The sequence below is a fragment of the Cinclus cinclus genome, chromosome 11, assembly GCF_963662255.1.
Source record: "Cinclus cinclus chromosome 11, bCinCin1.1, whole genome shotgun sequence".
Taxonomy (NCBI): Eukaryota; Metazoa; Chordata; class Aves; order Passeriformes; family Cinclidae; genus Cinclus; species Cinclus cinclus.
In genome coordinates, this window is record NC_085056.1 from 4859736 (window position 1) to 5003914 (window position 144179).

General features: G+C 40.2%; 1 protein-coding gene across 1 annotated transcript; it reads right to left on the reverse strand.

Moving 5' to 3' along the window:
- Positions 1–14929: 14929 nt before the first annotated feature.
- Positions 14930–70978, reverse strand: CDYL2 (chromodomain Y like 2). Its single transcript, XM_062500002.1, has 7 exons — positions 70717–70978; positions 38213–38807; positions 29828–30045; positions 22814–22986; positions 18018–18228; positions 17175–17318; positions 14930–15088 (listed from the first exon to the last, which is right to left on the reverse strand). Exons 1-7 carry the CDS (start codon positions 70738–70740, stop codon positions 14930–14932), a joined length of 1524 nt encoding a protein of 507 aa, XP_062355986.1. The 5' UTR covers positions 70741–70978.
- Between the last annotated feature and the right edge of the window lie 73201 nt (positions 70979–144179).

Sequence of the window (144179 nt, forward strand, 5' to 3'; positions counted from 1 at the left end):
GAAAAGGAGAGAGAAGGACTTTTTATGTGGGCAGGTAGTGACAGGACAAGGGGCAATGGTTTTGAACTGAAAGGTTTAGACTATATGATAGGAAGGAAATCTTTACTCAGAAATTCTTTACTGTGCCTCCACTGGCACGTTTCCCAGAGAAGCTGTGGCTGCCCCATCCCTGGAAATGTTGGATGGGACCTGGAGTAGTCAGTTATAGCGAAGGTGTCCTGCCCATGGGGGTGAAATGAGCTGATCTTTAAGGACCCTTCCAACCAAAACCATTCTATGACTTTGTGAAACTGTTGATGGACTAGGGTTCTTCATTGATTGTCTGGTTTAGGGGATTTCAGTGACAAGTGCCTGAATATTTTGCAGTCTGATATCAAAAGCAATGTACATCACACCACTTGTGTGGAGCACCTCGTGCTGGAGCAGAGGACTGAACCTGGATTTCATAGAACTAAACCCAGCACCTTGACCTACTTACTTGTTTTCTCTCTCTAAGCTGGCTGATTCATTTGAAAAAATTTGAACTTCATTGAAGTTCACTGATTCACTGGAATTATTTGAATGCACTGATTTATTCAGAAATATGACCATGAGAAAAGTAAATAGCAGGTTGCAACAATTGTTCATTGCAAAGAAAAGGAGAGCAAATTCGATCTGCTGTGATGAGTCTGAGTCTAACTCTATTGGCTGGAGTTTAATTTGGGGAAAATATCATAAATATGATGATAGAGCATCTGATATTTTTCTGGGAAATAACTGGTCATGTAGGAAAACCTCTCAGTCTTCCACCCTCACAAATCATCTAAATTCCATCATTCCTTGGGGTTTTGAAATGACTTCCATTATGTTTAAAAGGGGTTGTTGACTAGAGATGAGTAAGCAACCCTTCTCTTGAGATAAAACAGACTCTTTGGCTGGCAGCCCCTAATTCATTTGTCTTGCAATCAGTCACCGTGGAAATATCTTTATATTTTTGAATCAAATCTTCATAGCAGTGAACCCAAAAATCAATCATGTGATACCCACTAACAGCTCGTTTGCTGATTAATGTAATTGTGCACTCTGAGAACACTCAGTTTTCAGTATTTTTAAATTTCTGTGGTTATTTTAACAATAGTTGCTTCAGAATTCAAAATCCTGTGTAAATCCTGTGTCCCTCATGTTCAGACTAGTCCCTACTTCCCTTCAAATCACTAAAAGCTCTCTTACCCAATGCCTTTCACTGTGCGGGCTGACAACAAATCCATTGAGTAATTCCAAGTCCCGATTTTGAGAGAAACATTTTATTTCCCCTAATGATTACCTTTATATAAAAATGCACTCAACCATCCTCTTTTCTTGGAGTAAAGCCCCATTTTCAGCCTCTTCATTCCTTGTGCTTTACGCTTTTAGTTTCCAAGCCCTGTATTCATGAAGATGTTTCACAGTTCTCTTGGAGTTGTAACGATTTGTATCACCTGCTAACCTGTGCTATTTCCTACTTGTCTTTTGTCTCATTGTCTCTTGATCCCCAGCTTCAAATCCCCATTTTTACATTTCATACAAACCTACTGTGTCTGTTTCTCTTTTGTATTGATCATAAAGACCTCCCTCTAATGTGATGATTGTAATAAATGAGACTGTGCAAAAGCTAGGTAGAGGCTGTTGAGCAAAGCTGGCAGATCTCCCATCTGTGGGCTCGATCCATTCAAGTTGGCGAAAATTCTCTCATTGATTTTAGTGCAGCAAGGTCAATATCAAATTTCCATCTCTATTTGTAACTGTATTTCTGATGGTGAATATTCCTCCTCCTTGGGCAGAAGCTGTCTTTGTGTTACCACAGCATCTTGGCAACGGAGACAAATCTGGGTTTAGGATCTCATCTCTATTGTAATAGAATCATAAAATCATTTAGGTTGGAAAAGACCTTTAAGACCCTTGAGTCTAACCGTAACACCAAACCTAACATTGCCAAGTCCACCACATAAGCGTGTGCCTTAATATCATGTCTGGCAACATCAAAGACTGGGAAAGAAAAGGGGACAAGAATTTGGGTGTTACTGATCACCTAGCTGCTACATTGGAACCAGTGAATTTGCCCACTGTCTGAATTCTGAATTCTGTAGATCGGTGAGAGAGAGCAAACACAGCATTGGGATTTATGGGTCAGGACACTTGTCTGGGAGGGTGGGAATGAAATTCCTGTTGTGCTTCAGCAGTGTCACTTTGTGTATTATCACATCTGGAAACCAAACTGCTGTACAAGGGCAGTGCTGAAGAGATTGAGGTGTCTGTGTACAAATGGGTTTGAGCAAAAGAAAGGTGCAGGATCTAGCAGCAGTAGATGCAGTCTGATCTTTATTTCTTGGCTGGTGCTGCTCAGCAGTTTCCTTGATGACTCAGTTACATGGTGAAATCAGCTTTGTGAATCCAAAGAGCAGAAATGCTGTTTATTACAAGGGAAGGTTCTTTCTTGGTAATCTGTTCACAAAGTACAACATTAACCCACTGAGTATCTTACTCCCTTAATATAAATGTCATCTTTCTAAGTGTTCAAAGCACAGATTATGCACAGGGAAAATTGGGAAGTCTTGCAAAATAGAAGTGAGAACATTTTAGAGCATTAGTTGACTTACAGGGTAAGAACCTCACCCCAAGCATGTGGGTTCAGCATTTTGTACTTGCTTGGTTATAGTTCTTTTTATATCAGTTGAAGATGACCTATTTTTTCTAGTTGTAAGATTTTAATCTCTAAAAAACGAACCATTCTTGTCAAATGAACAAGACCTTCCTCCTGTTTTAAAAGGTAGTTAATTTCATGCATATAACCTGTGGTAAGCTGCTTTAATTAAAAAAAAAACAAACAACCAGACAAATGATTTAGTGTTTTTGTAGATTGTCTGCAAGTAATACAAAGGCAAAAATAATCCAAGTCTCTGCGAATCCAGTATCTCAGCCTCTGTTTTTTGAAAGGTGTTAGGAAGGTTTTTGATCAAGAATGTTTTTAAATACATGGACATGTTAGGAGTATGACTATCTGAAAGGGGCATTACTGACCATGCTGGAGTCAGGCAGTGCTCACAAAAGCAGGCACTTTGGTGTTTTAAAAGGGATTATTGGCACAGTTCTAGGTGAACAAAGGCTTTGCCAAAACACTGAAAGCTTGCCAGGGCAGACACAAAAGACAGGTTCTCATAGCAGCACTGTGGATTTGGTACCTAATTTCCATTGATGCAAATTTTGAAAAAATCACATAAGGACATGCCTGGTCTTTAACTTGGAAGGAGCCCCCTTACTGCCATGATGTCATTCCATGGATTACCTTAAACACAAGTGCAGCTCTGGCCTTGGGAAGTCAAAGGGGTTCAGTGGTTTAAAGACGTACTCTGTCAGTTTGCTAATCATAAAATAATTTAAGTTGGAAGGGCCTGCCAAGCTTTAGCTTCACAGACAGTAAAATTAAAATTTTCACAATTATTATGTATATTTATAAACTATTTCTCACTGTAGTAATTATATGAATGGCATTTAGATTTGATTTAAGAAACAACAGTACATTTTTTGGAATGGGGGCCCATGTTTGCAGCAACCTGTCATTAATTAGTCTAAAAGACATCAGTGGCTATTATGGAGGAATATAAAGATTCTGCAGTCAGTCTGGGCACCTGCTAGATTGTCATCTACTTACTGCATTTATACCACAACTTGAGAACTACTGTCATCGTGAGAGGAGTTGTTAGAAAATCAAAATATCCCTATACTTGGTGTTACTGTTTTTTATCTTCTAGAGATAATAGTATAAATTATATCTAAAATATAAACATTTGTCTATGCAGCATTTTTGTTTAATTTCTGCTGTGGTGGCAGTTTTGTGCATTTCAGTTTTACCCTTATGCGTTTTTTTTCACTGAGCCTTTATCTTCATTGACACATTTTAAGTTTTAAATATTTGCATTTTCTTTTGGTTGAAATTCATGCTGGCTGTGCCAAGTTCCTTTTGCCTACTGCACGTTTTGCTTACCCACGAAGAATTATACTTATCTCCCCATACCTTGCTGCAGCAGAACCTTTTGGTACCTTCTCCTCCAAGTTTACTTTTGAATTGAATGCCTCACCCTTAGACACGTCCTGCAGGGACAGGTTCCTGCTGTGTCCCCCGTGGTGAGGTCAGTCAGTATTAACCTTCCTCACAGGCTCTTCCTTGTTTTCCTGCTGGTTTTTCATCATGACCCTGCAGAAGAGCTGCTGGCCTCACTGCTACTGCATGCTTATTTGTTCCTGTATGTGTTAAGAATATTTTCTTTTAATTTCTGTAGCTTCTGTGAGAGAAACTTTTAACAGTGTGCTTTTAACTAAAATGTTCTTCTCTGTGACTGAGAGTGTAAATTTTACAGCTTGCCTGTGCCCTGGCCACTGTACAGTGGACATTGGAATCCTTTCTGTTTTCAAATGGGTTTGCACAGTGCATGAAAACTGAATGTGGTCTGTTGCAGAATGGTTTTGGCACTCTTTTTTAGTAATTACATATCATTATACTGCTATTTAAATGCAACCTGCCTAAACATTTTATTAGTACTTTACTACTTAATTACCAACTATTGCTGAAAACAGTCCTCATACTGAGACTTATTCCACTTAAGCATCCATGCTAATGAATGTAACTCCCCTTTTTGAAGGAATATGTGACATTCTGTTGAATGTTTTTTCTTGGTTGGTTCTTGAAAGTGAGCCACTTATTTAGTATTGAGTATCTGAAATTATTTACAACAGTATCTCCTAATGCTTTTGCATAAAAATTGATAATATATAAATAAAATTCTCAACAATTATTCACATTATCTGGGTGAAGAGCCTTCATACAACAAGCCACCAAGCTCTAAAGTGTTCAGATATTTCTGGCACTAAATCAACAAGTGTGTTAGCCTTGTAGTGTCACTATCACTATGTGTCATTTCCTGTGCTCTCTGACTCCTGGTGTGTTCCATAGGTTCCAAGCAGTGCAGAATGGAATGACCTGGAGATGTTGTCTTTTCCCAGGGTGGTACACAAAGAAAGCCAAAAAGTTGTTTGGGTTTGGGAGAAAAGTAAAAGAATTTCCTGTATTGTAATTGGATTGTAAATTGATTTTTTGTAAATGTAATTGTAAATGGATTTTTTACAAAAAGATAATTTTTAACAGAGAAGTGCTGGGTATATAAAACAGTGCTCCAGAGAGTTCTGGAGCTCTGCAGGATTTCTGGGAATTAGTGTTGTTATAATGATGAAAGATTACTTAGAGCCTCTGCATACAAAAAAGATGTGTGTCTTAATTTTCTTCCATAAACTGCAAGCCTAATACTGCACCCTGATAATCTTTTACATTTCTCTTTCTTTCAGGATCTCAGATGGAGGAATTTAGTAGCATGCACGGGGAATTTGCTTTCTAAACTGAAGTTCTGCAGGACTTCTTTTCTCACACTTGTGTAGGTCAAGTGCATCCCATGGCAGAATCCTTCACTGTGAGTGACATTGGTTTCTCATAAAGTTGTTCTTTGGTCATAGTTCTGTATTTCCAGCCTGTAAGATGATGGAGGGGAATGTGGTGTTTGAAGAGAAAACCTCCTTCCTGCTGCTCTGTTCTTCTCTGGGACATTGCCATCTTTCAAGTGTCTTAGATTCTGGTCAACCATTTGAGCCCACAGTTGGCACAAATTTATCTCCTTTGGCACAGATGTGTCTGTGTAATCTGCTGCAGTTAACATCTGGCAGAAGGAGCTGAAGGATGAGGGGAAAATCTTTCTGACCACTCCAGCAGGGTTTGTCAGGCCTTGTCTCCTAATGCCATAGGTGATGATTTTGTCTAAACTTTGACTTAGCCTTGAAGGTCATAAGATGGGAGAAAAGACTTTCCTAGATCTCTGATGGGATGCTTACTGTATTTCCACCCTGGACATAGTAGGTGTCTCCACAAATTAATTCTTATCTCTGCCATTTCACAGCCCAGGCATAATCAGGGCAGGACAATCTAACAGTAAATGGATGATACTGGCTGTGAGTTGAGTTCCTGGAGGAAATGGCTTAGGCCATGGAGGTCAGTGGGGCCAGATGTTTAAAAAACTGCTTTTTGTAGGCATTTGTAGGCTCAAGCAGTGTGAGGACAGCTGAGGTGGCAGTCCCCAGCCTTAACTGGAAACTCTATCTGTTCCCTAATGGTGGCATGCTGTAAATTCACAGCTGGTCTATAATTACCCTTAACTAACACTCTGAAGGTAACAAATGGAGTCTTTTCTCCCCCCTCCTTTCCCCTCCTCCCCAGCTGTCCAATGTGGTTATTTGCACCTGTGAAGGTAGGTATAAAATGCTGTCATTCAGGTTTGGCAGTGTTTAACAACCTTGTAAATGAGTGTTCAAATCTTCAGGTGGATGATTGAGTACTCTTTAAAAATGTTTTTTAATCCTCACTTTTTAATGCTCTTTTTCCATCCCAAGTAACCTAGAGTGATCATGCACACTGATGCTTCATTGAGGAATTTTTGATGATGGGTTAATTAAAAAATGATTTAGGAAATCTCATGATTTCATCAACCACTCCACAAGAACGCTGTGAAGCAAAGTAGTGTGCACAGATATTTCTTTGGGAATAGGACAGATGAGTTGAAAATGTACTCTTTTTATATCCGTGCAAGTATTAAATATTATCAATTCTAATGCTCTTGTGAAACCCTTCAGCACTCAGTTTTTCCAGGGTTGTCACTGGGATTTTGGTCAAAGGATTTTAGGAATGCACTGATATGTGTTCATGAACCTCTCTCTCATCAACTGAAAAGTTGGAAGAAAATCGAGATAGCTGCCTGTATTAGTGGTTTAAAAGTTCCAGTAATTTTTTGCATTTTTATGATGTGCTTTCATTCTGCTAGTAAGAAGAATGTTCTCTGAGTGAGGGTTAAATGCATTCTTGACACCTGATTCCCTCCCCTGCCTGCTGACTCACCATTTCATTGGCACACAGCCATGGTGCAGTTGTGGAGTGTGTTTACCAAGTGCTTGAATCACAAATGGAGAGCTGTTGGATTTTCTCATACTTGAAATAGTTGGGAAAAGTTTTAGCCTTTCAAATTAGCCACTGCAGACTGTTCCTTTAAAGCTCAGTTTTAATCTTGGAATATATTTTCAGACAAAAAGCATTTATTTAAAAAGCATCATTTAGAAGGAGACAGTGTCTTTGTGTTCTAACTAGTTACAGTCATGTATGGAAGATGAGTCCTACCAGGTCTAATGTGCTTTGGGATATTGCTTTCCAACTGGCATCACATTAGCATCCAGTAAAATAAGTCTGCTTCATCCTGCTACATGTAAATACATAAAGAATAAAATGTGCTGCTTTCCTGGTCTGATGAAGGCAGGTGCTGGGGGTGGCTTGGGTGTGACCAGCACCTTGTCTAGGGCTTTTGTCAAATGCCCTGGCCATGGGTATAAGGAGCTTGTGGGTTGCTTTATAGTTAATAAATTACATGTTTTCAGACCTCTTTCCGGGAGCAGCCCTATGCACAGGAATGATAAAAGGTCATTACATGAAAACGCAGGGCTGGACCACTGATCTCAAGTTAAGGCTTGCTCTCAGAAACAAAGGGAAGCTCTGGAGCCCACAGTCCAACCAGAGGGATGCTGCTGCCAGCCTCAAAGCTGTGCTCATCTGACCTTTGGAGCAGGAGCATCCCTCGGCAGTGCAGCCGTTGCAGTTTGGAGCCGTTGCTCATTTTGAGTCTAATGGGCAAAAGGTAGACTTGAAGGGAATTGTTTGTCAGAGTCTGAGCCCCTGACAAAGTTGCTGCAGCTGCATACAAAATAAACAAGTGAGAGGCTAAAATAATGTAGATCTTGAATAACTAGTCATGGGAAGAGTTTTATGTGAATTCCTGTATTCATTTAATGAAAGTGAATACCCCAGAGCCTGGTGGGCAGCATATGGAGTAACCAGGCATCTGCAAGGACAGCAGTAGGAAATTGCTGATCTTTTTGGAGTAATAGATAGTGTAGTATTTATTTACAGACACATCAGAAACATATTTCTGGATGACTGTGAATAACTTACTTCTAGATGATAGTAATTAACTCAGTTCTAACAAGTCAAGATTGCTGCTTAGTGTTTAAATAATTTTTCATTCTAGAAACTCCAATGTTAGATGAAGCTTTTTATTTCATCTTAGGAAGCAGCAGCAGTTCAACAACCCGTTTCAACCATGACTCCTGGTTGCAAAGAGCATTTTCACTTTTCTCTTCACAGTTGTTCACCAATATATTTCTGTCTATTACCAATGTATAAAATCAGTTTCACAGATGTGTTACACAGTCATCCAGAATTCAAGTTGATAAATGTGACTGAAGAGTTCAGGAAGGTTAAAGCACAGCAGGGCGTGACTTTCTACTAACAGGGGTCAGGAATAACATCTAAAAGGTTGAAATCTATACAAAATTTTGTAGACACTGCTGTTAAATTTTGAAGTAATGGAACCCTTCCTCCAAAGCTAATTATGTGTTTCTCATCAGAGCACTTTATCTTTTGAAGAGGTGGCTACAAGATATTCCTGTACTGTTACTGTGAAGGAGTTTGCTGTGGTATCTGTCAGCCACTGGGGTTTCTTTAGAAGCAAGTGAATTCAGGAGGAGGATCCCCATTGATGCTGGTGGCTCTTGACTTGGATCCATGGGGTTTGTTTGAGTGGCACTAGTGTCATGAGGTGATAAAGAAAGGCAAAAACAGTCCAACATAGAATTTTTAAAGTTACTAAATACAAAATGTTTCATTTTCTCAGAATGAAAATTGCCTTCTTTCTCCCATAGTACTCTTAACTGTTTCAGATGAAAATTACTGTCATACCAGACAGACTTAATAATTGGAATTTAACAAAGTTTCTAGCAGTTCTATTTTGATTATATATCTGTAATGAGCAAATTTGTAAAACCAAGGAAAGAGTATAAATTAAAGCAAAGTGGTGCTAACAAAGTTCAAATAGTTTGAATTCTAGAGGGGGTTGTTAGTCTGCCTTTCTTAGTAATGTGAAACTCTCCATGCTATGATTGGAGATTGGTTTTGAGGTTAAGTCAGAATCATGAAGAGATGCATTATGTTTGATTAAATATAACTTCTGGGGGGGTTCATGACAAATAAGACACCCAAGGAGAGGTGAATTCCTGAAGTTAGTATGTCCAGCATCAAACCTGATTTTTTCCTTTGCAACCAAACTGTCCCCTAGTCCAACATCTGACAATTGTTTTTCTTTGAGCTCCCCCAGTGTTTAAAATTGTTTCTGTTTTTTTTTTTCAGATGCTTTCATTTGCTTTCAGAACCTCTCCATGTTCTTGCCATATGCAATATTGTTTGTTATTCAAAATGAGAGGTGGCACATCTTAGTGCATGCAGAGCTTTGACCTGTTTTTATACCTTAATTGGGATTATTACCTTTATGTTCTTTTATACATGCAATTACTTCTTTATATCTACTTAACAGGTTGCTCTTCCATGTAATTTGTGTATTAATTTGCTGCAACAAGGACTGACATTTGAAGAAGCTTGAACATAACCTCCCCTCAAATATTTGAATGAAGTTTGTAATTTTAAAGAATTTTTGCTTTCTTTAAAAAATATGTTATTTAAAATGAAATTCACATGTTGACAATTTGTGTCAAAACTAAACCAAACTCGTGAATAAAACTGTTAGACAGGAAAGGTTTCACGCTGTTCATCATGTGCACGTTGCTCACAGTCAATTGGATGCTACAATAAGTTAATTTCTGACAAGAGTCACCGTAATAAATAATTGGATTTTTTGATAGTGAAGCAAGACTAAATTGCTCAATCCTCTGCTTCAAATAGCTGACCACAGTTTTTACTAACAGAGTCTGTCAGTTTAAAGCCAACCAAAATAATTGCTAGAACATAATTGTTTCCTTTGAGTGAAGTGTAAGTGATTTTTTCAGACCTTGTTGTATAGCTGGGTTGGCTAACCCTGGCTCTCTGTAAAAATATCCTTCCTTTTCTGCCCCAGGCAGTTACAGTTACTCTTCTAATCCCAGGAGATACATGACTGGAAATAGCATTTGAGGATGCTATGGACAAAGAATCCCATGGTACACAAGAGCCCCTGGCTAGAATGTTGTCTGGAGCTGGGGGGCCTCGAGGCTGATCCACCTTCTCTTGCACCAGGCTGGGGCTGGGCTGAATCTTGGCCCTCCTGGCAAACACCACTTCAAAATCAAATTCCCTCATGTGGAGCCAAAATCTTGCCTGGAGCAGCTGGTTCTGGGCAGGAATGCTTGAGGTGATGTGCAGTGGAAGTGATAATGGTGTCCTAGAAGTGCTTTTGTGAGACAGTTCTTGATGGTTTTCTTGGACTTGATCAAGAAATGGTAATTGAAATGGATCATAATTGATTTCAGAGTTCTTAATGCAGTGTCTCTTAGTGCCATAGGTTTTGCCATTTGAAAAAAAGGTTTTCTTTTGAAAAGCCTGATGTCTTTGGAAAGGCAGGAACCTGTGAATACTATTATCATATATAATGGCTACCACTTATCATGCTCATTCTGATTATGTAAAACTGAAAATCACTGCACAGAAATGAAGTTTCAATGTTTTTATTCAAAGCAGCTTCTCACAATGTATAAATACTGCATATTAACACACATGAAAAATACAACTTCTAAGGCACCCAGAAATGTGTCCATACACTAGTTACAGGACCATCAACAAATAAATTGTGTACAATTTGATCTAGACAGTCAATATTTGATATATCAGAAGATACAAGTCCCTCAGTACTGTACCAGTTTCAGAAAATATTTACAACACTGTGATATAGGGGTGCCTGTACCCTTATATTATTATAATATGTACTCATTACAAATATTAGAAACTGTTTTAGTCTGTTCCATGGCATTCTGACAAAATAACTTAAGGGCCTAATTTGCAGAGTTCTACAATTAATTATTTGTGCAAGTTCTGAAAATAAATTTACACTGACATAACTTGTGAATTTTTGGTTCTTTGCTTCATCTCAGAGGTTTGGTAATAAGCCTTACCAATAGACATGCCATCCCAGCTGAACATCTCTCCTTTCCCAATAGCTCAGTGGATACATCTCTCCCCCTTACACCTGACATGGATGAGGATGCAGTGTTTGAAGCAGAAAGAGACTGTTTGATCTTCAGTACAAATGTCAAACTAGTTCACTGGCAAAGGAACTAATGCTTTGTTAGAATAATGCAATTCTTTGGTCCTTTGTTTCTTATGGAAGGCATAACATTTTTATTCACTAAAAATCAAAATCCTGTGTGTGAGCAAGCAAACTAGTGAATGACTTTCAGTGTAGTATTTAAAATAGCAGTAAAGAGATTTAATATGGCTTAAAACATACGGTTAATTGGGCAGACACAGATAACACATCGAGGATAGCGAGTACCCAAATGTACTATGATAAGATTGTCTATAAGTCTCTTATGTAAACTTCTTTAGTGTCTCCTAAAGAGTGCTGGCTTTAGCCAGATTTGACTTTTATAGACCCAGCCACACAAAGCCTGAGATTAAACTACCATGGTTGGGAGCACAAATGCACAGTTTATATATAACAAAGCCCATGCTGACAAGTCTACCTATGTTGTTCAAAAGAAACAACCCGTATTACCCTTTTCACAAGAAAAACTTAAGGCCCTGTACTCTGATTTGCTAACTTTCTTACAGCAATTATTTGGGGAAGTCCTTAGTGCTACATAAGCAATTATGCAGCTTTAAAGATTTCTCGTACCTAATGGTAAGGCTTATTACAAATGCAATACATTTATAAATTATATTTAAAACTGTAAAGGCTGGCAAAATAATTAAAAAACCCAAAACCAAAAATAAAACAAACCCCAACCAAAATTGTCTGTTCTTCCCTAACATTAAAAGAGCATTTTATTCTAATGAAAAACTATTGGCACAAAACCATTATATTATAGATTAAAAGAACAATTCATAGTAGTGAAAAAGATTGCCTAAAACGCATACCCTAACCTACCACAGAAATATAAAAGTTTATATTTTGAAAATATATACTGTATTAAAGTTTGTAAGCTTATTTATTTAAACAGAAATGTACTGAAATAGTAAACTAAGCAACACTTATCTACAGCAAAAATATACATGCAGGACAACACAAAATAAATTGCTTACCTTTAATATCTACAAATGCAAAACTGTAGATTTTTAAAGATTGTACAAAACAATTTACACGAGAATAAAATAACATACTTAAACAACAAATTGCATTTTTAATCTTAAATACTGTGAATATCAGTAAAGGTACCCAGACTAATATGTACAGTACATCTAGATATCTGAATACCTAGTAGGATAGAAACACAAGAGAAAATTCAGATTCTGATATTTAAATACTGGAAAAGAAACTTTCAACATTGTTATTACTCTTTTTGGAAGGGAAAATAGATTCCATGAAAACTAGATTGTAATTGTATAGATATGAATAATTAAAAATGTTAACTATGGTTAGCGCTTGCTTTAATGGAAAAATAAATCTAGAAAATGTATTTCAACCATTCCTTTGTCATAAAAAATGCTAAGATACAGATATCTGAAAATTCAGATGAAATGGTGCAGTTTAAGAGATCCAACAACATAAGATTCTTCTCTCTTTGCAAATCTCATTCAGAACGCATTCCTTCACATTGCTGAGCAATCTTGCTATATTTATCTACAAAAACTAAGCATAGTATTGAAATAAACTTCCTAATATCTTATTAACACATGACTAGGAGTTATGGCTCTCTGGACGGGAATAAAGGAAACAAAGGAAATTGAGGAACCGTGGTACTTTCCATTGCCTTTTTTTTTCTTTTTCTGAAGGTATATGCTGGAGGCCTGTTTGTGCAAACTCGTGTGTGTGTGTGTGTGTGTGTGTGAGTGGTTTTCTCCTGGGTGATCCCTCTTTTTCCAGGTGACTCCGTGTGCACCTGCCCTGCTGCGGGCCCGGGGCCCTGATCCAGCATGCCCTGCAGCACTGCTGGCAGGTTGTGGACAAAAGCAAGGGTTGGTGTAAAACAAGTGCATCCATCACTTCAAATAGTTATTGAAAGAGTTCTCTTTCAGTCATTTTAAAACAAGCTGATGGTTTCAGTAAGTTGCTTTTAAAAAATGTTTTAAGCAGGCTAATTAAAAGCCAGATTCTGTCTTTTTAATGAAGAATTTCCATGAGAACTTCTGCATTTAGAGTAATGATTTCCTTAAAATTCAGTGGTACAGTTAGGACATAAAAACAGCACTTCTAATTTATTTGTGGAAAAAGAAATGTTACATTAATATGTTGAAGGCTACCGTTTACTGCAATCACCTGTTGGTTAACTCTACAAAGGCTTTGTTGAAACTCTTTATGGAAATGCTAAGAGGGAGAAAGCTGAGCAGCCTAATTTGCAGAGGTTTAAATCATAATAAGTCACTGAGCTCAAGGATGGAGAGCAAGTGCACAAATTACAAAGCAAAAAATGTGCAAAGCTTCTGCTTCAAGAGGTTTCAATTTGGGCGTACTATAATGGCAGGTGAAGTCTCAGAGCATGCTCCTGTCCTTTCCACATGAACTGCCCATAGCAGGAAAGAACTGAGAGAGATCCAGTGTTCAGAAGTCAGTCAGTGTCACTGAACAGTACTAGGATCACATTAGAAAAGAGCGGGTTGGATTTTCCCTGTTTATTGTGGACTGCTTTTATGGATAGCCATAAGTTCTTGTAACAGGTGGTGGGGTGGCCAGATGTGGAGAGCTGGGAAAAGCAAAACTAAACCTCTGCCTCCACTGAGTTCAATGCCTAGCACCTTGTATAAACTGCTGGCCCACACCCAAAGGCCTCCAGAGCAGAAATTATCTCACACCTGAGGAGTCAGGCAACTAGACTAAGGCTCATAAGGATTTGCTTTTAGACTTCAGACCGAGAGGGGTGTTTAAACCTGAAAAACAGTACGATGCCACAGAACGGCACCACTCACCCTGTTACTGATATTCGGCTAACAGGAATACAGTAAACTTAAATAAAGCATCTGGTTGGCGAGCCCTTCAGTGCTCCTCAAGAAGGCAGAAAGTGAAGAGAGACTTAAGGGGGACTCACTGTGTCAGAACCCACTTTTTTCTCTTAACCCTGGCAAATGAATCTGTTTTCATACATTTTTGTACACTTTTACACAAAGAGGAGCATGCACGTGGCTGTTTCATTTACTGCCCACAACATTCTGTGGGTTTTCTACATATTCTTTATTTTTCTACTCAGTTTGCTGCTAAAAGTGTGTTTGCATTCTCATGTGATGCCTTTAATTCAGTCAAAAGGGAAATAAGAAAATAAGATCTGTGATCAGTAAACAGCTGAATATGAACACAAAATAAATAAGTTAAATAAATTTAACAAAGAAAAAAATTCTAGTAGTTTTTGTAAACTTTACATATTATACATATAAATTATCAGAGTTTTCCATTAAACCGTTAGAACTTAGAAAAAAATAATTAACATATTTCTAATGTATGGTTTTAGGGTCTATAGTTTGTTCTGACCCAGAATTTAGACTGAGCCCTCTGTGTCAGCCCAGATGTGCTGCAACAGCAAGAATAAGTTAAGAAGGACAGACAAAATAAACCCTTACAGGTGGGTGAGCCTTGCTGGGCCTCAGTGGTGCTTCTCAGCACATGGAATGTAGAGTTGGATGTGGATGAGCAATGTGAAAGATGCAGCCTCTGCACAGGTTACGTGCACTGAACGCCTGCCCACGTCTTTGTTACACAAAATCAAACCGGCTACAAGCAGCTGTGCAGCTCACACAGCCACAGGCATTGGGATCACTGTCACAAATTCCTCACTGATGCATTGCCTCTGCTTCTCAAACATGGTCATGTCTGACTCTGGTCACAACTGGAGCAATTTCTCTTTGAGTTAGGCCAAGATATCAAACTTCATAAATTTTGTCTTGCAAGTAGCTGAATAATGAGTCCAGTCCTTTGGAAGAACTCCACAGCTGTTTTAACATCTGACACTCTTTCTCGTTCACATCTTCAAGACCGGATTTCAGGAAGCTCCGCATGAGACATTTGGACTCTTCCAATACCTAAAGCCAAAATAGAACTCAGTATTTTATTCTGAATTTGAAAAAATTACTATGGATAATGGCGTGACCAGAATTTCTAAACTACCAACTATTTTACAATTTAAATAACTCCTTTGGGCACAGAAATTGCATTTGATTTATAGCCATAACTCCACTTGCTGATAGTCAGCATCTTTAAGAATTGAGGTTGATGGCTTAATGCCAGGTTTTTAAAAGAACGAGGGATTCTGAAGTACCTTAGTTTATTGAAGGTCTGCCATGAAGCTCAAGAAGGAGCTGAACTCCCTCACATTGAAATGAAAATGTGTGAGGGACAATATACTGGCTACCTGTTTCCTGGAAGGTGGTCTTTAAGGTTAGACATGTTGGAAACCCAAATGTGGATGTCCACTATCTTTAACAATTTTCCCTCATGTATGATTTCCTTATCAATACAGAAATTAATAGGAAAGGGCCTTTACTGCAAATCCCTTTTTAAGCCATTTTGCTTACATTTTTATAAAAATGAAATATTTTGTAAAAGAATGGTGCTAAGCAAAACAAACACCCTCTGACTGTGTTCTGGAGTTAGATTTACTTTGCAGATACAACAAATCACCTGAGATCTTTGCAATAGAAAACCTAACCACAAGCCCTTAATAATTGTTGCAAGTTCTGAAAGGCACAAACTGCAGGTCCATGGTTGCTCCCACAGTTCAGCTTATTCTTCCCAGACCCATTTTTAAGGACATTGATTCCTTTAAAATTAGTTTTTAAATACACACCACCAGTATGTAACTCACAAGGAATTCAACTGGTCAAACAAACCAAATAATAATTCCTACGTTACTGATTTTTTTGAGGACAGATTTGCTGTAACTAACACAATGTTCTGTGGGAAGGGAGGTGCATCCTCTTCACTCAGCCTTGTCAACACCTCCATGTTAAGCCCAGTTCCTGCGTGTTGTGGGTTTCAACACTGCTATTGCAAAGTAGTATTTGTCTTTTAACTCAAATAAATGGTGTTAATAGCAAATCAAGGGGCCTGTGTATTTTTTGTGGTCTGTGAAAAAGTCTCTGAAGGTTAATCTTTGTCCACAAGTCAGCACCGGTCTTCCTAAGGGGTTTGAGAAAATTTCATTCACAGCCAACAGCAGTGAGGGAAGGAAGAATTCATAGTGAAGCCCAGAGGTTTTCCCAACTCAAATAATACACATTATATCAGCATCATCAAATAAAATTCTGCTACATTTCCAGAGAGTTTCATTCTCGATGTCTACTGTGAGATCTAATCTACACTTTGTTTAATTAAAAATCTCTTGTGTCTCTACCTCCTTTTACAGCAGATCTTTTAAATGAAACTGAGGGATGCTGAGATAGTTTCAGACATAGGAAATACAGTACAAAACTATAACAATTTTCACTTTAATTACTGCAATTTTATTGCAGCCAGTATGACTTTCTTCACTGCATGTTTTTTAAATAAGGATATGCCCAGAATAGGACTATATCTGCCTGAAGGGAAAAGCCCCTAGGAAGTAAAGACAGGAAAGGATTTTCTTTCAACTTTGGTGTACACAAAAGAAAAGTTATAATACACTGTGACCAGACTGTGCTCAAATCCCTCTTGTCTGGATCTCACCTCTCCTTCACAGCAGAGCTTAGTGGGCACTATCCTACCCTTCTGGTGTGTTGTGTAGAACATTCTGCAGCAGCAGGAATTGTGCAGGTGCAGAAAGAAGGCAGATTCAGCTGAAACATGGCAGGCCAGGACAAAGTGAAGGCAAATCACATTTCTTACAGAGGTTTCCCAGTACGGCTGTAGGGTTTCAGAATGTTATACCTTCATGAAGGAAACCTGTGCTAAAATCCCCTTTCAAATGAATAAATACAAATATGATGAAAGGAAATACCACCCCCTCCCTCCCCTGCCCCCCAATCCCTGAAAAAATGAGAAACTCCATGAACTCACTGATCCCTATCCAGGTTTTCTGATGTCAGCCTTCTTTCACGGGTATGGTTGTGGAAACTGAGGTCCCACATGTGATGAGCCTTGGGAGCACACCCTACCTCTGTGAAATGTCATTTAATGAGTTTGATTTCTTACCACTGCACTGCAGGATGCCATTTCTTTCACTCGTAGCATCACTTCTTGGCTAAATGTTGTTGGCCAAAATACTTGTGACACCAGTCCTCTGCTGCAGGCTTCTTGTGCTGTCAGCTTTCTCCCACAGAACAACATTTCATTTGCCTGTGAAACCAAAAGATTGTGGTAATCTTGGGTTATAATTCCCTTAAAATTTTTCTCATACTTGCCTGCTATTTTTACAATTAAATTACAAATGTTCTTCTGTATCTTTCCATACTGCAAAATACTTTAAAAGGACTTTCAGTAGCTATTTAAGGATTGTGCAGGTGGCCAGAGCACAGCATGGGTTTAATTTAAGAGAAATGTGCTGGCATGCATGGTGAATCTGTATTGCTGATCTTACAAGAGTAACTGTCTGTGATACTGTGTCGCGAGTCATGGAACCTAGTAGGAAATTTTTGTGGGGCAAATTCTGATTTATTATACTGGTAAAAGCTAAGCAGTCTTACTGGAACCATTGTGGATTATCATTAAAGAGCAGAGAGCTGTATCTGGCTGTATTACTGCCCACTCCTAACATAATGCAGACAACTACTCTGCAAGATTATTCTGCTAATGTATTTCTTCACTTTTCTACCTTGATGTTGACAATCTTTGCTTTTTCAATCTCTCTTGTGTACAGCAGGTGTTGTATATTGAATTCCGAGGTTATTTTGTGCTAAGTTTGTAGTGATTAGATGAACTTTTCACAGATTTCGTTTCCATTAAAGACAATTAAGAAAATTATTTACTTTTTAAAGAGAGAAAGAAGATCAGGAATTTATGAAAGGTTCTTCAGCAATTTGAGGTGGAAAACCTTACCAGTGCAACACCCAGAATTTGTGGGAATGTGTATGATGAGCAGCCAGCTGGAGTGAGTCGGATTGTTGCATATGGTGTCTGAAACCAAGCCTTCTCACTTGCCCAAACGATATCACAGAGTGGTAAAATAGAAGCTCCTAACCCCAGAGCAGGGCCGTTGATAGCAACCACAATTGGCTTCTTAAATTGAATAAAAGCTTTTACAAAATCCCTAAAATAAAAAAAGAGAAAATCTTGAATATAGAAGAAACACGTAAGTACCTAAGTTTAAAGTATTTAATCTGAAAACAAATTAGAACCAGAGAAGAATACAACAAATGCCCAGTTTTATGAGGTCAGAACTGCAAGACACTTTCTAGTTTGCACGTGGAAAGGTTTGCTTATTTTTAGTTATTTAATCTTTCTGAGTACCTAGGCTATTACATGGTTTTGTGTATGTTGTATATTGCGTGATTAAGTGGATTCCACTGAGTGTTGTACTTTTTGCAGAAAGGTTTGGTTGGGTTTCGTTATGCTTCTGGGCCAGTAATTCCTGAGTTTGTACACACAGCACTTCTTGGTTTGCTCCACAGTGGCTGGGGTGGACCTGGCTTGGCTACTGATGAAATATTATAGTCTGAATATTTGTTTTGAAAAGTTCTGTAAAGACTCTCTGTCAAAGGTTACTACAAGTCCCATCAGTGGACTGGGAGATTGTTCAATGTTTATGGCACACCAGCAGAAAGAACAAGACATGCAAAGGGGAGTCAGAGAGAGAGAAATGTTTGAACAGTGAGTGATCTTCAGTTGGGTCTTCAGGGCAAAAGTCTTCAGCAAAGCCATTACAAAGCAGATGCCTTTGCCTGACTACCTCAGTAATGTGATGAGAAATAACAGGAAGTTCAATGTCAATGGATTCATCTGGATGAACAAACTAGAATATGTTAAATTCTGTGCAATGAGATCTTTTAAATAAGTTACCTACCAGCAACGGTGGAAAGATACCTGTTGAATGGAACAGCTTTTACAGCAATTAGGAAAAAGCAAGAGTGTAATTGTGGGCAAATTATGGGCTCCAGCAGCTCAGTGCGCAGCAGGTGTGTGGAGGCAAACGAGATGCTCAGTTACTTTAGAAAAAAAGACATGGATAAATCAAATTCCAAGCAAAAGAGGAGATTCTGTCCCAGCACTGGGTATTTATTAGATCCAGAGTGCAGATTTGCTGACAGATTTTAGGAAAGAACATTTTGTCAAATGTGCCCTCTGATGAGTTGCTGCTCTCCCACTGAGGTCAAAAGGATCCAGGCCTCTGTACCTGAGCACAGGTGGGCCTGGCAGGTTAGAGAGCCCATGCAGCAACTGGGCTGAAGTGCAGGGGCACTGGGTGTATTTTAAATGAGGACAAAGAGTCTGAGATGACCCAGCATTAAATTTTCAATTAATACATTCTGGTTTTCAAGTCCTCTAGTAAGGAGTTAATTTTTGACCAGGGAAAATAGAGAGTTGATGCAGCTCTGTTCACAGTAGTAAACCTTTAAATTTAGTAAAATTTAAGTTTAATAAAGTAAATCTTTAAGTGGAGTGGAAGGCTACAATATTGGGAGATGATGAGGGGAACACTGTCAAGACTAAGAGAGTGAAATAAGGAATCTTGGTTTTGCCTGTTCAAGACCATTTCTGACTAGAGGAGAGCAGGATTAAGGAGACTTGTGATTTGTTTTGGTGCAGAAACAATGCCGTTCCCTTATCTCATTATTTATTGGGTTGTTTATGATGGAGTAGTGACTGTGGATCACTGCACTTCGTTAATTCCAGAATTTTGAGAACCTCAGAAATTACATAAGCCTTCCAGACAGGACTACAGTTGGGAATAGGGATGTGATGAATGATAAGTAAAAAGAAAGCAAACTAAGGATAAATGGTGGCAGTGAATCTGAGGACCACGTGGGGCAGATAAAACCAGTGTTGTGGAGAAAAGCAGGAGTCATGGTGATAAACGGGACTGGAAGTGAATATGGAAAAGCAATTAGGGATGTGGAGAGGAAACAGATAATGTGGAGGAAGAGCAAAGCAGAACACATTAATGGAGGGGAAGGGTTGAAGGAAGTCTTCGTATGAGTGAGCAAGGAACAGAGGACCTGGAGAGAGTGGAATCGAACACTGAGAAGGCACAGCAAGCCTCTGTCATGAGGGAAGAATGGGGAGCACAGAGGATGGTAAAATAGATGGGTGTGGAGCACGCTACCTATAGGATGGAGTGGAAGGTTACAACACTGAGAGATGATGAGGGGAACAAATGCCTGCCTTTGGTCTCCAGAAGCTGCAGTGACCAGCATTCCATTTATCTTCGTTTCCTGTTTGGTGTGTTGTTTCAGTGGGCTGTCTCTGTACCCTGAATCTGGCACATCTCCAAACCGTAAATTCACACAGGGAGTTTCTGGGCTACAAGATCCTTGTTTCAATTCAAAGCAGTCTTTGAAAGGGATTTCAGATTGTAGCTGTTGTTGCACAGTAGATCCAAAGGCTCAAAGGTAAGAAAAAGATACATCTGCAGAAAGTTTCTGGATTTGCTAGAGCCTATCTGGGAGGCTGACCATCAAATGAACACACGCTGGGATGCTCAGACATCTCTGCACTGTTTCAGGCTGTTGTAGGTACATCCAGGGCTGTAAAGAAGCTGAGCAAGTAACTTTGTCCTTGTTTGTGTCTGTTTTCTTCTGAGCACACCCAGAATGTTGTGGCTGAGGTCCCTCGACACTGCCCAGCTGATAGAGTGAGCCCAGTTCTGGGAGTGCCTTCCAGGGAGCGTTACAATCCCAGGGCTCTGCAGGCCACACTGTGCAGCCTGTCTGCCCTTTCCCTGCTCCAGGAGGGCGTGTGCATGGTAGCAGCTCAGACTGGTGGGTCTGTGATGGATCTGGGGTGGATCTGGGGTGGATCTGTGACCAGTGCCTGCAGAGGAGCTGCAGTGCCTCACGTCCGTTCATTGCCTACCCCAGTGGCTGAGGGCATGGCACCAATGAATGAACCATTCGTGGGAGAGGAGACTTGATAGGCATTCAAACTTCAGTTGTAACTTGTGACTGGTGTAGGAGAGCCATGCTTTGGGAAGTAGAAACACAGGGGAACCAAGATTTCAATTTCATTTTGATACAAATCAACTTGATGTAAAGCAGTGGAGGCAGAGATCCGTGGATGTATTTTAGGACATACAAACCACTGAAAAAAAAAGCAATGGACATTTTTTCTTCTCTTATTACACTTTATTTTCCATGAGCTGAGCCCTTTGTTCACAGAAAGCACAGAGAGTGCTAAATGGAAAACGTAGGGTATTGTTTCCAGAAGTACAATAAAAATCTATTTTCAGTGGGCCTGAAGCTGACGTTCTTGACAAGGAGCAGCAGTACATTGTAGCAGGATTTCAAGAGTGTTCTGTGAGTCCAAGGGTGGAGAAACTGAATATCACAGTCTGGCTTATACTTACTTAAATGTTGGATTGATGTGTATACCTGACTATTAAGATGTGTGCAAATAGATGTAAATGTATATAACAACACCTAACTGTACAATTTTTGCAAGAATAATATAAATTTTTGTGTTTTGCTAGGTGGTGAGTGTGCCTGTGTTTTCAAACAAGAATAGTGACTTTCTTCCCTCGCTTTTTTTTTTTTTTTAATTCCACATTGTTAAAAACCCCTTGTATATAAAAAATAAACTTAGGCTGTATCCTTCAAAGGGTTTCTCTTTTAAAACATATCACTCCATGATATTCAAGCATAGTTTGGGTCTTATAAAGAGATTGTAACTTACTACATTTAAGAAATGTCTTTTAAAGTCCTTCAAAATAATTGCTACTTTGAGAATTTCAAAAGTTTTTAACCCAGAATCCAAACTCATCTGCAGTAGTTGTAACCAAGATAATTGGTGGTTAATGTATTTTGTGTATTACCTAAACCTGATCTTATGTTATACTATTAAATCCCAAGTAGAGATGTCTTGTAAAAAAATTCTTTAATGTTCTTTCACAGAATTGTTGCATAAAGTTTTAAAGCTCTCAAGAGGAATATTTATTTGTAGGAAATGGGGGAAAAAAATGGACCAAATCGTCTCCTGGTACAGACTGGTGAAATACCATCGGCTCTAGTGGAATAATGTTGATTTATGCTGGAAAATCTGTCTTGTGGATAATGGAATATTTGGTGATATGTTGTGCAGATTGATTTGCAGACTGCATGTCATAAACCCTGGAATTCTGTTAAGGTGATGTGATATATATAGATATATAAGGAAAGTCACATTTTAGTTACACAAATAAAACTACATTTTACATACATATTAAGTAATTTAAATTTAAGAAGAGTGGAGACCCTTCTAGTAAGTTTCTGAAATACAGTGGCAGACTGCTATTTCAACAGAATATGAGTAAGCCATGGATTCCCATCTGGACTCAAATTCATTAAAATGATGAACATTAAAACAAGTAAAAGATCTGCCTTTCAGGAGCCACTTTAGAACATGAAGCAGTACTGAATTTGGAAAAACAACAAGGAAGTTGTATTCGAATATAGAGGAATGATTTGAAATATTAAATACAGAGAAGTAGAATAAAATAAATCCCTATGGATATTAGCACTGGAATAAATGTACTTTCTTTTCTAATGTAGAAAGGTCCAGGTTTCTTTTTACTAAACAAATTTGCAGTACTAAATTAGAATGCAATCAACATTTAAATATACAACATTTTTGGACCTGATAAATATCTTTATAATCACACACTGCATTTCATAATTTAGAGATCATAGGTAAGCTTGGGTCACCTTATAGCTTCTGCAATCCTAGTGCTTTCCTTTCTTCTGTCATTGGATAACCTGCCAATTAAATATGAGTAATCTAGGCCACTACAGAATACACTTCCCACTGCGCTGAGAAGTAAGAGTTTACTGTCATCAGCTGATGCATTGCACAATGCTCTCCGAACTTCCTTCATGATCTGTGGATAAAGAAAAGTAAACAATTCGACATGCATGCCGTGGCAATATCATTTCCCTACTTTTACAAACCTTATTGATTTTGAGAGACTTAAATTTTGGGCACTATTAATAGTTACATCAATTATATATATAATTTTAATATAGAATGATATTAGAATCATTAGAATGATAACACTGAGAGTTTGCAAAATATTTTATATTTGGCTGTACTTTGTTGATGTTTTACTGATTCAAAGAGGTTTTAGGACTTGGCAGTTCTTTGTTGTATGGGAAATTCTACCCAGCTTATGCTATTTGATTGCAATTTAATAATTTCAAATATCAATTTTTAATTTTCATTGTGTACATCACTGTATCCTCGGGAACATGTTTATCACAGCAAAAGCCTATTATTAACCTCAACAGCTTGAGAGAAAAATCTGTAAACCCCAGTTTTCAGTTCTTCAACTACTTTGGTTTATATGACTTCGACCAGAGCAAAGCAGGACAAGAGGTCATCATATACATCAACATGACAAATATACTATTAGTTTTTCTGTGGTCAGTGACATTTTTACAGTTTACAAAAGTTAAATTGTAAACGTCCCTTGAAAAAGTGACATTTTGACTTTCTAGTACAACTGGATCAAGCTATTAATTGCACCATAAATCAAACCTAATCAAAATCTATATAGAATTGAGCTGTTGGTATTGTAGGAAAATGGCCTTTCACCTGAGCAGAGAATTGCTTCTTAATGATTTTAAAAAGGAAATATTATTTCATAAACTTATGATGGGTAACTTCTTGTTTGGTCACAGCTGGGTGTGGTTTGGGAGCTGTAACTCCTTCCAGGCCCCTCTCCTCTATAATGTGCTCCTCACTGCAAATAATTTGCTCCTCACTGCAAGGGCCCTGATTTCATCTAGTGTGACACCTCCTATCCTTAATCACACCCACATGTCAAAGTGTTTCCTATAGACATGGTCCTGCCCTCTCAAATTTTTCTCCTTTAAACTGAAAGATTTGCTGTTGGTATACATTTAGGTAAGAGACAGCTAACTGTGGCTGGGGATTTAAATAGAGTTTCCATGTGGGAGAAACCCAAGATTTTTAGCTTGTGATTATTTCTGTTCACTACTTTCTATTACCAAAACTTCTTTAGATCTCTTAAGTTCCTTGTTTAAGAAATGTCCCTAAGCACTGAAGTTTTGTTGATGCCACCCCCTAGGTAGCCTGTTAATAGAAATCCTATGGATTGTGCTGCTTTCCCTATAGGTTTGTTTAAGGATGAGTATTACTGGCTGCTGGGACTGGGCATGAGAGAGCAGGTGGTGAACTTTTAGATGCTTCACTTCTACAAGAACACTTCAGAACGCCTGTAATACTGAGTATGTGACAGTGGGTGGAAGTGAAGTAATTAAAAGCTGCAGAATTTGGAAGTGTATTTGAAATTCTTATGCAGGTACAAAATTGTCATCAGCAATTTTAGGAGCACTGTTTATTCTGAGAGTCTCAGAGGCTGTCTCAGCCCTCAGCTGGGAGAAACACAGCGATATTGCACATATCATTGGGAAACAAAGGGGAAAAAACCCTAAAACCTCTGTTCAGAGTTCCAAGAGAAACTTTAGAATGTGGTAGATATTAAAATAAAAAAAATATATGTATTTTGGTTTTCCTAGTTCCATATGAATGCAATGTTGTCCTCTTAATTCACTGTAGAAGATGTCCCAATCTGCTCTTTCTTAGGGTGAATGTATAAATAGTATTAGGGAACAACAGTCAAACATTTTTCTACCCAGCGAGGATTGCTGTATGAAGTATGATGCCACGACACCCAGCAAGTTTCTCTATTATTCTCCTTCCTCCAGTGGTATTTGCCTATGTGCCACCTCTTTGCTGTTAGCAGTGCTTTCCTTCACACACATCATTACTGTTACAACCCTCTTTGTCCTCTTTTTTATCTTGCCCCTCTCTGATCTCGATGACTAAAGCCACCTAAAACCCATCCAAATTTTTGAGCAGAGGTTAAATTTCTTGTAAGAAACACCAATATTCTGCCATCTCTGTTTTTTCAGTGTTCTGGAGAAGATGACACTGAGTCTGTTATTAGGAATCAACTACTCAGATATAGTTAAAAGTGGGAAAACTTTGGTTACTATTTTTGAGCAGGGGAGGAAATTTAGTTCCCTTGCTCCACTTGTTTCTATCAAAAGAAACCAGGAAACCATTATGTATCAGCATTTTCAGGCTCCAAAAAGTATGTTTTTTTTTCTAAAGAACCTTAAGTTTGTCATTAACTTTTACCATCCAAAGGTTCTTGGAAGCTCATTGGGTCCAGCAGTGCCAGCCAAGTCAGCGCTCACTCGCTTGGTCAGGAACCTTGCCATGGTTCCTTTGCTGGTGCAATCCAAAATTCCCCGGGTCCCTTTGTCACTCAGCCTGGTTACAGCAACTGCTGCTCACCGCTGCCTTTGGAGCCTTGGCTTTCCCCATGAGTTATCTGGGGATGGGCATTTCTCTCCAGCTATTTCTGTGATTACCAGGAAGCTACAAATAGGAAAATAATTATAAAAGAGCTGGTTTGTCTGCAGGGTTGCAGAACTGTGTATTGAACTGTAGTACTGTAGGTAAATATAATTTTGGTTCAGAACTGCTCTCTGTTTTTAAGGACAAATTTCTGTTTAATGGGGTGGTGAATTCAGTTCTCAAATACAGAGATACAGCCTGTCTTTAGTTACATTTCTTTGTCAGATTCCATACTCTTTTTATTTCTTCCAAAGCCCTTAAACCTTTCCCCATCTTGCTAAAACTGTGCATATGTCCAGTTAAATTTTATTTTCTCTAGTGGACCAGATCTAATACTACTATTTCCAGAGCTCCTTAGCAATATTCTCCAGATCCATGCTTTTATTAATTAGCTTTTTTATGGCCTTTTAGGTAATTTTCAGTTGTGAAGACAGTATTTCTATTTGAATGTATTTGATGAAAATTTCCAAGGAAGTATTTACAGAATAGTATAGGCCAGTTATTTAGGTTGTGATAGTTGACTGGATTGTAAATTTAGACCAGACCTAGTGCTTCACTTATTTTTTACTGAAACACAAATATATAATAAAATTATCACCTTCTCAGAAGTTGCTTATATTTTTAATCCTGTCAAGTAAATAATTGTTAGTTCTTGAACAGGACATCTTATATTGCAAAATAAACATGAACCAGTTAAAAACTTCATTAAACTTCAAAGAGCTTATTTTAATGCCTTTTGTGGGACGTAGGAAATTTCCAAAGGCATTTGGTGCCCTTTGCTTTCTATCTTGCTTACATTCTGGGAAAATCAAAGAGCTGGGAATTTATCACCATAATTACACAAAGTATCTTGAACCGAAGTCTTTTGTTCACATAAATAAAAGCACTAGTTAAAAAAGTTAATTTCTCTGAATCTCCGAGGACTCACTGTGATATTCTTCAAGGTAATTATTCTGTAAATATTACTGTAAACCCAAACTTTAATGCTATTCCATTGTTCTTAGAACCTCTTCCCCACTTGTGCCTTTTTACATAAACAAACTTTGCCTTACTGATTCCGAGTCCTTTCTGTCCACACCTAAAGGACTTGGGAACCTCTAAAGCTGCAGGCACAAGCCCTGGCCAAAACCCACAATTCACTTTTGTGCAGGGAGCAGAACTACAGAGAACAGCAAACTTGTACCTGCCTCTTTTTTATTATTTCCAGGTTAGGAAAAGTGAAGGCAAACCAGTGCTCCAAAATACACCTGGCAGAACTTTAAACTGTTATTCACATTTGAAATTTGAAACCTGATTCTTCTGTATGAGAAGGTATTTGAGGTAGTTCTGTCACTCTTTGATGGGAAGCACTGGCTGTTTAGGGAATGTTTCGCTTTTAATTCAGGGCAATATTAACTCCTAGCTCTGTTAATAGTGTTAAATGAGAAGAGCAGATGGGTCCATATAGTCTGAAACAGAATTTGGATCCTTGAGATGTGCTGAGTTAAAACAGCAGCAGCATCACTGGAGAAAGACCTTTGGGAGCAGAAAAAGTCCCACAAGAAAAAAATGCCCTAATGGAATTGATAATGAAATATTTCACAAATGTATTTTAAAAACAAATCTAAAAGTAGCAAGCCTAAGCTACTGAAATAAGAACAAGCTGTGCTGTTTCATGACACTGTCTTGGAAGTTGTATAAGTTCTTGTAAAAAATAAGAAAGAATTTCTATAGTGCCCTGAACATTTTTGTAGAAAATCTCAATTACTGAAGAGGCAGTGAGCCAACTTCAATCAGAGCAAAGGCTGCTGGAAAGAGCATTGGATCATTTCATGCTAAAATCACCTGCACAAATGGGGTTACCAGCAACACAGGATGAAGAGTCCCTAGACTCTGGTAGACTTTATATTTTTTTGTATAAATAAGTTCTTTGCTACTTTAATTAAATTGACATAAATAGCAGGAGCCAATGGTTGAACACAACTATTACATTGCATCTGAAGATTCCTATAAAGCACAAAGGGAAGCAGAGCTGTTGAGGGGTGAGAAGGATTTTGTGTGGATTTAAGTTTAGAAGTTTAAAATGACTGTTTACAGTGCACATCTTTTTTTTCTTTAACCTAGATGGCTGGGTATAACCAAGTCACTATTTAAGCACATCAAATAGACTTGTTCTGAATAAATGATTCATTTGCTATTTGGCAAACATAATTTACTGAATGTCTAATAAAGCTTGAAGTTAGCACTGCTTTACACAAAATGAAACACACTTTCTTCATTTCATAGGAATTGTGTGTTTGTATTTTGTATTCACTGAGGATAAAAGGCATCAAAACGGAAAATGCTCTAAACCTCCCTAAAACACTTTGTCAGTTTGTCTCACCTATGGCTATGGGTGACAAACTGCAGGGACAAGTCATTCAACACATTCCTCCTTTCAGTTCCTGAGGTTTTTGCTGTAATTGCCAGCAAGAATGTGAAATTGCCAGTCCTGGAGGTGCTGGATTTTGTGGTGTGAATGATCATGGGCAGCAGCCTGGACTGAGGCCAAAGAAGCCGTTTCATGTTTACAGCCATGAGTCTTCCAAGGGCAAGAGCCTGCGATTGCTCTTGGCCTGGATGAGGTTTGAACAGACAATCTCCATGTGGACAACTCAATACCTGATTAATTCCTGACCAGCCTGATCAGTAAAATGTTTTTTTAAAATGTATTTCCCGGTTTTCAAGTGAGCTTCAATAAAGGTTCTAGAATAGTCTGTGCTGGTGATGCAGGGCCGAGGACTGTTACATGCTTATCATTTATTCTTCCACAGAGGTGGGTTCCTGGCATATTGAAAACTTTTGAAGGATGAAATGGATTGGTTTGGCAGATCCAGAGAGTCTGAATTAATCCCCTGGTTAGAGCATCTGAACACTGCTGATGTGGAACAGCACAGCCAGCAATGTAAAGGTATGTCTGTTCTGACTGAACACAGCAAGTCCATGATTTCTTATTTTTTCAAGCCCTTGAGCTCCTTCATTTAAATTATCTGCACTGTCAATTAGTGGTAATTGAGACAGATATGGCGTGATGGATTTGATGCAATCTAATGCATTTTAAGGAATTAGTGTCAAAAGTGTTTGGTGTTCTGTGATAATTACCAAGCTAGTCCTTCTAAATATTAGATAGTTTAAAAACTAGAAGGTATAAATGTTGTATACCATCAGTTTTAGCCATTGAATATCACTCCATGTATTACTGCCCATGTGTACGTGTGCGTTGAAGAAGGGGACTCATCATACCTGCCTGTTATAAGTAATTGACTTCGAAGTTATTCATTTTCTTATTGAATAAAATGATTACTCAAAGCTACAATCTACTCTTCCCTCAGGTGGTGCTCAGACTGGTATTTCATACACTCTTATCTTGAAGTTGCTGTGTAGGACAGAGCTGTGATGGAGTGTCTGGGGGCAGAAAAGGCTGAGAGCTCCCCAGTGAGGGCAGCCCTTGGAGGAACTCTGCCTGCAGGGTGCTCAGATAGGCCAGGCTGGTGCTGGGAGGCATCTCCTGGTGTTCCCTCCCTGTTCATCAGGCCACTACTGCTGGTGTGGAACAGGGCTCAGGTGCGCTCTCTTCTCTCCAGGATACCCATGCTGATGCAAGCACTTATGGACACCCCTTTTCTTCTGACATGGGAATGGTATAACAGGGCATTGCAGCCACAGGGAATGGAAGGAAAAGCTCCTCAGCCCTTCCAGTGATCCATGTGTGTACTGGGGTAGTACAGGCTGCAAGTCCGAGACTGCCCTTGTGTGTATGTTTGGAACCAGGGAATTCATTTATATCTTTTATATATTGTATGACTCTATGCAATTCAGCTGAGCATAGAGTCCCTAATTGGTTAAGATTTCATAAATAAGGACTCATACAGTGATTCAGAAAAAAAGCAATTAGGGATCAAGATAGAATTTACAATGGCTGTTTCAGGATATAGACTGAAATTCTCTGTATACAACTACAGCACTATTTATATTAGTAAAAGGAAAGAGAGCAGATTTCTCCTAAGAACAGTAAATATCAGTAACTTCCATGTGTGAAAAGCTGCTTCACACAATTCCATGCTGGAAATACTGATTCTGCCATTCCTTTAATTACTTTTATTTTATGTTTCAGGCATGTGAATTAAAATTTAATTTCCATTGCATTCTTTTGGACAGGAATCCCAAGTGTGAAAAAGTTAGATAAGTCTGTACTCCAGATTTCTTTTCTAAGTTCATTAATTAGGGAGAAAAATCATAAAATTGAATTCAAGTGCAGTGTTTGCAAGATAACACATTAGGATGGCTTTCTCTGGCTTTTAGGGCTAAACACTTACCTCTGGGGTCAGTGCATTGTTCTCTGAAGTCTGACTTGACAGCAAAATATGTGTGAAGCCATCTTCTTTCCGGACCACAATGTCCCTGAAGCGGCAGTTACTTTCATTTTGTCTCACACTGTATCTCAGTCTCTTATCGAAGACATAATCTTTCTCTCCATCAAGTTTCCTTTTCACAGTGCTGTGTAGATTCAAGCTTCCATTGGCCAGAGAAGACCCTTGCACATGGAAAGAATCGAAGCACAATTACCTCTATACCATCAAAGAAATCGAGTGATACTCTCTATTAGCTTCCACAAAAATAAATAAATATAAAATAATAAGAAAAAATGAATAAAAAATGTGCCTGGCTATTCAAATGTGGCCTCAAGCCATTGTTCTTATTCTGTACTCCAACGTGCAGAACTTTTTGTTCTCTGATCAGACAACTTCTAGACCCAAGGAATGATGCCATTTTGGAGAGTATCCAGCAGTAGGGGAAAAAGAGAACTGTGAGAAGAAAGATATAATTCCTCCTTAAAAACAAGTAAGAGCAATAGTAAGTCAGTTTTAAAAGAGAGTTTATTCTGACTTACACTGTGCATGAACTGCAAACCATTTCTTTGCCGATGTCTACAGTGTTTCTGTAACAGGCAATAGATGATGATTGGTAAGTGCTGAGCAGGGCTGTTGAAGGAGCTTTACAAGTTTTGTATGCAATAATCCTTTACTAATTACAGATGTTTCACACTATTGCCATTAAAAATAAAGCAGAAACAGGTCGTTGAGGGACAGAGATTAAAGTCACTGGTTTTTGTTTATATAGATCCCAGCCCACAATGCACCATTTTAAAGAAAGGCCAAGAGTGAGCTGAATGAAAACACCTTTGTTTGTTCTGTTCTTTACTCCTGCCAAAGCTGACCTGTTCCAGCTCCTGGTTTCAAATAGCCAGGAATTTTTAAGGGGCAGACAACATGAGTATTAGAATATAGATTTAAATTTTACAGTTTATGTGACCACCATCCAAAAAAAATGCTCTGCTGGAAGAGAATTGAAGAGTGAATTCATGACAGATGACTCTAAACCAAAATCACTTACGCTCATTTTGGATTAGCTATGTTTCAGCCTGATGCTTGCGTAGGTAACTGATCTGTCTGACACCTCACAGTTGGCAGTGGCCTGTGGAATTGTTCACAGTGTGTGAAATCCTGTATGTGCACTGCAGTTAGGGATGGGATGTGAAAACACAGACAGCGTTCAGCGGGGTGTGACTGGGTCCAATGTGGGGTGTGCATGTGGGTACTCACACATCTGCTCATGGGGATCCACCTTTGTCCAGGAGCCTGTTGAGTCAATCTCAAGGAAAACTCTTTTGAGGAAACTCTTTTTTGTTGTTGAATTAAGAGACACCATCTGAAGCATTGCCTGGGTTATACTGAATAGAAGATTTACCTGGTGCAATGCAAACGTGGCCAAATTCCATTAAATCATCACTTAAAAAAATAACTGGAAACCAGAAGTGCTGGAAATTTGTTTTCTTGACAAAAATTATCTATAAGTGTAGAAATTACCATGTGCTTGAACTTTAAATGCTGCGAATAATTTCCTATGGCATGTTTCTGCTTTTTCCTAAGGTTTTTTTCTGACATGTATTCTTAAAACAGAAATTAAATTGTGAAATTACTAATAGAATACCACTGTCATTGGGAATAATGTACTGAAACTAATTAACTCTTTGACTGAGGCAGACTGTTAAATATTGCATTTTTATCTATCAGTGCTTAACCAGCAATAAGCTAATAAGTGGTGATTTCAAATTCCAAAAAAAGTGTAAAGAACTTACAAAATCAGAGGCACAAATGCCCATTGAATGGAAGGTGTGTCAGACTAACTGTACTGATTATCTGCCTAGTGTGGAAGATTATGCTACATCTATTTTAAATACAGATGGTAAGAGTATAGAATATCAATTCACTCAGATAATCCACCTCAACAAAAAGCCTCACAGTAATTTTTTTTGTTTGCTTTATTCTTCCTTATGTATTCAGTTTGTAAATGAATAAATGATGTAAGAAACTATAGATCTTATCACAGTATTTTAACTATCTGGATGCCAGCTGAAAGAAATTTAACCAGAGGAAAGATCTAAATTAAATATGAGAGAAATATAAATGAAAAAGTGCCATTTCCAAAAGTGGATCATTAACAGAAGATATAGTGAGTAGCTTGTTGTTTCCATGTCTCCAGTGCACCCCTGTAATCTTGTTTAATCCGATAAACTGGAGAAAATGATCAGCACACTCTAAAGACAACACCAATGTGGAACCAGGCCAGTTTAGCACTTCTGCTGCATGGAGGTGGTGGAGCTACTGAAGGTTTGCTCTGGAGCCACTGGAGCCATTGGGATTGTCCCTGCATGAGGGTCAGCAGTCAGCACCTGCTCAGTGCACACTAGGGGAGCAGCACCTGAGTATGTCAAGGTGAAAAATGACAGGCAAAAAGAGACATTCAAAGACTCAAAGCAATTTATATTCAACATGAAACGAATTAAGGATGTCACATATTAACTAATGAGGCTTTAGATACATCTAAGTGTGGTTTTCTGGCTTAATACTAAGTGAGTATTTGATGCTCAGTCTAAGTACAAAAATAAAACAGAATGGGAGAAAATACTCTTTACTGGGAATTTAATCAAATTATTACTTTGTATTAAATCACCAGTAGAACTTGTGGAATACCTAAGCCAACATTTGTAAGAATAGGCCAACATATATTTATAAGAAGTTTCAATATTTTTTAAAGGAACCTAAGATGTTCCCAGACCACTGCTACATGTAGTAATCCTCCTCCAAGAATGGCAGTAAAAGATGGCAGTAAAGGATGCTATTTAAGGAGAAAATGCAAGCTTGGTTGCTTTCTGTAGTCCTTTCCCATAGTATCAGCCTTAAGTGTTGCATAGGAATATGGGAGGGCTCATCCCTCCCGTTTCCTTCAGTGTTCGCTTGTGGACCTTTTCTGTGGACAGATTTCTCTAATCCCCTTCTGAGCTTGTTGATGCTGTCTGTCTCCACAGCTTCCTGTGGTATGAGTTGGAGAAGTTGGGTAACCACTACACAGAGAAGAATTTTCTTTGATCTGTGCTTTTTATCTGATGTTCCACCAGTTTCAGTGAGTGGTCCCTAGTTCTGCTATCGAGGGATTTCAGGAGCCACAGTTCTGCATTTAGTACATGTGAGGTCTTGATGATTTTGTAAACTTTGATCAAACTAAACCCCTCAGCCACCCCCTCTCCTAACTTAAGCCTCTTTTATTCCTGTAATCATCTTAATTTTAGCTGCCCGTCCCCGCATCTTCTACAGCACTCCACCACCACCAAAAGGTCTGGGACTGGGGCTCCATTCTACCAGGCATTGCAGAAAACATATTAGAAATTTATATTCTAAAAAGCTGAGGCAGACAGAGAGTGGGAGAGGAAAGTGAGGAAAGATTGCACTGACCCTCAGTGCTTTGTGGGACTTGGAGCTCCACATCTCCTTCCACTGTTTCTGCCCAGAGCTAGATGACACCTCAAGCTCCTGTTGCTTTCAGATACATCTTTACTGAGTGTTCCATCAGAGCCAGTTTAATGGTGCAGTCTCTGTGCCACCATTCACCACAGCAACCCCAGTACTGGTACAAGCAGCCACACCATGAACTGGCCTGGTGATCTGCTCTGGCTGAAAAGTAACCCTGCAAAACATGTTAATTTTCAAACAAAAATTTTCTACACTACAAAGTGTAGCCTGAAGAGTACAAAAAACTGGTGTAGTGGGAGGGATGGAAATAACAATCAGGGTGTCATGGGAAGGACAGTTGGACTGCTTTTTTATTAGCAGTATGTGTTTATGCTAAATGGAGAGGATGATGGAGCTGAGGCTTTAATTTTTCTAGGTGAAGTAAGCCATGCTTCCTCACTCTCCCTGGTAAAGCAGCTTGGCATTCCTCAGTCCTCCCAATAGCCTTTAACTGCCTCTTTTCTGTCTTTCTTGTTGGTAATGGTTAATACTCTGTATACTTAAAAGCTGCATTCTGTTGAAAATTTACTAATAATTTCAGACTTCTCCAGCTAAGGGAGCATCTGTAAGATATCTAAAAGCAATGAGGTTTTATACAAACTGAGAGAGCAAGCATGTTTGCTCATCTTTTACTGACAGCATTCTTTCAGAATAAATAAAACAGAATAAACTAAAAAAACCAAGAGGAAGCAATAACTAAGTCACAGAGAGTGTTTAAATCAAGGGCACCATGAGACTACTAAGATTTTTGTAATGGAGAAAAACAGTGGTTAGTGATACTTGACAGGCAGAAATTCTTCAGCAGATGGTACAGAAAAAGAGCGATGTAGAAAAAGGAAAGAGAAAATTAAAAGGGGATGTTTTTTGATTCTGTCAAGACAAAACAATCACTCACAATTACAATATCTGAAGAGAAACAGAAATGTGATAACAGAAGACAACAAATATCATCAGAAAGACCAGTACTGTTAACTCCTGGGAGCATCAGTGGATAGTCTTCCCAGAGTTTTTCAATATTTTCCAATTCGCAGACCCTTAACTAATTGTTAGTAAAGATTCTGCTCTCCTTATGGCAGGATGTGTAGAAGGTAGAAGACAATTTTTGGTATTAAAGATCTATCCCAACTTCCACAAGGTCCCAGGCCTCCACTGGGATGCAGTGAACATTTTGTGCACACACCTGTAGGTACATGCTCATCCTTCTGGGGTAAAGAGCTCCCTGATGGGAGTTTGTCTACAGGTTGAAGAAGAAACACTTGTACTCAAGTGGATTTATACACAAAACCAAACAGACTGGTGGAAGTTCATTCAAGGAGTCATCAAAAGCTGGTTTTCAAATAGCTGTTCTTTGTTTGAATAGAACTGGCATGGACAGACAAACAAAGTAGCTATTATTTGATTACTTCTAGTTTAAACATTACTGTCTATATTGCTTGGTTCAATGCACTGGTGGTTAAACACTATTATAATATAAAACAATACTGGTTCAGGTTGGTGGGGTTTGGAGACCTTCAAGCATAGGCCCACACTGGTAGCAGAGCTGGGCCTACAGCTGTGTTTTTAAATTGTAGGGAATTTTTGACTTTTCCAAATCTAGGCTTCATCTCAAGACAAACCTAACATTTCTGTACATATTTTCTGCGCAGTCTTCCACTTAGCTGTGAAATGAATCTGACATTCATTTGGGTTCCACACAGGCAATCTCAAAGCTGACATGCATGTCTGCTTCCTTGGCTTTGAACAGGGCTGCCCAGGAGCCACAGCTTCTGGGAGCCAAACCAGGTCCTCCAGGCTCCCTCTTTGTTCCACATCTAGTGTCTGCGAGCCCTGCGAGCGCTCATGGAGCGTGCCAGGCTTTCAACTTCCAGACTCAGTGGCAGACTGCCTGAAACCTCTGGCATAGCTGGCTGCCTCCAAGCTAAACGTGGGAGTCCTGCCAAGCAGACTGCCACACTGCTCCTGCTCCCCAGGGACACAGCCTTAGGACCTTGGCTCAGATTTGGAGAAAGTTTTGAAACCCAAGATGTTTCGAACAAAATTTCAGTTATTCAAGAAATTGGGCATTCTTCTCTGAAACTTTCTTCATTTGTAACTTGTAAAATTTCAGCCTGGTTTTATTGTGGCATCAATCCAAATTGAAGTGGGTTTCTGTGATAATAATGGGACACAGGGCAGAATCACACTGGCATCATCTGTGTGAGTGTGAACGCTCAGGGAGTTCAGGAAATTGGCTTGGTGAAGAGTAGTGGAAGTTTCTTCCACTTGACATTTCAGACCTCTGTATCAGGAAATACGGCTTCTCTCAAGCTCGCAGGACAATATTAAGAAAAAGCCTAGTGATTTGATATTGACCCTTCTTCACCAGTTTCTGTCTGCTCTTACTCTGGCATTCTCATCTCTCTTCTTTGTAGTTTTCTTCACTCTGCATGTGCTGGGTATCACACAGCAGGACTTGAGGCATTTCTGACCTTGGCAGTGCTGCTGAGTATGGGCTTTTCAGAAAAGAACCAGGCAGAGATTTAAAGATCTCTTACTTTTGCCTACAGAATGCAAGGGGAACAACATAACACAAGTGATGGATGTGGAGAATGCACAAGTTGTCATAAAGAACTGTTTGAAAGGAGCTGCAGAGATCAGCTCTTGGGCAGGAGAGAACGCCTGGGTGCTCAGGCAAAGCAGCTTTCCATTGAATGAGAGCTCTCTGACAGGGATTATTCTATAAGGGGTGCTGGAGGCCATTCCTTAGCTCTTATAGGGACAAAGGAGAGGCTCATTTGACCTTACAGTTCTTTGTGACCCTTTAGTTCTTCATTAAACAAAAGATTCTAAAACATGGGAATTAATAATTTCAAAAATACATTTTGTATCAGAACTTGTCCACAAATAACATAAAACAAACAACTGGAAAAACTTCATTAGAAACAGTAAAAAAACCACAAAAACTTTATGCACATCTGTAATCAGGTATGCAAATTGTCTTGAAGAAGCAGGTAACTTTTTAAGCATTCTAACATGCGCTCAAATTCTGCAAAATGCAAAGGCCAAAATACACTTTCAAGTGCTTTAACTTCAAATTTCATTGATATCATCAGGAAATAGTTATATATTTAAATCTGAGCATGCATTTTGCTGATTTGGGAGTTTTTAATAGCATATTTGATGCCTGGTTTGAAGGATCCCAGTAGCTATCACACATAGCCAGTAAGACTGAGCAAGGTCAGTTCCCCTTCCCAAATCAAGGAGCATTTGCCAAGTTGCCAGTAGAGTGGAAAATGGAAAGCAAGGTGATATAATTTATGTTGACTTCTGAAAAGTTTTTGGCAGGGCAATTCACCAGAAGCTGTTAAGGAAATGAGTACCATCATGGGCTATAGAAAGTAGCTAATAAAAATAAATAATTGGAACAAATGGTTATTTTTCATCATGTCAGGTTGGCTGTCCCAAGAACCTCCAGAAGGATTAGTTTATTTAATGTATGTATTAATGAACTGGGAAGAGAAATATGAGAGGAAAATTTGAAGGCAATACAAAATAAGTAGAGTGAAAACTAGGAAAGATTTTGAAGAGCTTCACTGAATCAAAATAAAAAGGTGAATTGGCAACAGTAAAGCAGATTAAATGCACAGTGAAAGGGATCATACATAAAGCTGTGTTCTAAATTAACTGTAACAAGGAAGGAAAAAAAAACCCTGAGAGCAACTGTGGATCACTCAATGAAAACCTTTATGCAGTGTGTAAGAGCAAAAAAAATAATTCTCCAAAGGCTATTGTCACTGTATCAGTAGGCAGTAGGAAATAATCTGGAACAGCTCCTGCTGTTTTTAAAAGGTATTAAACCACCCCCCACACCAATGGCACAAGAGGATTCTCAAAACTCTCAGGAATCAGTAAAGCCTTCCAGGTAGTAGGAAGGCTGAAAAGGCTGGGGCTGCCTACTGACTGACAGGACATCCTCCACTTCATCCCTTCATAGAGGGACAAGAGGCTATTCAATGAAATTAAAGGCCAACTCCCTCCCAACAAAACCCCAAATCCCAAAATCTGATCAAATAAAATGTGCATCTTATTGTTAACTCCTGGAAATTACTGTCCCAAAACACCACTGAGACTGGAAATTTTGTAGGATTAAAAACAAACCAAAAAGATTGGACAGATACAGATAATGAGAAGCTATTTAATTTCCAGTAAGATGAATAGTTTTTATAGAGCATATAAACCTTATTCTTTGAGAACTAACCCAGAGAGTAACTATGAGGATTAGAAAGAAATTTCTCCTATATCTTCTTGTTCACTTCAAGACTGTTTGTACCTTCCTCTAAAGTCTGTCTTAAGACTTTTGGTGTGTCCAGTTATTGTCAGAGATAAGGACCTGGTTGTTCTGAGTGTTCCTAACTATGACAAGAATTAATACTGAGAACTTGAATTTTATTCAGCCACATTTGCCAGGGCACTTTAGCAAGAGTGGTGTTAATTCGAAAATAATTCTGGTTTCTCTAGACCATTGGGTTTGAGCACACCTGAGTAGTGATTTGTTACGTGGTGATCCAGAAACCCAAAGTTGCAGCATTATACATGTCTCAGTTGTCATTCCTACTCCATGCCCTGTCCTCACTTCCCATAGGGATTTACACTGCAAAGGCACATAACACTGCTTCGTGTCACTCCATGGGAAAAGGAAAGAGAGAAGCCAGCTGATAAAAGTGTATAATATATAGGGAAAGTGTGGAACTTGTTTGTGTGCTTCTCACCACATCACTTGTGCGACAACAGTTTTTCCACGAGTGGGCCGTACGTGCAGTTGCCGCAATTAACACCCCCCTCCCGCACAGAGGAGTTGTTTAAATCACATACCAATTCCATTCACAACAGGGGAATTGTTACTGACTTCTAGCATGCTGGGCAAATTTTGTTCTCCTTCATGATCATTTAAATCCACGTTTTGCTGCTGTGAGCCATTCCCAAAATGTCTAGAATCTTTCTCATGGCTGCCATCTCCATTCTGCAGGCCATTATGTGGCTTTTTCAGTGGCATGATCTGTAAACCGCTGGGAGTAGTTCGGTAAGTCACAGTTTTAGCAGCCCTGTCATTTGCAGATCCTGGCTTTGCTGCATATCCTCGTTTCTGTTTTTGATGAGATGGATTAATTCTCTTCCTTTTGTGTGTTGTTCCTTTAGATTTCCCAGATTCAGAAGGTCTATGTGATATTTTCTCAACAGATGACCCTCGGCTTTCCCGCAGTAATTTTGGCGCGCTGGCCTGTTTCCCGTGCCTGGATCGCTTTTCTCTGGTAACGTGTAGTCTGTTGAACTCATCAATAAATTCCTCACAATGGAGTAGGTGATGTTCAGGTTCCCAGGTGTCTTCATTGCTCCCATAGCCTTTCCACCTGATGAGATATTCCCATTTGCCCTTCTTGTTCTTCCTTTTGTCTACAATCCGCTCTACCTAAAAGGAAGAAACAAAACTGTTACAAAGAATTCCCATGAACAGACCTGGCAGTACAGGAGTGAAATACAGAGCCCCAGTGGTGCTTTGACAGCAAGGCCACTGCCCCTTCTGAAAACATTAAAAGAGACATAAACACATCCTCAAATCTGATCTGGGCACTTGCAGTAGCTCCAATATGAAGAAGAAAGGGGGAGCCTGAAATCATTAATCAAAGCACAATTTCTTTGAAAATCTCGTTGCAAAATTAGACTATTGCTGTTACATTCCTCAGCTACCTCATTTCAAAAAGCCATGTAAAGCTTTTTTTGCTGCTTTGTTAGTTACTGATCATTCTCCTGAATCCACACATGTATTATGTCTCTGTAAGTTTCCCCAGTTTTCTTTTTGTCTTAAAACTACCTTGAACAGAGAACTGATGGCAACAAATTGCAGTATTTTACAGCAAAGATCTCATCTGCAGTAGTGTAAATTCACTTTGACGCTTTGGGAATGCAATATTTGAGTAAATGCACAAAATTTTAGAATGCACCAATTAAAAAATAAAATAGCAAACAAAGGGCATTAAGGCACACATGGAAGGAATCAATTTTCTCAGCCTGTGCTGGAGAATGTAATTGTAAGGAATATTTCTACACCAAGGGCTAAAGGACTGTATTAGGACTGCACCCTGAATGTGAATTAACAACATCATGACGCTGTGGAACCTGCATGCTGGTCAAGCCTCAAGCAGAGGGAGAATGCTGAGGAAAATCCAAACACACCAGTGGCAGCAAGCTGGGGTTATACTGCACCAAGTGAAATTCAGATCAAGTCATTAGGGAAAATGCTGTAATGGCAGTAGGATTTAAGTATTAGAATGATATTTGGTAATGTGGGGAAGGTGGGGTTTTTAGAACAAACAGTTTTTGTTATATATGTCTGCCTGAAAAGTCAATGCTGGAGGATCAGCTATGATAAGGAAACCTTCAAAGACTCTCCCAGGTTTTATTTTTTCATTCTTTCATTTTTAAATTTTGTTTTTAATATGTGGTTTATGAAGGATAAAGGTGCCGCTAATGAAAAAAAGTCATTACCATTAATCCAAAGCAGTATTGTTAGTTTAGAAGAATAAATAGTGGATAGATCATGTAACAGCTTTCATTGCTCTTCACAGAAAAATCATCTCATGTGAAGAACAACGGTGGAATCTGTATGGAGAATGTAACCTTGAAGAAGGGCAACTAAAGCAGTGTAAGTAATTGTTCACTTTAGGTCCCTTGTTAGAGCAAACCAGTGGATTAATTCTGTCTGTTCACTGTCTGAAACTGTACATTCATAGAAATCTTGGTGGGTTCCCCAAAGGAGTCTAAATGTAATTAGCAACTAAACATTATACTTCTATCTCTCTTCATTTACATGGGAACTGTGCTAAGATATCTGTCTCTGAGTCATAGTGGACACCTACCTACATCTCCAGGGCTGCCACTGCAGCATCCCAAACAGCTCCTTCCTATGCTCTGGCTTATCAAATATCTACACAGAACCACCTCAGAAGCAAAGCAAGGCATCCTCTTTACTCTGAATTTAGCACAGTCCCCTTCAGGATTGCTCAGAGAGGCAAAACAATTAACTGAAGCTTAGCCTGGGCAAGTTTGAAATTATTTGTCTGAAAAGAGGGAAAAGGCTTCACAAAATAAATGAACTGGCATTTTTTTTTCCCTCGTGTGGGATATGTAGCTTTCAATTGTCAAACTAATGGCAGATTTATTATGATCTTGTTAACTTTATAGAGAGCAGCTGTCCAAATTATCCTTGGCTTTAAAATACTTTCATCTTCCTATCAGGGACTATCCAGAAAAACTGTACATTGAACCGTGGAATTCTGTGTAGGCTGCCTGTGGATTTGTTACCTTAATTACTGCAGCTCACTATGCTAAAGAACAAAACGCATACATGTATGTCCTGGGGAAAAAATGAAATTGCTGCTGAACTCAGTAGACCACAGCTATCAGTCCTGGAGAGTCTGGGTTACTGCTCTTCTGTCTGTGCCAGACAAACAATACATGCATTCCCCTCCCTTTTAATTCAGGACTTTAGACTTGGAACACAAACTCTGTGTCAGGTTGGTGCTACCTGGGAGTTACTTGTCTGTGTTTTGAAGGATTGAACCAGCTTTTTTCCCCAACTTGCTCACTGAAGGAAGAACTTCAGAAAGGATGGACAAATGCCTCATCTTTTTCAGAATCACATAAAAATCCATCTCTCCACCCTTACCTTTTTCCACTCATGCACATATCCTTACACAGATAATCTTATTTTCACATTGTTGCTTTATGTGAAGAGGTTTTGTGGAGGGTGTTTTTTAATATGGAACACATTCAAGTATTTTGGCGATGAAGCATCCTGCATTTCAATTAGGAGGATAAAATGAGAAAATATGACTAGTCTTTGTTCCTGGGAAATAAAATAATGGCAATGGAGAATGTGATTAACCAGTTAAACACATCATGAAGGGAGAATAAAAGTATTTATGAAATTGGGTCAAATTTAATACAAAGTTTCTGAAAAAACATTCAGAAAGCAATTATATTTGGGAAAGTCTTAACTATTTCATTGCACCATTTTCAGGACAAAACTATCAATGTTCAAATTTAACTTACTAAAATAAAGAAGGACTAAATAAACTGAAGACAAAATGTTTTGTTTCTGGTCAGCCCTCTTCCGTTTATTGTTTTGTTGGGGAGAAAATGAAAAAATGTGGTTTAATCCAAAATTAGTTTGTTTTCCTTGATTTTTTTAGCTGAACCATAATACCCACTGGCTTGACTAATGATGAATAAAAAGTCTGAGTAGATACTTTCCTGTCCTCATTACTGCCTCATTGTTCACTGAATGCATCTGAGGGTAGCATTGAATATACCTGACCTCTCAACATGGTCCTTTTCTATCACAGGGCTTTAAGTTCTTTAATAATATTTATCCCCTTTAGAGTGCCACTGGGAAGGGCTTCAGTGGATGTATAAATATCAGGGTTTTAGCCACACCTGCTACTGTCTGTCTCATTTTCCTTCTATCCACAGTCCACAGTAACAACAAACATCACTACTTTGTTTTTTTAATGATGTGTATTTGTTTTAACAGGTACTATGTGAAATACTAATCTTTCTGTATTTAATTAAGGTTGCACAAATCATATCAGTTTTCTTAATGAGAAATAATTCTGTGACAGCTAGTGATTAATAGAAATAATACTTTAAATCCTCCCCTAGAATAAGCAATACATGTTTCTGATAATATGCAGAAAATATCTAGGGCTTCAGTGTCTGATTTTCCATTCTCCCCCTCAGTTCCATCTTTAATCAGAACTGAGCAAGGTGTCCAGAAGTGACCCTGGTAGTTAACAGTTGCCAAATCCATGATTTCACTATATTTGCTTTGGAAAACTAAGGAGTTAAATTTAATAAAAGTGCAATGGATAGAAACAAACTTTGTAGAGGTATCACGGATAAAAGATTGCAAGAAATGTCACATACCATCACTTCCCTGGATTCTCTCTCTCCCTGTCCCTGCTGGCTAATTCTGGATGAACTGAGGTTCTGATGTTACCATATAAATACTTTTAAAGAGAACAAACAGAATGAGAACATGGCATCTGTGCAAATGCATTTGCAACGCACTTTTTAGCTTCCAAGTAGCCTTAAACCTAGCTCTATATACAGCTGCACAAACTAGGATGCAAGTCATAAATAAGCCTTTAAAAATGTATCTGCATTCTATACTTCATGTGAAATGAAAAAAAATACATTAGTAAATTAAAGTACTAATATCTAGAGCTTCATAAACTTAAGTGTTTTGCTTATGTATGCAGAGTACAACAACCCCACCATCCTTCCTTCACAGAAAATTCTGGGTCAAAATCATTTAACTGCACTATTGTTTGATAAAAATAAATAAAAAAAATTAAATCTAGGCTAAATTTAAAAAGGATAATTCCTATGGAAAGGAAGTCAAAGCACAGCATACTCGTCTCAGTTCTGAAGAGCATATATAAAAATCCTTGTGCTCCCAGAAAACACCTTCTGGGAGATCAGTAAACTTCGAGAAAGGTTTGGAAGGTTGCATATCTTCTCAGTGATTTCCAAAATAAATACATGTCATCTTCTCTTTTTGCAATGCACATCCATGCAAGCAATTTAAACTGCAATCAGTGGTGTTCACATGGTCCCTGTTAGTGAACTCTTCAGAGCATCAGAGTGACTGCATGACAGACACTAGAAATATAGTTTCATTACTGTGTTTCATTATATCTTTCATCACATAGTTTCATTACTATGATTACAGGACTTGTACTGGTGTGTATGGGTTTTTTTTTTCATTGGAGGTCTTTGTCCCATGTTGTGCCTGAGGGTATTGGAAGGGTATTTGAAGAAAGTGCCAAGCAAAGAAAGGCAGTAAGATTTCTGAGAGAGATAAAGGCCATCTGATTCAACATGTTTGTCTTTTAAAAATTCACTATTGCCCTAACTTCCCCCATTTTGTTACCTTTGCTTTGAGAAACACTACATCTCATTAGCAGTAAATATTTTGCCTTCTTGTATTTGTAACTTATTTTTGGTTTTATTGTATTTGTATTTGATTTCACAAAATCTGGTAATTGGAGCATTTGTTTCAGATGTACAACAAATATGGCAACATATCTTCTGAAGCAGCCAGTACTCATGTTAGAAAAATAACACTGGAATGGCTGCTGGGACTCTATTCAGAATCTGACCCACAGAATAGGTCCAGCTATGCAACCTACTCATTACTAAAATTGTGTTGTTACCTGGAAGGTCAAAATGAAAATGAAGGGCTAGATAGTCTTAAAAATGAAAGGGAAGCCATACCTCACCAGAATTACTCTTAAGCAAAACATCAAATTACATCTTCCCAGGAAAACCAGTGAACACCCTGTTAATCTCAAAAGACACTGCTTTTTATTCAATTCCTTTATCTCTTTTTAAGCATATGCAGTTTTTATTTCCTGTTTTCCATTTTTCTTAGAATCAGAAGAGATCTTAAACTTAGTAGGGAACTCCTGGAACTTCTGCATTTTCACTGGGAAAAGCCTGGTATGGAAATCACTGCATTGGGTGTATGTGTCCTTCAACACAGACATGGGAAGACTCACAGCAGAACAAATAAAAATGCTCCAAGATCTGCTGCTGCTCCCTGTCCTGTACCTTTGATTTTCCCCTCCTGAGAGACAGTAACACTGCAGAGGCATCCTGCTATGAGATTCCATGGGTTGGGGTTTAGATGGAAAATCAGAAGTGCAATGCCATCAGCTGTGTTTACAGTAGTGGTGCAGCTATTTGAAGTTACTGCTCAGTTTGGTGTTTTCACATTCCTAACTTTTCTGGACCCAACACTTTTCCTGCAGAAGTACACTTTGTTAGTTACCTTCCGTGAGGAACATTTGTGTAAGGGGCCTTCTGGCAGAGGGAGTTTCCCTTCATTAGCAGCAGAGATCCAATGAAGCCCTGGCCGAGGGCCTGAACCAAGCACAGCTTCCATGAACACTCCTATCTTCAGTGACCTTATGCCAATTTTCTGGGAAGTCCCATCTTTCTGTGAAATTCAGTCTCACTGAAACTTAAATTCTGGTCTGGTCTCTGTTGTTCTTTTCCGACTCTCTTCAAACCTGTCCTTAGTGCTGCATCTCCAGTCCCACACTAGGGCCTTGGTTCCCCCTTGGTCCCATATGTTCCCTGCTGCTCACTCTACCTGTTTTCATAACCCTGTCCTCTCTTGTTTTGTTTCTAAATGATTTTTCCTGGTCAGAGCTTAAGAGTGCTCAAATCTCTCAGTCTGTTAAAGCCATTTCCCTCTCCCACTATAAATGTAAGGATGCAATCCGCATCACTTTCTTTTCTTAGGATATTGAAGTGTATGTGTATAAACTATACCTGTAGGGAAAGTGCCACAATCATTGTGGATTTTGGAACAAACAGGAATAACATACACAAGAATCTTGCACTGGAGGGAAGGTGTTTTTGTACAAACTGATACTGTACCCTAGAACAGGAAACTTGACAGATGACACAGGCATCAGAAAGAGACTTTTTGGTCAACCTGTGTAGTCCCTGTCATTGTAGGCAATTACATCATACAAACCCTTTCATATTGGACATGTTTGCGATACAGAACATATTTCTGTCCAGACTTATTGCTCATAGGTTGCACAGCAAACAGCTGTTCCTTCCCAAATGCATTCATTTTGTTGAAAATGTTTTAGGCTTTCATTTGGAAAGCAAGAGTGTTTTCAAAGTTGCAAGAGAAATGCAGGAAAAAAATCAAGATCCTTTAAGCAGCAGGTCAAGGTAATCTTGAGAATATTCTTTATATAGAGAAGAACAGGATTTTTTCCTTTGCAATCCAGGAGTGCATCCATATCATCAAAAACTGTTATGCAGTATGGGGGAGATCTCTTTGGATCTGTTCCTCCATAAATGGTTTAAATCCCTTTGACTTACAGATATTAATCATCACATACAACATATGTGGAAATCCAAAGAACATGGTGGTTTCTGTTTATTTTAAAGCACAGTGACACATTTTATTTGTCAAATCTCTCTTTTCTTTTGTACAGTAAATAAGTTTGTTACTGTATTTCAGTGGTGATAGTTGAAAGCAAGAAGCAGGACATTTCAGACTCTTGGTGTTTTATGCTAAAAAGTGGTCAGTTCTGAGCACACCCACAACAAACTTGCTGGCACAACTCATTTCTGCCAAATTCAATGGGATACTCCAGTTTCCTACTGTCTGAGAGCATGTGTGTGGGAAATGTGTTTAACAGCAAAGAAGGGTTCAGCACAACCTAGTATGGTTCTGATTCTGCCTATACTTCCTTTACAGTACTACAAGTCAGCACAGTTATTCCCTATTTACTTACATGCAAGAAAAATCTAAGTTGTGAATCCCTGGGATTTAAACCCTGAAGTTTTTAGCTTTTTATTTTAAAACAAGTTTCTAGGAACAGGAGCATGACTTGGAGAGACTTCTAAGCAAACCAGTGTTTATATGAACAGATCACTGTTCTCTCAGTAGAACTGCCTGGAATTCCTTAAAAATACTCATGTTTCCAAACAGATTTTGAAATGTGTAAGTAATATGCAAAAAAAAGAAAATATTACTATCACTAAAGGTAGTCAAGACTTTCTTCAACATTAAAACAACTCCAGAAATGCAGGAAGCAATTATTAATTTGCATTAAAATTTTACCTGAAATAATTAGAAAAAGATTAATGCTGTTTTCTTTTATAATCATTGGAAGTTTTTTCTCCTCTACCTTGTTCAGTTATGGCTTTTTGGGGTGTTTTTCGTACAGTTCACTCAGTATTTTTCTTCACCATATGGGCTTCATTCAGATTCAACTCCAGGCCAGGAACTTCAGTTCAACACTTTTACATCCATCCCAAAGCTTAGTCAGAAGTGAAGATTCCACATTAAAAAAATACAAAGGTTTAGCTATAATACAGCATAAACAAATATTTGAACTATTTGCTGTACTACCACTCAGTGAGTCATCGCTTTCCAAATGCTACTGGTATGACTGTCATAAAACAAACCACATGTTCTTGTGGGGTAGGTAGAAAAATATTTTCTCAGCCCTTTTACAGCAAAGTGGTAAACTTGAGCAAAGAGATGTGAAAGCCTCGGCTTTGGTGAGCCCTGCATCACTGGATGTGTCTATAGGTACTGAGGATTTGGGATTTCAGATGTTCAGAGAGGCTTTACCAACTGAAGAGAGAGGCTTGCTGGCTCTGCAAAGGTCACATGGCAAAGAGGAGACAGAGTTCAAGAGGGGGCTGCAAGGGGACACTGATCAGTCCAAGTGGCCATTGTATTAAAGGGCTCAAAGTGGATTTTATAGTGATATCTAAGGCAGGATAATGCAATAGTTTTGAAGAGATCTTCAAGGATTGAAATGACAGCTTGGTAAAAATGAAGGCTCTGGGCTGGAAAACAAGAGAAACGGACAATGAGATGTAGTTACTCCAAAATAAGGGATATAAACCAGCAGTTTTTGTGTGAAGAATCTCCAGTGGCAGTAGGTGTTTTGCAGCTCTTGCACACAGGGAGATATAACTATTTTTTAAATAATTGTCACGTCTTGGAAATTATATTCTCCAATTTAGTACTCCCACTGAAACCACCCTCTGTTTCCTCTCCAATTGGAGGCACAAAAGGGAAAGACCATGGGTTGAGATGCGAACAATTTACTGGAAACAACAACGAGATAAGAAACATTAACTGGAACAGCAAAATGAGGTACAGGAAAATAAGTAATTCACACAGAAATACTCCCTGTAAGTAAACAATACCAGACAGCTCCCACTACCACATTTTCTTGACTGGAAGAAACCCCCTCTCCCTGGAAGAGTCCCTTTCCCTGTCCCTGGCAATGATGCAAGGCGGTACAGAAGAACATCAGGAACCTGTCCATGCCCCTCCTGGCTACCACAAAAAATTAACCCTGTCCTGGCCAGAACCAGGAAAACAGCAATACATACAAGAGAAGCAAATCAAAAATAATCCCTAGCTGATGGGTCTGAATGTGAAGGAGGACAGTGATCTCTCCCCATCACTGACACAGAAGGGAGAAGGAAATGCAGAATTGTGTCTGTGTTATATGAGTGACTGGACAGGGATAGGTGATATGAAAAGGATAAATCATATATACACTTCATACTTTCTATCAAGACTAGAATAGGGGGCAACTGGTTTGGAATATCCATATAGCAAAAGTAGTAACAGTCAAATTTGTGAATAATACCATGCGGGGATAGGTTTTAAAGGGAAAGGGCTAAAAATAGATGACTTTGTACAATACAGAAGGATGAGGGGTGATCCTTTGAGTGAAAAGCTGAAGTAGCAGTTTGTAAAGTAGTGGGATAACAAGGGAAGAAAACTCATGAAACACAAAGGCTTCTTTCAGAAATCAGTAGAATTCTTCATCTTCTTGGTTACACAAATGAAGTTAATATGGTGGCAGAATATGGGAAAGAGCCAAAAAGAAAGGTAGAGCATAAAAAGGAATAAAGAAACATGCTTCAGGCAACTATAATGGCATGACAGGAACACAGAATATTACAACTAAGTATCCAGGATACCAGAGCAACATCACAGAAAAATGGCACAGAAGATTTCAAAAATTATCTGTGAAGGAGTAGTTTTCAAAAAGGAAGAATAATACATTGTTATCCCCTCAGAAATAGCATTCAGATGAGCAGGGTCAGTAGGCCAAGTTTTGGCCTCAATTATTGCATTGGTTTTCACTGCAGATTTAATTTGTGTTTGAGATTTGAATTCTGCCCAGTGTAAAACCAACTTCTTACTGGTGCTTGGAAGGAACAAACTACCTTAGGGACAGTAGGAAAGGCAGCTATGAAAGCTGTCAATGTTCATCAGACATCTTAAGTCATCTGAGAGTGCAGCTAATGAGAAATCTGCATTTAAAATATGGGGACAGTGCTCTAAACACGGAGGATGCAGGGTGCGAAAGCATATCCACTGATTTAACAGAAGTGTGCTTTGGAGCAATCAGCTGGGCTCTGAGGAGGCCGTTTGCTTCCAGGGTGGGTGAAAGGCACGGACAATCTGGGTTTGTCCCAGTGTCTGCAGTGAGTCAGGCTGACCACACCACACTGCATGGCACGCCTCTGGTCACACGCATTGCCTCTGCCAATGCAGAGTCCCCAGGAGCTGCCATCCCAGCCACTGATGGTGCTGCTGAGGAGACAACCACAGATTACCTGCTGTCCTCAGGCCCCACATCCCTTGTAAGCTGCCTCCGGCAACAGATGGACACCATTCCTTGATCTCACCGAGTCCTCTGTCAGCCCTGGTAATTCACTCAAGCCAAGGACTCGTTACCTGATGAATCCTGAGTTCTTTCAGGTCATCATGATTCCTGAGGATAAGGTTTCAGCCAAGCGTTGGCAGTACTTCCAGTCATAGGGGTTGCTCTAGACTGGAATCCATTACTCCTTTCAGGGAGGTCCTAAGGAACAACACTGGGGTTTCTCAGGTAGCAAGGTACAGACCCTGCCATCCTGCTCCAAGCACCTGCCAGATCACTCCAAGGATTCCTGTGGAAGCATGTGCACATCTCCATGCTGCAGCTACCTTCTGTTTCTTTTCAGAGATGGTGCAGACCCATCAAGCATCAGTGTGAGACTGGAACTCTGATGAAGCTGAGGAGCCATTTAGAAATGTCTGTGCTCGAAGCAGTATTGAATATGTGAGTAATGAATATATTACTGAGGAAATTTTCCATGTATTTGTTAGTCAGATTCCTAACTTGGCGGTTGTGTGAATACCTCAGCTGCTCCTGGATGCATCTGCAGCAATGATGTGGCAAAGGGCTTTGTTCCATGTCCCTCTGTAAAATAGGGCAATTACAGAATTATATTTTTATAAATGTAGGTTTTTCTGAGATTTATTCCCTACATTTGTCTCACTGGGACTGGGCTAGTGTATGTTCTTTCCGTGGCACTATGCCAGTCACAAACTGGAGCTGGGGAAGGCTGCAGCTGTCTGCTTGTTATTTATTGAGGGTTAGTGCAGAGACCAATGCACATTGGTGCTCCAACACCCAAACTGTTTTCCAGATACTTCATGAATGGAAGCTTAAATTCCCACTTTCGTATAACAAACCTTTGAGTTACATTTAATACTAAGATCCCACAAGCAAATGGTTTATGAGCTTACAAAAAAAGACTTTTAACTTCTAACTTCTTAACTTATGAATTGGACAGCTAATTAATCTGATTCTAATGAGTCAATAATAATCTTCTGCTGTCCTTACTGTCATGCCTAGCACAAACCATGTATGTATTCAAATATTGGGACAGATGTTCAGAGAGGCTGTGGAATATCCACCCTTAGAGATACTCAGAACTTGACTGATCCATACCCTGAGTAACCTAATTAAGTTGGTGCTGCCTTAAGCAAGGGTTGGATCAGATAATCTCCAAAAGTCCCTTCCAACCTGCATTATTCTATGATTCTGTAATACATTTTGCCTAAAATATTTACTAATAATTTACTAATTATTTTATTAATTCCTTTCTACTTAGAAAAGCATCTCCATTTGGAAAACTGAGTTTTGTGCACTCCGTGGAAGAGTATGTGTGTGTGTGTGAATTGACTCAATTAATCTGAGTTTAGATTCACCAGGCAGCTGGAAGGGAGCTTCCCACAAGCAGCTTTGAATTTCCAATTTTCTTTGACCTGGTACCATCAGGGTTTGTTGGCCTTCAGTCATACAGAAACATGAATCCAGTCTTTGAGATGTACAAAGTAAAGATGGGTTGGAAGACCAAGGTCAGCTGCTCACAGGGTTGAAAAGACTTTCTTAGTCATTAAATGGGTGTTTTTTAATACTGAGATACATTGTGAAGTAATTCCTCAGTGTCTTTTCAGTGTTTGAATAAACATTCAATATTCATGGTATAAGCACAACAAGGAATGTGCTAAGCTGGGGTGTGAACATACAACATGCTCCATGGCAACAGCTGTATATTTGCTCTTCGTTCAATATGATGGAATTAAAGACAGGGATAAGAGGGGTAAGTTGCTAAACCTTTGCCACAAAGCTAAGAGTAAATATGCTTATCAAAATATACTTGTGCTTCCTGTACCTGTCCTCGAAGTTTGTGCTGAGGTAGTAATAGAGTGAGTGTTCTGCAGGATAGGATGCTTAGATGGGGCTTCAAGGTCAGAGTTTGTGTTTCTACTCCTCGTTGCCATCTCAACTTTCTCTTTGTTTTTATGTGCCTCATCCAAAAAGAACACCCACTCTCATGAAATAATTTCAGACCTGGTATTGAAAATGGGAAAGGTGCATTAAAATAATTTCAACGCAGAGCAGTGTACAAAAAAACCCAAAAACTTTGGAGAAGCAGATCTGTTTTGAAGTGGAGAAAAAAAAAAAAAAAAAAAAAAGGGGGAAAAAATCCCAAGATTGACTTGTTCTGTATTATGTGCATTTTGTACTGGTGCTTGCTGCTTGCACCTCACAGTTTAGGAGCAGAATATGCAGCATAATGACCTGACAAAACCAAAAAACTTCCTGGCACACTTGGGAGGGGTAAGAAACTCACAAGAACAAACTGTGGGAAAAAGGCTACAGCTGGATTATATGGATCTGGAATAACATATGGAATTTCTGATCACACTTCAGCTGTTGTTTCTCTCCAAAGAGCACTTGTGTACAAAGGCATACACAGAAATAATATAATAGAAATAAACAATAACACCCATGATGGAGTGGTGCTATATTCTTAGTACCTCAGCAGAAATACTGATAAATACTGGGAAAAGTTTTGCTTTTATTATGCTTATAATGTATGATATGTGCTTATATGCTGTAGTCCAATGAAGAAACATAAATCTCACCCTTTTGGAATATTTTTAGGGCTAACAATTAATGTAAGGTATCTAGAAGAACTAATCTTGCCTTCTAGATAACAGGTAAATATTTCATGTTTTGAAGATTTCAACTTGATGTGCATGTTTAATTTTTAAATTTTAATTCCAAGGAAACAAGAAACTTTTGTGGTCATGCAAGAAGGATTTAAACTAACCAATTTGTTTTTAGATAATCAGAGGATTTCCCCAGAGAGTATATGCTTCCCCAATTATCACTCTGAAATGTTATTTTCATAGTCACAAAGCACCATGTAAACCTATCCCACTACATGGGTACTAATTATCACTACTGTTTTTTAGCAGCATTGCAGGTGGAGCTTAGAGTAGTGATCTCTTTCCTTTAATACATAGTGTGCCATAACGTTTGACTTGTTCTTGAAATAAAATGGTCAGAATATGTTAATCACAAAATCTAGTACAGAGTGTCTGTCAAAAAAAGTGCTAATGATTGCCCAGTGTGCCCCAAAGACAGAGATGTTAGTTTTGCTGTGCAAAAACTCTGTGTTATTCTGGAAAAGACCTTGCCCTTGGCTGCTGAATGTCACATGGACTGTGCAGTACAGGCAAAGGCAGCACAGGCAGCACCGGATGCTCTGGGATCTTTACAGTTCTTGCCTTGCTGATTCCATTAATGCAACAATCATAAATAGTTAGTACAGGTTTTAAAAGGCAACTTTGCACCTGTGAATTACTTCTAGAGGGAATCACAGCTATTTTATGATGTGTAAGGATAAACACTGGTTAAATGATACTGGGGAAAAATGGATGGAATAGTCTCCAGTTTCTCTCTAAATGGCTGGAAAGAGTCTTCCAAAGGTGACAGTAAGGGAGAAAAAATGTCTGAATCACCTGTACATCTCCTACATTTTGCTGGAAATGTTCCTTACTTAGATGAGCACTGTGAAGTGTTTCATAAATTCCCCTGATGGCCATAGAATATCAAATAATTTTTATTCAAGATAATCTGAATGTCTGAAATTTTTCTACTTTCAGTTGTTTGGTGATGTACTTTCTCATTTTTTAAACCCTTCATAATACCGTATGTATCAAAATGGACAGTCCTGTCCAAATTAATCAATAAGCTGCTTCAATTTTTTTAAGGGTCAAAAGTGCACTTTATGTTCAACAAGAGAAATTAATTTGGCCTCAATTTTTTTTTGAAAATAGTCTTTTAAAATATTATTAAAAAATTAGGCCTTTAAGGGACAAAGATATTTTTCAGGCTGTCTTTACCCCAGAATCTGCAATTTATGATTTTGGTTTGTCTTAGTTTTGAGACAAATTTCAGGAGAAAATGCCCTGGAATGAGCATTTCCTCTAAGGAGAAAAGGGCTTCAATAACTCCCAATTCTTCTGTCAATGAGAGAAATAGATACCAAGGGTCAAAGTGTAAAAACCCTGTTTAATTAAAAAAAAAAAAGAAAAAAGCAGGAATAAATACTAGATACTGAAATTGTGGAACCTTACCCCCCCATGCTGCAGGCACTTTCCCCTGGTGCAGTTCTGCTCACGGCCACCAGGGGCGCTGCTGGCTCCCGGCTGGGCAGGGGATGCGGTGATTCCCCCACGGCTGCAGGGGGCGCTGTGGCGGTGGGAGGGGATGGAGAAGGCGCTTCCTTTACAAACTCTCCGGGACAGGCGATCCCGGTGCCCCTCAGGATACGGAAGGGAGCTCTAGCGGGAAACTGCAGAAGCAGCGGGATGGAATGGCAGGGCAGGCTCCCCTGGGGCAGCAAGCAAAAGGCAGCAGGAGCTCTGTAGCTGGACTGCAGCACCTCGCAAACAGCTCCAGTGTAGCACAAAGCTCGGAGCAGCTGCAGGGGCACGGCGGGGACTGGGCAGCACCAGCCTGGCTCCCAAACACAGCAGAGAGAGAGAGAGAGAGAGAGAGAGAGAGAGAGACTCCCTGGTCTCACTGGTGCTGGCTGGTCCCTGGAGCTGGGCTGTGCGGGGTAAGGGGCAGTGCCCAGCAGGAAATGAGAGTGTTCCCAGTCCTGGTGGGCATGCACTGGCTTCACAACAGCAGAGCAGCAAAAGAAGCCAAGCCAGCAAGCTCAGTCACAGTGCCGAAGCAAAAAAAAAAAAACAAAAAACCAAAAAGAAGTAGGCAAAACCCTTGAAACAGGATTCCTGTCAGAGTTACTGACCACCTACATCCAGTTGAACAGAATGTGCTGAAAGGAAGGGATGCCTCCCATCCCCACCCCCAGCTCCCTCTGGAAACCCCAGCTTGGCTCCCAAACATCATGATAGATAGCCCCAGAGCCAGGGAGGATGGGGGCTGGGGCAGTGACACAAACAAAACAGATCAAAACCCCCAAAAATTATATGGGATAATAAACTATCCCCAAGACATGGTTCTTTCCCTTTTCTAGTGCCCATCTAGTCACAGACTCATAAGTCAGCAACATTAAATCTAATTATGTTAGTAACTGTGGGCATTGTTCAATGAAGGGCATCCAGTGATAATCTAAATATACTGTGTGTAGTGAAAAAATGTCTAATTCTAAAGAATTAGAGTCTGAAATCACTTGTTATTTGAAACACTGTAAAGTACTGGAAGTTTCTGCTCCATTAGAGTGATCTGCACTTTAAAGTTCATTCACACACTAGAACTCATTCTCCAACAGTTGGTCACCTTGTCTTTCTTCAAACCATAGATTTTTAACCACTGTTTAACATATAAAGCTAATAATATCCTGTTTATCAAATGTTCTAAAAATAATGGTGAGACTCTGAATATTTGAGCTTGAGGCTTCTAGCATTTTAGGTGTTAAGTGTATAGTACAGTCTAAAATGAAAACCACAAAACTATTAAAGTAATAGTAAACTTGTGGAGTAAATGACATATGATATCACAAAATTATTTTCAATGTCACCAAAGTTTTCCTTTTTTGACAAATGTTTATTCTGTGGCTGTAAACCTTTGAGGATATAGTGTCTTGATAACACTAAAAACCCAAAGAAACATAGATTAAAACTCAAATACAGATCTAGAGTAAGTTTTGCATCCCAGGGCACCAAAGAAGTCCCAGAGCCACTCTGTTAAGAGGAACCCATGCTCCTTTTCAGTATGGGGCCCCAGATTTGCTTATTTGTGTGCCATGACATAACTTACAGGTTCACTGTAGATTTGAATGCCAAAAGGGACAATTATACCCACTGAACCCATCCTGGGTTGCACAGGAACATTCTTCATCCATGTTCTGCATGAGGTCCCAAATTCTGATTTACTTAGACCGTATTATTACAAAGTCATTGTGTCTTAATTTGAAGTGATTCACAGAAAGTACACCATTGCTGGTAGTGAATCAAAGTCCCATAAATAGAATGCTATGACCTTAATGTTAAAAAGTGTGTCTCAACTCTAATTTTGAAGGGTAAACTTCCAGCCACTGACAGTTTTCTATATCTCTTAGTTCATTTAATTTTCCAGACATTAAATCCTGAAAAGTGGTTTGCAACTTACTGAACAGATGGTCTCCACGTTTCTTTGCATTTTGTAAAATTTGGGAGCTAATGTAATGGCTCTGTCTAAAATTTTGTAGCTGCTTCAGAGTCATATTCTGAAACTTCATCCTAAATGTTAGGGTTCATCACTGCTGCTTAAAGTTCAAATTCATGTTATTTTGTATACTATTGGGAGAAAGCCTTTTTATGAAGTGTGGGACTATAATAACTGCATTCCCCAGATCAATATAAATAACTTCTTGTCTTAGTTTTATTGCTTAGAAAAACAGTGCACCTCGCCTTAAAATGGCACAATTTTGACTAACAAAAATGGAAAAATTAAATGCAAGGAAGATGTGCTCAGTTCTGTGTCCAAGTTTTATTTCTGGTATGCAAAAAGTTTATTACTTATTGTCTTAAATCTGTACCCCTGTGCTCAGTCACATGGCAAAAGAGATGTTTTCACTGTGCTATACTGGATCACTGCAAGCAACTATATAATTACCCACATCTGTCTACAAACTGTCTTACATCTGCATAGATTTGTATCCTGCTGGAAACAGGACAACAGTGTTGTTCATTTGCTAAAAGTTCAAGCACTAAATATGTATTTGAATTCATTTAGAGTCATAATACTACCTAAGTGCAAAAGCTTAAAAAGAAGTCATCTATGAAAGATGCACATCTGTACAAAATCAACAATTTACCTTAAACTTTTTTTCCCCAGTGCTTCGGTTTTTGAAAACCCTATGCCATGAATTCAGAAATACCAATTAAACAAACTGAAACAGAACACTCTTAGAGTGTTCTGAAAGCAGAAACACAAAGCATGAATAAAGTGTAAGGAGTTAAGTAATTTGAGTTAGTGTCTCCTCTGTTTTTTACCATAGTAAAGTACATTTTTTTTATCCAAAGAATAAATGTCTTTTGGATATATGTGCCCAAAAATAAGAAGGGGGCTGGTTTTGCTGACCTGACAGACCATTCACTAGGCACAAGTGATTCACCATCAGCTGCGTTTGGGAAATGAAGATGTAACAGCATTTTCTTCTCAATCTCAAACTGATTAAATAGTTTGCTGAGCCTGTTGGGGTATGTGAGAGAGCTGCTGTCACTTTAGAGCAGACAGTGAACCAAAAATTACATGATTTTCTCAAATGAAAATCATGACTAGTGAATCAGTTTCCACTGAAATAACCCGGTTCTGCATCATCAGGGAACTCCACAGGGTAAATTCAGTGAGTATTTGCATTAGTGGCACATGAGCTCCCTGGTGCAGGGCAGCTGAGTGTGAGGGAGACAGAGGGAGTACGTCAGTGACACTTTCCTGTCCTTGAAGCACTTTTGTAGCCTACATGATGTTCAAAAATACACCCTGAGTTTAGTTTTGAGGCCAAGTTCTCTGTGGAGTTAGCTGTGGACAGCCTGTCTTATTCTCCAGGCTTCCTGTGCATGGAGGCAGTAGAGAGAGGCAATGGGATGGATGCCAGAGAGCTGGAGATGGGCAGGGGTGTAGCAGGGCTGCCCCAAGGTTAGCATCCAGGGAAATGCCACTGGCAGCACAAAGGGAAGGGAAGGGATGGGAAGAGCAATGGAGCAGGGCTGAGCGGAGAGGAAGTTTCTTATAGAGCCTTCAGATTAGAAGAAGTGGTTTGTGATTAGGAATGGTCTTGAAATGGCTGTGTGTATTGCCCAAATTGTTCATCCCTGCTGGTGAAGGGACTGCCTTATCCATATGCCACACTGGAGATTTACTGCTTGTCTGAGCTACACTCATACAAAAAAATGAGCAGCACAGATCTACCATAAGGAAAGATGCAGCAACCCTGTTGTGTACTAGGATGGCATCCTTTTCCTGCAAGAGAGACACAACCTTTTGCTCCAGGAACATTCTGGAAAATTGTGAATATTTTCACTTAAGGGCCAAACTCTCTCTTTTGGTTTTAGATACCTGGAAACCTTTTCAATGGCATATTGGGCATTTCCCTAATCATCTGAATCAAAACCTGCAGTTTATTTATTAGTAAAAGCCACAACCTTATACCACTGGCAGATTTTGATAAGTTATTCAAACAGTGCTATACTCATAGCTGTGCACAACCAAAGCTCTCCAGCACTGTAATAACCAAGGTCAACTTTGTTGGTTGAAGTTCTGGTTTTTTAAGTGACTTTTATAAAAATATTTAGCCCTAGGGCTTTTAATTTTCTTGGTATAGCTACCATATTTCTCAGCATTTGGTATTAAACCACACTGAAATAATTTTATAAAAGCAATTTTTTAGTTTGACTGTTCCAAAGTAGACTGTCCAAGGATAGGTAAGTTACAATATACATCCGTTAATAAAATTGTAACATAGCAAGAAAACAGCTGTGATAGTACTTAAAAAAAAATTATACCAGTTCATCACCCTGCTTTGGCAAAGGTGAGATAAATGCTGCTGCAGTGAATTTTTCCCTTTGAAGGTCAGTGTCCATACTGTACATGGAATGAATCCCTGCCATTCGTCCTTTTCAAGAACAGTATTAACATTCATGAAGATTTCAGCTATAATCATGTGATGAGTTCGTTTTACAAAATTCCAACTCCTTATCTTCTGTGGGTACTTCTTTCACAAAGTAAATAATTTGGTTTCTTTTGAGTATGGACCTCCTGGGCTTCAGTGAAGTGTCTGTGACCATGGCGAGCCTTTTGCAGTAAAATGTCTGATCAACTAGATGCTGAGAACAGCTGCTAAAATGGGTGAGATACTTCCACTGGGGTTGCTGATGTTGCTGAAATTGGTGCAGCGTAGAACTGGTGCAGTTTTCAAAGCTCTGCAGTGTATAAGGCTCAAAGGTCAGACTGAGAACACTGCTTTGCAGGACTGAGAACTCCAAAGAAACTTTCAGTCCTATATAGGATGTATTAAGCTCATTAAAATAACACCCAGTCCTAAATGACCCACAGCTTTACTTACTCTCTGTTGTGGCTCTTGAAACTCAGAGTGTGATTCCCTCACACAATAGCAGTGAGAAGCCACAGATAGAAAGCAGCTGCCACCATGTTTGCAGAGGGGAATGTGCTCTGAGCAGTCGGCAGTTTCTGTCCCACAAGTGCTGCAGCTACTGGTTTACCCCGTTCAGAGATGTCTCTGTTTGAGTCACACCTTCAAGTAACTTCTCAGAAATGGAGATACAGACTAGTCACTTCAAAAGAAAAAAAAGCCTCAAAACTGACTGTAAACCATCCTTGGCTCATCCTCTGCCTCCTCAGGCTGCATCTGTCTCTGCAAAGCTGTATTGCACTACCGTATAATCAGAGGGGGAACGAAAAGGTAGGTCTTGCTATCAGTTCTTCTGTGAGATCTAAGGCTTATCACACAGCTCCTCTGCTAACCCTGAGGCTTACTTCTCAAGTACTTTCCAAATCTTGAATAAGTGATATATCAACTACTAAATATCTGTAGGCAATCCCCAGATATCCCCTCAATGCCTGTGAAAGTGTATGTATTTAAATGAACATCTAAAACATACCATGGTGATTTCTCAGTACTAAACAACCAGTGTCTAACCCAGCACTTGGAAAGATCAACTGCCATTACACTGCAACTTTTAAGATGCTTGTTATCATGGAATGGCTGCCTTTCATTGGTAACAGGAGCAACAGCAGCTGGACATGAAGTAAGATGTTTAGGAAAAGTTCTGTTAAAGCTGCTCTGAGCTCCACAATATCCTAGAATTAATAAGGGAATCTGGACATCTTAGAAAAGTGTTACATTAAAGCAGAGTTTATTTCAGTTAACTACAAGAATTCTGCCTTGTGGCTTGGGTATAAAAAAAAACTTTAAAAAATATTGTGCTTGGTTTGTCAGCTGTCCTTTAGACACATATCTTCAAATGACCTATAGAAAATCAAGGGTTGTGTAACCTAAGATATACCAGCAATGCAGACTGCATATCTGAAATAAAAACTATATGTAAATCTCTTATTGATCAGTAAGCAAGACTTTTTTTCCCTGTAAACTAAATAGGCTACAAGAGTAGCAGTTAATAGCAAGGGAGGAAATTGCATCAGTCACGGTACAAATAGAAGGTTCAGTTCATGTTAAAAGGAGACCTGCCTTTCTTCTAAACAGAGCAGGTTGTCAGTGGTGTTTGACATGAGTGGATGAAGCACAAAAACTAACAGCAGCAGAGTTGCAGAACAATTTGAATCACAGCCCACAACAGCTTGTCAGTAAGTGGTCACCCTGTGCCACTGCAATACCTGATACTGCTTCCAAGAGGCACTCACTAGAAATACTGAAAGTGATGTCATGTCAGAAAGCCAAAGCACAGGATGGTCAAACAATGCAGGAAAAAGATCTGTCATCCTTTGTGGTGCCCATGACAAAGCTGGGAAGATGCTATTCAGCTGGGAGAAAGAACAGTTTTCCATCAATTCTGGCAATTTCTTAATGCTTCCTGAGGCAGCAAGAGGCAGCTCATAGGAGATTATGAACTACAACTGGTAGTTCACATGTTGAGCCATGCTGCTTTTCAATGAAAGCACATTCTCAGTGAAACAAAAGATTTATGAGAATAATAATGCAAAGCTTGGGATGTGTACAATAAAAAAAAAAAGTGTCTTCCTTGGAGCTGGTAATTTTTATTATCCTGATCCGTTTGATAAATACTAAACAACAGACTGTTCCCACAGGCCTTAAGTCAGCAGGGAGAGATGACAAGGCCACCTTGGCACTCCTACTTTAACCTCTCACATGATGCAAGTGCACGGGAAAGGCAGTGGAAGTCATTTGCTGCTGGTCAAAAGTCTCCTTCCAATGGCCTCCAGATGCTGAGTGAGGACAGGGGAGGAGCAGAGCTCTCTGAGGCTCCTGAGTTCCATCAGGCCACACAGGCAGCCTGCTCACCGTGCATTCTGATGGTGTATTTACACTTCAGCTTCCCTAAAAGCACAGAATGCTGCTGAAGGTCCTAAGCCAGCAAAAGGTAGAGGAAGGAGCTGATTCAGATCACGTGGGCCCTGAAGGTATTGCTCAGCACATTGATACTCAAATATTTTCCTCTGAGAGACCCAAATTTCTCACAGTTAATTGATGATCACCATTCTTGACACCAAGAGGCAAATATAATGCAGCATTAGGAAGGCCATAAAAGCTGGCCAAGGTCTCACCCTTTTTCTTTTCTTAAGAAACCTGAGGATTTCCATGTGTATAGGGTGAAAGACAAGCTATTTCATGGGTATATGTAAAAACAGATTATCAAGTACAACTTTCTCTGGTGCTTCTGTTACACCTTCTGTGTATCATCAGTGCACGGATGATTAGGGCTTCTCCTGCACATAAGACATTAACAGACCATAAGAGGTAAGTTAGAGGAACATTGAGTCTTATTAAATTTTGCTACCCGAATTGCCTGTTTATTTAATTGCCTGTCTCACACTGTTTTTACACACAAAGACAGAAAAGTGGTCATTTTGCATTTTCACTGCAAAAAATGAAACAAACAAAATACCCTAAAAACCACAAACAAAAAACCACCCCCAGAAATAATTTCTTTTTCATTGCTTCTTTCAGTTTCCTGTTACTTTTATCACTGTTTCCATAATGTGATGTATTTTGCTGACTGTACAAACACTGCATACCACCATGTATTAATCTGCAGCAAACAGTAGCATGAGGTCTGTAATACTGACCACATGAATACAGCACTGTCAAGTTCATAATCTCTACCATCTCCTTTTCTGTTGTAGTACATTGGTTCTGACTTGCCAGAACAGTAGAAAATTATGAACCAGTGTTAATATTTACTAAACATAATAGCGGAAGTTTTTTCTCAACTTTTCCAATTTTCGGATTGTGAAAAGCTTGAGTTCATGCACCTGGACTCCAGTACAGACTCTTGCTTCCAATTACTGCAGACAAATCACAAAGTTCTAATTGCCCCTCCTCAGCCAGTATTCATCAGTCAAGAACTTTCAGGTTATTTCCCCTGGAATCATGTGAAGTCATTTTGGTACATAAATGTAGTTTTCCCTCTAATTCCCAGTACTTTATTTGGGAAACTTTATATCCAAAGTTTTCCTTCTCCCCCCTGTATAGCTTTTGATAAGTGAGTCATATTTCTATCTCATTTGAAGTTTTGCTGCTATGTTGCAGCATTGCTGAACCTGAAAGTTTGCTACTTCCTCTGCCTATGTAGAGATAAATTCAGTCACTTCCCATCAACGAAGGTCTTCCTGTGCAGTGTCATCCTAAATTCACGCATTCCGATTTGCACTGCAGTCTGCTATTCCTCCCTTACATTAATCACCAAAACACTCTGTGATCAACTTCTCTGCAATTTCTCTAAGAACCCATTGACAAGCCCCGTAAGCATTACTGTGCCTTCTCCTTCCATGTGAACCCTACTTCTCATTTCTCCAGCACCCTTCCTGTCAGATTTCCTGTGCTAAAATACCTGAAAATTGTCCCAGAAGATTTCTGGAAGACAAATTCATTAGGTGTATTAATGTAATTTCATATTTTGCAAAATTGTCCTTTCCCAAAAAAATGAAAAATATAAGAGCAAATTTCAACTGCATAACATTTAAAGGCAAGTCAAACAAATTTCACAAAGTAGTCTTTTAAAAAACTATACAATATCACAATTTATTTTAAGATCTCTTGTATCTTGTGTCTTACTAAGAATAATAAGAGACATGAGCAATACTCTTTCCTTTGTTGGAGTGACTGCCAAGTGATGTCACAAAAAAGTTCATTGTGTATGTGTAAAAGAATTTGATAGGTCAGGCTGGTCCATTAGAAATGAGACTGTTTATATATCAGTATATTAGTAAACACCATTTCTGTTAAAAAGAAACCAACCAAACAACACAGTAACCACTAGATTGGTTTGTTAAAAGTTTGTTTAAAGTTAGTGGCTTTTTGATGTGTATTCAGGTAAGGCAGACTGACAATTCTGTACAGTATTAAGGAAGTCTATGAATCCCATCCAAAACCATAAATGTGGGAAAGCTGTGGAAAAAGCCTTTTAGGTTCTGAAATGCTTTTCTAGGATTTTCTTAGGTTTCTACTTTTCTAAGTAGTAGAAACATGGTTTTGTTAATCCGAAACATATTATTCCATTAATGTAACTGTCCAGTAACACTGACTCTATCCTTTGCCTCATGCTATGCCTTTACTGGAATGTTTTCTAATTTAACTTTAACCCTTTAGCTCCAGTTACTAAGCAGAGCTACAACAAGGAGCCAAAATTTCATTGTTATTACGTAAGTTTGAATTGATGTTACCTCATCACCTCCTCTTTTCTTCTACTCTTTTGTTTGCTTGTACCACACACTGGAACTTGTCAGAAGTCTGGAATAGGCTGCCCTAGACAGTGGTGGAATCACTATCCTTGGAAGTGTTCAAAAGGCATGTGGATGTGGCACCTGGGGTCATGATTTAGCAGTGAACATGGTGGTGCTGGGTTAATGGTTCGACTCAATGGCCTTAGAAGGCTTTTCCAACCTTAATGATTCTATGGTTCTAAATCTAGATTGTAAGGGTTCTAAACCAGAAACCAAACCCACTATTCTTTGTCCTTTGCTTTGCAAAGATATTAATTGACAAGGGTTAGGAATTAGAATACTGGGATACAGCTTGTAAGGCAAGTGCGTTTGTGATCCCTGCAGACCATATCAACACCTTAGTCAATAACTGTGTTTGTTTAATGACTGTAGTAAGTACGAAACTAAGAACTGCCATACAAGGTCAGACTAAAGGTCCACTTAGCTCAACGTGTTGTATATTCAAACAGAAATTAGTACTGGATGCTTAGAAAACAGCATATATAGAGTAAGTGCTGCCCTTGCTCTGCCCTCACAGCTTCTCATGATTAGCAGTTTAAAGATTGGTTTGTGCTGAGAAGTATAAAGGGATCAATCCACCAAGAATCTGTTTTGCCATTCTTTGAAACCATTTAAAAATCTGATTTCCACAACATCCTATGGCAAAGAGTTCCAAGATTTAAATACTGTGAAATATTTCCCTTGTCTCCATCACTTGCCTAATTATTTCCTTTGCTGCATATCTTTTCTTGTGCAATAAGAAATAGCATTCATCTCTGATTTAACTAAACATCCCCCATCTGTCTTTTCTATACCATTCAATCACTTCTTTACCCAGCCAGAAAGTTGCCATAAGGTGTCATTTCACTGACAGTCACTCCATCCCCTGCAAGACCCTGATGGCCCTTCTGTGCATTACTTCTAGTTCTGTGTCTCCTGGCAGTGGGTGCAGTACTGCAGAGGTGGAAGTACCATGTTCCCCAGGGACACAAGGATGATCATCTTCTCTTTCATCTTCAATTGCTTTTTTAATAACACGTAAACGTCTGTTTGCCAGAAGTCTGGTCTCATGGACCGGACACCCGTCAGGAGCTGAAAGACATTTTCTGGTTTGGTTTCTTTGGAAGGGAGTGTGCTCACTGCTCTCCGAGGCAATGCTGCGATGCAGAGGTGTGGTAACTGGGGATCACAGGGAGATTCACTTCAAAAGCAGGCACGTGATCCAAATTAAAATACTAACTTGGACACACCCAGAAACCTTCCATAATGATTCCAAGATTTCTCCAGAATAGTAACAGCTTTTTCAGGGCTCATTTTTATGCATGTATAGTCAGGATTACTTTTCCTTTGATCATTAGCTTGCATTTGTAAGCACTGAATTTCAGTTGCTGTCATTCAGCTCTTCACTGTCAACTTTTTCCTTGACAATTGTAATAATAATAACCTAATAAATTATCAAGAGTAAGTGTGATTATTTTCAAGTAATTGATGCCTCTGTTACACAACACAGGTCCCAATACCAGTGTTTGAAACCTTTATTCACAGACACCTCTCTGTAAAGCAGATGGTCTAAGAGATGACCAAACCTTCTGGACCAGAGCTTGATTTTGTTACCAGCTGCTCCTGTGGGGTCTTACAAAAAGGTTTTTTGAAAAACCGTTTATACCAGCCAGAGTCATTCTTCTCTAAATATTGACCCTATTATCTGTACGATGTCCTACAAAAATGTTAACTCTTGTAAACCAAGGCATATTCACATATATCTGCTAATTCTGTTTCTTTTGACAGGTGCTACTAATCTGCATGCAAAGGAGCTCTGACTTAGCGCTGTGTAGTCCTTCATATTCCTTCTTAATCCATTCTGAATGAGCACCATATAAGTGATTAACAGAAGATGATTTCACAAAACCCCAACAAAATCTAAATAAATGCAGTGAAGAACCTGAAGGAACAAAATATTCTCATTGTTTCTGGTTTGCTCCTCTGAAGGAATGGGGTGCAAATTTTGTGGGTGTTCTGTGAGACATCTAGGAAAGCCCAAGTAGGGGAACTTGCTTTTTCCAGACAAAACTGTCTTTCTCACGGATGTTTTAAATGCTAGTTTTGTTTTAGCGTTTTGTTGTAGTCTCCCACTCATACTGTTACCCTTTACCACTTTGTAAGAGTCAACCTAATTCCTCTTTTTGGTCAGGCATGAGAATAATAATTCTTTTCTACACAGATCAATCATATCAATTTCTTGTGAAAGTCTTTAGAGACATAATAGATTTGCAGCAATATTTTATATCAGGATTTGTAATGAGATAGTATTGAAATAGTATTGTAATCTGCATTTGCTGTATGTAATAGAAGAGACTGAAGCGTATTTCCTTTTACTCTTGCAATATTACCAATGTAAAGTTTTAATATTTAACTAAGAGTGTGACATTGTAATTCAGCAGGCAGAAAGGACGAATTTCCTTTTGTCAAAACAAAAAATATTTGTATTTGCATGAATGTACATTACAAACATTTGACTTTAATAATATTGTTCTAATAGTTTGAATGCAAGAAATGGTTAACTATTTAATAATTTTTTTGCCAGTGTCAGGATGCCAGTGCCATAAAATGTGCTGCTAAAACTATCTGAAAAATATATGGATAAGAAGGAACAACAAAAAGGGATTGCACTGATGAAAATGTTCAAGCCAAGAAACTGTACTAATGCTAAAAGTCAAATGAATGGACAAAGAAATGCTATTTACAACACAGTTGGCCATCACAATCGCTCCATTGATTTAAAAAAAAAAAAAATTAGCCCATTTCTTTCAATATTAGACCACATTTAAATTTTGCCATTATTTGAGCCGTCTCCAAATATTTTAACTTTCAGAAGCAATTACTAAACAATGAGTTTATTGCTGGATTTTAATATTCAGTCAAAAAACAGTCCAAAATAAAGAAGTGTATATGTCATTCAGGAAGTGTTACAAAAAAAAATGATGCAATTTTAATCTTTGGATACTTATGGGCACTGAACCTGGACACTGAAGGGAAGGAAGCCTGTTCAGTTCAGTGGCTTTGGTGGTACCTTCACTTTTAGGCTTTTAAGAGTGACAAGGTTGTATTTCAGTGTCCCTCCCAAGCAGGCAGATACTTAAGATTTGTACTTTAAAGCAAGCTACATTTGAGCTAGATCAAACACTTCATCAAGATTGTAACAAGAAATCAATTAGGTTTGGGTGTCCCAAAATATGCTCAGCAGTTTACCCTGTAATGAGGAAGTTGGGCTTCTGGTAACAGTGATGTTGTAGGTAAACAAGACAGCCATGGGCATTGCAATGTTCCACATGCAGCTCTCAAGTGGAATTTCTTAGTAACACAAAGAATACTGCCAGAGTTATCCAGGTCCGCTTTTGAACCTTGCTCAGTAACTTTAATTTACAGAAGTCCTATGATGTGAGCAGAAAACACCTCTCGTTAACTCTTTGTTACCTGAGTATATACCTCAGATGATTGCCCAATTTAGGACTGAAGAATACAGTCTGCACTGCAACTCACACCATATTTGGAACAGAGTCTTGAAAACTTTCATGAGGCAACAAAATTTCTGGATTTCTACCTACTGAAGGTAATACTGCATGGAGGTTACTTGATTTTGAGGACAGTTGTCTTCTAAACACTGATTTTGAGAACAGTTCAGTGATAATGTATTGATAAATAGCTGATTCTTCAAAATAGTTGTTAGCATAGCTTTTCCACTAAAAAAATGAAAAATGAAAAGGTGTTACTTAAGGACAACCAAATCTTAAAGCTTGTGAGTACCAGCTCAGTAGTACTGAAATAAGTGTTGCATCCACACCTTGCCAGGGTACATAAGGAGTAGGTGCTTAACTGTTCTGTAGTCCCCAGATCCTACTTCAAGCCACTGTTTTCTGCTTGTGAAGTCAGTCCTATTCCTTCACCACACAGCAGCTGTATCAATACAGAGGTTGATTTGAGAAATAATAAACTTTACTAAAATACACCATCTTCTTCAAAGTCACCTCTGTCTTAGAAAATACACATGTGAAATAATTAAAAAATAGATTTCTGCTTTTCAGTTCAATAAGCAGGTTTAAGTATATATCTCTGCTAAAATGTGACTCCATTGAAAGAGATGAAAGATGGAAAGCACACTGCTCAAAAACTTGGATTTCTCTGTAAAGCAAAGATGATTTCCTAAACCCTGCATCTCAAGCCAAACCTTGCATCCAAAAGTTCAACCCTGTTCTCTCCCATCTGCATGCCTTCACATGTCATAGGGATTCAGCAGCCCAAACAGTGCCATTATTATCTTCAAGTTTTGACTCTGCTGGTACCTGAGTGCCGGTATAAATGGGAAACGTTGCAATTTTATCTGAAAGTTTGGTATCTTTCTGGTGGATCATGTGAGCTGAAGTAAACTGCAGCTCATTCTTATACTGCTGCATAAACAGACTAAGATTGAATTGAAATATATCACTGTGGTGGACATGCTCCTGGCCATGGGCATTGCATCATTTCAGTGAGAAGTTGCCATTTTTAAAAATGTCACTTCTTCTCTTTAATGCAGTATCTACTGAGCTTTAAAGACTGGTTTTATTACTGTGATCCAGAAATGTGTGCATGTTAGGTCCCCTTCAGAGAACTGGGTGTAATCTTCAGATCACTTACCAAAGGTGTTGTAATACAATCTGGCACAACGGTAAAATACCACTTTAGATTTCAACTTCATCACTCCTGAAAGTGTAATGGTGTAAATTGAGATGTGTTTAAAGAGCATCTCTGTGATACTGATAACTGGTTCATATATTCATTGGTAAAGGAGGTTTTTATTGCAGTAAAAAGGATGCTCTGGGCTAGGGGAAAAAAGTTAGGAGCCCTGTTCATATGGAATTTTCTTCCCCCTCTAAAGCCATCTCATAGACTTCAAATGCCAGTCTGTGAGATAACTGTCTGGGTTCAGATAATGTATGTTGAATTGTACATGGAAAATGAAAAATGTTACTTCAAGTTACTAAGAAATTTAATGCGAAATCAACAAACTTGGTATTTAAGAGTAAATACATTTCCTTTTCTGTCTGTTCCCAAAATGAGTATTTCCTGTCAATGCACCCAACATGTTTTGTGAAACACAAGGCAAACCAGGGCAGCCTTACTGAAGGCTACTCTGAAGACCCTTTTTGTCAGTCTTTTATTTTAAGATTATTATTGCTAAGGAAACATGCACCATAGGTCTTTAATATTTAACAGGTGACCTCTTAAGAGGAAAAGCAAGGGGAAAAAAGGGAATATTCCATGGCACTTTCACCCACTCATAAAAGCTTGAAATCATAAGCAAACGGAAGTCAAGCAAAGCCAAACCAGTATTTCATACAGCCCGAGAATTACACTAAAATATACACAACATTCTTTACTGGCAAAAGAAAAAAATGTACTTAAAAACATGAAAACTAACACCTACATTTTACCAGATAATGGAACAATTATCTTTAGCTGTAAAATGTCTTGGTTCTAACATACAGGTCTAGAACTGACTACCAGTAAACCCAGAACTCCTAATGGGTGTTCTTTTGCTTATAGAATAAATTGGTGCCTGTTTCACAGTCCTAACCTAAATGTAATAGGAAGTATTTCAGATTATTAAAAGCCAATTCTAACTGGAAAAAGGCACCTACCTAACCAAACACTGAGGTTATTTTGTCTGTGATCTTATTTTGCTTCAATATAAAGGCAGTAATTGAATTTATCTTTAAGTTTAAAAGGTTGAAAAGCCTTTTAAAATAACACGACAGGAAAAAATGAATGAACTGATAGGATAAATATGTACATCTATTTCCAAAACTTCAAAATTTATAAAAGTTTCTTGGGTGCCTCCAAGTATGATGAGTTCCTATAGGCAATATACACACTGTACTTTTTCCACGTGCTTGATCAGGGCTTCTGTATCATGATTGGCTTTAAAAATAATTTTTCAGCCAGTATTAAACTCTCCAAACTTCAGTTAACTATTGGTGTCTTACTTGATGAAGTTCAGTAAGAATCCTTGAAGGATTTGGATATTACTAAGGAGTGAAAATGGAATCAGGAGTGTACTACACCTTTGGAATGCCACCATAAGACCATATTTGTCTATTTACATTCACAGTCCTAAATTATTTCAAGGTAAAATCCTGAAACTGTTTAATAGTCATCTTGTGATCCACGTAACGTTTTACTTGTTCAAGAACTTGGACTTCTCTGAGGGCACAAAGCATCTCACTCACATGACAACTGGTGTGGGACATCCCAGCTCTAACAGCTTCTTTCTAATAAATCCCATGGATTCAGTTACTTTTTGGGAAAGGGAAAAACAGGGAGGCAAAACTGAGTCATCTTTTAAATGAAGCCATCTACACAATTTCTGCCTATTAGACCTTCAGCTTTCTAGACATTTTGTCTGACCTCTGTCATGGAGAACTTCTAAGTGAAGATGTAAAATGCAACTGGGTTGATAACTGAAGCCCTGCACATACTTTTTGCCGTATGTAGATGAAGATTTTACACCACGACCAGTTGAGGTCATTTTCCAAACACACAACAGGAAAGGAACAGCCACACTTCTTCCACCTGCCTGTTCTGGTGGAGACAATTCTTCCTTATTGTACAATGATAAGCAAAAGTACTTCGAATGGAGTAGCAAGAAAAGGAAGTGATTCAGAGGCTTTGAACCACAGTACCAAAACCTCACATTCATCCATGCAAATGCCTGTAAAGAGACTGGGCCTAACTGCCTGCAAACTGGGCTGTGAGTCTGCTCCCTCACAGAGCCCACCAGGTGACTACTTGAGCAACCTCACTTGGATGTCACACAGGTACACTGCCCACATCCAACTACCAAACGTCATCATCTTACAATACAAGGATCATAAAACAGCAGAATTTTTCAACGATGAGTCACAGCTAAACCAGCTTGGCTACCATTAACCTAAGACATACTAGCTTTATTTCTTTCTAGAATGAATCCAAACGTCTAAAGAAAACTCAGACAACACCAGGCAAAGGTCTTCTATGCATCCGAGAAACTACTAATCCTAAAATTGTATCGCTAACTTTTTTGGGTCAAAGTTGTTCTTCACAGAACTCCCACTGGCTATTCTGGAGTCACAACAGCAATACAGATAACATACATTATCCTTAAAATTACAAAGTTAAATGACAGATACTGCAAAAAGGAGGGAGGGAAAGGTCAATGACACTATCCAGATCATCGTGGACTTCCGATAATTTAACACCACATAGGAGAGTTTAAGTGCTGTTTGCTTCAGAGGAGGTCTGTGTCACATACAGTAAAACACCATCCTAACAGAGCTATGTCATCCCTTAGCTATGACCTCTGCTAAAGACTTTGAAAGACAAAGTGAAAACTGTCTACGTGAAACCTGTCATATCCTGCACTTCTTGCACTTGAGACCCTAGAGATGATCGTAAAGATCATCAAATGGAGAGTAAGTCCAACCATGTCTATCCAACCACAGCAGCAGTTCACACCCAAGCACACCCTGATGGTTGAGCAGTACCTATTACTGGCACAGAGCTTCAACTGGAAGGTGGTGGTTTCTGTCCTAGCTCTTAAACTCTGCACTCCAGAGAACCTCAGTACAAACAGCCATTTCACCAGGAAACGTGGAGCCTGAGGAGGTGCTCCAGACCAAGAAGTGTAGGACATCCAGTCACGTTTGGTGTTTTCAACACTACCATCCTGGTTCCACTTACTGGAACTGGATATTTCAAACATCCATGTCCAGTCTGTCTTATTTTTTTCATTTCGGCTTTTTCCCTTCTTTTTCTCTGGCGTGGCAAGAGTGGCTAGAGACGTTCTCAGTTGGGGCATTACAACTGGGCGCTGGACGTCAAAATCCGGCTGGGTCTCGCCCACTGCCCGCCGGCTCCTTTTTCCCTGCCTGCCCCCGACCCGGCGGCCGGGCGCCGTCTCCCGATGCTGCCCCGCAGCCGTCGCCGCGCCACGGCCGGGGGGCAGCGCACGCCGGGCTGCGGGGCCGGGGGCCGCCCGCCCGCCCGCCCCACCTCGCACCCCGGGCCGCCCGGAGCGGGGCCCCCGCCAAACTTTGCGGCCCGCGGGGAGCCGGGGCCCGGCCCGGCCGCCGCCCCCGCAGCACCCCGGGCAGGAGGTGAAGCAACCTGGCGCCGGCTTCTGCACTTTGCACAGCGGGCGCAGAGCCGCCTCCATCCCTGCGCCTCCCGGCAGCGCTAAGGCGCATTTTTTCGCACTAATCTGCACATTCAGCACGTCCAGAGCGCCTATGACTTTACCTGGACTTTCTCCACTCTCTGGGCTCATCACACCGCGATCGCCTCCCCATCCTACCGCTAACTCTCGCTCTCCTTCACTCCTTCCTCCTTCCCTCTTGCAAGGCCTGCTAAGATCAAGCCCGATGGAAAGTAGAGAGAGAAAGAGAAAGAGAGAGGCAGCGGGTAGGGAGGGGAGCCGCTCCATCCCTCCCTGCCCCCCCCACGGGCACACACGCCAGCCCTTTACCCCCACCCCAGCCCTTCCCTCGGCGATTTCCTCCGCTCTTCGGCAACTACGAGGGCTCGGCGGAGCGCCTCCGAACGCGCCCCCGCTGCCCCCGGCGGCGCCCCGGCCGGCGCCCCCCCGCCGCCCGCCCGCTCCGCGGCCCCCGGTACCTCGTAAAGGTCCCCCGAAGCCATGCTGGGGTGCGGGACTGGGCTCCTCCGCGCCGTCTCCCTCTCTCCACCTCTCCCGCTCCCCCACTCGCTCTCTCTGTTGAGTAAACTGTGTTTTGCAGAATGACAGGCTTTGGGGCTGGCTGTGCGCAGAATCAGAGGCGAGGAGAGCGGAGAGGCAGGCGGCGGGGCTGGCGTAACCAGCAGCAGCAGCAGCAGCAGCTCGGGCGCACAGCGCCGGGAGCCGCGTCTCCCCCGCGGCGGCGGGGCCGGCGCCCCCCGCCCTCCCCTCACACCCCGCCCGCCGCCGCCGCCTCCCGCCCCGGGCGGGGACGGGGACCGCGACCGGGACGGGTCCACGCCGCGCCCTCCCTCCGGGAAAGTCCCCGGGCCGCTCTGACGGCGGCCTCCTCTACCACCTCCCTCCGTCGTCGCCCCCCCCCCGCCCCCGCCTCAAACTCTTTCCGCGGCCAAAATAAATAAATCAAAAAGATAATAATTAAAAAAAAAATAAAAATAGAGGGGCGAGCGGGAGGGGTGGGTGCCGGAGCGGGTGCTCGGCGGGGAGGGCCGCGCCGCCCGCCCAAGGTCACCACGGGGAGAGGCGGGCGCGGGGCCTCGGGCGGCCCTGCCGGCACCTTCCGCCCCCCGGCGCCGCGTGGCCGCCCACGGCCATCGCCGAGGGACCCGAGGTGGCGGGCGAGCCCGAGGAGCGGCGGCCCGGGCAGCGCCGCGGGGCTCGGGAACACCTCCCGCTCCCCGCCGGGCACCCTCTCCCGCTGCCCCTCAGCCATTTTGCAGGTTTGCCAGCCCACTCGGGGACATGAAAGCCATCGGCCTCCCGCCACCTGCCCGTCACGTGGAGGTGAAGGCAGTTTTGAAGCGGCTGGGGGATGCGCGGCGACACGAAGCCATCGGCCATCGCCACTTTAGAGTCGTCCTTGTCGTTTTTCGGAGGACAAATGCTGCCCCGTGGCCGCTGGCGTCCCCGCGGTGCTTGGCTGAGAGACGGGGAACGTGTGAAGGTGATGCCGAGTGACCGCCTGCTCCATCACTGCGGAGCTCCTGGTGCGCACCGAGCCCCGGCCTGAGCGGCTTCCCTCACGGGAACCCGGCCGTGAGTGACCCGAGTCCCGACATATTCAAAACGGTCTGGACAAAATCCCGTGCCACGGGCTCTAGGATAACCCTAGAGCAGGGTGGTTGGAGCAGATGACCCGCTATGGTCCCTTCCACCATGAGTGATGCTGTGGATTGGTGGTTCTGTGAAGAGGAGTGAGCTCATGGTGACGGGAAGCAGCGTTTTGCATCAGTGATGGACTCCAGAGGAGGCAGGAGCCGCGGTGTGGCACAGAACCCTGAGCAGAATGCCCTGACCACCGAAAAGGTAAGGGCTGCTCGCTGTGGAGGCTGATGAGAGCCACGTCGTGTTCCTGTGGCTTTGAGCTGTGGAGGAAGTGCTTCTCCAGGTAAAGTGTTGAGTGTCCTCTGGGTGTTTTATTTCTTGGTGTTAAGGAGGACCATGAGGGTGTTCTCTGACCAGCTCTTCACACCTTGGCTCCATAGCCAGGCAGCTCTAGTTGTTACTGGGTTTCACACTCACTGTTCTCACCTCGCAGCAGACCTCACAGCCATTCCCTGTAACGTGGGATCGGTGGTGGATATTGTGTGGTCTGGCTTTTCTATGTCTGTGGTTTTTGTTCGCCTTCTTGTGTTTGTCATTTTTCCCCTCTTGATTTTCTATGTGAGTGTGAGAATTGGGACTGCCCACCAACCCACTGGAGAGGGTTATTGAATGTGATAATAGTTAATGAAAATCGCTGGTATTGAGTGCTGAATTATTTCCAAAATTTCATTTATGACCAAAAATCCTGGTGTGGTTCCAGTGGTGTGAAGCCAAAGACTCTTCTGGCTGAGAGGACTCCCTTTTAAAATATCAATATTGGGTATTTTGAACATTGTCACTTTTTATCATGAAACTAGGAAATCATGCATGCACATCCAGCTCTTGCTTGACCCCATCTCCTGAACTGTGAATATTACCTCTGGTGATTATGAACTTGCCAGCTAACCAGTTTAGTATTGACTGAGAGTTCAATAAAAACTATCTAATGGTAGTTTGGAGCTCCAAGACATTTATGGTTTGTGAGGTCTACAGGAGTGTGTGATGATATTGGACTCCCAAGGACAAGACATTCTGATTGCATGAAACTTTTGAGGGTTAGTTCTTTCTCTTTTTTTCCCTCTGTGGAATTTTCCCCATTGTCATGCTAAGATACCTGTTGACTGGGCCCTGGTGACAAGGGGGAGGGGACGGGAGGGAAGAAGCAAGCCCCGCGAGATTCAAACAGCCAGAAGAGGAAGAGGAAGGCTGGGTCTCGGCCCATTTCCCCCCGCGGAGTTGGGACGAGAAGGACGATCGCCGCCTGTGTCCCATCCCAGCGTCGGGAAACCACCATCGGACCCTGCCCGGCTGTCTTCTCGCTGTGAACTACCACCATCCAGCACTCTACTGAGCATCGGGACCGACACCGTGAGCGGAGAGCTCTCTCTCCATCTCTCTCTCCCCCTGGGACAGCGCTGCCATCACCCCCAGCCCTCCTGCGGCTCTGCGGGACCCGCCCGCCCCCAGCACCCGGAACGGCAGCTCAGGGAAAAGGTGCCTGCAGCCAAAAAACACTGGGACTGAGTTACTGTTCTGTTTGTGGCTAATTTCATAGCTGTTGTTGTTCTTGTTTGTCTTGTTAAATATACTAGTAAAGAACTGTTATTCCTACCCCCATATCTTTGCCTGAGAGCTCTCTTAATTCCAAAATTATAATAATCGGAAGAATCACATTTTCTTTCAGTTCAAGGGGAAGCTTCTGCTTTCCTTGGCAAACACCTGTCCTTCAAACCAGGACAGATTTTGGCCACCCAACGTGGGGCCCGAGGGCATTGAGAGAAAAGGGTGAAAAAGGAATAACAGTTCTTGAGTTACCTCAGTTTTGTGTTAGGTGGCATCATGTTGTCCAGCTTACTGTGGTTTGGGCTCCATGTGGCCACAGCTTTATCTCTCCCATTTGCAATCCCTTACTTGAACATGGGTCCTATAACTCAGGCTGCTGTAACTATTATCCAGTTCCTTTTGTGGGCTGATAACGTGAGAAATTCATGGATTTTTAACTTCCTCTGGAAGGTGGGCACATGGATTCGGAGCTATCACACTCTAACTGTATGTTTTTGGGGCTACTTTAATAATGGTACATACTGTGAAGATATGACACCAGGAAAAATTTTGTCCCAACCCCTTACACAGTTTTTTGGGTCTGCTCCACCAGCTTTTGAGGGGTTCAAATCTCTTCTAAGCAGTAATGATATCATACAGTGGCTGACATTGCTAATAGGCCTTGTAAACCTGTTCTATTTAACATTCCGAGATGAGGGGAGATTGACTTGGATGACAACCCTGATACGTCCCCCAAGGAATAGGGATCCTGCCCCAGAGCCTGGCCCTGCCCCAGAGCCTGGCTCTGCCCCAGAGACTAAGGACTCTGCCCCAGAGCCTGACCCTGCCCCTGCCCCAGAGACTAAGGATTCTCCCCCAGAGACTAAGGATTCTGTCCCAGAGCCTGACTCTGCCCCTGCCCCAGAGACTAAGGATTCTGCCCCAGAGACTAAAGATTCTGCCCCAGAGGTTAAGGATGTTGCCCCTGACCCTGACTCTGCCCCAGAGCTCACCTCAGAAAGGAACCATCCAGAGTGGGTGGGGTTTCTAGTGAAGGAGATGGCCCAGATGCTGAAGGAGTACCTTTCCCCAGCTCTTGAGAAACTCTCCCTCTGCCTTAAAGAGGGAGAACCTGATGGTGCAGCAGTGGAACCCACAAATGTTACATCTCTCCAGGCTCCAGCTGAACTGCAAGGGCACTCACAGCCAGCAGCAGTTGCCCCCGTGGAAACTAGAAAGTCTAAGGTGAAAACAAAGCACCTAGATAATAATGATCAGAAAGCAGGGCCCTCACAACCAGCAGGGGAGCCAGAGGTTGAGATCGTCACAGAGTCCCTGTCATACGAGAGTCTCCGTAATCTGCGTAAAGATGTTGTACGAAGGGGCCGTGAGGCTTTTACAACGTGGATACTGTGGGTCTGGGACCTTATGGGTACAGGTGTGCAGCTGGATGGTACTGAGGCAAGGAATTTGGGACCCCTAACCCAGGACTCAGGTGTGGATCACATATTCATAAGGGAACGAGGCCCCCTTTCCCTCTGGGAGCGGCTTTTAATGAGTGTAAGAGAGAGGTTTGTCCATAGAGAGAGAATGCAGGAGCACCACCATAGAATGTGCTGGAAAACCGCTGAGGAGGGGATCTAACAGCTGAGAGAAGTAGCAATACTGGAAGTACTCTTTGGGAGGGGTGGACAACATGACAATGACCCCGACAAGGTCAGGTGCACAGGGCAGATGTTGTGGAATCTGGCACACCTGGGGCCATCTCAATACACCACATTCATTGCAGCCATTAATGCTGACACCAACCACGAGACAGTGGGTTCTGTTGCCGATAAGCTCAGAAATTTTGAGAGTATAATGAATGGCCCAATGCAGGCTCAGGTCTCTGCCGTGATTAGGGAACTCAGAGAGGAGTTCAAGGAGGAGATAAGAGGGGTGAGGGAGGAGATGAGGAAGGTCAATGCAGCACCAGTGCGAGTCAGATCCCAGAGTTAGAGCCCAACGTCCCCCAGCTAAGGAGAGAGGATACACCCCACGAGCTGACCTGTGGTTCTTTCTGCGTGACCATGGGGAAGACATGAGGAGGTGGGATGGGAAACCCACTTCTGCCCTGGCAGCGCGGGTGCGTCAACTCAAGGAGGGAAACACTAACCAAAGGAGCTCCACTAAAGTGAAGGTAGCCTCAACTTCCCATAACCAAGATGCAGGGTATTACAAAAGGGAGGATGATTTGTCAGATCCCCTTGAGGGAACCTCCAACATGTATGCCCAGGAAGGAAATAATAACCAGTGCTAGAGGGGCCCTGCCTCTAGCCAGGGAGAGGCACGGGAAAACCGGGTCTTTTGGACGGTGTGGATCCGATGGCCTGGCACATCAGAGCCACAAAAACATAGGGCATTAGTTGACACTGGTTCACAGGTCACCCTAATACCATCAGAACATGTTGGGGAAGAGCCTGTTTCTATTGCTGGGGTGACAGGGGGATCACAGGAATTGACTTTGCTGGAGGCTGAGGTGAGCCTGACTGGGAAGGAGTGGCAGAAGCATCCAATTGTGACTGGCCCAGAGGCACCGCGTATTCTAGGCATAGACTTCCTCAGGAATGGCTATTACAAAGACCCAAAGGGACTCAGGTGGGCTTTTGGAATAGCTGCTGTAGAGGCAGAAAACATTAAGCAATTGAACACCTTGCTTGGACTGTCAGAGAACCCATCTGTAGTGGGACTCCTGAAGGTGAAGGAGCAGCAAGTGCCAATTGCCACCTCCACAGTGCACCACCGGCAGTACAGGACAAATCGAGATGCCGTGATCCCCATCCACAAGATGATCTGTGAGCTGGAGGGCCAAGGGGTGGTCAGCAAAACCCACTCACCCTTCAACAGCCCCATCTGGCCTGTGCGCAAGTCTGATGGAGAATGGAGATTGACTGTGGACTATCGTGCATTGAATGAAGTGACTCCACCGCTGAGCGCTGCCGTGCCGGACATGCTGGAACTCCAGTACGAGCTGGAGTCCAAGGCAGCAAAGTGGTACGCCACCATTGACATTGCCAATGCATTTTTCTCCATTCCTCTGGCAGCAGAGTGCAGGCCTCAGTTTGCTTTCACCTGGAGGGGCGTGCAGTACACCTGGAACCGACTGCCCCAGGGGTGGAAACACAGCCCCACCATCTGCCATGGACTGATCCAGGCTGCACTGGAAAAGGGTGAAGCTCCAGAACATCTGCAATACATTGATGACATCATTGTGTGGGGGAACACGGCAATGGAAGTATTTGAGAAAGGAGAAAAGATCATCCAGATTCTGCTGGGAGCCGGTTTTGCCATCAAGAGGAGCAAAGTCAAAGGTCCTGCCCGAGAGATCCAGTTCCTGGGAGTAAAGTGGCAAGACGGGCGGCGCCAAATCCCCACTGAGGTCATCAATAAGATCACCGCGATGTCTCCACCAACCAACAAGAAGGAAACACAAGCTTTCCTAGGTGCCATAGGCTTTTGGAGAATGCACATTCCTGAGTACAGCCAGATCGTGAGCCCTCTCTACCTGGTCACCCGGAAGAAGAACGAATTCCACTGGGGCCCTGAGCAGCAGCAAGCCTTTGCCCAGATCAAGCAGGAGATCGCTCATGCTGTAGCCCTTGGCCCAGTCAGGACGGGACTAGAGGTGAAGAATGTGCTCTACTCTGCAGCCGGGAACAAGGGCTTGTCCTGGAGCCTTTGGCAGAAGGTACCTGGTGAGACCCGAGGCCGACCTCTGGGATTCTGGAGCCGAAGTTACAGAGGGTCTGAAGCCAACTACACCCCAACAGAGAAGGAGATCTTGGCTGCTTATGAAGGAGTTCAAGCTGCCTCAGAGGTGATTGGCACAGAAGCACAGCTCCTCCTGGCACCCCGACTACCAGTGCTGGGGTGGATGTTTAAAGGGAAGGTCCCCTCTACCCACCACGCCACCGATGCCACATGGAGCAAGTGGATTGCCCTCATCACACAGCGCGCCCGTATCGGAAACCCAAATCGCACTGGGATTTTGGAAATAATTACAAACTGGCCAGAAGCTGAAAATTTTGGTCTTGCCGATGAAGAGGAGCAAGAACAAGTGACCCGGGCTGATGAAGCCTCGCCATACAACCAACTGCCAGCAGATGAAACTCGCTATGCTCTTTTCACTGACGGTTCCTGTCGCATCGTGGGGATGAACCGGAAGTGGAAAGCAGCCGTATGGAGCCCCACATGACAGGTTGCACAAGCTACTGAAGGAGAAGGTGGATCAAGTCAACTTGCTGAACTCAAAGCCGTTCAGCTGGCCCTGGACATTGCTGAAAGAGAGAAGTGGCCAAAGCTTTACCTTTACACTGATTCATGGATGGTAGCCAATGCTCTGTGGGGCTGGCTGGAAAGATGGAAAAAAGCTAACTGGCAACGTAGGGGAAAACCAATCTGGGCTGCTGATGAGTGGAAAGACATTGCCAGTCGGGTAGAGAAGCTACCCGTAAAGGTCCGTCATGTAGATGCCCATGTCCCCAAGAGTTGGGCTAATGAGGAGCACCAACACAATGAGCAAGTAGATCAGGCTGCAAGGATAGAGGTGTCACAGATAGACTTAGACTGGCAACACAAGGGAGAGTTGTTCCTGGCTCGATGGGCCCACGATGCCTCAGGTCACCAAGGCAGAGATGCTACCTATAAGTGGGCACGAGACCGAGAGGTGGATCTCACCATGGACAGTATTTCCCAGGTTATCCATGACTGTGAGATGTGTGCTGCCATCAAGCAAGCCAAGCGAGTGAAGCCCCTCTGGTATGGGGGGCGGTGGTCCAAATATAAGTATGGGGAGGCCTGGCAGATTGACTACATCACACTGCCTCAGACACACCAAGGCAAGCGCTACGTGCTGACCATGGTAGAAGCCACCACTGGATGGTTGGAGACCTACCCTGTGCCTCATGCCACTGCCCGCAACACCATCCTGGGTCTGGAAAAACAAGTCCTTTGGAGACATGGTACCCCTGAGAGAATTGAGTCAGACAATGGGACTCATTTCAAGAACAGCCTCATAAGCACCTGGGCCAGAGAACACGGCATCGAGTGGGTGTACCACATTCCTTATCACGCACCAGCGGCTGGGAAAGTGGAACGGTGCAATGGACTGCTTAAAACCACCTTGAAGGCACTGGGTGGGGGGACTTTCAAAAACTGGGAGATTAATCTACCAAAGGCCACATGGTTAGTGAACACCCGAGGTTCCACTAATCGAGCAGGCCCTGCCCAGTCTGAGCCCTTGAGAACACCAGATGGGGACAAGGTTCCAGTGGTGCATATGAGAGGTATGCTAGGAAAAACTGTTTGGGTGAACCCTGCCTCCAGCAAAGACAATCCAATTCAGGGGGTGGTTTTTGCTCAAGGGCCAGGGTGTACCTGGTGGATCATGCAAAGGGATGGAAAGACCAGATGCATACCCCAAGGAGACCTTGTTTTAGGGTGAACTACCTACAATACTGTGCCTGTATCTGTAACTGTATGGATGTCTATAATTTGAAGATTTTTAATTTGATTTGGCATGATGGTAGGGGAAAATTCGGGGTGGATAATTTTGAGGGTTAGTTCTTTCTCTTTTTTTCCCTCTGTGGAATTTTCCCCATTGTCATGCTAAGATACCTGTTGACTGGGCCCTGGTGACAAGGGGGAGGGGACGGGAGGGAAGAAGCAAGCCCCGCGAGATTCAAACAGCCAGAAGAGGAAGCGGAAGGCTGGGTCTCGGCCCATTTCCCCCGCGGAGTTCGGACGAGAAGGACGATCGCCGCCTGTGTCCCATCCCAGCGTCGGGAAACCACCATCGGACCCTGCCCGGCTGTCTTCTCACTGTGAACTACCACCATCCAGCACTCTACTGAGCATCGGGACCGACACCATGAGCGGAGAGCTCTCTCTCCATCTCTCTCTCCCCCTGGGACAGCGCTGCCACCACCCCCAGCCCTCCTGCGGCTCTGCGGGACCCGCCCGCCCCCAGCACCCGGAACGGCAGCTCAGGGAAAAGGTGCCTGCAGCCAAAAAACACTGGGACTGAGTTACTGTTCTGTTTGTGGCTAATTCCATAGCTACTGTTGTTCTTGTTTGTCTTGTTAAATATACTAGTAAAGAACTGTTATTCCTACCCCCATATCTTTGCCTGAGAGCTCTCTTAATTCCAAAATTATAATAATCGGAAGAATCACATTTTCTTTCAGTTCAAGGGGAAGCTTCTGCTTTCCTTGGCAAACACCTGTCCTTCAAACCAGGACAGAAACGTAACTATTTTTTGTCATGACTCTAGTAGCTGGAGTGTTGTCCTCTGCTTTTCAGTTTGCCAGCAATATTTGGATTGTTGGGATTTGATATTTGAGGAGTAAAATGTTGGGAAGATAAAGAAATGCTGTAAACTACCCATGCACAGTGATTCCAATAATTAATGCAGCAAATACCTCTAAATTACCAAGCAGTGCATTATTTAATAATCAGACCCCATGGTTACTTCTTGATAAATCAATTATTTGGTCTTATTGTTAAGTGACCTTTATTGTTTGCAGTAGCAAATCAACTTATTGAGCTGAATATAAGAATATATCCATTGATAAATAGGTGTTTTAATACATCTCTTCAATGTCTGCTTTATTACAGCTACATTTTGCAGTTTTCCACAGCAGTAAACAAAATGGCAGTCAGAGCCAGTGAGTAATTTTTCAGATGCATGCTAAAATATTCGTTCTCTGAAACTGTTGACTTCCTTCATAGTATCAACTCTTTCCAAAGGTGTCTTGAATGAATTTTAAAAGGTCCGTTCCCAAGCTGTAGAAGAGTGTAAGTCTCTTATTTCTTGTTCTTTCTGGGCTTTGCTGTTCCTGTGTTCCCAGACCAGCTTACCCTGTGCCATATTGGAAAAAGTCTTCATGATCTGATCTATATTTTGGACAATTTCATTTACATTGTACAGTGTTTACAGTAACATTATCAATATTGTTGCTGTAAGATTTACAACCCAAACAAATAGTATCTTGGACGTTTTGAAAGGATGAATGCTTTAGTGAATACTTTGAAGAGGGGAAACATCTTTTTCCTGATTACTCACTCCTCGTTTCAGAGTGCAAAGTCCCTTGGGATGAGGTGGTTTGTGAGTCAATAGTGAGGAGCATAAAGAGGATTTTTACAATTGTAAAACCCAGGAAAAGTTGTTGGTGGTTTTGGTGTATTTCCCTGTGAGTTAACGGAAGACAAAGTTTTGAGTTTTAAAAAATTCAAGTGACCTTCATTTGCCCAGCAGATCTTTATTGTAACTAGACAGGGTAGGTGGTGTCCCTCTGAGTCTTGCATAAAAACTAGAAATGCTTGAATTTATGATAATTTTTTTAGTGTTCCTGATAATAGACTTTCTGGGAATACATATTTTCCAATTTTATTTTCCTTTCAATGGTAATATCTATGAAATGAAATTGCATCAAAATCCAGATTGTTGTACAAATTTCAAACTCTAAACTTAATGGTTTTGCTAAGTATGTGATTATTCATTACTGTTACTGTTTTGCTGTCTTCTCCTATTTCCCATCCCAAGAGAGTAATGCAGGCAAGGGAGGCATTCCAAGCACAGTACACCACATTTGAACACTTCTTTGGATTTGATGGATGCTCTGGTTTCCACTATTTTATTTGAAGGAATTATCTCTCAGTCTGAATAAATTTAAAAGCAAAACTCTTCTATTCCAGCAAGCAAAAATACTGCTGTCATAGCAGGGCTATTGATTTGTTATTGACTGTTTAGTCAATCAGTCCAGGGCTATACAAATATGTGGGAACTGTACAGTCACTGACACAGCTCCCCCAAGGAGTGCTGGTGAGTATTTGCAAACACCTTGTGTGAAAAATTGCCATGAGGGGCTGTGTTGGCTCTTGAAGAAGAGCAAGAATGATGGGCAAGAATAATTAATAAATGGATAAATTGAGAGAATTCCTTTGCTGAGGTATGAAAATTACTTGAGAGAAGGAGGGAAAAAAAGTCATGAGTGAAGGATAAGGAACCAAAGGCGAATGCAGGGAGAATACAGTGCAAAGCCTTGGTTGTGTGAAAAAATGGGGGAGGCAAAGGAATATTTTAGCAGCAGTAACTGAAGCAAAAGCAGGGAACAAGATAGCAGCATGTCTATCACCAACCTAAGAAGGGAGGATGATCAGAGCATGGAAAAAGCCAGTGAGTGATAATGAAAAAAGTGTCTTAGTTCATAGAGTAGCAGATGACAGGAAATGGTGAGTAGCTACTGCAGGAAAAGGAGTCGCTTATGGCACCACTGTCCTGGATGGTGATAGGCAGGATCAGGGATTTCCCAGGGCTTGGGACTGTGATGGCTCCATACTCACCTGTTAGGGCTGAGGAAGCTCTAGGACACCACAGGAAGCTTATCATAAAAATTATCCAAGACATGAAGTCAAAAAGGAACTGCAAAACAAGAGAAGGGTGTCCTTGGCATACAGAGAGCATCTAAAAATTGGAAATTAGATGAACGTGAGAAAATTAAGAAAGCAGCATGTGTTTTTTAAATAATTGATTTGCATTATTTTGTTAGAAGAAGTAGGCTTGGGAATGGCACAATGTACTTTGCCCTGTGCCTTGCTTTCTTTTGAAGCAAACAAATAGTTGTGACCATTTGATTCTGGTGCTAAATTAATGTCTTCCTCCAAGCCCATCTTTGGATCATATAACATGCAATTACTTATCATCAAGAGGAAGCATTTGAAATAGGAGCTGGAATACCCCAGTATAATGAAACAAACAGTAATATATGGAAAACAAAGTAATGTTTGTTTGTTGCAGTACATCATATACTGTGGAACAGAACTTTTCTACAGTTGATTGTACATTTTAATGGCTGCTGTTCTGAAAAGGGACTTTACTTCTTTCAGCTTTATGACTGTATTCTGTTCTCTTTAGTATGGCCAATATCATTTTGCCTTAATTGGGGAAAGGGAGAAAAGAAACTTTGACCAAGGATAAAATTATGATAACTTCGTCTTTCTCTGAACACATTGAGTACCTCCCAGTATAGCACCAAAAATAGAATCTTTCCACATTCTTCTCCCTCTTGTTTGCAAATGCCTTTTTTCCCACTTGACATGTTGTCAGAGATAATAAGAAGGTGCCAAAACATTCCTGTTGGACAGTTTGCTGACTTTCCAACTAAGGTGAAAAAAGACAAAGTGTAGATCATATGTGTAGAAGTCAGTCTCATTTGGGAGCTCTTGGGTACACAGAACCTTCAAAATTGCTGGCTCAGCAGTTGAATTTCAACTGATTTAGGAAATCATGATATGCATCTAACAGGAGAAAATGGCACACCTTGTTTCCCTATATTCCTGTATATCCTGAACATCAGGAAAGAGTCCAGTATTAGAGATTTTGGGTTATGGTGTTATTTTTTACGTGGGTTGAAACTGAAGAGTGAAGTGGAGCTCTGGTGGCTTCTTTTGTTAAGCAACAAATAACAATGTGTGAACACCTAACAATGTTATAAGTTGTAGTAGAATATGGGATTTGAAAATTGAAATTAAAGGGGATTGGGATATGTTTTAATAGTACTACCTGGGCAGGATGTATTAGAACTGTTATAAAGAATCCAAAAATATCAAGACTATAGGAAACAGATTAATCTGAGTTATTCTCTTAAATGAAGACATCTGACATGTTCAGTGTGGTTTACACATAGAGTGCATGTGATATTGAGTGATCACACTGTGTTGCAGCACATTAGTGCTAATTTTTTAAGCTGATTTTTCTCCCTGATTCTTTGCTCTATAAAAATTGCACTGAAGTAATGATATCCAGCCTACAAATACGCAGGGTTTTAGGATCTAGGTGCATAAATTGTGTATGTTAAGGAATAGTGTGTTTTGTGACTTTTAATCATGGCCTCTGCTTGCACCTCTGTATTTGCCTCACACAGACCCTCTGTGCATAGTGGGCAGCTCACAAGGGTTGCCCAAGAAAAGGAAAATAACTGCATGATTTAATTATAACTCTGAAACTATGCGAGGACACATAACATTTCAGAAAACTAAAGGAATGATTCCTTACCAATGAGAAAAATTATGGAGCTGGATCTATCCATGAATAGATTGCATAATATCATTATTTGTGAGGATGGAGAGCCTGAAGTCACAAGGTGCCTTCAAGTCTGTTTTTCAGGGTTTACAAGCAAAAACTCCATGATACACTGAAGGTGTTTCAAAACATATACGACTGCAAGAAAATATAGAATAGTGGTGGCTGGAGACAGTCTCTGTTGCTTGTCCACTCCAACCCTGCAGCTCAGCCCTGAGTCATCTCGAGTGCATTTGCTCATGACTGTCTCCAGCTGGGTTTTGAGTTCAGTTGCATAGTCAGGGAAGAAATCCATACCCCACCTCTGAGGCCCTTTCTCCATCAGTTACTTGGCATATCTGTGGCATAGTTTCTGATGACATTCTTTAAGGAGAGACTGTTTTTGTGCTTATAGGATTCTTGGGCCTTTGTACATTATGTTAGCTTTCACTTAGGAAAATGAATATATGTTGTATTTGAATATCATAGCACAGCCTAAAATATTATCATGAGCTAGTCAAGGATTAGGTACTCTTTACCTGCAAAGCTAAAATAAGAGCTTTTTGATCTTGGCAAAATGGGTGAAACCAAATGTAGTCCAGGGAGAAGCAGCATTCATTTTGTCTGCTGGTCATTCAGAAGTTCTTTCTGTGCCAAGTTAGCTAGAGTTCCTAATGGCACACTTTTTGAAAGGTGAATGTTTTCACAGGAGTTTTTTTGGGTTGTTTTTAGGAGAGTGGAAACGAAATTTTAAAGGAATAGTTATCTTTTTTATTTATTTTACTAAGATGTTTTATGTTTTGAAATAATATATGCTTAATGATGCCTTATCATACAGTGTGCACTTTAAAATGTGTAAATATATCTCACATGTTAATTATTTTTTATTATAGATGCCTTTAAATACAAGCTAGTGGAAGTCTCCATTTACATACAAGGGCTGCTGGTGGTTTGGTAGTGTCTCTAAGAAGAGAATTATACCTACTGTGAATGAATATGCAACAGGCTCTGCATTATAGTACATACTTAGCTATGCTAATCATTAGGAATGCATTTTAGGGTAAGGGCTATAAACTTGGTCTTATGGGACTTAGTATTTGCATTACATTTATTTGCAGGAAGAGGACCCTTCCAAAGCGTTACTCACACAATTTTTGATAAAGAACTTGGAAACTGGAAATATCTTGGGTTTTTTTATATATTTTATTATTGATATCTTTCTCTTTTTTACTTTTAGACATTAAATATTCTCAAGTTCAGAATTGTCTAGAATTTAACTGTTTTTACTTGTTGCTAGAGTGATTTTTAAAAATTGTAAATCCATTTGTAATACTGATTTCCAAATAACAAATCATTTAACTTTTCTTTAGTGTGTCTACCAGTGTGTCACTGCAGATGAGATGGCAGCCAGGCTTCTTGTGGGAGGCATGAATTGGTCCACAGCCTCCAAGATGGACTGTGTTAGAGAGCTCAATGAAAAAAACCTAGTTTTAATTTGAAAGACTAATTCATTTATCAGTGTGAATTAAGAGTAATTCTTGAAAAATCAGGGAACATAAAACCTGAGGAGATATGACGGTCAGGTCTGTACCTTTACACTCAACCCCAAATTTCCTGATAGTCTTGTCAGAACAAAGCAGGCTGGAGTGTATTAAAACCCAAAACCTGAAATCTGAACTTTCAGTGAATTTGAGTAATGATGTCAACATAGAAACAGCAATTCACCTTCCCTGAAATTCCCACCTGGTCTCTTTAACTGCAGATAATGTTGGTAGGAACCAAGGATTACTCTCAATTTAGCTCTCACCATTTTGTCTTAGTGTTATTCTAGTTCTATAACAGTGCATTAACTTTTCTTCTTCATCTGCTCTCTTGGCCACATGTGACTTCTCAATTCTAGTTCAGAGTCCCCTGAAAGCAGAAGTTGGGACTTTCTCAGTTTCAGCTTGGCATTCCTGTCAGTTGTAGTTGTACTTCTCTCTGATTGCTGTGTGTTCCCTTTGTTGTTAACCAATTACACCGAACCAAATCAGCTTGTCTAGATGTACTGTATGGAAATAAGAGCTGTTTTGTTAATTTGTGAGTTCGTGCAACTTAGTGTATATGATATGGATTTTTTTTGTTCAAGACAGTGCAGAATATTGGTGCTGATATAATCAGATGACAGTCTTGGTGTGTTTTTTGTTATTTTGAGCTGCCTCTCAGTTACACTCTCTTTTGTGCACAAACCAGTCCATTCTCATTCTAATTCTGGGTAGTGAAACATGTAATTTTCTGTTCTAGTTTTAATAACACAATTTCAGAGCATGTGTCAACTAAGTATCCCCATGAAAAAGGCTACTCAATTCCTTACTGGTGTTTTTGATCGTTTTTGCTCTTTAATACAGAAATCTTTGACACATGTTCTTCACCCTGTTCATCCCCCAAACTGCATTTGAGTTCTGATGTGGCAGTAAATGCAGAGGTCTCAGGTGAGCACCTGGCTTCACTGCAAACTTTAAATTGATGTGGAGACTGGGACTTCGCACCTGATGTCACTGTTCTGAGTAGGGAAAGTTCTCGACCCTCCCAGCCTTGTTGGTGCAGAGCAGGACAGTGTGTCTGTGCTGAGGGCTGTGCTGTGATAGCAGTCAGGTCATTAAAGTGGCTGGGCTGAGTGAGAACTTCATAGAAGAAGGGGCTGAGGGACAAAGGTTTGTTTAGTCCAGACAAGAGAAGGCTGAGGTGGATCTAATAGTGGTCCTAAGGGGCGGTAATAGGGAGGATGAGCCACACCTTTCTGAGCAATGCATGGCAAAAGGATGTGGAGCAACGATCACAAGTTGTAAGTGGGGAAAATACGACTGGACAGAAGGAAAAAAAAAATCATAATGAGAGACATTAAGTGCTGGAACAGATGCCTGGAGAGTTTGTGGGTTCACCATCTTCAGAGACTTTAAAGACTCAACTGGACAAGGCCTTGCATTGCCTTATCTAACTTTGAAATTAACCCTTTGAAAAAGAAGGTGAACTGGATGACCTCCAGAGGTCCTTTTCATGCTCAGCTGTTCTGTAATTTTATGAAACCAGAGGGAGAGATCTGAGATTTTTCTCCTTGATCTGTAACTGTAGTTCTATGGATTTTACTCCTTGAAATTGCAACTGTTAACATCATGTCAGTGCATAGTTAGAAGAAATAAAAGTGTTCAAATTACCTTGTGTGGGTGGAGGTAATCTGTGCAGCCTTGAACTGCAAATAGTAATTAAACAGGGTGGTAGCAGAATGTATCCTGTGCTGGAGCTCCTGCTCTCTGCATTGCTGTGTGCTCTTTCTCTAGTGCCTTGTGTGCCAGTACCAGTGGTTTCAGCTGAAGGAAGGCAGGAAGCAAGAGAAGTTGTGAAGTGATCATGGTCTGCTGGTTATTGTTGTGATGCTGATGCTCTACTCAAATGTGTAGTAAAAGAAACAAAGAAAGGTTAGTAAAACACACCTGAATTTGGGCATTTGGCATTGCTAGGAGGTCAGTGTTTTCTACATCTTTGTGATGCAGATCACATGATTTGCCTTTATGTTTTGGTTTCAGGCCATTTCAGAGTGTGACCCATGAACTTTTCCAGAATGTTAGCTGTACAGGGCACTGCAACCCAGAGACATGGTCACTGATGGCTGCTTTGATGATTCTTGGGTGTACCTGCCAACATTTGACATTCAGAAAAGGGTAGAGTTGGCTGATGTGCCTAGTCACTCTCTCTGCCTTGGCAGTCTGGTGTTTGTTGAGCAGGAGCTGCAGCCTGAACCCGAGTTTTTGCAGGGTCCAGTCCTGTTACAGGGGGTGTTTCCTTGGTTGCCCAGAGCAGCAGACAGTGCTTGAACAGAGAGCTGTACTTACAGCCCCACTGGTTCCACCCTCCCATGCCCAGAAACAGCTCCTCTCCTGTCCACTAGTCTCATTCCCTCACTGCCTGTGTGAATTCTGCCTGACCCACCCCTGATGTCTCACCATGGCCACGTGTGTGTGTTGTGCTGGCTGCTGTCATGGACTTCTCACAGGTCATGGACAAGCTGGGCCGTGGACTCTTCTTAAGTCATGAGATTGCTTCGGTGGCTCTGCTGTCACATGGTGGTGACAGCAGCAGAGGCAGGAACTGCCTTTGGCTGCTGATGCAGCCAGCTGTGCTCAGTAGCTGCCTCCTTGCTGATTCTGTTGGTGCAATCAGAAGGCTGAAAAAGCAGCTGAAGTGGAGGAAGGCTCGTAAAAACAGTAGTAGTCTGCTCCCAACTAGAGAAGGAAAATATGTCTGTGAAATATGTTTGGAATCTTGAGTTTCAGGTCTAGGTAAACTGTTATTCATGTCACAAAACCAGCTACTTTTTCTGTTGGTGTCAAAAGACCAGTGCTGGTGGGTATAAACCCCAGAATGTCCCTGTCATCTTCAGATGTGACCTGCTTAGCCCAAAGGTCATGTGTAACAGCTGTCTGCTCCCAAGAAATCCGTGACTACACTTCAGACTTTATGGCTGTTAACTGTCACCTTTCTTGGGCAGTGAAATTCCTTACAGAGCAAACCTTGCCTCTACTTTCACATGATTAATAGGATAGAAGTAACTTGGTTCATTAGCAGGCTTTAACAGGACACTGAGGGCACACTACTGACATTAACTGAGGTGGAAGGTGGCACCCTAAAAAGCAGTATTTCCTCTTGACAGTCAGAAAATTTATTTCTGCAGATATACAATAAGGAAGAATAATTTCAGAAGTAGAAGATTAATTTCAATTTGAGCTATTTCCCTTCAGATGGAATAATATTTCTTTCAATGGGATCTCATGAGTGAGGGCAGGTACGGAGTAAAGTTCAAATATGGACAGAAAATGTGTAAAGTTACAAGAAGATACTGTATTTCTTATAAGAGAAGTATCACTGGGATCTACAGCAAATTTGAGCAATAACAGTTAAAACTGACTCAGGAGGACTTTGAAATCAAATGAATAATCAGTTATGATATCAACTGCTCTTCTGACCTGTGGCTGGTCTTGAAAGCTATGTAAGGCCTGATGGCCTTAAAGACTCTTGTGATATATTCTCACCTCTGTTTTCAGTATGTACAACTCTTCATCTATTTTTTAAGAGGTTAATCTGCATTGCTGCAGATTTCAGAGCTCTCCAAGGAGGGCAGAAAAGCAGAGATATGTTGAAACGATGTACCAACCTTTTCCTTCAGCTAGGTTGGACTTTGGAATGTAATATTGAAGCAACAAGTCTCCTGCTTGCAAAAATGTATTACTGTTGTTCCACTGTGGCATCTTCAGAATGTATTTTGTCAAGTCAGGCTGAACTGAACCACAGCAGTGACACATTGTGCTGGTTAAAACTACATATAAAGGATTAATTTTCTGGAATATGTGTCTTTCTTTGTGTGTGTCCATGATGGATGCACAAGAGTGTCCCAAGTGCTCTCTGAATACTAAGTCACTCTTAAACACTGTTGATGAGTGTTCATCTATTGGGCTGGCAAATGATTTCCTTGCTCTCACTGCCCTTCTCCAGTGCTTCTCAGCTATGGACTCACTTAAAAGGAATGGTGGAATAATGGTGAGGCTCCTCTCCCTGCTCTGGGGCATCAGATGTGTTCACTGTATGAGAAATTGATGCACTGCCTTTCTGATCCATCACCCTGAAATTCCGGTACAGAGAGAAATTCAGGGTGGAATTTATAAGCAAATTTATTGGTAGAATACAAAAAAAGATAACAAAACCCGTCAAAGAATGACCATCTCAAACCCTGAGAAACAGAAGACAGAAAATATAAAGCACTAAAATGCCTTCTGTCACATCAACACTACTTTTTTCATCCAGTGAGTTTTGCAACAAACTTTAAGACTTTCACTGTTTTGCAGTTTTCAAGCTCTAGGAAATAATGAGCTTTTTCTAATACTCAAGCTAATTTTCCTTGTGTTTTTTTTTTTTTCTTTATGAAAATCAACATTGACTCACCAAATGTGATTATATAATGTTTTTTTCTTTCCCATTGTTGATGTTGTATTTCCCCACTTCTTTTCCCAGAACTGTATTTATTATATCCACCAAGAAGTCCACAGGCAACATAATTACACCAGTCTTTATATACTATGTTGTTGCAAAGACCTATGTCCTATTACTTCTGTTGCCACTAAATGTTTAAAACCTACCCCCCATTGCTTAAAAACCTTTTTAGAGCTTCTGGAAAATTCAGACTGATTCCAGTGGCTTTTTGTAAAACATTTAAAAGCCCTTCTTGATGTCTGCTGGTTTTCCCCTTAAATCACATAGTTCCAGAATTATCAATTCCAAAAGAACCCGAGAATTAAAAATCCTGAGTTTGCACCAGTGCTGTTGTCCTTTTGTTCCCTGGTGGTGCTGAGCTCCAAAAATGGGTGCATTGCAGAAGTTTTGCTTAATCCATTTCTTAACTGAAATTATTGATGAATGCTCAATGATTTGGGTTGGGGAAGAGCAGTGTGGCAGCTCTAGGTTAGTCCTGCAAACCTGGCCCTTTAGGATGCCCATGGACAGTTCATTTTTGCTGTGCTCATGAAACTCATTAGGAGAGTGAAAGACCTATTTTAGGATAAGGGACTGAAAGATACTTGGCTTCTTCAGCATTGGAGGGGAAATCCAGAGACAATATGAATACCTAAGGGAATAAATACAAGACAAGGAAAAGAACTATTGAGCTAAAGGGCAGTATTTGCTTATGGAAAAAAAATGGGTCTAAACTGACTGGAAATCAGAGGAAGGCTTTTTTTATTTTTATGAGGTTCTGGAATAGCCTGGAAATGAAGTAGTGGGTTCAGAAAAAGAACAGCAGCTTTTAAGGTGGAGCTCAATACATTTTTGAAACTAATTATATAACGTGGTGCCTACAGACTGCATCTGATGACTCAAGAGATCCCTTCTAATCCTGTGTTCTTAAGTTTTGAGCAATTCAAGTATAAGAATAACAATTTTAAACAATTTGTGACTGGGCTCAGCTTGAGTACAATTCAATGGGATGAAGAAAAGGCACTTTTTCAGCTTAAGGGCATTCTGCCTTCTGAATTTCAAAGACCTGTGGCAACCGTGGTAGCTTGTCAAAATGGTTGTAAGCATCTTTTAAAATACAGGGTTTTAGACATTGTAAATACTGGACTGGCCAATAACAATAATGTTAAATGTCTTTTTTTTTTAACTTTCTAAATCCTCCCCCGCCCCTAACCTACAGGGGGAGGAAGAAGAAGCTCCATTTTCATCATGTGTAGAGGGAAGGATTGGTGTAATCCTGTCGAGGGAAAATTATTTTCTGCTCTGGATTAATTGTGGCCTGAGACTGGTCTGTAGCAATCCCAGGTCCAGTACACAAGCATTGTGGAGATGGGACAAGAAGCTTTAAGAAATGTTCTTCTTCCTTAATTTGTTGGTAAAACACTTCATGTATTTTCCAGAGAAGTTTTGCTATGTTTACCAGGTCTGCAGCACTGATTCAGTAACTAAATTCTCCACGCCCATTACTCAGACTTCGTTTATCGACACAGATCTCTTGTTACTGATGGGAAATGATACAGAACTCTAGAGAAGGACCAGATAAACTGGGGGGGGGGGGGGGGGGGGGGTGACAAAATGTTCATCAAGCCATGTTCTTGTTTGCAAGCTTTTCCTTCAGCATTTGGGATTTTCTTGTGCATTAGGCTCACTAGAAACTCTTGCTCTGGCCTAGATTAATCCCTAAAAACAGAACACAAATTACTTTATACTTGTGGATTAAGAGTCAGTTAATGAGGACATTTGGTATTGCCTCTCCAGTTTGGCTGAGTTTCCTACGACCCAAAAGCTCTCCAGAACTGCCGCTCTCACCTGCAAAATCCTATCTGGGAAATGACTAATCAGTGCATTTTTTCCCTGGCCTAATTGTATTTCTTATGAATCAGCTAAACCCATGGTGGGACTTTGGCAGCTATTTCTGGGTCCCTGAAGGGAGGTGGGGATTGCAGGAAGTTTGCAGCATTGCTCTGCTACTGCAAGCAAATTTATCAGTGTCAGTGGTTTCCAGACTCTTAGGCTGAGCACTAAAACAGCAGTGTCAAGTAGGATGTTTTTCAACAAAACAATTTCCTTTTTTTTTTTTTTCTGGAAAGAAAGTGACTTTTCAATTAAATACCATTTTGGGATGGAAGAACTTTTGTTGGGCATCTATTTTTTTTACTTAAAGTCTGAAAACATGCAAATGTTCTCAAGTCTGATAATCAAGAGCATGTTTTATACAAACTCCTTTCACAAATTTAATGAAATATTTTTGTTGCTGATTAAAACATTACATGAAATAAAAAATATGTCTTCCCAGGCAGTCTTCCCAGCTGCCTTTGCTCTATACTGTTTGGGTTTCCTCAGGTAGAGTTTGTCTGTGGGAATTTTGAATCCCTTACATCTGCAGTAAATAGGGTAAAAAGCACTTGTAATATTTGCTGAGTATCTCTCTTTCCTCACCATTAGTCAATGCTTACACAATCACATTTCAAAAAAAACCCAATAGAAATGTAATATTTCTGTTGTTCTGTAGTTTAGCACTGACATTTCCTACTGTGAAAAGGTTATCTTTTTTTTCCCACTATGTTTCTATGGAAAGAATATTCCAATTTTCAGCTAAAATGCACTGAAAAAACTACTGCTTTTCTTTTAACATCCATTACTAAGCATTCAAATTCTCCAAAGTGCAGGAGGATACTTTATGTTGGTAATGACTGACCGACCTTTCTATTAACACCACTTTGAAGGCAGTTTAGTGGCTTACCTCTTTAGCAAAATTAATAAATTCAGGTGTTCCATTAATGAGTATTTTGATTCATAGTTCTGCTTTAAAACATAACGTGTTACTCATAATGTTGCTCATACTCCTCTGTATTCTGCCTCCTCATCCTAAAGCTGATCTGTGATGTAGCTGCATTTCCATTCTTCCTTTTATCCCTAAAGCCACATCTTGAAATCAGTGGGGCCACATCATGGCAACCGAGGAGGATTTGGCACTGCCTCATCTGAGAGTCTCGTCTCTCCACACATTGTTCTTGTTGTAGCTGGAAAACATATGTCCCATTACTTCTGTTGTGGAAATACCAAGTAAGATGTAGAACGTCAGCTACAGTTGTTCATGGAGAGCATTAAGGCAGGGGAAGCCTCTGGAATAAATGCTGGAAGCTCGGGAAGAGATTTCCAGATCACTTACTCCAGCATTCCAAATGATGGGAAATTCTGAAACCAAAAACATGGTAAACACTGGTTGCTTACTGGTGCAGAGCTTTACACTTTCTAAAACTGTGGTATTTATGTTACCTTTTCTGTTTAGAAGCCTCTTGTTTGAGAACATAATTAATGTCTTTCCTTCTTTTTCTGTCAGCAAGAAAAGCTCTCATTGAGCTTTCAGGTAGGCAAGAAGGTAGTTATGCACTTAAATATAGTAATTATTTTTATGTGAGTAGAACCAGGATAGGAAATTCTAATTCTGCTGCAGCTACTTAACTAAAATAATTTCTCTCAAGGTTTTCTTTTGCACAACTAAATGGAAGCAGCAGTGAGTCAGCAGTGCACCCTGAATGACTCAGCAGTTTATCTGATTATGGGTATTTGAGTATGACTGGTAAAAAAACAAAAAAAAAAAGAAAAAAAAAGAGGAAAGAAAAGGCAGAAGAAAGTAAAGTATATGACTCCATCATTAGTACTTCTTTTGTCCATGCAGGTAGAATGTTGTCAGTAAGTTCAGTGCATTCACTAAAAACTGCAAGGACCCAGGTATTTGGGTGTTTTTTAATTCCTTGGGTGTGGAAGTTCCAGCGCTTCTGGCTTGAGATGTCTTCATGGTGGAAGGCATTTTGTGTCTGCAGTCTGGGTATGGCCTAGTTGGAAGTTGGAAACTAATTTCATTACTAATTTCATGTATTTTAATCACTGTTTCCAACAAATAGATGATTTATTTTAGATGTACCCAAGTATTGTCTATTTAAGGTTACTTCTCATTACTAGGCTAAACCAATGGTGCTGTTCTTTGGTGCCTCTTTCTCCTATTGCTCTGTCCATGATGATGATACTTAGCATCCAGCATCACAAACACTTGCCCTGGAAGCTGTAACAATGTGACAATAAAGGCCAACTGCATTAATCTGTTATAGAACAGAGTTTTTGTTTAACTCCATGCATTTTCATTTTAAAGGTCAAAGGATGACATCAAAGATCAATAAATGGTTAATATGCAGTATTTGTGTGGTAAGGAAAGAGCTGATTAAGAACTGCTATAAAAGGCAATTGTACTTTTTCAATGGTTACAGCTTAGCATTTTGACTTTTATTTATGCAATTGCCATATTCCCACGACTCTGTCATAAACGAGTTGGGAAATTCAATAGAGTATCCTGGCCAGGTAAATAAACGGGGACAAAACATGGTAATGGCTTTCACATTTTGTATCCTTTGTGTTTTATCTCAGATAAATAGACTCAATAAATGTTACAGTATATGCACTTGAGCCACAAATATTGCATTTGATTCCTAATGGGTCATAAAGTGCCTTTTGCAAACCTTCAAAAAAATGTCAGGCTGTTATATGAAAATATATTTCAGTACTGAATTTATATTATTTGCCCTACTGAACTTGTTCCTGTCTTAGGTTTCTAAACTATGTAGATAGTAAAATTTATGTTTTGGGTCTGATCTGCCTCTTGGTTACAAAGATCTTAGTTCTACTGAAGTGGTACAAGCTGGAGTCTTTACATCCTGTTTTGTTTTAATGTGTTCAATATTATAGTAACATAAGAATAATAATATCAAAACCTATTATAAGCTACATGAATTTTATTATTTGAACGTATAAACCAAAAGTAATTTACAATATTGCATCAGAGTAAGTCTAAATTATGTTACAGAGATCTGCATTATATAGAATGGATCCTCTGTTGTGTTTAACATTTTGACCTTGTGGGATATGACTCATGACATAAACCAAAATGATGATGGGAAACAGAGGATAGATGCAGCAGCAGCTATAGTCTTGTGACTTTTGATCACTTGAAGGAAATCTCAATGAAAATTTTGTGTTAATATGGTCATAAACTCTAGCTAAGGTTGGTTTTAATGAATTATCTACCATCAACACATTTAATACATTAATGGTTGAGTCAACTTGGGAAGTTACAGAAAAGCCGAAAATCTAAATTTGTGAAGTAATATTCCATAACTGGTAACTTTGGAAGAAGCTTGTTTCATCTAAGATCAGAATTCTATAAATGCCATTCATGGAAATTGAAGAGCTATTTATTCTAAGTAGAATATGGCACATATTGATAGAGCCAAATGTAGCTGCATCTAGATGGTGGCATTTGTTCCACATTTATTTTAGTATTTAGGATGATGCAGTCCCAGATGATTCCATTTATGTATAATGGGAAGTTGCTGTAAGTTACAGAAACAAGGCTAATATATAATTTCTCTTAGTAGTTCCATATAGTACCAAGTACCAGAATATCCAGTGAATGGCTGCAAGATGTCAGTAAATCTGGGCCACAGAATATTAAAACTGTAGAATCTGAGTTAATTAAGATCCATCATGTTCGTATTATTACATATGTGTTACTGAGGATTCCATGTGAGTTATTTCTGTGGCCTTTGAACCATTTCTGGTCATCATAAATCTTTGAGATAAAGAAAATGGATGGCTCAAGTGGCAGCATAGTGAAGCTGGAGCTAAAGCCTTCAGCTCTACTCTGTCTGGAGTTCCAGGAAACTCCAAGGAAGTTTTCATTAACTTTTATTAGTTTGTAGAAAGTTATTTAATGTTCAAGATTTGTTGACACTAAGGAAGAGTATAAAATGTATATTGGCACTTAGGTAAATATTTGTGAAAAAAGTGCAATGATGGCCAGTCAGCTGCCCCTTAGACCTGGTGTTCCTTCAGGAAACCATTAGGAGCCCATCCACTTCCAGCCAAGTCTTTCAAAGACTTCCCATCAAATGAGATCAGATTGAGCCAGACCTTTTGGCTGAAAGTGTGTCCTTCAAGCAGTAAATTTCAAAAAATGACAGAAGAATTAAGTAGAAAAAAGGAATATACTTGGGCAAATAAATGTATTTGCATTCAAATTAAATTTTTGATCAGGATACTAAAGCCAAAATGAGTTAATTATACTGTTAAATCATCTCAGGTGTCCAAAAAGACTCTGAAACAATATCAGTTAAGTAATCAAATTAAAACATTAAAAAAGAACCACAAGCAAACACTGACAACTGAGCCTACCTTGATCCTGTTCACCCCTGCTCTACTCCCCAGGAGCTCTCCAAAGCTTTACAAGGCAACTGCCATCACTATTGCTCCACAGCAGGATGGTGATTGACTGGATGTGATCTGTTCCATCACACAAGAGTAATTTGTTTAAAACCTGTCAGAAGTGCAGCACTTTAATAAGAGGGAGATTGCTGTAATCTGCAATAATAATAATTAAAGGTTTAAGTGTTGTGCACTTTTATATGTCTTACGTACTTATTCAGAAATAATTTATGTAAAAAAAAGTGTCTCAAATTGACTCTCCTGTGGCCAGTGATGTATGTGCCATTCCCTTAGTGAGGTCAAGACTTGATAAGAGAGAGTGATTAAAACAAGAATTAAAGTGTGAATTGTAGGGAGACTTGTGTCCTCTGCAGAGATAATGTGGTAATGCTGCTCCATCAAAGGAGGAGTAAAATGATCCTCAGAGATGCTGATAATTGTCTAAAAACTGGAACAACAGTTTTCTTTTCCTCTTTAAAATAGTTAGAAAAGCTCTGTGCTTTTTCTTCAGAAAACAAACGTCTCTCACCTGAGTTGATCTTTCCCTGCATGTGGTGTTCCCCAAAATATGGTGGACATGTGTGTCAGGGTGGACACAGCCGAGGAGGAGGAAGAGGAGGAGGAGGAGGAGGAGGAGGAGGAGGAAGAGGAGGAGGAAGAGGTGTTACTCAAGTTTTTTATGAGTAGGCACAAACCCTCTGCACGGTGTGACATAGCAGCAATGCACTGGACATGCTTTATGTACTTAACTAGTCCTGAAAAAGTCAGTGTCTCAAAGTCTTTTGTGTAGAATGCTCTGACTAGAAGAGTTTATGAGGTGTATAATGTCTCATGCTCTGCACTTCCTAACTACTGCATTGACTTTTGCAGCTCAAATAAAACCTGACATGCTGGGTCTTCTGACACATCAGCAGCTGAACAGCTCTCAAGGACTGAGGCCAATGGGTTCCCAAGCTCTGCCCCACCTTTGTGTAGCTTGAATGCTTCACGCACAGGGAGGTCAGGGAACACGAGGTTTTAAAAACCAAGCGTAGAAGCCTGTTCAGTTTGATTAATTTGATTGTACTTTCTTCTCCTGTTTTAATAGGCAGAATATAGGCTGTTGTCTTGAATTTTCTGATCTAATGTTCAAGGAATTTGTTGTTGTTGTTTCCAGTCGTTAATAAGGGCCTTTATTTGAGGTAATAGAACCATTGCTGCTTTAGCTCTGTAAACATTTGTCATATCTCCTTAGAAAGAGTTAGCAGCTATAATTTCTAAGTCATTAATCACCTTTTCCAAGAGCTGTATTTCTCTGGGCTTTTTTTTTTTTTTTTTTTTTTTTCAATATAGACAGTTCTGAGACTTTAGAAGTTTTTCCTCATTACATTGTTAAGAATTTTATCCAGAATTTGTGGAAAGCCTCTCTCTGACTTGTTGCTGTAGCTCGTAGATTCAAGCTGCATATATTGCACTTGAGATAGATGTGGATAGAGAAATTTCAAGTGTCATATTCCATTACAGTCTGAAATTCCATGACAGCAAAAGCACATTGTAAAATTACATTGTCTCTGCCATCATTTAGTTTCAAGAAAGAAAGAGCTTGCAAAAATGTTAAAATTTAGTAAACTCAATATTAAATATAGTGAGCTTTTGACTTTGATACTGCCAGAATCACTGGCAGATGAAAATTTTGTTTAAAACTTTCATAGAATATTTCTCCTATTTTCTAGCTTGAGTTTTTTCAAGAATGGTTCATACATTTGTTGTTAACTCAATGCTGTCATATAGCTAAAATATCCATTCAATGTATTTAGCTCTCTAATGTACTTCAGACATCAGTCATAAACCTTGTCAGGCTTCAGTCTGCTAGGCTGAGCCTATGTTCGTTCAGTTTTTTGTGGAAGATGAGCTCTGCCTTTCCCATTCATCTTAGTAATGATTTTCTGTGCTTGATCCGGTTTGTGTTCATTTTTCTCCAACGGGGGTTGCTGAGGCTGTGCATAACCCTGGGACAGGAGTGATTCCACTGTCTTGGCAAAATAGAAATCTTTCATCTGCTGTCCCCTACGTTTGAATCGCAGACTCACTGAGTCGTTGAAGTTGGAAGAGACATCGAGAGAAATTATACTGCAACCCCCCTGCTCAAAGCTGGGTCAGGGTATTGCTCAGTTGAGTGTCACTCAGTTCAGTGTGTCAGTTCAATTCCCAGGAATGGTCAAAAAATTGGATATTGAGACAAATCAGGAAAAATATAAACAAACCAGAAGACATTATAAAGTTGCTGCATGTTATGCCCTTTAATCCATAACACTATTTACAGTTTCCTTTTTTATCAAAGGAAATGCAGTAGAATTCCAGAAGATGGAAAATTTTGGGAAAAATTTTCATTCCAAATCAAAAAGTGGTGCTGCATCTTCTTGGATAATGAATGAGGAGTTGGACTTTTCAGCCTGTTAATGAAGGATATGGTAGATACCCATGAAATCAGAGTGGCATGGAAAAGTGAGGAGGAAATTGCTCACTGTGTCTCCCAACAGAATGTGGGGCATGAAATGAAAGCAGCATCAGGCAGGCTCAGAACAGCAAAAGAAGGTTGTCCTTTAGAGCTGTGGGATTCAGTTGTGGAACTCTGCCACGGGATGCTGTGGAAAGCATAAGTTTTCATAAATTTAAAAGCAACTGGAAAAAATTATGAAAGAAAAAAATCAATCAACAGCTATTAATTAAGAGACACAATATTTGTCTTAGTAATCTGAAAGAGTATTCTGGGGGAAATACCATTCCCTGCTAGCCTTGTTCTTTTCAGTCTTTGTGTGATAGAGTTCATAGCTTTTATAAGCTTTGGTTTTTAATTTAGAATGAAGTTAAATATTGAAATCTTGAAGTCCTGTGTAAGTATTTTTTCTCCTTAGATGTCTAATTTCTAGAGACTGGTGACAGTGAAAGGTTCCATTGAAGAATATAGGTTTTTTGCAATGCAAAAGTATAATGGGCCTCATACTTGTTCTCTTTCACCACTATTATTTTATTGAGTTAATAAGGGTACCTTTAATTTACAGTGGAAAAGGAGACAGCTATTATCTCTTAAGAGGATGAAATTACAAGGACATCAGTAGTCACAAGAAATGTATATTTCCTCCAAAAGATAGTTATTTTCTGAGATGTTTCAATTGCTCACATCTGTGTTCTCTGCAAGAACTAGGCAAATTGTACATGCATTTAATGTTCTGAGTTGGCCTGAAAAAAACAGAATAAGAACTAATTATGTTAATGGCCGAGGGCTAAAATCTCCTTCACTTGAGTGTCTTCATAGCTGTTACAAGGGCTTAACACTGTAGTATTTAATGACCACCCAGAAGTCAGACTTGCCAAGAGTGAGAACTGAATATTTTTATTAGTTGCACAGTGATCAGATACACTGTTGGTCACTCAGTCTCTTCACAGGCAGAGTTCACTGGAATCACATTCTGAGATGGGGCAGGAGCCACAGCCTCCATCACATTGCAGAAGCTCTTCCTCAGCATCCTCCTGCTGGTAACTCAGTATCTGACCTCACAGGAGGGAGATTTAGCAAATGTTTATGCCTTGTACTTTGATAAATGTAGTGCAGTCATGTCTTCAGCTTTTTAATAATCTTGTGGGAGAGAAGAACATTTTTTTTACCTGAATCCTGTTAGTACAATCTGATCCTCCTGCTCTTTCTCAAAGACATGCCCTACTCAACCGTTCTCTCAGTTTGCAAGCTAAGTAAATATTTCTGTCTGTTTAGAGATAATTATTCTGAAAGTTTGCCTTTAAAGCTGATGGCAATACTTTTTGAGTTTGTTTTGTGAAAAAATTTAAAAAGTAAATACTGAAAACAAAAAATTTCAGTCGAAAGATTTTGGTTTAGGATCTCAAGTTTTGAATTTGGAAATGCTTCCAGGGTGTCTTATTTTTGCTGTTGTCTTCTTAGAGTTACATTTCAGTTTTTCTCTAGTGGAAGTATGAGCCTCAAAATATATGTCTGTTTTAGAACCTTAATACAGTTTAAAGCCCTCTGTGTATTTCTCTATGATTTTTTTTCTATTTTAATGAATCAGCATTTTACCAAGAAAAGCCAACACTTTATGGAAAACTTTTTTTTTTAAGTAGGAAAAAAAAAGTACTCATTTTAAAACCAGATGTTACCATCCAGTTTATGGAAGGATAGAGGAAAGAAACCTTTTGCTTCCATTTTAGGTATTTTAATGTCACCTATTGTTGCTTAGATTAATTCTTTCCAAGTTAATTTGTGTTTCTTAGGGTCAGTGTTTCCTGTAGCTTGTCAGAGCAGACCACTGTAGTATTACATCTCATGGTGAGCAGGAGTCTGTTCCTTAATTCCTGTTTTCCCTGTTTTCTGTTAACCTGCATCACCAGTGGGATTGTCCAGAGCCAGCGCAGCAGCTTCTCCCAAGCCATCTTGCTTGTTTCCTGCTGAGGGTCTTATAATGGCTTTTCACTGCTTGCCTGTTCCAGCAATTATTTCCTGATTTCTAGCCAAACAGTGATTCACACAGCATATAAAGGTTTCATTCCACTTCTTTTTTCAGTTTCCAACTTTCTGGTGTTTTCCTGCAATTTCAGTTCCAGAAGACATACTACCTTTTTTCTTCCCTTTTAACCTCCTACTTCATTCAGTTTACCTTCATTTGTCTACTCCACCTCTTCCTTTCAAGCTGTTAGAAATGTGCTGTGCTGCAGAGTTCAGAGGCTGCAGCAGCTTGCATTTAATTCTTCTTTGCTCTTGAAGATTTTTCACATTCATCATGGAGTTTTAAGTTTCGCATATTCTGTTCTGTATGGAAAAGACATTGCAGCAGAAGACATTCTTTTGATGCATGGTCTTAGCTGTGCAGAAGAACACAAGGAGCAACTCAGCTTTGCAGGATCTCTTTTATGAGGCCTCATGGCCAGCGATGAAGGCTGGAGCTGGTGATCATAAGATCATAAGGAACAATACTACACACTTTTTTTCCTTCTCTCCTTTGTTTTAAGAAGCAGGTCTCCACTCACATGCAAATAGCAGCTGTTTGCAAGTGAAAAGCAATGAATAATGATGCTGTTCTGTTCAGGAAACAAAATTGTGTTCTAGAATTGATAGTGTATTGCAGAAGATATCTTTAATAAACACATGTGCTGTAGTCTAAGGCCAGAGCTTTTAAATGCATGACTTTGTAGTGGGAAGTAACATGGACAATTATCAAATCCCTATGATTTCACAGACTTCAGGAGGGATTTCTTTCCCTCGTTTCAGAGTTCTGGTACTGCAGCTGGCTTTCAGTGGGCCCCACTTCATCCCTGCCCAAGTAACTTTTGAAGGGAGGAAGAGACATCACTGAAAAGTGGGTCCAGATGAGTATTGCCTCTTCTGAAAGAGAGGATCTTAACTTTGGGTCTTAGCAAAGCATCCAGGATTGAGGGCTGTTCTGGCGCTCCAGTATTGATTTAAAAACTGACACCCCTGATGCTGTTGCATCAGTGCCCGTGTGTGTCTCATCATGGTGGTGACTCACCTCTTTTCTCACCTTTCTGGTCTGATTGCTGTCACTGGATGTGCTGCAACTAGCCATTGTGATGTGTGGGCTGATCAATAACAAAAATCAGCCCCCTTTTGCCTGCAGCAGGTGGACAGTCAGTAACAAAACTTGTTGATTGTGTTCTGAAAGCAGGCTCAGGTCTCGAGGGGCTCGATATCATTCATACTTTTGGTGCATTTGCTATTCCTTCTTTCTTTGCAGTAAATATCATTACTTTCAGCTGAGTTAGAGCTTAATGCAACAGCTGCTGGAAGATGTTTTTTAGGGCCTTGGTAAGCAGAAGCAGTTTATCAACCAGAGCAAGTGCTAATGAGGATTCAGTCCCTCACAGAATGGTGGCAAACCAAACATGGGCAAGGGTCCCCCCATTGCAGGAGCAATCCTTCCCTTCCTGTGACTCTCTTTCCTTTTGTGCACAGGAGTCTGAACTGAAAATACAGTGCTTAATGAATTCTTAAACAATGCTTTTCTTTTAGGATTGAAAAGTAAAACTGACTTGCATATGATGAAAACCACCAGAATTATTTCCTTCCAACAGGGAAAAAGACAACACATGGGTACAGGCTGTGAGTTTAGTGGCATTAATTATATGGTAGTGATATTTTGTGTGTGACAGAAGAATGAAGTCACGCTTTTATCAGTGGTATTGGTATCAGTGTTCTTTTTCATGGGAGATACATGGGTGACAAAATGTTGGTTCTGCTTAAGCTCTTGTTATTTTAATATGCCACTGATTTTATTAATATACTGTTGTTATGCTAATGAGTTACTAGTGCTTGTGTCTTGGAGGTTTGTTCATAAAATGTACCCTGGATGGAAAAAGTCCATGAAGTACAAAATTGTCATATATGCACATGAGAAGTTGTTTTTATAATATATATGTAAAAAAAAAAATGAGAAGAGTACTGTGAAGTGCTTACTCAGCCAGTGAACTTCCATACTGAAATGTATCAGTAACAGAACCTCATTTGCCCTTGCTTGTTATTTTGCTGTAAAGATGTTTATTTTCAGCTGTGTTACAAGTCAATAATGGAAACCAAGGGTCACTGGAAGACTTTCTGTTGATTTTAATAAAAAGTTTATTGAAGTATTTCTTAATTTTGTGTTCTAAAGAGTGAGACTTTGCAGGGGAGTTTGTATTGCAGCATCTCCTACAAAACACTGCAGTTCTGTGTTCTGGTAGAATTCTGCAGAGGGTCTTAGTTGTAGCTGGAGATATGGGGGTATGGCCTGCCCTGAGTAGTACACTGCAGACCCCTTCTTGTTTTAATTTCTTACCACCTTTGGAAACTGGCATCCTGATATTTGAAGAACAGGACTATAAATCAGTAGTCACTACTTTCATCTTATTTTCATTTAAATGTTTATTGGAGTATATATTTGAATATATATTCAGCAGCAAACCTCTGTAATTTATACTGCCTGGGAGGGCTTTCCTGGGTTATTATGCTGAAGATGGCTGCCTTCTGTGATCACTGCAAAGCAGATTATGTATAATGCCTATGAGTTGGGCTTCGTCTACTTACTTTACTATTATTATAAATAATAATGAATGTATATGATTTTTTCCTTTACTTGAAGTAGTGAATTAGTTCAAAATGTGAATCCTGAGTTCACCTTTTTAACTTCTTGCTGCTTGTCACAGTATTTTCACAGTATCTTCCCAACTGTTATTTGAAACTCATAGGGTAAGTCTCCTTATGATGCTCATGTGTCAGTAAAGAGAATCCTATAAATTCCCTGCTCTTGAGGCAGGGATGGAACCAATTAAACAAAGTTAACAACATGATCAAAGGGGCTGGAGAAGATTTTAAATACTGTCATCAAATATACAGCTTTCTGCATGGAAGGGACCAAGCACAGAGGAAATACCACTTTTCTTATCTGCTACATATTTTTTAGAAGTCTCACAGTCCAAGATAAGCCCAGTGAATTCCAACCAGCAGGCACACTTCTCTCAGTCTTTGAGATGTTCCTTGTGAAGCTGCCAGAAATGCAAAGCAAGGGTGGTAGAATAATGCTGTAACGGAAGATCAAACTCATTCTTTCTGCTACATTACTCTAATTTTTGTAATGCCCTCCCAGGAGCATAAAAGATCCTTGATGCATGGAGCAATGCTGGTATAAATTATTAGCTCTCTGTTCCAATTTGTTCATCCTGGATAGTCATAAAATGTGTTTGTTTCAAAGGAAAAGCTCTGCTTTGCAATTAGATTACAGTAAACCATATTCTGTTTGCTTGTTTTTGTTTTCTATAAGAATATTTGAAGGCAGAAGCTAGTTATTTTGACTTTTAAATTTATATTTTCAAGGATAGGGGTTTAGGATCCAGCTGTCTATATCAGCATGAAATTACTGTCATTGTTTGTTTGTGGTAGTAAACCAGTTCGTAAAACACTTGGAGCATAAGCTTTTTGATAGATATTTCCAAAACTGTGGTGATAGTATTTACTGTTAAGTCTGGAAATGTGTTGCAAATTAATGATGACTCAATTTTCCCCCTGAAATTCATTCATCAGAATGTCCAAATTATATTATACTGACTCAAGGCTTTTGCTTTAACAGGCTGTGCAAACCCCTGTGGAAAAAGAATAGGAAATGTAATAGGAGCAAGTATAGTTGGATTCTATAAGAATTTAATAAAGTCCCACCAAAACTTTTAATATTACCCCTGGAACTAAAGAGTGAGTTTAGTTCCTCAGATAGAGGAACCTCAGATAGACTTTTGCAGTAGCTGGTAAAATTGGATAGGAGTGACACAGTTTCCTAGAAAATCATGTAGGATTTTTGAGGGGAAAAAACCCTCAAAGAATCTGAAGACTATGATTTTTTAATTTCCATAAGAATGTTTCCATGCAGGACTATTCCAGTCCAACCTATCATTAAGATATCAGATCTGTAATGGAAAAACCCCAGGTAGAGCAGAGTCTGTGTCGATTATTTTTACATTCCAGGCATTGCCACCTCTTTTAGAATGGGACCACACCTTGTGGCCAACTTAAAACGTAGAACTAACCTCTGGCTTCAGCTGAGCCCTCAGAAAAGAATTTGATGCTTATCACCTCTCCTTGAGCTATTTTCCTCTTTGTGGGGAGATTTCATTACCCAGCCCATTCTTTACATGGGATTGGAACAATTAATTTAGGAATTATTAGAGGAGTAAGAAGGTTTCAAAAGAAAGAAGAGAAGGAGCTGCACAGTGAGAGAGGTGCTTCCATGGAAAAGGTTGGTTCCAAGGAAAAGTGAAGGAACATTTATATGGGGCAATGCAGGTGGCACCAGAGCACTAGAGTTTGGTTCTGAAGACACAGCATTCCACTCCTCAGTGGAATTCCTCCTCCTTCCTGTGCAGTGAACAATCCCTTCTCCCTGGCTGAGCATGTGTTGTACATTGTGATACCAGCAGTGCTGAAGACATGAGTAAGAAAGCAAAGCAAAAATCTTTCCGTTGCCTGGGATGAATCAACTGTCTGAGTGTGGAAAACTTCCTTTGACCTTAGAAAATGTGGCAAAATCTCAGTTTTCAGTATAGTTTCATTACTGGGAATTTAGGGGTAATTTGTATAAAATTTAATGAATGAAAGGTATGAAATTGCATCTTTCCTTAAAGTACATGAACTTATATAGTTTATAGATGTATTTTCCAGTCATATTCCATACTGATGTAAAGGAAAAGTGATTCATGAGCTGTGTCATGTTTTCAGAGGTACAACGTACCATGGAACTCAGTGGGTAACTGATTCCAGTCCTCTGCTGCCCTGAGCAGTTCCTTGGCATGACATGCTGCTTGAACATTCACAGAAACAGCAGTGATCTTACTTCTAGGCACGTGAGAAGAGCTGCAAAGACTTCAAAATATTAAAAAATATAAAGGCAGAGAAGGTTCAAGGGGATCTTAGATACGAGATCCGTGATGAGAGAGAGAGGAGGGAAGAACTCTGTCCATAAGAAAATATGTGTCCTTTGGAGCAAACTTCCCTCTTCAGCACAAGATCCAAATCTGGATATTGCCTTCGCTGCATAGCCATCACCCAAACTTACAAATTTCTGCCCTACCATCTCAACATTAGCAGTGGGGGAAAAAAATCTACAAAAGCCAATTTTCTTCTCCGCTTCCACTGCCCTAGGAAGAATCCAGTCAAATGCCAAGAAAACCAAAATGACACATGGGCATAAGTCATCACTAAAATACACCACCATGTTTTGTCAGCTTCACCTGGCTAGGCTTAGGGGGCCAGCAAAACCTTTGCTAAAATCATGTGGGTGTTTTGCTCTGAAACACCTTCATCATTATAAAAGAAAAAGCCATCACCACTGCCTAAGGAAATGGGACACTCTCACTGATACAAGCCAATCACCCTAGTCTGCCTTGCAAGATGGTGTTTTTGTCCAAAGGTTGGCACTACTCTTTGGAATCATAGCTGGAAGTTCAAACCAGCTGAAAATTCATGAGGTGGAAAAGGTAAGTCCAAAGTGTCTTGTTTATTAACACAGTTCTTGAACTGGATCTCTAAGGAAATTAAGACGTTTGATCATGTAAGACACTTTCAAAGTGTTTAGAGACATTTTGAAGTTGGCTACTAAAATCTTTCTCTCAGTGTTTGTTGGGAATGCTTGTTGATGTGGTTTGGGGTCTGATTTCTGGTGTCCTTTTGGTGTTACAGGAGTCATAAATACCATTTATTTTTTAGCTTCATCATTGCTCATTTGAGATGAATTTTGCCATCATGCTTTTAGATTACAAGATGATTATGTTGCGTTCTAGGACATGAATTTTATTTTCTATTTATTTACACATCCCTACTTTGAAAGCTCTTTGAACAACTGTTCCTGAACTTCCTTTTGTATATCCCTAATCACCTTTTTCCTTTTAATTTCCTTGCTATGATTTTTGGACTTCTTCGCTCTTTCCTGTGAACAATTTGAATTCTGAAGAGATGTTAAGAGTATTTTATGCTCATGTTATTTTTCTATTGGAGTGCTTTAGTAGGCCTGTGGTTTTTTGGTTTTTAAATTACAGCCATTTTCTATTGTTAATATTCAGAGAAGATGGTTTGACCTATAAGTTTGACTTCTGTGATTGTTTCTAGAAACTTGTGAGCCATCTGTTAGGTACTTTAAAGGAAAGTAGATGTCCATAAAACTTATGGAGGCATCACTGATGTGTGCAAATCTGTTTCTTTACTTCTGTATCTTAAAGTTCAGATGATTCAATATTCTGTATTTCCTAAAAGAGATGCTGCACCTGAATTAAAAATTTAACATGCAGCAAATTCAGCAAAAATTGATGAAGTTCATTATGAAAACAAAAGGTGTTTTGATAAAATCTCTGTGCTGCCAAATGGAATGTGATTGAGTTACCTTAGGAAAGGTCAGCCTTGGGTACTGCTGGTTTAAAGGGTGGCTCTTCCTTTGCAGGCTCTGGTATCAATAAAAGTCATTCTTGTGTGTTTTGCCTGATGTTTTTCTGCTTTGGAGAACGTTACACCGTAACCACGGTTTGCACAGTGACTGCCCTCCTTGGGATAGTCCCAGTGTATGAAGCACATTGCTCACAAATAAGGGTTTTCACATGCTGAGTGGAAATTGGCAAATACCTTGAATACATAATAGGAGCTATACTGAGGTTTCCATTAACTACTCCAGTAGAAAAATGTTGTGGTGGTCAAGTATTTTACTATTAAAGTGCTGACTAACAAGAAGGAATGTGATCCTGTTAGATATGACATCTATTAATAACTGATTTAAAAAAAATGAGGTGCCTGCTCAAAACCAAGTGTAGGGGATGGCATATTCTTTTTAGTTTAATCCCCCCATTTAAGTCAGTGGTAGAATACAGAGTACTTTAATGTTAGTAGAATGCTCCAAACATGGAAGTCCTTTAAAAAAGTTACTAAGAAAAAATGTTCACTCCCTCAAAAGATGCAGCCAGTCTGAAATTATTTTTTATATTAGACTAACTTTGTGAGGAAAACTATGCAGCATAAGAAAAATAAGATCTTACATAGATAATAAATTATAAAAGGTGAAAATTAATTTAAATTATTGAAAATATCACAGGTTATTGTAAGTAAAACATTCAAGGAAAGCGGCAAAATACTCAAATTCTCTCACATACTGAGAGTAATGCTATTAGTATTTCTAAAAACGTGGTAGAAAATAATATTTAGTTGTGCATGACCTACTCTTTTATCTTTATTCTGCTGCAGTCCTGCTGCTTGAAACTAGAGAAGTAACCTCAGTGGAGGAAGTAAAATAACCTCAGTGGAGGAAGCAGACTCTTTCATACTTATTCTTCAGCAAAGCCTAAAGCCTTCACATAAAAGCCATCAGCTTTTATAAAATATGGAAAAATGAGTATCCTTGTTAACTGTTATCTGGCAAAATTGTTGGAATGGATGCTGACATCCTGGTGCGTGTGTTCCGTTATACAAAGGACATGGGGCTTGGCCACAGCTGTCGGGGATAGAAATCCTTTACTGTAGGAGCGTTCCCTGCTGGGGCTGCAAAGCTGGACCTCAGCCCAGGAGCTCTGTCCTGACTAATATCTGCTCTGCCTCCTGCACTGAGTTGAGCTCAGATGAGGAGAGGATCTGTTTCTGACCAATAGTTTCCTTACTGTGTTCTTAGTCTCCAATACAACTGGAAAGCTGTAAAAAAGGAAAATTAATTCAGAACAATATGTCTCCTTAGACCTTTTTCTTTGTCCGGTTGTGAGTATTGAATATCTTATCCAGAATTCTCATGCCAAGGTTAAAATAATTTCTTCTTGAGCTAGTCCACAGTGATGAAGTAGAATTTTTCAGGAGACAGATTGCTCTGAGAGTGGAAGATTATTACGTGCAATTCACTCTGTTAAACTGAGCAATAAGCATTGCTAAATTGAGCTTTCTCAGTGCTGGGTGGTCATTCTTCTAGGTCTATGGTGAAAAAAGGGGACTGGAACCAAGTTCCCTGCTTGGATCTGATCATCATACCAATCCCTGCCATCTGAGCTCCTAATTATGATTTACTAAAAACTCAGATCTGCTCAGATCTGCTAGCTCAGATCTGCTAAGGAACCAGAATGGAGTGTCTCTGCTGGAATCAGTTCCCATGTCAGACCATGCAGCAGTCCTGGATCCCAGGGTGTGACCCTTCTGGGCTGTGTGACAGCAGCACTTTAATGCCATCATCAATCCTTGCTGGGGGCTACAGGGAAGGCCTGAACTAACCTCTGTGGCCTCTGCTGGGATGGGTGGTGCCCTACCTGGGTGCACTGCCATGGCCACCCTCCTGCCCCACAACCCAACATCCCCGGTGCAGCTCAGGGCTAAGAGAGGATCCAGCTGTTTGTGGCTGAATTATGGGATCTGGGAGCATGGATATTGACCTCAAAGTGTGCACAGCACCAGCAAGGAAGAGTGAGACAAAGCCCCAGAGGTGAACTTTATATTCTGTACATGAAAATAGATGTCTGAAAGTATTGTAACAGAACTGCTTCCTGCTGTTTGTATTAGTGATGGAGATGATTTTCTAAATATTTTGCTTCAACAGTTTTCTGGGAAAATGATAGTGAATGCTAAATTGTGTTACATTATCTAGTAACAATATTGATGTTCGGTCAACTTTCATTCATAGAATTATGGGATAAACTGAGTTGGAAGTTGGGACCCACAAAGATCAAGTCCAACTCCCTGTCCTGCACAGGGCAGCCCCAAGAATCCCACCATGTGCCTGAGAGTGTAGCCCAAGTCCCCCTAGCCACTCCTCACACAGCTTCCACTCCAGACCTCCACCATGCTCATGTCTGTCCTTTGGACACTCTCTAGTGGCTTCGTATCTTTCTCATATGTGGTTCCCAAAGCTGCACACAGGGCTTGAGGTGAGGCTGCACCACAGCAGAGCAGGGCAATCACCTCTTGTCATTCCTCCTCCCAGTAAAATGAAGCAATGTCATGGTTTTGGAGAATATTTTGGTTTGTAATTTCTTGTAAACAGCAAGGTTGGATGGTTTTCAGAATATTCCTCAGTCAAACACCTAGCAGCTCGCAGAACTAAAGAGTCATTGTCCCTATTAGTTATCAAATTCTTGGTTACAGTATTTTAAAATTCCTTCCTTCACTGATGTGATGATGTTTACTTAAGCTTTCTGGAACTTACTTTGGGGACAGCACCATTTATGTGAATCTTCCAACCTGTTTCACGCTATCAGTTTCTCCATTTAAACAACATGCTTTATAATTTCTGGCTGCATTATTAACATGTATCTGGAGAGGAAAGGACACAAAGCTTACTGTGATATCCTTTACGAGAGAGAAATATCAGAGTTCCTTTTGGCCTAGTGTCAACAGAAGGAGATTACCCCATCTGAAGGAGTGGCTGCTCACTGATCTAAATATTAACCTACAAGACTTGGCAGCACAATGAGAGTTTTCAGCTGACTGATTCAGGTCTGATATCTTGCACTGAACATATCGAGAATCATTGTGTATTTGAGGTAACTTCTGGTATTTTATGCTTTAACTTCACCAACCTTTAAAATAATTTTATTTGCTGGAAAATGTCTTGATGGGCAAAGCTTGCTAAGATTTCTAAATGCTTGCATTCTTTTATGGTTTAGATGAGTTCTGGAAGACTCTTAGAAGACTGGGATCCTGAGATTTATAAATTTATAGAATAACTTCAGTATAATCATGCACTAAGTATCCAAAAGATGATGAAAAATCAGGTTAGAGGTATTTTATTTTTCGACCACAGGGCCAGTTCTGCCCTTTATATGAAATGCAGGTGACTTCTATGCATCTGCAGTGGAATTTGACCTTCAAGCAGTGTCTTCCCAGAAATGATCAGGCACCTTCTTTTGTTTTCACTACAGTGATATAAAATTATCACCTTAATTAAAAGGAAAACTGTAAATGCTCAGCCTTCTGCCTAATTTCAGAACCCTCTTGTTCCTTGCTTTGTTGAATGAAGACACTGTGTTCCTTTCATACTGCAATATTCTCTGAGTTTAGTAACCCCTCCTGTTCCTTCAGACCAGTTACTCAGCACTGTCAGAATTAGGGCTCACTCATTAGACAACATGGATTTTATAAGTTCATTACATTTCCTTCCTCAGATTTGATTACATACTTCTGTCTTAATGAAAACTTCGATCTGTGGAAAGAGTTTCAATTGTAATTTTTAACTGTACAAGAAGCAACATTTCCCATGTGAAAGTCCCTGGATGCAAAAAGTCAGGAACACGTAGTCTTGGGAAAGGTTGGTGATGCTTACAAAAAAGATCCTCAAATTGCACAGTACTTCTTTTATCAATACTTACCAGCTTTTTTTTTGGTAGAAAGTTCATTTAACCAGACCTTTCTCTCTGTTGCCCTGTGAGATTAAAATATGGTAAATGGAGAATTTAAAAGATTTTCTAGCAGGAGTAGACTAAATTTTAGAAGCATAGCCAATAAAAAATAGAAGGAGGATTGTATTGACACTATTAACAAAGGCATTTTGGGCACTGGTTCCTAGATAAGCTACAATTTAATATTTCAGTTTCAGCACGAGAAACTTAAAGAGTTTCCTGCATTCTTAAGTGCAGGTTTTGGTATTAATTTTCAGAGCCATCTACCTCTTTTACAACATGCTGTCCTCCTCCTACACAATTTAGTTGTTTCACAATTGTGTTGCGCAGCAGACAAATTTCCTGTGAGTTTACAAATAATGCATGTCTTTGGTGCTTTTAGAAAGCAGCCTTGAAGTCTGAACTTTTAGCCCCTCTGACAATTTCATTTTTTGCGAATGAAAATTGTTTGTGGCTTTTCCCTAATTTGTCAATGAGATGATGAAGTAAATGATGTCAAAACCCCAGCAACCATAGAACACATTCAATTGAATTTCTTGAAGCCTATTTGTTGGCAAAATCTGCATTTGGAGCTTTGAATAGGTGAAGATTGAAGTCATGCAGAATGATCATTGCACTCTCCTACTAACATTTTTTTTCCTTTTGAGCATTTCTTGTGTTAGAGATGTCAACACTTGAAATCAGATGTGTCTGTGCCTCCCTTTCTGAGCAGGTGCCAGGTTCAGAAGAGCCTGTCCCCTGTCCCAGGGGGAGCCTCCTCTCCCTGGCTCTCCAGGGCTGGTGCTCCTGCCTGACCCAGCCACCTAAAATTAGACCCTGATGTCAACCCTGGAGTTAAGCCCTAACTACTCAACTTTCATAAAACTGCTTTTGTTATTGCTTGATGCCTGCTGGTCCACTGAGCAAGCAGGTATCAGGGCTAATCCTAAAAATGCATGCTTATTTTTACAGTGACCTTTTGAAACAACCTGGAAGTGCTGTCATTGGGATCAAACCAGAGCTGTTGGTTGTTCATTAGGCTCATGTCACTCTGCATTTGCCTCCAAAACATTTCATCAAGTATTCCAAGTACTTGTTTAAAGCAATTAATTTAACCCAAGACCACCTTCTTTTCCATTTGGAAATAAAATCGTCGTGTGTTTTGGCTTTGGAAAAAACAAAAAAAAGAAAATAAATGTTTAGGGTTTTTGTAGCTATTTTGATTTTTTAAGGATTGAAATGACAAGGTCTATGTTCATCAGAATGGAAAAATCACTGTTTAGTTGTCACTTAAACTTTACCCTTTAAATATCCCAGCATTACTTTTTCTAATGCTGTAGTTCTTTTCAAATTACTTTTGTGGGAGTTGAAATGCATGTAAGAAAAACATGTATTATTTACAGAAATAACTTTAATAGTGTTCTGAAAAAAAAAAAAGCCCAAAGAAGCTACCTGGTACTTGAAAACAGTTTGATAATTAAACAGAACAATTTAAAAATTAAAAAAAAAACCCACCAAAAAACAAAGGCACAAAGCAATTTGGAAAGGAAATAATTTGTATACCTAGGAAATATTTAAAAAGAACAGGACTATTTCCTGCAGTGTAGGATCCTTTGCAGAGTGTTTCAAACAGTTGAACTCACAACAGGAAGTAATTTGCTGCTGAAAATAAGATCACATGAAACTCACTGCCTGTAGTGATAAAAGGGAAGTGTTTCACTTAGTGCAACTGCTGGTTAAAGTGATGCATCAGAGCAGGTTAGTGGCACTGGATGTTTTAAATTAGGTTGGGATGTCTGAAACAGGAGCACAGAAGATATGATAATCCCATGGAACAAGCATTATATGAACCAAGATCCCACTGGGCATCAGATTACGTGAAGTGGCTGTTTGAAAACATCAAAATCTTTATCGTAGGTGCTGGGAGTGTGAAACCAATCAAACGAGGATGTTGTAGATCTCTGCACTGTCACACAGTGAAATAATTGATGACAGTGAATAAAATTCTTTCTCAGTTCCTGAGCCAAGGTGTAGGAAAAGTAGGAAAGTTAAACAATTTGAAAATCCATTTGCATATTTCCTCTAAAGTGGCCACTGTCAGGTTGATGTTTGAGGATACCTGATTGTGCACTTGGAGACAGTAAACCAGGATACTTTCTAATTTTGATGTACTGCCCCTTCAGGTGGAGGTGGGGCAATCTTTTTCAGATGCTGAGGCAAAAGCGAATTCTTAGTATAAAATAGTGCAGAAGAATTAACATTTCTTGGAGGTGATACACAGAGTCTCCTGTCAGCTGTATCAGCTACTCCTTGTGTCCAGTCTACAAATTGCGTCAATAAAACAGTGTAGTTTTATAAACCTCTATATATTTGATGATGTGCCTGTTTCACGGGGGTTTTTTTACTACATTGTCACCCTTGAAGGTGCTCTGAGACTTTCAAGACTGGAGCTGCTGCTGAACTCACCATCCTTACATTCCTAGAGGGTTTAAGGCAGGGCTGCTGCTTTTCCAAAGCAACTTCTTTTCTTAAGGCCTAATGCCAGAATCAGTAGGAATTGTTGGGTTGACTTTGGTAGTGCATGTCTGAGACACATTTGATCTGTTGGTCCATCTTGGTTAAGGAATCATTCTTAGGAAATACTTGCCCTTATTTATTGATACTCTGGTGCTGCCAGGGATCTTTGACTTGCTTTGGGTGATGTACTTGGGCATTCAGCAGCAGATTCAAGAATGTGGTCGTCTGCTCCAATATGCATCTCATTCCCCAGTGTGATAGTGTGGTGTTTTCCTGACACATCTATCTGTGCTAATGTACTCTTTTGAATTCAGCAAAAGAAATTTAGCTCTGTGCTTCAGTGCTAAATGATTATTATAATGTGAATTTTAATTAAATCTTCACTATATAAACATGACATTTTAATGCTCTTGGTAATAAAATAGTATTTTATTTTAAGTAAGTCACTAGAAAGATGTTATTATATTTGAGATCAAATATATTTGCACTCATTCTAGGGGGACAAATGATGTAACACAGTGATATGATTTATCTTTTTTTTTTCTAAACTATGTTCAAGTATGCCCATACATATGTAAAAGAATTGCATTCCTACATTAGTCACAAGAGCTTTCTCAGTGGAAGTGGTGTTGCTTTGAGTCGTGTGGTTTGTTTTGCCAGCAGAGATGCAGTGTCTTCCTTGTTCTCACTGAGATCAGCTGGACTGGGACAGTGAAATCACTTGGAGTTACCTGACCCTGAATTATCTGCTCCCTGAATTTGTCCAGGGTGTTAAGCCTGGAGGGAATTTCCCCTGATTTCCTGGGACACTGCCCTATAAATGTGCTGTACAACCAGGACAGTGCAGGATTGCTGTGCTGGGGCTGCTCTGAAAGATGAGGATCTGCAGGGGAAGTGGACTCCAGGCCAGCCATGAATAGTTTGTGCAGTTTAAGAAATGTGTCTCTCTTTGTTGTTTTGCCCAGAATTCCAAAACAACGGGCTTGGATTCTGCTATTGAGATCATCTCAAAACACACATGATGTAATGGTTTAATTCCCAAAGTCCTGCACACTTGGGACTCTCATTAAATTGGAGATTACCAGTAAAGTGAAACTAGTTGAAGTTTTGCTTTCCACAGCACTTGTTAATTTTGCAGTTTCTATTTAAAATCACCATTGTCCAAATACTTTCCTTTAATCACAACATGCCATGCTGACACAGTTATTTACTTAGTAATCATGCCATACCTCAACATTTATGCATAGTCATGACACCACAGAAAAAATTATGGCATAAAAGTTGCTTCAGACCAATGCAATCACATACACTGATAATTTAAATGGGTATTACACAATTATTTATTCAGCCTTTAAAAGGGGAAAAATCAGTTACCAAAGCAACTGCTATATTGTGTGCAACTAATGCTATTTTTAAGATAAAGGACATTGGTAAGGCACATATATCAGTATCTCTTAGAAACATGTACACACTTTGCAAAGAGGAAAAGCACCAGGACTTTTATAATCACTGAATTTGTAAAAAGAAGAAGTTAGGACCTGTTTGTTAAGTATTTCCTTATAATTGAATTTTATCACCATTCTTACAGCATTTTAAAGTCTTCTGAGAAGGCTTTTAAGTAATCAAGGAAAAAAAAAAACAAAGAGAAATAATAATATGTGACAGGAAGGGAAATATGTTTGTGTTCAGGCTAAGTTTGGTAGATCAAACAGCATTTGCAATCCAAAGCATGGAACCAAACACACAACATTTATACCATTGCAGACAACTCTACATAAATACAGGCTATGGAGAATAATTTTCTTCCTTTCTTTTCTGTTCAACCAGTAGAATATTGCCCTATCCTTGCTCTGAGAGTTGGGAACATAATGTGCTCTGTATTCCTTGTCACAGAGCAAATGCTTGAGGCTGAAGATGTTTGCATATCACTGTTACAGGCTGAACAACCATGATTCTGTGTCAGAGTGGGAAATAATAGCACATGACGTAAGCTTCAGCAAATCATTTTTGTCCTAAGTGCACTCATAACCAACTCACAGACTTCTAAAATGCCTGGTTTTACTTTTTGTTCTGACAGTCCAAAGGGCACGGAAGAATATTGAAGAAGAGCTGGGTTTTAGTCATCATATTTTAAATTTTTCTGTTAACATCCTGTTCATGAATAGACTGGCATTTCCTTTCACTCCAGAATTGTTTACAAAATAAGTTTCAAAAGAAAATCCTGGTCTCTGGCTCACTACAGCAGATACATTGTGAATGCCTAATGTTGATCAAAGTCCTTCTGGTGGGATAAGTGAATGATGCTGTGCTGAATGTTATGACTTGGTTCAAATGCTTTTTGTGAACCTGAAGGGTTATGAATATGAATATATATTTCTTTTAGTATTAAACAAAAATCTGTATTCAGAAACCCTGGAAAACTTGGCTTGAAGAGCACCTGTAACTTGATCCCTGCAAAACCTTCTGTATTTGAACAGCCAAGATACAGTAATAGTGAAACTGGAGCTAGTGGTGGTACTCTGATAATCTACATTAAAGTTACGATGTTCTGGAACAAGTGTTTTTCTCGTGGGGGGAAAAATGATGAACAACTTGCCCAAAGTCAAATGCTGATGCACCTCTGTGAAAGATCACACTGTTTAGATTCTGGGTTACTCAAATAGCTGCTGCTGTGATTCTGTAGCTGAGGAGCAGGGCTCAAAATGAGCACCCAAGAAATGCTAAACTGATGCAAAGGAGGGATCCCCTCTCCCAGAGGAAATTTTCTGTATTTTATTGTAAAGGAGCATTTTCCCAGCCCTGGGTGAGATTTTCAGAGCTGTGTAAATAAAACAACTTGCAATGGAAGAAGTGCACCTGGGTTTTCCTACAAGTCATGGTGATCCAGTCTGTTCAGCTAGAAATAGAGTTGATTTATATGATATTATTAATCTATCCAGTAAGTTCTTCAGTCATTTCTGTTGCTGGCTGAATAAGGCTTCAAATCATCTGCTGTCCAACTTGATGAATAACAGCAATGTCTGAGCTGGTGGCTAATCCAGCATTAGTGATTTCTCTGCTCAGGTGTGGAATCAGTTTCTCAGTTCAGGGATAGTTGTCTATGGTGAGGTATTTTGGGAGAAGCACGAGCCATGGATCAGTGCATGCATCCTTTTTGTGGCTCAGCTCTGCAGAATACTGCAGGAGAACTGTTGTCTCTGATATCAGGATCAAAGTCAACAGCAGGCAAGTCATCCAAATCCATGCAGAACTCTGCTTTCTTCACAAATTGGATAAATCCTGTTGGTTTCTGATAGAAAGTGAGTTGAAATATTTGAAGATACTTCATTGCATTTAATATGCCTCCCGCAGGAGTGGAAATGGATTATCTGGATTAGAAATCCCAAGAGTGTGAGACTTTCCCCAGAGAGAGGAAGATGGGAGAAATAGCTTAGAAACGATGTATCCATTTTAATTTGTCTTTTTTTCTTAACTGTGGCTATGAAGGGCTTTTCCTGGCTCCCTCTGCTGGCTATGAAGCTGGTTCAGCTTTTTTTTCCCTTTTTTTTTTTTTCTCTTTCCATGACAGTATTATTTTTGCTGATTAAAATAGCTATGGCAGCTTTGTGTCTATCTCAGCCTCCCTCCCTCCCCCCATCCTGTCTTACACATTCTTCTCTACTTAAATACATAATTGTTTTTATGACTAATTCCTCTTTTCCCCTGTAAGATTATTGTGTGATTCATGTTTAAAAATGAATCGATTCTTTAAAAAAGCATCAGTTACTCCAAGTACATAAACAAGGGAAAAAAAAAAAAAAAGAGAAAAACTTGTGGAATTCATAAAATATTCAGCAGTAATTTCCAGTATGGCCTAACTTTTTGTTAATGCTGAATTTAAATAATGAAAAAAAAATAATAACAGCAACATAGCATCAGCTGCCCCAAACAGGAAATGTTTGTGTTATGCTTTATGCAGTGCCTGTTTTCTAATCACCTGAGATTTGAAATGATGCACCTGTTCTGTAGTACTTAAGCAACAGTATTACTTTGGCCTGACATTGAATTTCCATCTCTAGAAAATTTAGGTATAAACTGATTAAATCTGACAGTTCTCCTGTAGAGCAGGTAGTAACTAGTATCTCAGATGGATCCCAGAGCATCCCCAACCCACAGAAGGGGACACAAATCTGTTAAGGTTTAGCAAAATACCAAGTCAAAGCAGAAGCCAACACTTGCTCAGACATTCATTTTTCCCTGTGAATTCCACCATCTAGGTGTAGTTTTCTACTTCACCTGTGACTGCTCACAGTTATTGCTGTCTGGCTGGCTTTTAGCACACTCAGAGTCAGGGGGTGTGTGCTTGGGTTTTGGGTTTGCTGGGACACAGCCCCAGCCCTGCTGCAAGGCTCTGCTGAAGCAGCACCAACAGGGGCTGACCTTGCATGGAAAACCCTCCAGCACAGTGGCCACTGCAGCAAGAACTGCAGTAGCCAAGCAGCTGCATGCCCCAGCCTGGAGTGGGGCTTCAGGAAAAGTATCTTCCAATTAATGTCAGCCCTTCCCTTCCAAGTGTCACCTCGCAGAGATGGGCTCTGCTCTGTCTCTCTGTGAAGTCCTTGCTGTGGGAAACAAGCTCTTGGGTTGAAGTTTTTTTGTGTGCCATTTTTAACACTCCCTGGTGACTCAGCCCAAGTCCTGTGGGAATCCCAAAACCACTTTGAGGGTTTTGAAAATGTTGCTTTTTACCTGTTAGGCTCCCTGTGTTCCCAGAGTTAACGGGCAAATCTGTTAGCAGTAGACAGAAAATTCTATTAAGATTCTAGTATTAGTCTTGCTGTTATAATATATGGATACTGCAGGATCTTGAATGTTTCTATCCTTACAGCTTCCTGCTGAGATGTTATTATTGCTTGGGTTAAAAGCTAAGTGGCTTTGTGTATGTACACACTCCAGTCAAATATATGATTGCTAATAATCCGTGTAGCATGAATGGAAAAGAGTTTCAGATGTGATACTGCAGAGCATCACTTCAGTGAGAAATACACATTTGGTTTGAGATTAAATCTGGGTTGAGGATTCCAGTTTTGTCTTAAATTTAGGCTGCTGTTCTCTTAGCACTTTTTGGTTGTTTTTATCCTTGTTAACAAGAGAATATAAACTCAGCCTTGGAAGTGCTTCTTGAAAATTTTATGTACGACACTTTTCTAGATGTAAAATTGAATTTTTTACTAAGTGAAAATGTTAATTTTTTAATAAAGGAAAAGAGCTACTATGAAAATTGTCAAAATTAAAGAAAATTAATGAAATAACTTGAGAGTTTTAATGTTTTGGACAAAAAGTCAACATTTTTAGTGATTGGGATGGAGAGAGAGAGAAGGCAGCAATTCTGAGATATTCCAACTTCTCTTCCACTAACCACAGAAACTGATTTTGGGTGTTGTCTTTTTTATAACTGGTGACCAGGCATAAAAGTTGAGATCCTGACCTGATCCTGCAGCCCTGGTTTGAGAGCTGCAGTGGTGTCAGCTGAGCACTGCAGCCCAAGCTCACCCAGGAGAGTTTTAGAAAAGTGCATGGCAATATTGAGACAGGCTTTGCTTTCTAAAAAAGAATTAAAAAAACCCCTTGATTTCTAGATTTTCACCAAGGAGACAGTGCCATCAGACCTTAATAATCACTGTAAACTGTAAACTTCCTTTATCTGACCTTTCACAAGAACAGATCACTCAGTAGAGAAGGTGAGTTTGTACAGTAAGGTCCCCTAATAATTGAATAATTTCCCAAATTAATTTCTGCTTGCATACAAGGAATGATTTTAATACCTCATTTGGAATTTGATAATCATTGATCTATATCATGCCATAAATCAGTTTTAAGATATCAAAACAAAGTTGAATCAGTGAAATCATTGCTGGGTTGTTACTGCTGTACAGGTGCTCAGGGTTTGGTCAGGTGTCCACCAGCCCACCTGGTTGCCTTTGCCTCTTTCTATCAGGCATTTGCTGCAATGACTTTTGCTGGAAGAGCTCCTGTGTTTCCAGAGCCCAGGGTAATAGGATCATGTCTCCTTAGGTAATGAAAAGCTGAAATTTGATGACAATTTACATTCACATCAGTCTGTTTGGATAAAACATTGTAAGTGGTGTGACTTTCATACAATGTATTTCCTACAAAGCTCAATAGAGATTTAAGCTGCTCATGTTTTAGCAAGTGTTTCTAATGCATCTTTCCCCTGACTCTGCTTGCAGACTTTCAAACATGTATAGTTGCATTTTCTGTTCAAGCTGATATAAGGAGCACACTGTCACTTGGTTGAAGATTTGCTTGATTGAAGATTTTGATTTTTGAAATTGAAGATTTGCTGATTCCTCACTTTTTTTTTAAACTTCTTATCATATTAAGAGCTTTTCTGATGGAAACAAGATGGCTGGTCAGGGTCAAGGGCAACAATAGGCCACCTCTCAGAAGAGTGACTGTCTACAAGTGTATATGTGTGTGTGTGATTTTTCCTTGTAATTAATTTTTATTCAGAAGGGGAATCTTTGAAATATTAAAACACAGTTCCTCCAGCAGCTGGACTTTTTCTGCTCTTCATGGGTGCTGTGTGTGATAGAGCTGTCTTTTCACCAAGGCTTCTCATGTGACAGATGATATCTATGTATTGCCCTGCTGTTTAATGTGAAGCAAATGGGATGGCTTATCTAATGTGACAGGTACAGTCGTCTGTTGTCAAAGCTTTGACAGGACTGACCAGGATTATCTGGATGAGTGGTCATCATGATGCTGCAGCATGGAAGGTGTGGGCCTCATGGATAAACTGCAGCACAATGAGATCTAGGGCCGCTGGAGTGGAAAGGATGAGGCAGGCTCGATGCTAGTGTGATGTATAAAGACATCAGACACTGAGGAGTGCAATTAGGATAAAGGTTTTGGGGGTGGAGGGAAGTACTGGACGAGGTATGAAATACATACCTCTTGGAAAATCTGGTAGGCATTGTTTGCAATAAAATAGGTTGTAAGTTCATTTTTCTGCAGTTAGGCTGATGTCTGTGCAGACTACTGCTCGGCATTTTTTGGGACTCAGAGGAGATTTTTCCCAGTGCTCAGGCTAATAAGGTGCAGAGGCAAGTGACTGAGCAGCCAACAGTATGAGATATTTTCAGTAAATATAATTGCAAGCAAATGAGCCAAGCATGTCCATAGTTTAAAAGTTGGTTTATTATGTGGCTGCACTGTCCAATGTGAAATGAGGGTGACATTACTGTAGCATTGCTAGAACATAAAATTTTGCTGTTACAGCTGTGATTTTCACAGGGGCCTCTGAGTTCCACATTATGGACATTCATTGGGGAACGATTTTTTCAAATTGTGGTCTATGTTTCAACAATAGAAATGAGCAGAAAGAAGGAACTGGACATGCTGCTGGACCTCCCACAACACAACAGAATACACTCAGGAGCATTTGAGTGTGACAGCCCAGCAAGCTGCAAGGCTTTTAGCAGGTGTTTCACAGTGTTTTCTTGAATTCTTCCAAAGCCATACAGTTAGACAAACCCTAAAGCTCTCAACTGCAGGAAGGCTCACAAGGTGTTTCTGTAGGAAAACTTGCAGTGTTCAGCCCACCAGGTGTCTTTCATGAGTCTTTAAGCTGAACTGGCACCTGTCTCACACCTTTTCCAGTGGGTGGGACTGGCAGCACTGCTGTAGTGGTGAGGTTGGAAGGGTACATTTTAGTTTCTTGTCAAAGAGCATCTCTGTATCTCAATGTAGAGACTTTTCATGGTTTGTAAACATGGAAAGATCGTGTTGGGTATTCAGAGAAACGGTGTTTCTGCCCACCCTCACTGGCCTGAGGAGAATTTATCTACATCACAACCTACTTGGCTTTTCTTGGGAAAAGAAGACCTGAGGAGTAGCCTCAGTGGTTGGATCCTAGTGCTTCTCTTTCACTCTGAATGGTCCAGCCTTGTCTTTAGTCACTTCTGTTTCTGTGTTTCAAGGTTATGGGCACTGGGAAACTGTGGGTTTCAGTCAGTGCAGCTTCAGTCAGCTTGCTTTTCTGCTATTTAGTTAATTTTCCAATAAAACCTGTGTAATTGTTAAATACAACTTCCTTATACCTTGGTGACCAGAACGATGTCAAACGTGCTGTGATTATACACAGGAGCATCTGTGGGGTCTGGGAAGAGAGGTGAGATGCCTCACTGCTATTTTTGGCTCTCATGCTTGATATTTCTTCCGTTTGCAGACCCTCTGTGCCATTTTCTGGTGACAAAACTGATCCCTGAGGGCACAATTGATATTAATGAGATGTAAATGGCAGATGAGGTGACAGATGACAGTGTCATCAACTAAAGAAATAAAGAACAGTATCATGAATAAGCACAAAACAGTCAGAAGACTTAAATGAACTGCATATAGTATTGTTGAACAGGGGTTTTTTTCAAGGTAATGCATTGGAAAAAGAGATAATCAGAGCATGAAATATTAGCATGAAATGACTCTGACTATTGTAGCTCTTAGCAAACATTTTTTAGGATATTTATTGTAGGAGTCTGAATAAGAGAAAGATTATTCATTTATTTATTTAAGAGTGACAGTGACAGTGGATGTGTGACAATGGAAAGCAGGTATTATGCACTGGCTGTTTAGGAAAGAAAGGTTTGATGCTTTCATGGGTCACCACATGAATAAAAGAGGTGAACGAAAGATGATATTTAGCAAAGGTCATTAAAGCTTTAATCTGGGAGCCTGAGACATATGTTTCAGCATGTTAAATAATCTTGAAGCCTGGTAGAAGATGAGATTTTCACAAGGTCTCTGTCTTGATGTTTACAGACTGATTCATACCTGTCCAGCTACTGACAATCCATCTAATTTTTTAATCACTAAAGCATATAAAAGCTGCTGTCTAACTTGCTGGTGCCCTTAGGAGCCCAGATTTGAAGAATGGGCTGGTCTTATGAGGATTCCATATGGATAATTCATTTCCCCTCTTATTCTGGTCTAGATACTCCAGTGATTTTGTCATAGTGTTTTAGGTTTTGTTTTGTTTTTTTTTTTCCTTTTATTTCTATTTTTTTTTTTTGACACTCCATTGGGTTTCTGCAGACTTCTGGCTCCTGGTCAGAACTGTTAATCCTCCCTCCTGCCCTTGCCACAGTGCTCTTTCCTGCAGAGAGTTATTTTGGAAGTGCAGCTGCAAAAAGAAAACAGAAATTTACCTTTACCCCGTACTTTATTTAAAATGTGCTGTTCTGCCTCACTGGGGCACAGGAATCACTTCTCTGGGGTGACATGGAGTCTTTCCAGCTCTGCAAGAACATCTCTCTGTAGTTTTTCCATTCTCTGTCTTTCCTCCTGTTCTTTTTCCTCTCAGCTTGACTTTGGAGAGAGCACTTCCAGTGAGCCATACAGTTAATGCTCTTGGCTGTACATGACAAAATAGTGCTGTTATTATTAACAGGAGTGGTATCAAGCTTATAACGTGTTCTTGTATCAATTACACAATGTATGGGATTATCATTAAGTTCTGTGCACATGTTCTCTTAATTATTTCATTAATTAATAATGACTGTCTTCAGTGCCTCAGTGATGCTTTTGTAATAGCTCCCAAAATTTAGATGGTTAGCACACTTGCTTGAATTCCTTTTCAGCTGAAATTTCTGTGTGGTGTAACCTAAAATGTGGCTTTTTAAAGTTAGTATATATATATATATTGTTGCATATGATAACCAATAATTTTATGTTGTGAAAATATCTTGCAAACTTCCAAATGGGGGAGATTGATACACTTGCCATTCAGGTTTATGACTCAGCTTCATTAAGGCCTAGTGAAGTTGGGACACATTTGTGCCTCAATAGAAGGAAAAAAATTCCCTGTTACTGGAATTAGGCAGGGAGCTGCAGTTCTGTTATTTCTCCAGGAATGGTGTCATTGGATCCCCCTCGTCTTAAGTCACTGGCTCGAATCAGCTGGATCAACTTCTTTTGGTGTAAGTGGGAGTTAGAGTGGGTTGGAGTTGCATAAATTGCTACATGTGGCTGACAGTAGACTATAGAATATGAGTTATTATTGGTATTTTTTTCTGCTAAAAACAAAGCAAAACAAAATAAAAAAACACAAAACAAAACAAATTAAAATATTTTAGCATCAGGAAAAATACAAGTAATGTCTTCTAAATTTTTGGTCTGCTGCTTGTCAGGAGACATTGTTCTTACTTGGCATTTGAAATTAAAACTCTCTTACTTGCTCTCACAGGTCACACCAAGTATCTATTTGATTGGAAAACCCAAAACTTTTTAGAGGCTTTTTTCTGATGTGAATGTTTAAATTAAAAATTCATAGTTCACTTTCCTCAGCTACTGTGCAACATTCCTTTAAAATTCAGTGTTCCAGTGAGCAATCTTCATTTGATACAATATTCATGGATGGTAGTCACAGAAGGTTGCAATGCAGTCAGAGCAGATTTGTTTGGAAGTTCAATGGCATTTGTTTGGGAGCCTTTGCTGTGTGCTTGTTCCTCACTCCCTGATGCTCTGTGGTAAATTCCCCAGTTCTGTTCTTTGGCATGGGGAATTTCTCTTGGGCTGATTATTCTGGCACTAATGTATTACTCAGCATCCCAAGAATCTGTGCTTTAAACCTGGGGAGCTGGAGTGGTTTGGCTTTTCTTGTAGTGCCTGCAATAAAACGTGTTTGCTTTGCTTTGACAGCACAGCATTGCACTGATAATCTGGTTCCTGATTCAGTCAATGGATCTGTCACTCTGTGGACAGCAAAATTCCTTAATTTAGTTGTCATGGGTTGGATTAATTCAACAGGCTTTGGCATTAGTGCCGGATTCAGGTGCAACTATTTATCTAACTTGTGTGCTCTGGAAATCTCTTCTGGCACAGGTGGGAAGAGAATACAGCAAAATACTGTGTCTTTTCCAAACAGCCCTTGATCTTACAATTTGACAAAATTCATTTTGAGAGAGTTTTGTTGCAAGCCTACAGAATGAAATTGGCAACTCATCCTTAGTTCCCTTAGGGTGATATCTTCAGTGATTTATGTAAAAGTCTGTGTAGCTGAGTATGTGGAGAGATTATTTTTGACATTTCTGGCTTGGATAAATGATGGATTTTGAATGGCTGGATACATCAGATCTCAGGTGGCACAGATTTTTCCCATGTAAAGAATAACAATTGTTAATACACATTTTCAGTTCTAATTATTTAGATGTATTTATTTTTGCTTTTCTAATCAAAAGTATCATTTTCTTGCATCTTGAATTTAAATGATTGTGAGGAGTTTCAATCACAGGTCTTTGAAGAGCTACTTAAGGCTGAAATAAGTGAATAAAATAGAAAGATTTATTCTGTTACCTTTTTTATTCTGTAGGAACTCACCTGTTTCAAGTGTTGGGGTTGCAGAGAGATTTGGTTGGGAAATTCTGGCAGGACATTCAGGTAGAGACCTGATAAGTATCTAGAAATCACAGTGTGCTTGCCTAAAACTTCCTAAACCAAGGCTGAACACAAGGGTATTTTTATCTCTAGATATGCTCCCCTCTATTCATAGACATATTTATCTGAAGCCAGTATTTACCCGCATTCTGGTTCTATTTTTACAAATTATTTGTTCCTTTTCTATTTCCTTTTGGAATATGTAGCATGTACTCTTACTTCCCTCATCACAAGTGGTTCAGCAGACTCAGTGTTTTCAGTGACACCGCTACATGTTCTACTTGCAGGCAACTAGAAACTCTCTCTGCTCTGCCTGTTTTCTTTTGAATTTATTGTAGAGCCTTTTTTTTTGCTGCCTTGCTCACCAACTCAGCCCTGCCCCTGATTCCTCAGGGGCTCCTGTGCCCTAATCAGGTTGATTTCTTGATCCAATTCACTTAGTGGAATTGCCAATATTGTCATTTAATTTGGGGCACCTGTACCATGTTCCTTTCCCTCTGACACTTTTGTTTACTTTTCTTCTCACCACTGTGTCATGAGTGGGGTCTTGTAGCTGAGGAGCAGCCAGCTCATCTCCTGTCCCAGTGTACATTCCAGGGAGCTCCTTGGTTTTCTTTGACACCCATCTGCTACCCCACTCCTTCAGTGTGGTTCCCTCATCATGGAAATATTTGGTTGGATTTAATATGCAAATATACTCCAGGAGCTCTGCCCTTGGTGGGGAGAGTAGCCCTGGCAGGACTGTGAATTAAACAGGCTCTGAGTTGAATGGAGTGGCTGCTTTTAGGAAAAAGATGCATTGCAGAGCAGCACACTATGGATGAGGTATAAATGAGTCTTTTAAAACCATTCCTTGTCTCTTTTTTTCTGTCAACCAAATGTGTTTCTGAGCTGAGAGAATAAATGTGACATAAATCTGGAAAGGAGACTCTGGATCATTGTGGCATTGCCTGGTTTCCCTAGCGTGGCAGACTGCTCATGGTATGGTTGCTTGACAGGAGTAAGTTCTTGGTTTGCCTACACACTTGAAACTGAACCAAGTGACTTCCCTGTTTTCTTAACACATGATCAGCAAACATAACTCTTGTTACACTACATACCTAATTCCCATAATATTGTCAGTTGTGCCCTGACATAATGTGTAAAGACACAGAGGATCATTTCTTCAGTAGATGTAAGCGGGTGAGGATGAGAGGTATTCTGTCAGCCAGGCACTGGCATTCCAGAGCTCTCTTCTCCACCCCTGAAACAGAAGAAGCTGTGCTTGTATGAGTTCCTGGGTAGGTAATTTTTAGGAAAGGCAGAATTCTGGCTGTGACAGGGAAAGCAGTGAGGACACAGCAGAGAGATTTCCAAGGAAATACTTTTTATGGCGTTGCATAATATCTATTATTGGGAAGAAAAGGGTCATAATGTGTCTTGCTCTTTCTCTTCAGTGGGGGCAGTTTTAGCTTTCCAGTATCAACTGCAGAGAGCACGGAGTAATGGATCAGCATTAGTGAACCTGTCAGGGAAATACAGGATACAAGCAGCATTTCCTAGATAGACTAAACCAGTTTACACAGATAATTAGGTAAGGACAGGTCTTGGAGTCTCCAGCTGTGGCTGTGGCATGCACAAATGACCAAAGGAAAGCTAAATGTGTTGTTTCACACAGCATGCCAGGGGCACGGCTGAAGAGGCAAAGTAGTCTGTTCACTCATGGACTGTTCTGTTCTCCCTTGGACCAGGGGCTCCAGAAAGTAATGTCTGGAAAATAGGTGCTTCCCATGCTTGAGTCTGTACAGCTGTTTGCAAAACAAGTGAGTCTGAGCAGACATACTCCTAATCTTAAGAAAGAAACAGTTAAGGCTCATTCTGTTGGTAGATTATCTGAGGGGATTATCTCCCTGGGAGAATCCTGGTTAGCAGTGAGGGCTGCAGCAGTGCCTCTGAGCTGTGTCAGGATGTGTGGATGTGCTGGCTGGGCAGCTTGATTGGGATATGTTGGCTTTTTGTGAGTACAAAGTCCTAAACCACTTAGCATAATTAGTTTAAGTACTGGCTAAAATAAATAAATCTATTACACCACAGTGATTATTTACTAATTTTTTAAAATACTGAGGTCCTTATATTTCCTTGCTTTGAAAGTCCAAGGAGGCACAGTGTGCATTTCTGACATTCTTTTCTAATTTTTAGAAGAGACTGATGAAAATGAGTGATATTTGGTGAGAACAGAAATATTAATGTGTTGTTCAATACAAGTTAGAACAGGGAAAGGCAAACACTAGCAGTGAGTCAGCCTTTCAGAGAAAATAACTAGTAGAGACCTTTGGTCTGGGTGACACTATCACAGCTCACTTGACTAGAAGAGTTCTTTACCAGAGGCCTTTTCTGAAGATGTCGGGGAGATAAAAATGCAAAATATATTAACCATATATACAGAAAAGGATCAAGAGAAGATTTAGGCAAAACAAAAGAGGTGCAAATCTAATTTCAGATGTGAGGAGAATGTTAGACCCATAAATAAATTATAGCTATGGAGCATTTAGAACTGTAGAATTAATTATAGTCTTAATAGAAGTCTGAGAGCAAGAGCCTGCTGTGAAGGCATTACAGGGCTAATTAAGGCCAGTCTTGGAAAGACAACACTTAATGAAAATTTTTTTTTTTAATGACTTGGCAATGCTGGTGCAGAAGCCTTGCATGGAGTTATGCATCCACCTGTACAAAGGAAAGGTGGGTGCCAGGGGCACACTCCAATTTTGTTTTCTGTGTTGAACATCTATCCCAAAATTGAGGCCTATTTCTGTGGAAATGTTTTTATGACATGTTTTCATATTTTTACTGTCTCCTTTAGTCAAACTTGTTGTTCAGATTGGTCACTATGAAGCTAATGTGGATGCATGGCCCGTACAAACAAACTGCAGTTGGCATATAACTCCAAATAGTTGGGGGATAAATTTAAAGGCTTCACTATTTCAATCTGTCTGGAGTAAGGGGTCATAATTTTTTGAGTTAATTATTTTCTATGAGCAGGAGAAGAACTATTACAATAGAAATTACAGTAGATTTTGTGAACTGGATAGCCGGGATTGTTTTTCCAAAGTGTGAATTCAATTACGGGCTGTAGTGAGAAGTGTGATGTTACAAATCTAATTGATAGGCAATTTGTTAGGGATATAGTAGATTTGCTCAGTTCTTTCATCCTGCAAGTAAAATATGTTCTTGTGTAATTTTACTCAAGTGATGCATTTAAATTATAAGATTAGAAACAAATAGACATCTGTGGGCAGTATTGATGTGTCATACTCCTGAACCTGACATCCAGAATGGGATGGTGGTAATAATGGTTGGTATAATTACGATTCAGTTCTGCTTGTTTATTTGTGAGAGGTTAAATGATCACAGACTGGCTGGAGTATGGTGCAGTGGGTGAAGCAAGGAGAGATGTGGGCAGAATCATCAGTAAATTTAAAAATAGATTTTGGATTTAGTTGAGCTTACTGAAAACAGTGTTAAGGCTGATGTAACTCAGTTGCTCTCAGCCAAGGTTCATAAACATCCTGTGTTCCTCTGAACCATTGTTGTGGTGCTGTGGCAAACTGACGTGCAGAAAATACTGCAGATTTTGTGTCTGCAGATAGTTGGAACTGTGCCACAGTGCTTTTCCCTTTCATATTTTTTGAGAGTCTAGAATCTCAAAGTCAGGAATGTTAGAATATCTGGACAGCAGTTGCTGCCATTCGGTGCTGTTGCTCACAGCGAAAGCTGAAAATCGGTATAAAACCTTTTGGGTTCTAATTACAGGAGAACACTCCTTCTGAGATAGAGTCACACATGCTGCCTTGCTCTCTTGGTTTCCTATTTTCTCAGCTAACATCTGTAAATAACTTTCAGCTTGTCCCTATTGATTCCCCAGCTGCTCTATCTCCCTTGTTGCTCATGTCAGAGACAGATGAGTCTCGACGGGAGCACAAGAAGAATGGAACAGAACTCCTGCAAACGCCCACAGAGCAGGCAGGATGTTCCAGTTGGTCAACAGGAGGATCCTTCTGGTGCCCAGAGAGTCTGGAAGCTCAATGAGGTCATACAGGTTTTCTGCATATCCATCCTGAACAATTACTCTTGAAGGAAAAACTAAGAGTTTACTGTGTATTCAATGGTAAATAGTTTTCCTTTTTTTATTGTGATTCCTCTCCGGGTTTTTGCTTCGCACTCAGTAGGAAAACTCAAGTTGGCTTAAGTGGAACAATATCAGTTCCCGTGCCAGGAGGATTTATAATATAGTGATGGTAATCTGACATTTAGTTTTTTATATAATGACAACATGGTATGTTCAGGATTCTATTTACCTGCGAGGTCTGTTTGATGTTATGAAGCTCCTGTCTGAAAATATTTTCCCCTGTGGATATGTGATTATCCACAGGCTGCATAATTTCACAGTGTTATTATATTGGAGGGTCAGTAAACATTAGAACCAGGCAGAGCAATGGAAAGCTGTTGGTTTAATAAACAAACAAAACTTCCAGGTTTGTCCTCAGTTATTTATAAGGTGGTAATTCCCCTGGAAACTGGATTACAAGACTGTGTGTTAAGACTTGGTCTGGCACCACAGATACCTGCTAGGTAGGAATGCAAATAATCTCTGAGAAAGGTAGCAGGCACTGAGATCTTTGCTGTGTTGATAGGAGGAATGTTTTTAGCTGCAGGACCAGCTTGCCTAGAAAGACCAAGGCAAAGGAAAGGAGGGTTTGTGAATCAGGGATCAAGGTACTTACAGGGGAGGAGAATAATGTAGTTCAGAAAGGCCAAGGTAAAAGCAATGCTGGAGCACCCTTGGGCCAAGCAGAGCTCAGCTGTACCTACCAACACTGGCAGGTCCAAAAGCTTCATGTCCAGAGCTGGCTGCTGCACAGCTGATGGATCCACGCAGAGCAAATCCGACACGTGCAGCTGGGGCAGCCGTGCTGCACGTTTGCACACAGCCTCAGGAGTGTGTGCGCAATGCAGTTGATGCAGCGGTTTCTGTGCAGGTGTGATCCAGCATTCTTGTGAAATGGCCATTTCACAAGATACCCAGACATCCAGCTTTTGGAAAAACGTGCTCAGCCGCTGCTCAGAGCAGCAGAGGCTCTCCTGCTGTAAGCAGCACACAAGTATCCACACGGGGAGAGCCGGCAGGTCTGCGGAATGTGCCTGGACCAGTGCAGCTGGGACCCAGACACAGCTGTGCATGAGCTCTACCAGGAAGGTACAACAACTAAACTGCTCCCAAACCTGCATGGAATAACAAGATCAGGTTCACAAAGCTGTGAACCCCTTCCTGTATGGAAGGGTAGAAGAACGGGCTTTTGGATGAGGGTCAAGTGGAGTAATGCACAATTTATTCTTACAGTACATTTACTTGTTTGCATTCAGTCCCTACATTGTATCTCAAATTTGTCTGTTCATCACTTCCAGCTTGCCTACTTCAGCTTTGCTCTTTCTCATTCCTTTCTTTCTGGTTTCCACTTCCTCTGTGCATATGTAGATCCCAGATTCTCCTTTATGTACTTGTCCCATGAGAAAGTATTTCTGCAAGTTGCATTCCTTATTTAACACATTTTTTTTTCTTTACCACACCACTAGAAAGGTGAGTCCCAGTGCAGTTAGGGATACACATGTCAACAGCTGGCTCTCATGAAGACTGCAAAACTGAATGTTTGCTGCATCTGTATTTTATTTTATTTTAAGCAGTTTAGTGTCTTGTACTGAAGTTCCTGTGAAAAGTCAGAGTTTCAGTTCTTGTCTTTGAGTTTCTTGAACACCTGGAGTTGTTTGTGTGGCTGAATTCTGCAGTTGAAGTTCTTAGGTGAATGAATAATATGCAATTTATAAAAGGTGAAGCAACATGGATAGTAACCAAAAATAACAGCACAGAGCAGTTTTCCTGGCATCCATCCAGTACAGAGTCAGTGGGAATTTCTCCATTGGCTTCAGTGGAACTTTCATGAAGTCTATTGAGAGAATACTGTACAAGGTGTCCACTTCAGACAGCAAGGTTAACAATACCTAAAGTCATAATCATCAGGAAAAAATACCGGGGTGAAACCAAAGGCCATTGGAAATCAGCTGTCATGGAAGGCTCAAAGGGTTTTCAGGCACTGTGTAGCTGACAAAGTGACCTGGTGGTTACACATGAGACACAACCCGTTCAGCTGGGCTGGCTGAATTTCACAGAGCCCTTGGGGGATTGCAGTGTGTCCTCAGGAATGGCTGGGTGTGATGAGCTCTCCAAGTGTGACTTCAAGTGGAAGGTGCTTTAGGTGTCACAGCGCTGCCAGCAACATTGGAAAGCTGCCCTTGTTTTTTAGTTGCACTGTTCACAGTCATTAATGGAGAAAAACCAAAAAATCTGTCTGAGTCATTAGCAACAAATTATTTTCCAAAGCATTTGCAAGATGCTAAATGTCTTGAGATGTTTGCAGAAGCAAGAGCAAACACTGAAGGCAAAATAATGAAAATTAAACATTTCAATGCTCATTCAAGATTAATGATGTCAGGGTTAATCACTGCCATATAAATACCCAAATAAATAAAATAGATTAGGCAGGTATTATCTGAGTGTTTGCCTGGCTATCTGGATTTCTTAGGATGTTTAATTATTGACTTTTTAAAACTTGTTTCTAATTGACTTGAAATTCACACTATCAAGGAATGTCTAGATTTTTTTGAATCACTTAACAAGATTCTTTCTACCAAATGCATATGTAACACAGATTAATCAGCCTCAGATCTGACATGCAAAAAATGTGAAATAAAAATTGAGAAACTGTGATTAGACCAATTAGTTTAGAAACACTGCCTCTAAATTATTCCCCTATCTTAAGAAAAAGTGAGAGTTTAGTGCAGCACCTGTTCTCTAACCTCTTGTACCAGTTGGAAAACAGCATCACCAGTGAAGAAAACATTTAGCCTGAAAAAGGGGTTAATTACATTTTAAAAAGAAAGAAATAGCCAGTGGTTACCATAATTCTCCCTCTGAATATTTTGCATAAAGTTTCTGTTTATGCGAAGCTGAAAGATTGAATGTGGTGCTCTGTCTTCGGAGTACCTGGAGATGCCTACATAGCATGATGTTGTATTTAATAAAAATTTTACACCTGTTATCAGTTAGATCTGAATATGCCTCACCTCCCAGTCACTTTTGTATTTAAGCTAATGTTCAAATCACCTTTCTTTTGGCTTAGAACCTGATGATGCTTTTAAAGGGTTAGACTTCTGCTATTGGGCAACTTACCAGTGTATGGAAATGCAGGCCAAGAAGTTTAAAATATTGTGTTTGTTGTAAAATGCTGTTGTTAGGACCTCCACACACAAAACATGCTCAAAAGCCTTCTTCGAGTGATAAGAGTGTGCACAGTGTTTGGTGTACACATGTATATAAAGCAGTTTATTGCTATTTTGCAATGGAGAAAACTGAAGTGCAGACAAAACGAAATTAATTTCCCACAGTCAGACAATGAGTCAGTGACAGAGCTGATAAAAGAAACCACCAGCCCTGATGAGGAGGAGGGAGTAAAAGCTGTGCCTGGGGACTTTCACAGACACAACACCAAACTCAACACAGATGGGGATGACTTCAGTGTGGAGGTGGTCACCCCTTCTCCAGCTGGGAATCATTAGTGGGGCAGAAGCTGCTGCTCAGCCAAATCTGATCCCTGCTCCTGGCCCTGGGCCCGGTGGCACTGGGGATTGGTCTCCAGGGGTTGTTGAGTCACCTCCCTGCATCCTCCCTGTCCTGTCCTGCCCGTGTGTGCCAGGGGTGGTGGGAGAAGGGAAGGGATGGATGGGGAATGAGTGCCAAGGACAAACCTGTTGCTGCCTGAAGGAGATTGCAACCGTGTGCAACCCGCTGAAAACCCCTAAACTGCTCTGTAATTTCCTTAGTTCTTTCAATTATCCAAAACGGTGGTGTTTACTGATCATGACTCAAGTTTACCTTAAATCTGGAAATCTTATTTCAGACTGCAGCACAGATTTACTTGGCTTCTAGATAACCCGTGGAAACATCAGGTACAATTGTGTAAACAGAGCACTTAGGATTTTTACAACGAGGAGTAATTCACACAGCACATCTTTGTCCTGCGGACATTTTGCTGTAATTCATTGCACAAGTGCTGTAAAAAGTCAGTAATAAAGCACCAAGTTGGTGAATTGAAATTGGAATTTTGAAGAATGAATTCAGTAACAATTACTACTAATACTGAATTAATTTGTATTAATATTTCATTAAAAGAAATTTTCTGCCTTTCTTCTAGCTCCAGGTAACTTTTTTCATGAGGTGCAAAGTGTAAATCACAGATCTTAATCAGCAGATGCAAGTGTTTCTTGTGGCATAAAATTACACTGTTCACATAACATGGCTAATGCTAACTTAGTAAATTTTATTGTTCATGCAAGTGGAGTGTAGAAGCTAAAAAAATTAAAAAATATTTTTTTTTTTTTTAATGGAAAAACAATTTCTTTGCCACTGGGTAGGACCAGGCTCTAACTTTGCAGTCTGTCCCTGTACAATTGTTGCTCCAGGCAGCACAGGATTGAATCCAGATTGTTTCCCTTCTCCCAGGGAGGAGGTAAAATCCTTCATCCTTCTCCATGAAGCAGTGTGTTCCCCTCTGGGCTGATAGCTTAGCTTGTGAATGGCAATGTTGTTTTCCACATTGCAGAGTGAGCTGGAGCAGGACACTTTTGGGAGCATCTCCTGTGCTCTCCCTCCACTGCTGTGGTTATGGCTGAGCTCATCAGAACTGGGGACCAGATTTGTCAGTGCTTGGTGTTGTGTGGCAGCACGTGAAAGCCAGGGTGGATGCTCCTGTGGGAGGGCAGTCAGGAGTGCTGAGTGTTAATAAAAGATCTATCAAACTACCTCTCCTTGGACTGTGCCATTGGGCTGATACAATGGACAATTAATTGTTCAAAAGCTATTTTCTTTCTCTCACCAAACAGACATACTGAAAATTAGAGCATTGTAACGTACTGGTAGCCCTGTACCTCCTTTTGTATGTCACCAAGCCTTGCAGCACACGATGGTGTCACCCTCTCACATGTCTTGCAGTGCCTTTCTCCCATCTCTTTATCTGCTCTACAGCATCTCACCTGTCTTAAGCACTTAGGCTGCAGCCTTTCCTGCCTTCAGTAATTTCCGTCTGCACATAATTTCAGTCTGAATCTCTTCTGTCCTTCAGTAGAGCTGATGTTTTATACACACTATAACTCTCAAAAAAAAAAAATCTATCCCTGATTGTCTTTCAAACTTCCTCACCCAGTTTCATTGCCAGTTTAATGTTCTATTCCTGCCATATTTATTACAAGATGGTGTACAGATGCTCTGGTCCTGCATATATTACTTTGACCATTCTACTGTTTTTTATTCTACTGGATTTAATCAAGAATTGCTCCATTATTCATTCATATTTTTCTCTGGTAAAATATAACCTCCTAAAGGAAATTATCTAGTTTTTTTTTTAAATGTCTTGTATTGTCCTGCTGAAAATTTACCTCTTACTTGATGGAGAAAATTTCCTTGCTTTATGAACTTTCATCAGTTCCTTTGAGTTTCATAAAGAAAAATCCAATACGTTTCAGCAAAATGAAACTTCCTTAATGGAAAACAATGAGCTAATTCAGTAATGTTATTTTATGGTATCTCGTATAGAAATGTTTCATGTCAATTCAGTAAATAGATGTGGATTAATTGCACATTGAGAAACCATCCCTTTTCCCAAAAGTTTGAATTAGGAATGGCTGCTTGGATCAGCAAATTTAGTCTCCTGTATAAGACAGGTCATGCAACTCTCTTCTATTTTGCTTCATATCCACTAACTTTGCTTATTGTTGGAACAACACCATATGCTTCAGAAAAATTATGCATGTTGGTTTTTAAATTACCCAGGGTTGGGAAATCCACCACAAAATGAATTACGTTCTCCCATGATTAATTAACCTTGCTGCTAATGACATGTGCCTATTTCTAATCTGTCTTTGTGTGGCTTCAGATTGAAAAATTGGTTCTTACTCTTTTTACCAGAAAACCCTTAACAAGTGTCTTCCTTGGACAGCTGGAATTCTCTTTGTGACTGTGCGGCAGCCTGAGGAGCCATTCCCAAGAACATTTGAGCATTCTCCACTTTGCTACCATGTCAAGGCTTTTTACCAGTACTCTCACCATGCTGAGAGATGTTCCTGGTGGGATGGACCTGCAGCTCCTCCCCTCTGAGCATCTGAACCTGGCCACTCTTGGTCAGTCATCCAGGTGCCACCAGGTCCCCTGGCTTGGTTGCTTTCCCAGTACTGATCAGCTCAGAGCGGGGGAGAACGACGACGCGTCGATCAGTCTCTCATTTGGTTGGGGGCCAGCATCCCACCAAAATCAGCCCTCAAAGAGAGGCAAACGTGGGTGCTGCAGGCACAAGCCCAGCTGGAGCTCAGCCCTTGAGCCTCTGTAGCTGCTGTGGTGTGTGTGTGTGTGTGTGTGTGTGTGTAGGGGGTGTGACTCCTTTAAGTGTCTGCATTATGTACACATACCAGCTCTTTTGCACACATATATGGCAAAACAGCCTTTTATGGTAAGGGCAGATTAAATCCCAGTCTGATTTCTTGCAATAGGTCGCACTGAAAACCTCCAAGGCTGAGTTATTCAGGAATGCCCTGTCCTACAGGAACACCATGGTGGGAGCTGTAAAAGACTCATTTTTGTACACTCTGAAGAGTGGAGAGCTGGCTGGTTGGGTGAGCTCTGGATGCTTCTCTGCCTTTGGTGTCATGAACATGCAGTAATCACACTTAAAAAAATGGAGAAACAAATAACATGCCTTTTCAAAAAGCAAACAAACACAGACATCCCTTATTTCTTAAGGGAATTTTTAACACATATTGTTATGCTTAACTACATGACAGTTGGGAGGTATGTGTAAAACAGCAGTGTTAGTAGTAGTAATATGTAAGTGTACTACTACAAATACAGTTTTTCTAAATATAGGACATTAAATTCCTGAAAACCACTTTTACTTTAAAAAATACCCTTAGAAGTAGAGCTCTAAATCAACAAAAACTCTAATGAAAAGTCTCTTAGACATAAAAAGATAAACTTATTTAAAGGTAAGGATAGTGAAAATAGCAGTTTCAAAATGAATACCTGTGTAGAACTGGTGGAGAATTTAAAATAGTATTTTCTATTAAAAACCTCTCAGAACTCTCAACTTCATGCCTAAGATAATTGAAGGAAAATTAAATTTACCCCTCGGGCTGTTTGTAGGAAACTCTTCTAATAAGGTTTATATTTAGCAGATAACAGTGTGTTTATGGTGGTCACATCCTGCCTAATAGAGCTGTAATAGATGCATTTTGTATTTAATCAATACCAATGAATAGTAACTTCTCTTTATAACTGTGATGCCCCTATGGTTAATTTTAGCTTGTACTGTAGGGATATCTGTTCCTTGTTTTTCAAAGACTGTATTTTTTTTCCTTAAATAATCTGATATAACTGTTTTTATCAAGGTTTTGTAAAAGTTTAGTGATGGCCTATTATACACCAAGTGTTTACTTTGATTTTGCTTTCAGTATAAAGCACATTTTCACATGTAGATAGATATTAAAAGATTCTCAACTAAGTAGAAGACCACAGGCAGATAAAATTTGGGAAATGTATTTGTTCTGTGGGCACTATAATTTATGGCTGCCCTTAAATATTTGCACATTTTTCTCAGATAGTTTTTTTTGAGCTCGTTTTCTACTGAAAATTCCCGAGAAGTTACTGTGATACATTCTAGATTATCAAATTACTGTGTATGCTCCTTGGCTCTCGAGGACAAGCTTGAATCACCACTGGATCTGGTTACTTTTTGTATATTCCATCTTTCTGGTTGTGTTCCATCTTCTTGGCTGCTGCTGTCAGGGGAGTCCCTCACCTGCTCTGGAGATGCTGAAGCAGCCCTTGAGCTGTGTTCAGTTGATGGCTGTGAAACTTTTCAGGGTGGGTGACCTGGCACAGTCCAACCAGACAGAGTTAGAGCAGTTCTGAGCAAACATTTTAAGAACTGCAGGAAAACTTAGTAAAACTTTAGAACATGGACAACCCTATGCTAAAGATCACAGCAAGATTTTGCACATGCACACAAGCACACCCTAAAATACTACCATATTTTTCATACTTTTAAATATAATAATTTAATTTAGTCTGTCAGTGAGTGAGACTTTTATCCAAGAGTTTTTTTTTCCAAGAGCCCTTACTTCCACTGATGGTACTGTCTTCAAGAAGAAATATTTTCTTGCATAAGGCCTTGTCTGTGGGTATGAGGCATTCATGGGCTGGTCAGGAGCAGCAGCCTCAGCCTGTTGTTGTTGGGTTCTATTTCCATGGTTAAATTGGAGAAAAACTTTTGTATTTATTGATTTGTCCTTCCCTCTTTCCAGAGGGAAGTATCCCTGATGAGGTATCCTTGTAAGATCCCTGTCCTGGGAGCACTCCCATTAGGGATGGGGTCAGTCAGCAGATCCAGGGATACCAGACACGCTATGGGGCTGCTGGAAATCTGCCAGCGTTAGGGTCAGAGCCACTCATCTGTCTGAGTGTCAGCTGATGATATGAGAATCAGGGCAACCGGATTTATATTTGCAGTTGTAAATTACTGCAAATTTACAACTTTTTTTTTTTTTAAATTTACAAATTTACTGTAAGTTCCTATGATCTATCCCTTTGGCTCCAACTTAGCTCTAAAATTTCATGTACACTCCCAACAGAAAGTATGTGGAAGATGAAGGAGGCCTTTAAAACAAACGGAGCAAGTCTTTGAGATTTCAGTTTCACAATCAATTTAAGAGATGCTGTTGCTGGCCTCATAGCCCAGCCTCACCCAGTGTATGGAAGAGCAGCCTGTGATGTGCTGCTTTTGTGCTTCATACATTCATGTTCAAGGCACTCTTTGTACGACTGAAATGGCAGTTATCTGACTCACCTCTGCAGCTGATTTTCTGTACCTTTCTGTGCCATCTCTGTTAGAAGCTCCCACATCAATGGAAGGAGCAATATTATCTGGATGAAATGTGGATGTCACAAGCATGGGCTGTATCAAGCCATCTTGTAGTTCTGCATTTTTAGTATTCAGGCTACATTGTTGGCAACAGAAGGCAGGCGTCTTCCCTAACAGAGCTGTTGCAGTCAAAGCAGAAATGCTGACATGTGTTAGTGGCATTCCAAGGATGTTTAAACTCACATCTCAGTTACATTTGAACTTGGTTTTCCTCTTTGATTCAAAAGCAAATCAAAGTTGAAGTTTATCATTATGATATTGCTGAAACTCCACATCATTTTCGGTGCTCAATTTACTCATGTAAATGACATAAAATTCACGGCATTGGTAATTAATAATATTCCTCTTATTAGATTATTAGGGAACCAGATAAGTCCGGTGTAAATTTATTAAAGTTCATAGGAAATAACATTTCTAAAACACTTTTCATTAAAGACCAGGGGTGGTGTAAGGCAATGTGCTCTTAACCCACGTGTGCTTAGCTCTGCTATGTACATGGGTGCAATCAGAGATGAAGTAAGATTGAACAGCTTTGGGTTTAATTCCTCATTTCTCACAGATTTCCCGTGTGACTTTGAACAAATCACTTCCCCTTTTGCTTCTGTCTGGAAAATGGAGAGAGCAGGATGTTCCTGCCTCACAGACACACTGTGAGCATGGCATATACTTGGATACTGTGGTGTGGGGGGCTGCAAAAGTGTGTGAAGACAGATGTTACTGCTCCTCAGCAGCAGCTTCAGCAGAGAACAGCCTGCTCAGGCTTTCCACAGGACTGAGTGAAGAGAATGTGTTTTCTGCCTTCCCTTTACTTTCATTCTTCTTTTATTTTTTTTAATTTTATTTTTTAAAATCAGCTATATTGTATACAATCTGGTTATTTACTGGTGTGGATTTGGGTGGTTGCAGTTTGAAGGATGAAGGTATATGAGCATGTAAGAGAGCAAGACTTTGTTTAATCTGAAATCTGACAGAAGTGGACACGCTTCACATTCTCCCTCACCTCACTCCCATTGTCTCCCGTGGCAGCCCCTGGCATTGAAATTTATTGAAGAGAAACACTGATATAGAGACTTATTAAGAGATAAATCAGCCCTCACACAGCATCCAAACCGAGCACAGCAGGAAACATAATAGACAGAAATTAAGCCTATTGCTAGGGAAAATAATTCAACAATAGTGAACTCTTAGCAGTCAGTTTTAACAATCGTGAAAAGGGATAATTTTACACAAAAAATGGGTGGCTTCCATGTTTTGCTGTAGGATATATAACTGGTTGTCTTACCCAAGCAACTCACATGACAATTTCCCAACCAAGAGATTTCTCACACCATTGCACTCCTAATTTTACAGAGCACTGGATCACTGCCTTTGCCTCCTTGGGCTACCTTGCACCACTGCTTCTCCGTGGTGTGCAGTGTCAGAGCAGAAGTGTTTGTCTTGCAGCACAAGGCACTTGGCATTGAGACCATTGCCTGTGGCACTAAAGCCAAAACAAAGAAGTGGAGCTGTGCTTTTATTTGGGATTTAGATGAACATTGCCACAGCTAAAAAGTATATGGGGAAGAAATAAAAATAAGAGCATTCTAAGTCTTGCTAGTACTAGATTAAACTGCTGTTAATGCAAATGATCTAAAAAATGTGTGTTTTCCACTTTTTGTTCAGGAGCTTTTGAAAACATGTTCAGCCAAGGTTGTCCTGAAAGGTGTTCTCTACAAGTCTGATTCCTGCACAATCCTAAAGTGTATGGTGTGGTGGGAATTTCTTGTATTCAAGAAATTCAAACCTTTCATCAAGAGACTACTGGAGCCTGGAGAGATTTAGTGACTGGTTGAAAACATGCTTGAATTTCATGGAAGGATGGCTGTCAGTTTGGGTTGTGTCCTGTCTGCTCTCGTACTGAAAGTTTGAGCATGGACTTGATCTAAGTTCTCCCCACAGCATCCATGCCCCCTCTTTGAAGCACTGTTTGAAAAAAAAAAATGCCTATCACATTAATTAGGTGGGATATTTCAGGTTCTTGGAAGGAGGTTTTTTTTTTTTAATCTGCCAGAGTTGGTACAGTTGAAATTTAATTTGGGCAGATGCCCTTGACATGACTTTTGATAGCCAGCTTATATGCACTGCACTGGTATATGTAGCTGATCTTAGTTTTGCTATTTTTAGCACTGGTAGAAAACAGTAATTTCTGTTTTCCATGGTTTGGGTTGTATTTTATCTAGCAGGAAGTCTTATGGGGAGAGTTATGATTGTCAGTTAAACTAACTGATATAGCTGTAAAAGTGGATAAGCTCTCAAAAGAAGAGTGTTACCAATTAGAAAATGAAAAGTACCAGGAAGATCTTTGTTTCCCTTTCCTTCCTGAGTCCGAGAAAATGTCTCTTACATCATGTAAATCATAATTTTCTCATGTAGCCATAAATCATTCAATGTGCTCTGCTAACATGTTCATACTTGTTCCATCTCAAGGCAGTTTTTATTAATCACTATACACATGTGGGATGGCATAGATTGAGATAGCATCAAATTGGTATGTTAAACTGTGGCATCAAAACAACCATGAGCTGTGGAAACAAACCCATACAGCAGGTAACTGATGTACACAATAGCCACTTTACTTCAAAAGGTGTCTTTTAGCTATGGAATTAATTTTACATTTTTGTTGCTTGCTTTACCAGAAATGAACATATAATTAATTCATGCATGTTCTGCTAAGCATTATAGATCAGTAACTTGTGGACAAATGAGAAAACCTTCTCGAGACTAGAATAGCTTCTTGGTTTGCAGTGTGTGTGGGCAATTCTGGTATTTCTAATGAAGCTGCCAGTGCTTTAGTCATGTGTAGGACATCACTGATACAGAAAAAGGCAAATGGGCAAAGGTTATTCTTTCCCTATTATGAATATATACATCTATTCCTTTACCAAGGAAATTGGATGCTGTGTCACCGTGCCCAGAGGTCTTCAGGTCCTGTTTAAATTGTAGACTGTCTCCTAAAAAAATGCCCATGAACCAACTCCCATTTGTGCTTGCTGTTTTGCCCCCCACCTCTGAGATTCCCAAGGGAACAGCTGCCTTGTTTGCTCTCTGGCTCTCTGACAGCAGGGGAAAATCATGGTATTCTCACCCACCAAGTGCCTCTCCTTGGCTTTGCTGATGTTGAGAAGGTAGAGAAGCTGGAATAGAGCTGAGAATTCCTGGAAGGGTTTGAGTTGGGTGGTGGGCAAGGGCACCTGAAAGCTGAACAAAAGGGGCTCAAGAACAGGGGGAATCACTCAGAAGAGCAATCTGAGCTCCTGCTGAAGAGCTTGCTGCCATCTCTTTACATGTTACTGCTGTTAAAACCCACCCCTCTCCTCTCCATCCTGTGTCTACACGACCACAAACATCTCAGAGATGCTTTCTCACCCCTGAGGTACCAGACCCCTCTGCCTGAAGGCTGCCTTGCCTGGTCACACTCACCAGTGGTGCTAAGATGAGTAATCAGGCTGTAGCCCAATGACTGAGTATTCTCTCTGCCTTCTGAATTTTGCCTCTGATGTTGTTAGTAAATGTTTGTATTACAATAATACTTGTACTTATATAAACCCTATTTTAGCAAACCTGCTGAGGCCTTGACCTCTGAGACCCAGAGCATTCTGCACGCTGCAGCAGTGACTGCCATGTCAAGAGTCACAGCTTTCATTTCACTGAGGTAATGCCAGTTTACATTATGTTGTGTGAGATTACAAAGAAAGATTGGGATATTTTATTACACTGTCAATCAGCCTGTACCCTGGCTCTCATCTGAGTGCTGAGCCCTCTCCCCTCTTCCTCCTCAAACAAAGCAAACAGAAAGCCACGGTTTTTGAAAGTGTTTATCATGAAATGTATGAAGCATGGTGACACCTTCGAATACAACAGAAACCACATTCCAAATCAGTCCTATTGTGAAATAAAGAGAGCAGGTGGATTTCATGAATATATATGTGGATTCACTGGGCATGGCAGATTTTTCTAAAGATGATGATGAGGGTAAATTGGTACAAAATAGTTGGCAATTGAATGACTTTCTTTAGAAGAGAAGTTTTTATTGGAGAAACATAATAATTAGTTTCCACAACCCATAACTGCAGACACTGACTGTTCTTCTAATGAAAGATGCTGCAGATACTGACTGCAAAAGAATACAGAAAAATTACAGACACTAACAAAAGAGTGTATTTTTCATTTACTAACTTTATTCCCTGAATATTCCCTTGAGTTACCTTGTTTTGTTTACTAGACCCTCAGGGGCGGAGGAGGGTGGTGCATTTCCTACATGGGCAATTACTTTACATACTCATTTCAATCATAATCCATTCAGAATGATAAAAATGAAATCACATGTAATTTATAATCTAGAACATTGCAGCTAGAGCTTTTTGAATATTACAGCTGCAGCGTGGTTTGACATAATCCCTTGCAGTCATTCAGGCTCTTCTGAAACCAAAGCACATTTATCCATAAGTGACAATTACATCTCTACTTTTTTTTCCTGAAAATTTGGTATGTTATTATGGTTTGGGGGCAGATCTTATGTAAGTAATGATTGCTGGTTGCATATAAAGCTGTTTGTTTTCAGACCTCCACCTACCCTGAACCTGTTCCATGCACTGTCATTTGCTTAATGCTGCTAATTAATATGAAATAACATGCCACTGTTAGGCAGTTAAAAAGAAAGACTTCAAATGGAGCTTAGCCAGTTGTAATGGCTGTCTTGTTAATACCGTTGTCATGTGCTCTAAAATGACACTAAACAGTAATTCCATGCTGTGAGTATTATGATATGAGTGGCATTTCATTCTGTGTTTAGAAATCCCAAACCAGCATGAGATGATTGTGTATTCCTCCTCCACACAGGGAGAGGAGTTCCCCTAAACCTGATGCGGAGTGTAATTTCTTGGTTATTGATTTGTTTTATTTCCAAAAAGCCATTGGTGACAGAATCTCAGTTGTGTGGTGCTGAAGTACATCTGTAGCACATTTCTGAGCAAGCTGCTGCCAATTCAGTTTCTGTTTTGTCCACAGAAGCTGATCTCTTCTGTGCCGTTAATTGCCATTATCTTTTCTTCATCTCTCACAATCTGCAATGTCCACTTGTTTTTCATAATTTTGTAAAACAGTGCAGCATTATTCGCTTTGGCAAAATCATCTGGGTGTGCTGAGTCCAAAGCTGGCAGTGCTTGGAAAGACACTGATTTCAGCAGGCTCTGGACTGTGTGTGAGTGTCGTTCTTTCCTTCCCACTGCCAGCTGAAAGGCCTGTTTGCTTCTGCTTGTAGCTTCTTGTCTCTCCTTCTCATAGCAGCCTCATTTCAGCTCTGCTGCTTCTTAAAATTGTATGGTAATGGGGAAGTCCCACTCTGAGGTTTTTCATTTGATTCAGCTGGATAATGAGGCAAATGCTCTCTCCCTCCTCCCCTGTTGGCTGTGATTTCTTCAGGGACAAAAATGCTTGACTTCTTCGTGGAGTGAGTGATCACTTTCAGGGACATAGCAAAGGATCAGAGTTCCTCAGCTGGGCTTCAGAATGCCAATATTGATGCAATGAGCAAAGTCCAGTAGAGAAGAAGGAAAGTGGAAACTACAAGTCTAGGGAAATACCAAGTAGTAGGTACTTGATACTAGGTTAAAAGGGTATTGCAATTCTTGGTATTGCCAGACTCAGAGATTAGAAATCTTGAGTTGAATGTTAGAGAACAATCATCTATTTTTCTGAAAAGACACTAAGTCCTTGTTCTTTTATTTGAAGTTTCAGATTTCTGCAGCTCCTTCATGTGGGGCAGAGACATACTGGTAATGTTTTGGGATAATTTGAGAGGTGTTCCTGGGGTGCTGCAGCTGGGCTCATCTCTTACATCTGCTGACCTGAATCATGCTGCTTTTCAGAGTCTGAATTGGCCCTTTTCCTATGGCTTTGTATTACATATGCATGGCCACAAGACTCTGGGATAATTTTGTCCTATTAATTCTATCCAAGTGCCTTCCTCAGCTGTGCCCTTCTGCCTGTTGCAGAGTCACCCTTCTAACCTGCACATCCTCAACCACACTCCACTCTGTGGGTCAGGAAGGCTTTTCCCCTAAACCCTTCCTCCTGTTTCCCCTACAAACATCCTCCAGTTCTGTCCTTCATACTCACCTCTGTCTTCAGGTTTTGTCTCCAGACTTAGCAAGGTCAGCTACAGAAAGCATCCTTTTTTCCTGACCTGCTCTTAACAGAATAGGGATAAAAAGCTTTACCTGCTGCTTTTGGTTGTTGACAAAGAGCAGAGTAGAGCTGATGTGCTGCTTGTCCCAGGAGGTGTGGAGAAGTGGGGCAGGCAGACAAAAGCAAAGCTTAAGAAGACATGAATAGAACTGCAGAGATGCTGACCATATAAAGAAAAAATGGGAAAAATCTTTTGGATTCAAGTTCAGCCTGGCCAGAAGAACTCTGTTTACAGGGGTGAGGAATAAGAGAGGCTGAGAGTAGTATAGACAAG

What these genes read in the sequence shown, in the direction of transcription:
- CDYL2 (XM_062500002.1), bottom strand. Translation starts at nt 70,740, where the DNA reads ATGGCTTCGGGGGACCTTTACGAG. An exon ending in CTTCGGGGGACCTTTACGAG is followed by an intron (nt 38,808 to 70,716) that starts GTACCGGGGGCC and finishes TCTTCCTTTTAG; the next exon opens with GTAGAGCGGATTGTAGACAA. An exon ending in CCCTGTTGTGAATGGAATTG is followed by an intron (nt 30,046 to 38,212) that starts GTATGTGATTTA and finishes TCCATGTGCAAG; the next exon opens with GGTCTTCTCTGGCCAATGGA.